This window comes from Achroia grisella, unplaced genomic scaffold (genome assembly GCF_030625045.1).
Source record: "Achroia grisella isolate CSIRO2021 unplaced genomic scaffold, CSIRO_AGI_Agris_v1 utg640, whole genome shotgun sequence".
In the NCBI taxonomy this organism is placed as follows: domain Eukaryota; kingdom Metazoa; phylum Arthropoda; class Insecta; order Lepidoptera; family Pyralidae; genus Achroia; species Achroia grisella.
In genome coordinates this window covers 6793743-6937921 of record NW_026712977.1, presented here as the reverse complement: position 1 = coordinate 6937921, position 144179 = coordinate 6793743, and the positions used below count along the sequence as shown (strand labels likewise).

The 144179-nt window shown below is 31.2% G+C and overlaps 7 protein-coding genes across 11 annotated transcripts; 4 read left to right on the top strand and 3 right to left on the bottom strand.

Moving 5' to 3' along the window:
- Positions 1–23141: 23141 nt before the first annotated feature.
- LOC131849328 (ras-specific guanine nucleotide-releasing factor RalGPS2) lies at positions 23142–36534 on the bottom strand. Its single transcript, XM_059199367.1, has 12 exons — positions 36463–36534; positions 34882–35015; positions 34038–34314; positions 33017–33180; positions 32689–32831; positions 32109–32319; positions 31234–31443; positions 30492–30545; positions 24528–24665; positions 24021–24185; positions 23375–23512; positions 23142–23244 (listed from the first exon to the last, which is right to left on the bottom strand). Exons 1-12 carry the CDS (start codon positions 36511–36513, stop codon positions 23142–23144), a joined length of 1788 nt encoding a protein of 595 aa, XP_059055350.1. The 5' UTR covers positions 36514–36534.
- Positions 36535–37641: 1107 nt separating this feature from the next.
- On the top strand, positions 37642–59268 carry LOC131849204 (uncharacterized). 4 transcript variants are annotated; one of them, XM_059199217.1, is made up of 10 exons: positions 37642–37663; positions 38059–38147; positions 38245–38370; positions 38456–38661; positions 38756–39091; positions 41341–41499; positions 48119–48388; positions 49557–49831; positions 50320–50517; positions 54228–59268. In XM_059199217.1, exons 1-10 carry the CDS (start codon positions 37657–37659, stop codon positions 58586–58588), a joined length of 6027 nt encoding a protein of 2008 aa, XP_059055200.1. In that variant the 5' UTR covers positions 37642–37656; the 3' UTR covers positions 58589–59268. The 4 variants fall into 4 exon arrangements, with proteins under 4 accessions (XP_059055200.1, XP_059055199.1, XP_059055198.1 ...); XM_059199216.1 differs by lacking the exon at positions 37642–37663 and adding an exon at positions 37760–37964 and having other exon boundaries at positions 49569–49831; XM_059199215.1 differs by lacking the exon at positions 37642–37663 and adding an exon at positions 37760–37964.
- Positions 59269–59515: 247 nt separating this feature from the next.
- LOC131849260 (prefoldin subunit 1-like) lies at positions 59516–61648 on the bottom strand. The gene has a single exon (XM_059199292.1). It carries the CDS (start codon positions 61547–61549, stop codon positions 61166–61168), a length of 384 nt encoding a protein of 127 aa, XP_059055275.1. The 5' UTR covers positions 61550–61648; the 3' UTR covers positions 59516–61165.
- Positions 61649–62477: 829 nt separating this feature from the next.
- On the top strand, positions 62478–82245 carry LOC131849273 (WW domain-containing adapter protein with coiled-coil homolog). Of its 2 annotated transcripts, none has more exons than XM_059199308.1 (10): positions 62478–62677; positions 62787–62820; positions 63458–63707; positions 64689–65000; positions 77886–78038; positions 78120–78277; positions 78572–78800; positions 79027–79172; positions 79556–79683; positions 79890–82245. In XM_059199308.1, exons 1-10 carry the CDS (start codon positions 62637–62639, stop codon positions 79963–79965), a joined length of 1527 nt encoding a protein of 508 aa, XP_059055291.1. In that variant the 5' UTR covers positions 62478–62636; the 3' UTR covers positions 79966–82245. The 2 variants fall into 2 exon arrangements, with proteins under 2 accessions (XP_059055291.1, XP_059055290.1); XM_059199307.1 differs by having other exon boundaries at positions 77886–78044.
- A 1261-nt stretch (positions 82246–83506) lies between these two features.
- On the bottom strand, positions 83507–134413 carry LOC131849152 (dynein axonemal heavy chain 6). Its single transcript, XM_059199149.1, has 67 exons — positions 134316–134413; positions 133976–134060; positions 133485–133578; positions 132979–133192; positions 132176–132317; positions 131692–131931; positions 131080–131297; positions 130382–130565; positions 129650–130221; positions 129319–129551; positions 128658–128806; positions 128090–128218; positions 127903–128009; positions 127531–127681; positions 127158–127367; positions 126564–126776; positions 126282–126428; positions 125917–126093; positions 125502–125756; positions 124959–125105; positions 124341–124594; positions 123911–124029; positions 122786–122959; positions 122114–122273; positions 120984–121129; positions 120641–120792; positions 119965–120157; positions 119524–119663; positions 117451–117636; positions 116869–117024; positions 115996–116223; positions 115356–115576; positions 114643–114854; positions 113673–113785; positions 113214–113356; positions 112331–112523; positions 111532–111755; positions 110593–110848; positions 109766–109956; positions 108903–109075; positions 108270–108453; positions 107465–107630; positions 106751–106912; positions 106048–106224; positions 105035–105231; positions 104344–104506; positions 103882–103964; positions 103465–103576; positions 102655–102780; positions 101216–101376; positions 100323–100464; positions 99806–99991; positions 98068–98240; positions 97327–97507; positions 96880–97059; positions 96171–96404; positions 95600–95746; positions 93994–94184; positions 89939–90140; positions 89185–89425; positions 88372–88572; positions 87615–87856; positions 86876–87166; positions 85939–86091; positions 85659–85856; positions 84585–84708; positions 83507–84259 (listed from the first exon to the last, which is right to left on the bottom strand). The coding sequence occupies exons 1-67, from the start codon at positions 134411–134413 to the stop codon at positions 84030–84032; spliced, it is 12246 nt and encodes a 4081-aa protein (XP_059055132.1). The 3' UTR covers positions 83507–84029.
- Positions 91302–93483, top strand: LOC131849182 (uncharacterized oxidoreductase YtbE-like). The gene is made up of 6 exons (XM_059199184.1): positions 91302–91493; positions 91720–91835; positions 92147–92227; positions 92342–92449; positions 92548–92834; positions 92958–93483. The coding sequence occupies exons 2-6, from the start codon at positions 91763–91765 to the stop codon at positions 93309–93311; spliced, it is 903 nt and encodes a 300-aa protein (XP_059055167.1). The 5' UTR covers positions 91302–91493; positions 91720–91762; the 3' UTR covers positions 93312–93483.
- A 739-nt stretch (positions 134414–135152) lies between the features above and the next one.
- On the top strand, positions 135153–141818 carry LOC131849222 (ras-GEF domain-containing family member 1B-like). The gene is made up of 12 exons (XM_059199243.1): positions 135153–135305; positions 135971–136228; positions 136471–136590; positions 136768–137025; positions 137110–137255; positions 137343–137487; positions 137665–137922; positions 138229–138372; positions 138461–138540; positions 139207–139308; positions 139743–139915; positions 141696–141818. The coding sequence occupies exons 2-12, from the start codon at positions 136055–136057 to the stop codon at positions 141779–141781; spliced, it is 1686 nt and encodes a 561-aa protein (XP_059055226.1). The 5' UTR covers positions 135153–135305; positions 135971–136054; the 3' UTR covers positions 141782–141818.
- Positions 141819–144179: the final 2361 nt, after the last annotated feature.

Below are 144179 nucleotides of genomic sequence, written 5' to 3'. Positions count from 1 at the left end.
TGTAAGTACTAGTTTATATCCGCAACCTACGTATCTTAGATAAAAGTTTGCCCTATGTCCGTTATCATGATAAAATCAATCTTCACTTCAAATTTCTATAGTATCTGTTCAGCCGTTAAGTCGGACTCGCCCATGGAGGTTTTCGTACAAACTTGTTTTGATCTTTCCCTATATGATTCTTTTACATTAAACGAACATATTTTAAGTAAGTATACATTGTGTAGTATTTTAAAATCTGTTTAAGCTTGTGTCAATTCTCTTTCGATACAATTTCGCAGAAGACACGGTTAACTCAATTAAAAAAATTACGGGGGTTAAAGTCAGTTTTTTATGATTTAAGTACACTGTAAAATTAACAAGTACATAGGTATTTTTTTTTAATTTTTATCTATACTTCGAATTCTAAAAATACCGAACAGACACATTTCGTATTTATAGTATTAATAATTAATTAAATGAATAATTAATATATAAATAAAAAATATATAAATATATAATATTAAATAAATAAATTAATTAATTAATAGTATGACAATAGCGTAAATAATAATAATATGGATTATACATAATTTAAAGTTACTAAGGATAGATTAATAATTCAACAGACTATGTAAATTCAGCTATCTGTGACCCCCAATTATAACTGAAATACTAAGACAATGATACCTCAAGTCAGTCCTTATCATAGTAAACATTGCCATAGGATGGCTACAAGCACAAAGCTCCATTCAATATTTACTGCTGCGCTCTGTACAATGCCGCAGACAATTCCCTGTTGCTGTTTTGTTTGACCTAAATAAACTCCCCTGAGACATACCTCGTTAAAAGCAGCATGCATTAATGAAAACTACTCATTTCACTCATACTCGTATAGAGCCTTATTATACACATATATATACAGTGTGCAAACACAGTTGTAAGGCCCTTGAGATGCTCTCTTTCGACGGCAGCTATGAATCCATACTTGAATAAAATGCTGTCTTTTTTTCTTTTTATAACTAGTATTTTTTTTTAGTTATACGTTGTGAAACGAGAACATGATTTGTTGAAAAGAGATTACAGAAATATGACAAAATCTATATTTAAAAAAAACTATTCTGTTCATAGTATATTTTTTTGTAACTACTATAGAAAACAAGCTGTAATTAGCAACTGTCAAATACATGAATAACACTACGGATGTCTCGTCTTATACGTTCATAATATTAAGGTAATTTTACTCTTATAACCGATACTTCAAACAAAACACTGCTTACAAAGGAAACTTCATGGCAGCTGAAACAGGTGAGATAGAGGTAATCCACGTACCACGTACAAAGTTTCCCTCGGCAACTTCTAGTATTCCAAAATAATTTTGCTAAATTTGTATTATATCATAAATTTATACGTTCCAGGCAATTGGAATTTCAACCTAGTAAAGCAAATTTCAACTTGGTTATGTGGCTTTAGCGATGAGTTAGCAGTAGAACACAACTTTGAATCTCTCTGGCCAATGTCGGTATAACTTTGTATTACGGAATACCCAATACCCGGTTTGCAATAGTCACAAAGTTTAACCACGAATTGAACTCTAGCTTAGCTTAGGTATACCGCATATACCAAGTTGTAATGAATTATATATTCGTAGAAATATATTATATTTAATTACTTATTTAACTATTTTATGGACATAATACAGAAAATAAATATTTAGTACATTTGGCAGATTTAATCTTACGACATTTTCTACCAGCCGTTCTACCAATCACTTTACCTTCTATTTTTTACTTTTATATAATTATATAGACATGTAATAAATAGAATATACTTCAAATGTTTTAGAAATCATTATTAATTGCACTAATCAATAAAGAACTAATTTTCGTTCAAAATGTTCTTATAAATATTTTTTTTAAGCGCCCCCAATATCCTAAACTGTATTTAAATACATGTCAACCCAATCAATAAGGAAAGCGCGCATAGCAGTCATTGTTCTTGGGCGGGCGTCTAAGATTAGCGGGTTGGGGCGTTGCCGGTTTTGCGGTACACACCCGCACCGCTCCCAACGCCTGCACGAAATAAACATCAAACTAATATATTATACGTTCTTTGTATGTTACTAAACCTTTTTGAATTAATAATAATACTACAGATAACACCAACGTAAGAATAATACTACTTTTATTATCAAGTGACTGTACCAATTTCATGTTAATTTAATAAGGTTTTGTTAGAGAAAAATTCATGTATGAAAGCGTGAGTGAGATTACGTCAGTCAAATACCTCATACTCCGAGTGATTAAATAGGTTCTTCAGCACGTACCAGGGCCTAGAGGTTGTAGTAACATAATTTAGGTTTCATTTAATTTGAACACTTTAGTTTACAATTGGGGAACGAGTGCGCGCGCCTGTCGTGCCCTAAGACTAGATATGTTTTTAGCTGTCAAATTTCGTGGTAGGTGTACGGTGAGTACATAATAAATGAGGAACTCCCTACATTATTAAACCCTCGCTATTTTATTTAATATACAAATTATTGTTGTCTTCTAAATTAAAATACTTTGTTCCCTATGTTTTTAGCTGCGTAAATTATAAAATCCATTTCTATTTACAACTTTCATTTATGTCACATCTCAATAGACATAACTGTTGTGTACGTCTTACTTACTGTAATTGGCATGGCAAATAATTACACCTGATGGCAAGCGATAACCGTCGCCTATATATATGAACAGGGCTACGGATATCACGTTATCATACGGTACCCATGATACCAGTCATGCGTTGGCATTCCAGAGGAGTAAAACATTTAATTGCCTAATCTACATTCTAGCTAGGATTTATGTATAATCTCTTTCGATTGCACCGAAATACAGCTTAAAAACTTAGCTGCTTAGCGTCTGCAATAGGATAGAGACTGAGCTGGTAACGGGTGTTTTTATTTTATTCTATGATGCACAACAATCAAGCATACGGCCCATCTGATGGTAAATGGTTACCGTAGCCTATGAACGCCAGAAACACCAAGGGTATCACGTGCGCGTTGCCGATCCTTGTTTCTCATCTAACTCCTCCTAAACGACTGGACCGTTTTAGATATTGTTCTGAATCCATTTAATTGTTCTGAATATTCCAATGGGTTCCTGGATGGTTTGAAAACATATGGACTCGGTATGTTGTGCTGCTTTATAACTTTGTATCGCCTACTACAGTGTATGTATTTTAATACGACTTTCAATAAACGTAGCATTATCAATCGTAATCAACGTTGACACTTGAATTTATTTGGTCAGTAATAAATGCCTACTGGCTTTAGCGCTCACGAATCCAATTTTGTTAAATTAAATTTTGTTTAATTATAAAATGACATACGTTTTATTGATGATATTAATACATGAAAATCTCAATTTCAGTCCTCCAGCTCTATAACGTGAACATAATTAAATTAACTAACTTAATAAATAAAATTAATAAACATTTAAAAATTGATATAACACAATTTGTCCTGACGCTTCTTTTCCATTCTGTGTGACTATGCCAGGTACGCTAGTGTTAATATTATTAATACTTTATACAGAACTATAACATATTTTTAGTATAATTGGTATCTAAGTAGCGAAGGTTTTAAATATAAACAATAATATACGCCATAATTATTTGTTTCATTACTGAATACCTAATTAGATAGACAAAACATTCATATATATTTTCAACAAATACCATTTACTAAATAGTGAAAACCTATTAGTTCCGCAATGAGAGAGTAATGAAGGCAATTTAAGATATTATATTATTTAGAATATTTGGAAACAGACTAGCTGTAGAATATCTAGCGATCATTATTTTGCTAGGATGCGTAGAGGTACAGTGGATTAATACACAGAATAATAACCAAGAGGTCGTGATTTTAAATCTTGCAGACACACAAAAAAAACCTGGTGTCAATTCATATTTCTGACAACTCTGCACTGAAGGAATTACTATTAAATAAAAAGTAAACTGTGAGATGACGGTAAAGTCGCCCTCTTCCCACGTATTATTCAAATATAGAGCGAAATGTAGGCATGCCTTCACCATGAATCAACATTGCCTCTGACTACCCCATCATACACAACAGTCGTGACGGTTTGTTCTTCATAACACCCTATATATATATATGATAGTTTATCTTTTTCTGACTAAAAAAGAATCTCAATTTTCAGGTTAATGAATAATTGAAAAATACACATATAAATGTATTCATAGTTTAAGTTGCTAATTCGATACAGCGCATAAATTGTGTAACCATAGCTTCATTGTCATATGTTACAAAAACACAATGCAGTATTATATAATCCGGAACTATTAAATCGTCCGAGCCAATGAAAACAATAGGGCCTCGGTCGCTTTTGTGAGGCAAAAATAATCGTACAAACAAAATCCACAAATATTTTTGGTTTATTCGTGAGCTTTTTACGGAAATATTATCATTGTGTTATTTTTTGTTATTTAAGGGTACCATTATTTATTAGGTTATGTGAATTATTAAGAATTAATTTTAATTTCAAGTTGTAGTCGCTGTTGTAGGATTAATAAATTTAAGAATTTTTATAAAATACAGACTTATTTTATTTATCATATATTTTAATAAAATACTTTTTTATTCCCGTTCCTAAGCAGCACCACGGATATCACGTTGAGACCCTTCATACGTTGCCATTCCTGAGTGTCATACCCACGCAGCTTGTACTTCCACTGCCATATCTCAACTTTCTAACCAGAAGACAGCATACGAACACAGCTACTTGCCAGCAGTTATTCCAATATGAGTCCTGAAGTACTCATATACTTCACTATAAAATCATATTCTAAGTACTTAGTCACTGGTAGGTACGACTTAATTCACTATGGGCATTAATCGTAAGTTTCTTTTTCGAAAAACACACATATATATAATATAAATATGTACTTTTGTTTTTTGTCTTCCTGATTGTAAACTTATAAATAAAGAATACGAATGATTAAAAATAATTGTTTTATTAGAATTATACGAATATTACATTAATCCCCTAGAGGGTACGACTTTAGTATCGTTATCCTACTTTCAAATGTAAATCTTGCATAAATATTTCCTATTTTAAAAAAATTATTCCCCAATCATTAGATCATTTGTAATCAATACAGACTGAACTTAAAAACATGTTTACTGCAAACCTTGCAACTATTTTCCTAAACTAGTTTCAACTCAATAACACTATGATTCTGACCTGTTTTAGAAACATACATTTTTAATATCACCTACGCCACTATTTTAGGTTAACTGGAAGATAATCTCTTCTAGGGATAAGTCCACCTTTGCTCACATTGCCTCCAAATTATATATAAATATCTAATAAAGAATATATAAATATTTATAAAATATCTGTCTGTCTATTTATTACCTATTCATGGCTGTTCGGCTGTCACGATTTTAATAAATTTGACAGACATGAATATAGTTTGTAACATGAGGAGGATTATAGGCTAACAATTATCTAAAAATCACACGAGGTCGCGAGTAAACGTCTAGTCATACATAAAAAATAAATAGTATTAAAATGTAAAAAACTTTTTTTATGAAATAATTGTAGTTCATAATATATTTAATCATTATTTATAATAAGCATCATTGAAAGTTCAATATTTGTCGATTGATTCATCATGCCGGAAAATGCTGATAGCACAACTCATAGGCAATCATGTATACACCAATTAAAAACATATATACTCATAGTTATTAGTATATTATTATTTATATACTTCCTTTATTAATTATAGCATTTCACTTCAATTTAAAGCAAGACAATAGGCAATGTTCGACACCGCCATTTTGTATTGTCAATACGACGCGCAATTGGCGCAGTTACCGAAAAATTAATATACCCAAATTATTATATTCGATATATATCGTATAACGATCTCTATTTCTTGATTCGGTCAAGCCACATCAGGATATCATTGTAATAAAAAACAGAGTAAAGTTAAAAAAAAATTTCACGTAAATGTTCATTCAAGAATTTTGTCATAACATTCTCGTGTTATATATATGTATAAGTTTCAAATTATTTTTTATAAAGAATGAAACTAAACGTCTTTAAATTATGAACTTGATAAATGTTAAAATTCTGTTATAAACTGCATTGTGTAACCCGTAACAACAGAGTTATATAATCTAGCCCCAGAGAACATCTCATTGTAGCATGCTCGTAGCACTCTAGGAGTATGATTATCACCTACGAATACGTGTTACTAAAACACCAAAAATATTGGCACAAGTGTTATTTATACAAGTACACTAGTTTAGTAAAATAATATTGAAGTTTAAATTAAGTCCCACTTTAGTTAAATTATTCCACTATATTCTTCTTTCACTGATATACTTACTGAGCCGGGAATACTGCGTACTTTGTAACCGAACTAACTTCTACGCGTAACTACGAACCGGGTACTCACGAAGTATTTACAACTGAATTTATAAATTTAACCATTTAATAATCTTCGTTAATTTAAATTGTATTTAATAGCCATGTAATTAAAAATATTAACAACGCAATTGCACCCACAGGATACTACGCAATAAATACCTTAGGAGCGCAGGAATATGAAATGCAGTTTGGACACGGTTGAACGCATTGCGCAGGTGCAATGTTCCAAGGTCAAGTTGAACCCTGGGAACCGGCAAGGTCACGGTAAGCATCAGTTACTGCATCGGCAAAATCTTGTTTCTAACAAATTTGCTTTCAGGAAATTGCGAGGAAAATCAATAACTACGTAAGCTAGAGTAAATACAGCTGCCTTGATACGGCTAGATATTGCAATATTCGAGATGCAATAAAGTTCAATTTTGTTTACTACATTTCGCCAATGCAAACATGTACGGGTTATATAAGCTTGAACTAACAAGTACTGTAAAAATATTTTATTCGTTTTTAAAATGTTATGAATAAGTTTAATGAATAGTTGCGGGTTTTTAAAAATTTTGTGACTTATAGAGCTGTATCGGTGAGTAACATGGGTTATATTTCACGCGGGCAGCATCGCGGACCACAGCTAGTCTATAATAAAGATACTAATGGTGTTCTACGTTTATTCATGAGATTATATACTACTTATATGCCAAGTTAAAAGCCACGTACCACTTTAAAATGATTAAGAGCCTAGAATTAAAAAATCATTTATTTACATTTGTCTGGACATCTCAACTTGAAATTATTTTTAATATATAACGTCTGTAATGGACTTATCAAGTATCAAAATATGGGATCGAAGAAAATAATACTAATATAATACTAATATGGGATAGAAGAATAAAATGAGTTGATATTGATTGAGATTATATATATATCAAATTAATGTGGGTGGAGCCATAAAAAAGTAGTGATTTAAGCTTGCTCAGTGATGTAGGATATGCAGAGTTAAAAAACTATACCTCAAGGGGTTTTCAACAAGTTCTCTTCAGTCACCATCAAACAGCGAGAGTAGTTGACTTTATTTTCCAGGGGTTAGGGAATTGTTAGTTTTATCATATCAGGTCGACTTCCATGCCGTAGGCTTCTGGAAAAACTACTTTCATTAATATACTGGGGATTTATTGGAGAATGCACAAAATTATTTCTGTAATGTGCATTAGTAACGTAAATTAAATTTAAAATACCAAAGCAATATAAATATATAATAAAAAGTACAACATAAAACAATTCGTGCTAGTATTTAAACCAAAATACGTCGCCCGACGGTCCGCATCGGCTCGTGTGCCCGACTAAATACTCGTATTGCATATGTACGGTGAACTTTGCAGACAGGGAATCAGTGAACGGCGGTGAACTCTGGCCTTATAGTAAATGATTACGAAACAGTCTGTATGCTGCCGTTTATTCCACGTGAGTTAGAATATAAACTAGCCTATACTAAGGTACTCTATATATATATACTATTATATAGAATTGATGGGTTTGTGTGTTTGTTTTAACTCTCTGTATCTACCATAGGATTTTAATAAAATGTTTTTGCTTGTAATTTCTGAGAACATAATTTAGGATTTAGGAGAAAAAAGACAGACTAAACTCTGATTTAAAAATGTAGTAGGTATACCGTGGGCGGATGATTCGAAGCAACGGTGGGTATGGCCACGGAAGTTCGTTTTTAGTTAAAAACTGGATGATATCGCAGTGTACGTTTAGAAAGAGGTATGAGTCATACCTCTTTCTAACCGTACCGTCATACCGTATGACTCATAGTGTAGTGTGGTATTTAAATCCGTTTTAATATTAAAGCATGTATATATATGTTATATACAAAACCAAACTTTCGTATTAATAGAATAATCATAATAATACAGTTTGAAATTAAGAAGGCAAAGTTTCAACCGAATGTAATTTTCTTTATCCTGAATTTTTCTCAGTTAGGCCGAGAACACTATATTAGAGATAACGTGATGGTGACATATGTACCAGTATAATCTTTCGATTAAGAAAAACGAAGGCATCAGTGATAATTGGCCCCTTTGAACTTATTTATTTTTAGTGTAATAGTGCAGAAATATATTAACGTATTCAGCAGAACGAACATTCAAATAATCCATATAAACATTTATTTCACAGATTAATTATCAGAAATGGAAATATGTTTTTGTATTTATTTTTGTTAAAGCCAGTCGTATTTCCTGCAGTAAAATATTATTTTCATTGCATAAATAAAAGGCGTACGTAATAATTGTCCAAAATATATACAGTTGGCAGAAATTGTGTATCAGGAATTAATATTCGCTTTATCTGGATAAATCGGGTATCGATGTTTAATGTTTTATAAGTAGATTATACTGTATGATATGCTTTTTTTTAAGTTTAACCGATATATTTTTAAATCAACATTGGTACTATAGTAACGATTTGTATTACCTTTTCTCTCTAAATGGGTAACAACGTAGATTTTACTTATACTTACTAACATACTTATTATATAATTCACCTGGTGTTCCTGGTGCACATGGGCGGCGGTATGTGTGTAATAAAATATTATATATATAAAAACAGGTAATTACAAAATTAATTCTATTTGAATGTTAAAGTTTACATGCAATGTAAGGTGATCTCCGATTCTTTTCATTTTAATACAACATTATATTATATTTACGATCACTTACTTATTTTGATTACAGGAAGTCATATTTCGGCAGTATAGGGACCCGCTATAGAGATTTCCCTACACGTGCAAATGAATTTCGATTTCATTTTCTAGTTCAGACTTGTGTCTGTGTATACTAACTATAGAACATATAGCTCCCGTCAACACGACGTAGTCCCGTACAGACGTGGCAAATGGCATTGAACACTACTCGTATAAAATTACGGCATATTTTACATTGCAGTCGTAGCTCCCGCCTCTTCTGTGCACGTCATAGTACGGTTAGTCCTTAAGGGCGGCGTGTGTTATTGTTCGGGCGGGGGTCGAGGGGCACGCGGCATTGGGGAGTCAAGGTCAGCCGTGGGAGCTCCGCTGATGGCCGGGCGCTCCAAGGTCGCCTAGCTCCCGCCCCTCGCTTCTCTCGCAATCGATACCAAATTACGAACGCAGATGCACACCTTGCTAAGTGACGAGATTTATTTTAATCTGGACAGCGAAATAACAAGTTACTTGGGTCCATCCCTGATTTTCTATATGATTATTTTTGGTATAATTTTACATATTCTTATGAAAGTAATAAAGACAAGTTCCCGAAATCATCTTACTGTTACAGCAAATAACTATTATGATACGCTAATTATTATAATAATTACATAACGAAGTATACATAATATCGCAATAAATAAAAAGTAAAAGTTCTTATTTTTCTAATAGAGAAAGCATAATAGTGAGAAAACTCGAAACAATAGTGAAAAATTTTACCCTCGAAATAATGTGTACGTTACATACGTACAGATTATTTCGAGGATAAAATACAAAAGCTATAAACTTATTTTTTCTTTTTTCCTTCTAAACAAAAATTAATAAAAAATAATATACAGTTCGTGTTAACATATAAATAAAAATTAAATAACGTGTAAAAATATAATACAATAGTACTAAATAGTAGTCAGGGCTATTGTATCCAACAATAGGACAAAAGCCTTAATACGAGTATTGTCTGTCTGTATTTACGCCATTGTAAAATAAAATTAGATGTAATACAGTTTACGTTAAATAAAATTAAATAAACTTTACTGTTTGTAGATGAGGATTCGCGATGTAGTGAAAGTACTTATGATAATTAATATATATTTTAAATACAACTAATATGTGGTTGTATTTTATTGCTCATATTAAATACCTTATTATATAAAATAAATAAAGGAATGTAAAAAATAATTGAATAAAATAACTTTATGAAGACATTTAAATTAAATATATAATACAGCAATATGTAAATTTTATATTTAATATATTGTATATGCATAAATTAAATATAAAATAATATGACAAAATATAACACGAAAACAGCAAAATACGTATAGTCGCAATTATCACTAATATTAACAAAATATGAATGATTAAAAAAAATACTGAATGAAACTTCTAAAAAGTTAACTTTTGAATAATGTGAAAGTTTTTAACTTACTTTTTTATCATCACTATGCGATGTGTGGTTATAATATGGCCTATGGGGCGACTGCGAGTTCTTGTTGGGGTAGAAAGGCGCGCGCGGGCCAGCCGGCTTCGTCCGCGACGTCGCAGCCGTACCGTGCCGTCTCGACAGCGCCAGCTCGCCCCCGCTCGTACGTGTCGCCTACTGTACCGAAATATTCACTGCGGAGACGACGCGCGCATTCCCCTCGCGCTCCGCTTCTCCGCCCGCTTACTAACTTTCCGCCATCGATTCATCGTTTGGCCACTTTTTATCACTGAAACTTGAGCTTAGTCGACGAATTGGGTCACTTGCGATTCATGCATCAATGAATGGTGCTATAACTTTAGAAAGTGATTCGAGACTGCAACTAACTTTAATAGCGAGCCGCGTGCACTTATGGCACTTTACGTCGATTTGTTACATTTTACAACTTGCATTTACGATACATAAAATTCACATATATGGCTCGCTAACTTGTAATTAATGTAAACTACAATAAAATACTTTTGCTAGGTGATGTGTATTTCAAACATGATTATAACTTTTCATTATAATAATGGTTAAAATATCTAGAATAATTATTAATTGTTTTCTTTAAACTTTCTATAATAATAATTATTTCTTTCTTTTAGTAGTAAAATGGAAAAGAATTTCTAAATATTTACAGGAGAATATTGTTAAATAAAAACACTTTTATTTTACAAGATTTTATTTGAACACGAGAGCACAAAGTGCTATAAATATAAATAATACATGTTGATTATATTGTAGAAGCTTACAGTTACACATTTTTAAATAATTAAGAGAGTTCTAACCATGACTACCGTAATAAAAAAAATATCAGTGCAAATTATACCATAACATAAAATTATAAACGTACTATAGGTATTACAGAAAATAAATCATCGTAAACATGAATACAAAAGTAAGGAGTTTATAAAAGATCAATATTAGATTACAATTATATTGAATTAATAGTAAAGGGAAAAATAACAAATTATTCCAAATAAAATTTGTCATTTTAAGGGGACAATTTAAAAAATATAACATCAGTCAAATATCATAGCCTCGCCATAAATATCAACTACTTTATACTTAAATTTAAAATCACTATAATACGTAGCTTTGGTTACAGTAACATATACGAAAGATTGATTACACGTCCCTACCTATTTGTATTATTATACGAATATATAATATATATACAGGATAATTTCATCGAATGGCAAGGTTACATTTAATGATTATGTTGTCATGAATAGCACATTATATTTTTATATTAAGTTTAAGTGTTAGTTCATAGTAATAGACACCACAAACAATAACAATGATTGAATCAATTTATACGTTATTGTTATTGTTTGAGTTCGCGTGTAAATCCAATAAACACATAATAGGCTATGGTTCAATTAAATTTTAATAACATTGTGATATATTCAGCGTATATTACAGCTCACTGACATCATATAATTGCTCATCTTATATACTTTAATTCAATGATAATGCCAGAAAAGTTCCTACCTCAACTAATTAAAAGAAAAGAAAGTAAAAAAACATGTGAATTAATAAAAGTCTCCACCAACTGTCCAGAGACGAAAAACATTGTTAAGAAACCTAATTAACGAATAACACAATAAGCTCACCCCCTAACATATTGGGATTAACATTCTTAACGAAATTCAAGGCAAGAATTTTATATTTAGCACACATTTATCAGTATAAGTACCCTAACTATACTCATGAGGATATTTTTTATACAACTGGAATGGCAAACATGCTGCCAAACGTTGAAAATAAACTGGAAAACGCAATCATCTATAGAGTGTAGGCCGGACATCACAAAATACACTGTGACGCCTTGAATACCCCTCACTCGTTGCTATTATTTATGCTGCTCAAGCTAAAATAAAATATAAGCTAGCTAACTACTTAGATAAGAGTATTTATTCTAAACAAGCATCTATTTAGATTCTATACTTATCGGATGTTATATATCACATTAGATTGTCATGTTAGGTTGCGATAATTATCGCTGGATGCTAAAACGCGGGTATATTTTACAAAAATTCTGCAACATATATTACTTGAGAAAAGCATATATTATGATATAATGGAACATGAGCCGCAGAAAAAATTTCAATTGTAGCCAGCAGATATTGTATTGTTTGTATTGAAAATGCAATTGACGTTTGAAAAAGAACAACAGATTATATTTGAGAGTAATCGTAATCGATATTGAAAACAAAACGCTACATCGTAAACAACACGAATAACGTGCGAAATCTCTCAAGTCGAATGTCTAAACAAATATTTAATTCACATTTATTTTCAGTTGTTTACAACTTTAAAAAATCTATATGCTGTAATATATATCTTAAAAACTGTGGTATATGATGTATATTGGAAATTGGAAACTTCTATTGGTTATATACGCCTCCATCTCCTGTTAGTGATTATTTTGAAGATTTGCTTCGAAAATTTTCTATTAAATATTATGATCTCCATTACTTACAAGAATTATAAAGGACATTAACGTCCTAACTGACAGGTAATCGTATGTACGAATTGTTCTTCAATTCAAAACTGAACGAAATCTTTTTATAATTATATATCGGTGTTTATGTACTAATTCTGAAGAAAATAAAGGAATAATGACAAAGTTTTTACGCACATTAAAACGGAAATATTATATTATTTACTTTTCTTGTCTTTATAAAATGACGTCTTGAGATATGTTTTTGCTACAAACTTTTCAGTGTATAAGTTCAAAAGGCAATTATTCTAAACAGAATTTAACGAAAGTTAACTTATATCGTGGAACCCAAAAAGATTTTTTCGTGTCTATATATTATTTTTGTCATAAATAGGACCTGTTTTTTGTGGCAAAAGATTGCATTTTTTCATTTATTAAAAAATGTTACTTAAAAATTTACGTCATTTCTATAATATAAAAATGGCGTGAAAAACTAAAACAAATATTGCTGTTAACTATTATGAACACAAAAACTTTATAGCAAAATTGTTGGACATATTTTATTTAACTGCACAAAACCACTGGATCGGAGCGTCAAGGATGCTTTGCATTATTGCAATGCTTTACCTACATTCTCTGAATATTTAGACCATTGCATTATTGTGGTTTCACAGTTCGCAGTCAATTTAACACAGTAAATGTTAAATTAACCGTGTAATGTGAAAATACAAGATTTGATATAAAGTCATGGAGTCGCCAATTTTTTAAACCCGTTATTATTAGAGATTATTGTTACCATAAATTTCCATGAAGTTGTGAATATCTAATAATATTCTATCAATCAAATTTTAAATATTAAATCTATATCAATTACTAATAATATAAACAGATAAAGTTTGTGTGATTGTGTCTGGATATACTAAACAGACTTTTGAAATTCTTCTAGTGATCCATTTATCGAGGAGGCTACGACCATTAGGAGCAGGGTTGCAACAGTAGCAAACACGGGGGAAATATTACGCAGACAAAACTAGTCAATTATATTTATATCAAAGTATAGACAAAGATAACATGTAGGCCGCGTAACATATCGTAACAGCAGCTTATTGTCATCATATCACTATATTATTGGACATATATAATAATATTCCTGTACCTAAAAAATAGATATGAAAGTTTTATATATAAATAAATTAACGATAATGCTTTAAAAAAAATTCAACAGTAATACTCGTCTGCGTCAGCCCTTATCGGAAAGATTTATTAAACAATATCACCTACTAACACTAACACAACATTGCTTTTCAGTTGTAATTTTTTAATGTTTCAATATAACAATTCAACTTAATCTGTTTAAATTTAAATTATAAATAAAGGGTAACTTATAAGTTGTGACAAAGAGTTTTGTAAAATGGCACAATACACTATTAACTACAATAATAAATCAGCAGACGTGATGCGTACTTTTCCAACGTACCTACAATACATATAATGTACATCTATACTATAATTACGAAAAAATAACAAAATCCATATTATTAGGAAAAAACTAAAAAAGATAAAACTTGCATTTCAACGTTTGTCAAACAAAATAAAACATAATAAATTCAGGCACCTATTCAACCGCACTCTTACTCTAAGTCTTATACCTATTTAAAACATCCAAATTACTAAACGATTACTGTGTAACTTATGATAACTAAATATTTATCAAAAACTGTATTCTTTTTTTTTAAATAAAATGTATGTATATTGAACTTTTGAGAGATAGATAGAAATATTCCGTATTTTAAATAATAGACGTACATATATTTATAGAATTGATCTTAAACAGGCTACATTTGCAAATAAAATTTATTTAAATGTATTTATTAATGTTCTTTGTTTCTAATAGAGATTCATTTAAACAAATTACTTTTTGGTTTTAGATTTCACTACAGAACAACAGAAATGCATGCCCTTTAATTTTAGCACGTTATTAGGTTAGTTAAGTGTATGTATATCATACATCAAAACTTGCTAAAATCTAAGTTTAAATTAATCTACATGAAGCTTGATAAATTTCATATAACTATATGTAAATCCAATATGACGTGAACCTAAAGCATATCAGCCGTTGATTATATACGAGTAAGTTAGGCATTTAGTATCTATGTTCGCATAATTAAAAAATTAATTATATCGACATTTATTTCTTTAAATGTCGGTATATTTTATTCATCAGGGTTTAGCATGGTCCATAAATTAATGTTTTACCATGACTCACTCCAGATCTAAGTCAGTGTCGATACTTGCGTCGGAACTTTTCAATTGCCGACAAGTTTTCCTGTACCTAATTGCAATCGCTTGGCTAAGCGGATAACTCCAATGGTAATATTACTACAAATATAAAATAAAATATAGTTGTAAAGAAAATAGAAATATTATTTAAGCTTTTAATTTTTCTATGGCTGACTGCACATTAAGACTTCACGTTTCTAAAAACTTGAAATTTCAAATATATATAACAAATAATATGTTGAGATAGATGGGCAAATGCAGGTGCACTATAATAAATCGATATTGTGCACCATCAGATAATGGACATCAACTGCCTATGCCATGAAAACAATTCATCACTGAGATTACAGAAGATTTATATTATTGTTACAATATAAATCTTCTGCCGTTAATCCTTCTTTAATCAATCATATACTCGAACAAAAAACAACTAAGAACATTTCTTTGCATAAAGGAAAATAGAACCAATGCTTTAAATACCAACATTATCACTCTTTCATCTTTGCTGTTGTAATATTAATAGTAAACCTATGTTACATAGCACCAGGCCAATATGATGTCATTAAAAATCTACATCCAAACTCTCGCCAGATCTGGTCAACGATATAAATCACGTGAGCTTCTAACTATGCTAGTTCCAAAACTGTCGTATACCTTTAATAGACTTTATTTATGTTATCTGTGCCAGCGCCCTGGATAGAACCCGTATATATTTGTCTTGATGATACTGTACATAAAAGTTTGAACATACAAACTTGCTCCCAACTTAGTCGTATGCTTTTACACGTATAATATAATTAAATAAGGACTAGCTTTCTAACTTTGTCCGCGTTAATAAACATAATAATATTTCGTTTTAATCAATGTACTTGCTGCATCAATTAATAAAATTTATTAAACAATGTGCCCGCGTATTACGAGGGAGAGCGTTTTTATATTCGCGGAATGAGGGATAAGGGGTAGAAAATAACAAACTATTCTTCCTTCTCAATATGTTCACCTGCAAGATGGATACATTTTTCAGATCTTTCAATTAATTAATTTATAGCCTCATAAAAATGTTTTCTCTTTATCTTGAAAATACGCCGAAACTTCCTCCTTGACTTTATCATCGGTGGTAATATTTTTAACCCGCAGCTCTTTTTCATTTTTATAAACAGACAATAATCACTCGGCGTTATGTCTTGGCTTTAGGGTGAATTATTCAAAATATCGAATCCCACCTAATGCAGGGCAGCCAACGCAACGCGACTCTTGTGGACGCGCGCGTGTTGTGCAAAAGCAACACACCTTTCATCAATTTTCCACGTTTTTTCTCTTTAGTGGCTAGTTTAAATCGCTCTAATATTAAAGAGTAGTATTCTCCGGTATTAGAAACACCTTTATCTTTATAATCTTTCAACTCAACACAGCATCCATGTTTTATAGAGGTTCAAAAATGCACGTGACCACTGTGCGTGCTTTTGTTTTTGCGGCGACGTGAGCATTCTCAGCATCCATATTGCGCTGACCTTAGTCATGTCAGGATAATCGTCCAGGGTTTTAAAATGGTTGTATCGGATACTCCAACCATTCCTGCGAGTAGATTCTTCTTTAGTCGAGCATCGTCGAGTACCATTTCATCAACTTGTAGATAATTTCTGGCGTGGTCACCTCGATGCATCTGCCCGGCCTCGGGTCGTCTTCAAGGCTTTCCCTTCCTAGTTTAAATAAACTGTGCCACTTGTACACTATGGTTTTCCTGGACAAGAGTCGCCGTAAAACAATAACATTCATTATGGTCGCAACTGATTTTCCTTGCTTGGTAAGGAACTTTATAACGGCACGATATTAGATTTTTTCCATATTTCTTTTTTCACTCCCGATTATGTTGCTTAGTTGACGATAACTCAAAGACATAGTCTTATAACAATGAAACCTCGTATTTATACTAATTATGAGTCACTGAATACGTTACGATTCCAATGAGCTTCATAACCCCCTACAACTCTCTCATTCCGCGAACTTAAAAGCGTACCCTCTTTGAGTGAATCAATTAAAAACACTGCCTATGTAACATAAGACTCCATTCGTGGTCGCACTTAGTTCTGAATGTTTGTAGAATTAGGTGTCAGTCATTCAATAGACAAGTTCCTGTAAATGTCTTTTTAACAATCTACATTTCTTGGTCGCGTTATCAGTATATTAGGTTTAAAACTAATATTAGGTGCCCGTAAGCTACCCTAACCTAACAGTTTCATAACTATCTACAAATTTAAAACCTTTTAAACTTTAATATTGAGGCAGACATTATAACGTCCCAAGTGATGTTGCATAACTTATAAAGTGGTATTTTTACCGTATTTCCTTACTTTTATGTTTAGGAATCGAATTTCATCATACATCAGTAAAAACGAACAGTTTCTGGATTGCCTAAAACGCACAGACTATTAATCAAAAATTTCAAATACTATTTTTTACATACTTAAGTACAAGCTCCCTTGACTTGGAAGATACTGTATGTAAACGACGTAATACTTGACTCAAGCACTGGAACTGATAAACAGACTGCATGGATCACGGACCTGGAGTCGTCAGCTTTAAGAGCAGCCGGTCAAAGGCAGAACATCGATAATATTTACACGCCAGTTACGACCCATTAGCCAGTAGCACTATTGAAATACCTAAGCTGTCGTTAATTGCAGGCAGCGCAAAGGTGGAGGCAGATGTCACAGAATTAATGTGGCTTGTCAAAAGTGAAGAATTCATACTTTCGTATACAAATCAAGGGCAATAAGGCCGGCAGTGTTGTACGGAGCGGAATATTGGCCAATAAAGAATACACATTTACCATATCTTCATACCGCGATGATCTGGTGAGTCCGCGATAGTTTTAAACTGGGCCCAAGAACTTACAAACTAACCGAAAACCGTCGCATGATGTATATGGCCAAAAAAGCCTAAAAACTCAGAACTTAATAAAGGTAGATAGCGTGCTCCAAATACCTGATGGACCAGCATGGGAAATCGCTACGGAAAAATTGCTCAGAAAGCCAGGGCAGATTGTTCTGGCGCCGCAAAATGAAGAGAATCAACCCCACATAAGTAGTATAGTAAAGTAGAACTTTAGTACAACTTGAAAAAGAAAAATTAATACAGGGTCGTCTGGTTGAACATTTTGTCATATACCATATAGTTTCTTTCTTCTTTAAAAATTATTACAAAAATGGTTCTTGCCTAACAATACTCTTATTTTCTCAGAAAACACATCAGAACTCCAATCTAAATTGAAAATAAAACATTATTTTATCTTGTATAAATTATGCAAAAGATCACTCAATGTACAATAAATATAAAAATGGTATACTAGTAATTTTATACTAAAGCTCTTTGTGTGATGCAAAGGCAAATCTATTCTGAAAGACCTTTGAGGCGTTCGTATCGAATTATCTCTAGTACTACCAACAAAGGTGGGCATTTGCCCCTGTTGTCTTCTAATGTTATCCGAGCCAGCTACAGTGAATATCGTTGTAGAAGCTTCCTGTATAGTATAATTAAGATCAATCTACAAGTTATAATAAAGATTATTCGTCATTCATTTATATTATTATTATATGTAAATGATATTCGATAAATTATTAATAAAAACTAATTGATTTGCAAATGCAACCGCAGGCCTGTGTTAATTTTATGGTTGCAAGGTGTTTGACACCTTACTAAAGCATTATAAAAAGCGCAAATCACATCAATTCCACCCCTCGTTCAACAACTATTTTATAAGCTACTCTTAACCTTCACATGCCTCAACAGAGCCTACATATGTTTGAGACAGTACAATAAGTACATACATATAAAATTCCTATTAGACGATCGAATTTCTACGGTCACATCTTATAATATTAAAATTACATGTAGTTTACGTTTCTATTGAGAACACAGATCATTTAAACACAAGTACATACATTCATTTAATAATATTATTGTAGTACAAAAAATCACGTAATATCATAAAGGTAATAGACACCTAATACCTACAATTTGCTTTTATAGTATTTATCTAGTGTAAGGAAAATCATTAATAAATGATTAATATCATAGTATGCCCTTCTAAGTATTTGAATCGCAATGTTGTAAATGTTTTGACAAAAAAAAAATAAGATAAGATTTACATGCTTAACTTAACTATAATGAGTTGTACTTGTATACAACAGCTCAACACCATAAAAGCACAACAGTAACTAACACATTAAAAGCTCAGAAGCATCGAATAAAGCTCCAAGATATACTTCTGTCGGGTAAATCCCAACTCAATCAGACAGACTGAAAACTATGGGTCATTTAGAAAAACATATAGCATAACGCGAGCACAGGCATTAATATTAACAAATAATAATGAAAATTAAATACGTTACAAATATAAATAAACTAGTAGCGAGACCAAATAACTGATCTACCAAAATGACTGATTAATTAACACAAATATTTGTTAAATTCCGCATAACACAAACCCATAGTCAAGATCGTTTAATAGTGGAATAGCAATTCAACATGTGCGAAGTGATATGACTGCTCTGTTTTATAATTTGTTACGTCTTAAAGTTAATCATTTACCCTTATATTGTGAATACAATTTCGCCTTAGCTTGGTGCAGAAACGACATAAATACAAATAACTTGAATGCAGGTAATACTTTAGTTATTACATATAACTTATACATCGACTTATTTAGCATCACTTTCGTTGTTTTCTTTAAATGTCTATCCGAGTTATAATGTCTTACATTATTTTATTACGCCTTCAGTGATCTTCTAGAACATAATGAAATTGTGTCATTTTGCGAATAAATTTAATAATATATAGGATTATTTGTGACTAAGACAATGTGATGTGAGATTTATTTCCTTTTTTCCCAACAATTTAATTTCTATGTCTATGAATACATAGATTTGCTTACGTCTATGACTGTATGACTGAATATAAAACCTTATTCTATAATAAAGAAATTCAATATGTACTTATGTACTTATAAGTCGTTATTATCGAAGAGGTCGGTGAACTTAAAAATACTTTTAATATTGCTAATTCTAAGGCAAACTTTTGTCGTTTTTTTTTCTTAATACGAAATTTTGTTTTGAATTTTAATCAGATTATATTCGAGAGTCATATTCAGTTGTATACAGGAGATACTGCGAGAAACGACAGGCAAAGTTTGATGACGGTAATAACGAGTACGACGCTAGTCCCTCGAGTCAATTAAAAAGTTGCAAGGTGCATTCAAAGACTAAGTCTTAGATACTTCGTACTGTTTTCCTAGCTAGGTGTTTATTTAATAAATATTTTACCTAGTTTATGTACTTCTATTAAACATCATAGATTTCGTTCTGATTTGGACATATACATTCCTAATTATAAATCTTATAAAGTGTTTTGTATAAACTGTAGAATGTTGTATATGATCTAATAAATTTCTTGCATTAAAAAAATAGCATTGTTTTTGAAATTCAATGTTAATCGTGAGTTTAACAAAAAATAAAGAATTACTTTAATTATAATTTCGAAATAAGATTAATAACAATTGAAATAACATTAATATTAACACTTTTGAATACACATTTTTTTAAATCTAAATCCAATACAGCCTAGGCCCATTCTTGTCCATACAGACTTGTATATATGGGAAAGAAACTTGTCTGTTCACTTTAAAATAAATTTTGTACAAATTTACATTTCATTGATTTTACGTGAATACAAACCACCATCGAGCCCAAATTGAGTCAAAATTTAAATTATATACTTTACTTTAGTAACAACATACATTAGTCACAGTGATCAAAGCAGCCCCAACCGCGGCCCAGTATAAACAATTCATGAAGCCATTCAAGCTACATAGTAGGCCAAAGCAATATACATATGTATATTATCGTATTTTATGTGATAAACGTTCAACATACAAACTCTATTTTATTTTATTACTAGCGACCCGTCCAGGTTTCGCACGGATGTATCAAAAATCTTTGAATTTATCGGCTTGTTCTATACTATAACACGCATGTATTATATATAAACCTTTCTCTTGAATCACTGTATCTATTACTGAAAACTGCATTAAAATCTGTTACTTAATTGAAAAGATATAATCGAAGAGACAGTGGCTTAAAATGAAGTATGTATTCAAAATAATGGTAATATACATAGTTTTAGATATTAACTTTAGTAATTCTTTATTGTTTTAAACTTTTCCGTAACTGCTGTGAAACACCGAATAAATAGTTTTCTATATTGTATTTAGTCTTAGGTAGATAGAGGGGGTATTATCTATCGCTCCAGGAAGTGATATGTAGTAATGTTGTACCATACAGTGTACATTTTAGAATTTACGAACGTATCGTATTATTTATTATTAATTTAAAATTACTTGTCATGATTACGCATAAAAAAATTACACTCTAATGGTACAAAAAGTAATATGACATTATTATGTCAATAATGTATATAATTGTACTGCATAACTTACCTAGGTTATACTAATAAATATTTCCATAACTAGTTTTTATGTATCTTTGATGTTTAATTAACTTAGATTGAAATCAGAATTAATATGTTTTCTATAACGAAACTACAAAGAAAACATGTTTATAACAAAAAATATCGGTGGATAAACTATAAATACTAAAATATATTGTATTATAGGTATATATGAGGAGTAAGCGTTTGTTCTTAAAAACTAATAGTGTAATATCCCACTGCTCGTTTCTGCAGCAATCAGACTTTTTAATGACCTGACTGGGTTTAAGATATTATCGCTAACTTTTCTATTAAGAGCGTTATGCTGGATTCTCGAACTTCCGCATTGCACGTCAACTTACAAAGTCAATTAGTAAAGTGCACTTGTAGAGAAACTTAACTCTAGATCAAGGTGCACATAAATTTTATAAGAAAATTTCTGCTACACTTCGAACTTTGCTGATGTAGTTTACAAATACTTTCTTGCTAGAATATTGAATAATTCAGTTAAGCATTAATGAGATCCTTATAGTATTATTAACGTTAGTCGGAGTAAGAGTACGTTTAAAATATTTTTTAAACGACAAATTATTGTTTTTAACAATGCAGATAATGCAAAATTATTGTCACCTACTAGTGATTTCGGTATAATATTTCTTAATAGTAAAATTAGAACGAACGCGTAACTAAAATATAGTACAATGCAGCCATAACATTATTTTGTATTTTATTTTTTCATAATTTAAATATAATATTAATATTATTATGTATATAAAAAAGTCATAATAATGATACAAAATATTGTAGTTTTGATAAATGCATGTCTAGCTTATTTGATGTGTATTTATGAAATAAAAGCTTTCATTTACTCTCGCTTTTACTGCATTTAATCAAGAAATGTATTAAAGAGAAACTGAATTTACCACGTTTTATTTCATTTTTCAATTCCCGGTTCCGGTATTTATTGTGAGCAAGTAACACCGACATATACCGGGAATTCATAAAAATAACACTTAATACGCTGTTGAAATATATCGTCTTACTGTAATGGTCCATGTTAATTTTAAAAGTATCTGAACAATAAATGTAACATTACATATGTTAACAATTAAGTGTAAATTTTGGTTTGGCAAGATTGGTGTATTGTACTATATTTTCGTTAAATATTTATACCCACAAATTTAAAGCAAAATTCAAAATAGTTTACAATACTGTGTAAGTTGTTCAAAATATCACTTTATCAAAATATATATACATATATGTATATATATATACTTAACATAAAAATCCTACGAGGCACACACGTTATTCGAACGACATGAGGTTGGCGGGTAGAGGTTGCACTATTTTGTTTGTAACATTTTCAATTTTTGATACCCACTGCTTGGCTGAAGATTCAGATCCAGTCCTAAAAAACATCATACATGAAGTTCCTCCCAAATTATGTAACAAACATTCTCATTTTGCAAACTTTACTCTTATACATAGTACGTTACGTGACTCATTAAAATTATACACAAATTATTATAACTACTTACTTGAACTTGTACAAAGTGCCGGCGTGATGGTTGATTAGTTGAAAAGCATCAGAGGCATCACCTTCCACCCAACTGGCCATCCAGCCCTCCAAAGAAAGGACCTTGCATCGCTCCGTACGAAAATCACTTCGACTCGTTCTGTATTAAAATTGTTAGTTATCAAAAAAAAAAAATTAATGTACACTCCGTCTTCACAATTAAACATAATTTTTGGACTTAATATGATAGCAGGAATAAGTCTGTAAGTCAAATTATCATAGATTTCAATTTACGATTGAGTCTTTTTTTATGTAACTGGAATGATAGACATACGTGATGATAGAATAGAATAGAATAGAAAATCATTTTATTCAAATAAACTTAATTTAAGCGCTCTTGAATAGTCATAACAATATTTTTTTAATCTACCGCTCATTCGGTACTCGATAAATTTTATACGTAGCCTCTGTACATTAAAAGCACTAACAATAGCTAAATAAACATTTAAATTTAAACTAAGAAGGACGTAATTTCTTGTTTTAGGAATATATAATATAATAATATTTTCTAACAATATATATGTATAAGTCAGTTCCATATATTACTACGAAGGGTAAAAAACTACTACTTATTGGAATTAATAAGCAGTTTTCTTTATCAAGCTTACCCTTTAAATGACTTAGATGCGTAAAATACTAGAATGTTGCCCGATAACTGCAACCAAAATCTCTGCCACGACGAAAGTGATATTTTTCGTCTATCCTTTAAGATAGTCTTTCTTCTCACAAATCCCTGGTAATCACAATCCACATCTTCCGATCTCGATACATTGCTAAAATCACCCACGTAAATAGTTATATATGGTAATTAAATGTTTTAGGTTTCCAGATGATTCTAATAAATGCGAAATGGAACAATTGAATTCTCAGGACGACTCCTACAAAAATATATTATTCCTCCTATAATAATATTGAAGAAACACTATATTATTTTAGACAAATTAATAACATGTATCACAAACAATGACAAATTAATATAATATATCACGTTTCTTAAATTACACATACCTACATATTTTAACATTAAAATAAACAGGATATATTTGTATGTCTTGAGTACAAAATATCAATTCATTATTAAATATTCAAATGTAATATTATTAAATAATATATACCTGTTGGGTAAAATATAAGACAATTTATCACCAGCCACTGATCCTGGAGACTCCAGTAGCGTATCATCTAATAAATTGACAGAGCCAGCTGGTGTTTTTTCATCCATTTTATCATCTGCATGGTTCTTGCCAAAGATACTGAAAAACAAAATTATTTATACACCCTGCTATAACTGCCATAAATATTTGTTTTTTATAATATAATATATACATTCAACAACTTCGACTATTTTTCTATTCATATGAATATAGTAGAATGGAATGTTATTCAGCATTATTACATTTCCTGAACGAAACAATGTACGAAACAACTAGTTTCGATTGGCAGAACTTGTATCAAATTGTATACATTCATTGAGTTCCGAGCTTGTAGCTTCGTAGCCGATGTACATGGAAAATTTCATTTTGTAGCCTATAAAGTTAGTCGGAATACATTTTCCGTTATTCTTTTTGAACAATCAACGCTTTCTTTTTAATGACAATAAATATATTATTCTTTCTCATTTATATACAGGTATTTTTATAAAAGAGAGACCTAGTGTATTTTTATTAGCGACGATTGTGCTCGGAATAAGATATTTTCAGAATTAAAATTTAGTTATATTTTAATAAGTTAAGTTCTGTAGCAATATTTTGATGATATTTTGCTGTATTCTAAATTTCTTCTAAATATATTTATATTATTTACAAATATTACGATGTTATATATATATCTATATTTACTACAATGGTTAAGAGTAACAGGGTCTAGACACGCGGTAGCGTGTCAAGCCGAGTTTTATCTTATTCAAATAAAATTGATGAATAATAATGAAGTATTTAAATATTTCAACTAGCTTATAAAAAAAACTCTGGAATAAAACACTAACTCCATTGAGTTTTTTGTCATTTGTCCTAACGATTACTTGGCCTACAATCATTAACTAGGGTTCGATTCTGAAGTTAGAGGCAAAATTAATACGTGTAAAAGGTTGAATTAAAAACAGTCTTAAAAATAAAATATTTAGTGAAAGTAATTTAGGAGTATGATTTTTTTACAGAAACAATTAAATAGTTACTGTATTATAATTACATTATATATCAAAAAGTTCACTTAATTAACTGGAGTAAAACATTTTTAACGATATTTCATTAATACATGATATATTTTTTATATATTCTATATATAATACGTTTGTATTATAGTCAGCAGTAGCTTTTAAACCCTTACTAATATTTCACAATCCTAGCAAGAGATAGGCAGGCAATATAATATGTTCCCTTATACTTTAGCACACATAAGTAAAAAAGTAGGTCGGGTACGATGTTATATGAACTTAAGTTAGAATAAACATGATTTTATGTGTATTATTACACTTATTATTCTTGTCTTATTAAATAAGATGAGCACTTTCTATAGATATACCAAAATTACATATTAAGTATGCGAAATATAAAAGACAAAATATATTGCTTATAGCGTTACGTAATGACCGTTCAATAGAAATACTTCATACAGAAAATGTGAATCCGCAAGCAAAAGCTAAGTGATAATTGTATGTTACAGTGGTTAGAACATTTTCACTATATTAGTAACTACCTTTATAATTATTTTTTATTAAACATGCCAAAAACAGGCAATTTAAACTAAAAAGCTTTTTGTGCAATTTTTCACATTGCTTTCCATTACTATGTTTAGTGGTATAATAAAATGTTTTTACATAATTATATGAGAATTACCTGTGGTTGCCAGTGTTCTTAAATTATCAATACCACTGAATTATGGTTGTGGTGGCATTACTATCAGGAACATAGAAACATACCATTTATTTCTTACAGTAATGCGAATATTCAACTACTATGGGCTAATGACTACTTTAACTGAACATTATTCATCATTTATACCATTTTTTCTTAAAGAGGGTGGATCAACATTGAAAACCACTGACTTAATCGATAACATACATACTCATAAGAATACTCGGCTGTCCATTTCTAAATATTAATTCCAAATTCCATTAGAACTTTACTTAACATTGTTTCCCCACCTGACGCTCGCATCTCTTACTCCGATTGATGATAACTATTTTTGGAAAATAATATTATCACTCTCATCACACAGGAGGTCCCGGTGTTTACAGTACTTATATAGCCGGAACTATCATATTTTTATCTCCCATACAAAATGTGCTTTCAAATATAATTAAACGTAGTGTAACATTGTGGCAAGAATATAAAAATGCGATAAAATGGCATGCATGCTGGTTAGCGTACGTGAATATTATGTCGTATTAGTCAAGTTTAAATGAATAATATCAGATTAGCACATAGTATGTAAACATTTTAGTACTTTCACGTAACGACGACTGCAAATATTTTTAGATACGGGCCCACTGTGTGGTTAGAAAGGGATGTGTAATCAGCTACACCGTTAGGTACTTGTAACAACTTACAAGTAACGGTGTATTTTATATTATACACTGAACGGGACGGTAAAAAATATTAATACAAAAAACCTGCCCTGCAGTGACTAAAATGTCCTAAATAAATGCCTTTTTAATTTGTTTATTTTTTACATATTTATATAATAATACTAGCTGGTAATACTAGCCCTGGGGGTGAAGGGGATTGTTAGTAATGTGGACTGATGATCCCATTGCTAACAATGTACCATGTCAGGTTGACCTCCACGCGGTTCCCCCTGGAAACCATCGTGATAAATTCCCGGAGAATTTATCACGATGGGCTAACTGACCTGACTTCATGTTCATCTTATCATCCTCCACTGGTGCCCCGCCAGCGTAAACCGTTAGCGCAGATGGGAGCATCATTCCATTATCATTCACTAAAAAAAATACTAGCCCTGGCTTCGCACGGGTGTAAATGTATTATACCTATATATAAACCGTCCTCTAGAAGCACTTTATCTATTTAAAAAAAACCGCTTAAAAATCCGTTGCGTAGTTCTAAAGATTTAAGCATACATAGGTTGTTCAAAAGTTTTATTCAGAACATCCACAAAATTTATACAGTTGAGTTATCAACCCCAAAATGGCATTGAATAAACCTGTTACACACATTACACAACAAATGTTTGGTAGTCGTAAAGGTTGCATCCAGATTAAAGCACAAATTCGCCAAGATTTAAATTTAAAATAATCTTTAAACCCTTCATACAAACTACGCAGTAACGAGATAAAATTTTATTTTAACATTTTCACTTTTCCCGGTTTTATATGTAGTAAATCTGGCTTGGCTTTTACTAACTTTACGACTCTATATAATTTAGAATGCTACTTGCCAGTTACTACCTAGACATGTTGTAGTATAATACGGCTAGGTAGTAACTGGCTTATCTTCTGTTGATGATACCTGCAGTTTTATTGGTACTACTCTTGAAAGACTACTACAGTCTTTGAATAATATAATTATTAGGGAATTATATAAACTAGTGGATGCCTAGTTGTCGAAATTCGACTATAATTAATTTAAATTATAAGTATTAAGGTCCTATTGTCGAAGGCAATGCTTCTATAATCACAGGCACTGACAGTAGCAATAAAAAAAGAGTACATATGCGTGTCAAATACATAGTAGTGAATGTAACGTTGTTTTATATGATCATTATGTATTTTATGCATAATTTATAGAATATTAATATTCTATACTCATCTTTATAAACTGTAAGTGTGCGACATTTTATACTCCGGCCGCGCCATTTGCATAAAACACACAAAAGGGTACTTATTTTTGCTTCACGTATTAATACTACGATTATGTTTTCCAGTATTCTGTGCTACATGGAATCTAGTAATTTAATTTGTCTTGATCTTAACCATTGAAGCATACTAAATTCCCACAAATCGCAAACGATATATTATTATTATTATTTGGATAGCAACTACGTATCAAATTATAATAACAATAAATAAATATAAAAAAAAAATTCCAAATTCAAATTCGCTTCCTAAATAAACAGTTTACTATTTTAATGTTTCTAATTTGCAAAGACAGTAATCAAATGACGCTACTTATAAACAATATCAGTACAATGCCATTTTACTATTTAAATCAGCAAATATTTACCTGAACATTCTAATTAACAAAAAGCATCTATAATAGCAAATAATAAAATCTTGTCAATAATTATCGTAATTAATTTTATAGCCACGTTTTAACACTATTGCGCGATAAAGTGCAATCTATCAAAAAGATAAAACTCCAATACTGTACCTATTATTTGTTTACTATAAATATAAATACGTATAATATATAAATAGCGTATATATTTAATTCATAAAAGAGTTATAATGCTCGATGTTCTACGCATAATTAAGACAAAGCGCAAATTAATTGAAATATAAGAGCATCACTACCGAAACATCGCAGTATACTTTATCTGTCAATAATCAAATACAGTTAAACATTTATATCATGAATATTTCCGATTGGTTATTACAATTAAAGTGAATGATGATAATTATAAACATGTTGTACACAAAATTACCACATTTCATTTTAACAAAATATTTTTAAGTATCGAATTGTACAATTGCTGTAGTAGTTCATAACAAGAGCGTTTTTCTTTTTTTTTTTTACGTAAAGTACTCTTTGTCTAATTGTGTTTGAAAATTAACTAAAATGTAGCTGACGCGAAATTTTAGTAACGAATGCTCTTTTTTTAATAAACCGACGAAATATCTAGTATCATCCTTATCGTTTAAAGAGAGCACTTCAAATTTTAATGGAAAATAATAAATGCAATATCGCATTAGTGTAAAATATTATATATATATATGTGTATACATTTTTAGTCGGAAAAAGGAAATGCTAAGCTGTAAGCTAAGTACAGTAATATATACCTAATAACTAATTCTTTCTGTGTAGTTCTTTTATTTTGTTTTCTTTTTAAGTTATTTTATTTTCAAATTAAAATCGAATTGATATTTTTTACAAAGAATCGGCAACCATATAATACGATACACAAAGACTATGTCTAATAATGTAACAGACGTAACACTACGTAACCTACGCTCACCGACCGACACCGACCTCAATGCCCGTAAAGAATGATAGATGATGACGATGTCACATGAATTGGGCTATACTAACGAATTCATCAGGAATTAATATCCAAATAGTTATAACGATACTTTGTAGAATTTGATATGATAGATGTTATCGCTGACAGTGGGACTAAAAACTCTACTATTTTATGTTATCTTTTAGAGAAAATCGTAAAACAATAATAATTGAAAATTAATCATTTTTAATTATTATTGTTTGTATGCTCACTTTCATGTTGACACTTAAATGGTTATCTAAACGAACACTTTATACGAATAATAAAAGGCCCACGTAATTAGTGATTGAGAATGCAATTTTAAACGTAGTCAATAAAATATGTTGGTATGTATTCGGGAAAGTAAAATAGTTTCCAAAGTGTTAAGAGATTTTGTTAATTGGCAACACTTCTATTCGAAGTACGGTAACCGTAAAAGTTTATTAATGAATCGGCCATTTATTTGGCGAATTCTATAGACTATAATATTCTTGACCTTAAAATAGAACAGCTTATTTTAAGGCCGTGTCTGTTGTTATTACTGTATTTCTATACTAAACCTTTGAACCCTTTTTTCTCGTAACATTTATAGGGTTTCAGGGAATGTTGTCGATTTATAAAAGTCGTTCGTTGCTAAGTGTACTTTTATTTTCTTGCGGCTTAGTATATCCTTTCCGACTAACTCTGTATATATATATGTAAAAATATACCATGCACATACGCAATGTAGGTAGATATTAGATATATAAATTTATAATGCATATGTCTAGAATGCCATTTTGTTTATTATCCGTTGTATTCGCGAACTAGCACAAAACATGCTCATTTAAGACCTATAACACTAATATCTTCAATACTTATCCATATCTACACAATACCACAATACAAGCCATGGTTTCCATGAACCATAATAAATCACTCACCCCACACCAAAATTGACCTTGTGAAAATTTCTCGGCAAGCTCGCACTACGAAACCTATGTACCGATCGCCAAGGAAAAAATTGTACATAAATAAAGTGCTATATAAAAATATAATTACGAATAAAACCTTACAAAACCAAGGAAACATTTTCTAGTACAGTAAATTATTTGACAGGCAGGTATCAGACATTTATAACGTAACAAAAGGCAACATTGCATATTTTATTTCCATTTACGAGGTTGGAATCCTATGTAATATATTTAATTGCACTGTAACCTAACTTATAAAATTTTAAAACTGTTGATTGGATAATATTACACCAAATCAGAACTAAATATTTGACATATATGTATATGTATATATAATATATAATACTGGAATTACGGATAATAATACATATATAAATAATAATATGTAATTCTAGTAATCACTATCATAAGATACTAACATAAATGTCTAGACACAGGAATGCTTATAACCAAAACCACACATATTACTATTTGTATAGTGTTAGTAGTATTTGTGTCTGTATTTAACCATTGTAACATAATACAAAAATGCAGTGAGGCATCAAACAGAAAAATTTAAAATATGATATTGAACTAAACTTCAGGAGAAAAATGAGATAGTAGCACTTGCACTTGGTGTAAGTATTAGAAAAAATACTATATTAATAGCATTATTGCTCAATTGCTCATGTTATAAAAAATAATAATACAAAAACAACAGCGATTAACATACTTGGATCCCAGTGAACGACATTTTCGGTGCGTCGGTATAAACTTGGACTGATTAAATGATCCTTGGAGTCGTAAGGACCCAGATCCAAGTCGATGTGAAGGTGAAAGAGAATAAGGTGTGGACGATCCTGGCGGTAGAATTTCTTTCACAGATTCTTTTGATCCTGAACAACTACCAATAGGCGATGGAGGTTCGAGTTTTAATGACAATCTGAAACAACAAATGTCAGAAACTAAAATCTCATCACAGAACGATTGTAAATAAAATTTACATTAACCTCTATTCTAGTTTAATGAAACAATAATAATAATAATATTTAATATAGTAATATTATTCTTAATAGTTGTATTGAAATTTCAATGAAATAGGAATGGTGAAAGAAATGTTTTTTAATACTTAAAATTTACTTTGAAACAAACTACAATAGGTTGTACTACTAACTCGGCCATTTTACACAAGTGATTCTTGCTCTGTACAATTTTATTATATTAAATGTCTAAATAAGTAAAACATCGAGTTTCACTAAAGAAATTCCAATCTTGTGCTAAAACAAGAAAATTGGAAAATAATTCTGATATCTAGCCATATGTCAGTACATATGGCTAGATATCAGAATTATTTATTATATTTTATAGAAAGCGAAACATAGAACCGTTATTTAATTACTGTATTATACTACATAAATACATTTACGGTAAAGCTATCCATCATGTGAAAACTTTGTCAAAACGGATATCCTAACACCTATAAGTATTCAAACAAAAACAATCAAAGTAGCTACTAAAATAATAATTATTAAACATTATTTTATTGCTTTTAATTTCAATATTTCTTTAACTATGGTGTAATAATTGAATATTACACAATAAACTTACTTGTATTGATCATCTTCAAGAAATTTCTGTAGTTCTTCTATGTAACGAACACTGTTTAAATAATTGGCTACATGTGTTAAAGGTGCAATTTCATACTCTGATTGCTGATATCTTTCTAGAGCTTTCAACACTACAGCCATTTTAGCAATCCGATGAGGAGATCCAACTGGATGTGCAATCGATATATAAACTAGATCTGTCAGAAAAATACCTGAAAATTTCAAACACATTACAAATGCAACTATGATAAACTTTTCATTCAGTCTTTAATACTTAAAGTAAAAAAAAATACATAAAAAGTTTAACATGCCAGATGAATGGAACAATGATGAATCTAGAAATAGGAGGGAAATGACAACTAAACAAGTAAGTCTATGAAAGTCATCTCTTTCAAGTGAAAGTCATCTTTCATTCCAATAAACTTTTGGTTCATATATTTGGTTAGTAGATTAACTACTGCTACTAGTAATTAAATATTTTTGAGTCCTATGCAAACATAGAATATTTTCGATTACAACATGCACTTGGGTAATAATATACTTTCATAAAATTATAATTTAATTGTACAAATATCGCTTACCAAGATAGGGTATGCAAGGCAATGATATTGATTTTAAATATTCTCTCAAGGCAGTCCAATTATCCTTTTCGCCAAATAATTCTGCAAGCTTGTCAAACTGTTGTTTATCTTTTTTAGACAAGCAAGCCCACGTTTTTGTGAGTCTGTGCAAAGAGACATAATTAAGACATATTATACAAAAAATACAAATTGAAGGGAATGAAATAAGAAATGTATGTAAGCATATAAGACAATCAATGTCATTGTATGTGAATCCATATAAAAGTTATTTCTAAGAAACTTGTTACTGTAATGCTAAAAGTTGGTAAACACAGTTAAATATACTTACCGATATATACTAGCACTATGCAAAGCTGAGATAACAGCAAACAGAGAATGTAAATTGTTAAGATCATGTAACTTTTTTGCTACTTTTATAAAATGTGCAAGTGTTTCTGCTCTTGCTTTAGGTGACTGCCCATTTAATATTTCTTGTACGGTCCAAAAACTCACCTAAAACAATTATTATATAAGCACTAAACATGACACCATGTTGTACCATCACTGAATGTATGTATTATCATAGATTTAATTATTATTGTAATAAAAAATCAAGAAAATTATAATTAGGAAACAGTCCAAATTATCATTATTCTCATTTCGGTGAATGTATCACTACAAAAAGTTTACTTTAAAATGTCAATATATAGGAATTAACAGCCTCCTTAATGTAGCGGTTTAGCACACCTCAATTCCGATAATTACAGGTTCAATTCCATAAATGTTGGAAACATTAAGATTGTTTGTATTGGTCTGGGTGTTTTCTAAATATATTATGTAGCATATTTACAAGATAAATGTATTTATGTTTTTATATAAGTTACCCATAAGACAAGCTCTGCTTAGCTAGAGACTAGAGCAGTGTGAATTGTCCAAGGTTATTATTATTATAGAGGATATAATAAAATAAAATCCGATTCCAATACCAGTTATTTGGAACCAGTTTGAATTAACAAGACTTTTCATAACCTATTCTTTTCAGGCCCTTTTCATGTTCCTGTAATTATATTGTCCAATGTCAGTTAATGTTGGCCTGGATGTAAATGACCATGAATCCAGATCCAGACAAATATGCATGACTCCCCTTTCGTTGTTTAACCAGTATTACTCGTCTTGACTTACGGAATTTCTTTCGTGTCATCTGAATACACAGCACGGGCGCCGACATTTTGCTAAACTGCCATATCAGCTATATTAAGACATGATACAATTGTCATTCACAATGTGGCCTATTATTTGTAAACAAGTCCCTACTTTTATTTACAACTCTTTCAAATTATGTAAATCAGTTAACAACAAAAATGACTTACCCTATTGAATCGTTTTGTAAATGCTACAACATTAGGGGACTCTATTAATTTATTTAATTTATTCCAGCCACATGTTGTCAGTTCCTCGGGCTGAATAGATTTAAAACATGGCAAATCAAGTAAAGTAAGTTGATTTGCTATATCTTCAGGAGATAACCGTAAAGCAGAGCAAACTATGTCATCCCATGATTGGGTAATTGAAGTGGCTGCCGGTAGACTGCTAGTCTTGTACTGATATATCGGATCAAGTTGTCTATTACCCACACCTTCACCATGACTGAAAATAAAATTAAGTGTTTATAAGCTATATACATATTTGCCACAAATCAAACAATCTGTTGGTACATATACATAATATTGAGTCTATTGGCAACAATACAATATTTTATACTTTTTAAACAAAATTATGAACATGATTTTTTTTATATATACATTCAGGTATTGTTATTAAAACAATATCTTATCCAATTTCATATTTAAAATATTATGTAAATTACCAGTCCTCTCAAGAGATATTAATGTAGTCAAGTTACATAAATTCATACACAGATATATAAATTCAAATACTGACATCTATATCTAACCTTTTTACACTTTCACTATCACATAATAAGAACAGAGAATTGAAATTCTATAACATAAAATTCGAAGAAAACTGATTGCAATTAGTCAAGCAATTCTTTTTCTGCAGCTGAGTATGCTATTTTAATCAAAGGATAGCCTATGTTTATTCAGCCATTTATAAGTGAAAAGATCACAAAATTTCACATTCATAATAAATAAAAGTATATATATTTACATATGTATAGACAGTATAAACAAATTTCATAAACTTTTCACTTACCCATAATTATAATAACAAGCACAATCATCTTTAGTATAAGACTGTTGGCTATTTAATGGAACATTTACTAGTTTCTTATTATTTTGCTTGCTTGGTGGCTTGTCTTCTAATGGCCATTTATCTTCATCCTCATGCTGCAAAAAAAAGTCATTATAATTCTTACTTTGTTTTTAAGTAAATACATTATTTGTTTCATACCTATGTATACAAATAAACCAATAGATGTAGACATATTCTGTAATACATATATTTATGTATAGTAATATTCAATAGTTTTCAAAAAAATCAATTTTTAGTGTTTATTAATAAAAATGATCAATTACGATCTTTTAGTCTTGTTCCAAGAAAATTTACTAATAGTATGATAGATTCAAGTATATTTAATTAATAACTGAATAATTATTTAATAAAAAACAATAAAAGTAATTTGTAAATATCTGCATATATGGAATTTTTGTTAACTAATTCATCATTCCTTTTAAATATTGATATAACTTTGTCTTTAATCCCAATATTTTTAAAGACTAAGACACAGTTGCTGTGTCTTAGTCTTTAAAAAAATTTAATCAAGATTTTTAATACCAGTAAACTGCATATATATATAGAGATGATATAGGCAAGTAAACAAATTTATTCAGAGCAAAGTTATTTATTTTGTAAGCATGCCACAGTAGATTCCATTTATAATGATAAGGAAGGGAAGTGACAAACATATCAGACTAAACGGATGTGATATAAAGTATAATAACACAAAAGAACTTTTTAACTACATATTTTCTAAGTATAAATAGTTAAAAAAAGAAATTTATAGAGCTTCTAAAGAAACATAATAAACATGATATTCCAATGGTAATGTATATTTTTTTATAGATAACTAGAAGTGTAACCAAGTAAACAGCCCACTTCATGGAAAGTGGCACCCAACACCTAAAGAAAAATAGAGAACTACCATGACCTAGAACAGTACCATGAACATCAAGTTCTTATTACTCGTTGTTAGTCCTGGAATATTCTCAAAGAATGTCATTTTTCCAAGCCATATAATTTCACTACCATATCTAGTCCTTTATATCAAAAGACTTATTTGTGAAAAACTCTTTGTAAAAGAAGACTGTTCGGCTATATCATATTGCTTAGGAAGATATTATAAAATTTCTTTCATGTTTGTTTTACTGGGGAAAAACAATGCCAGTAAACAGGATCACAACATAATAAACATCAGCAATTATGCAACTGAGAATACTGATGTCTGCGGGTATAATAATAGTTTCATTCTCATAAATAGTACAGGTTTCATATTATGAAATCTTGTATCAAAATAATACTTGAAGTGGAGGGTTACCTTTGATACTTACAATATTGGTGGTGATTTTTAGTAATGGGAATTAGAGCTCTAACTAGCAATATATTCTATCAAGTGATACCATGGTGATAAATTCCTAGTGAATTTATCACAATGGTCTCTCTAGACTAACTTCAACCACATAATGCCATGCTGTGCAGTTGCCAGGACAGTGGATACTGTAAGCGCAGGAAGATGCACTATTCTGATAAAAAGTACATATAATATCACATACATACCTCTACAATTCTCAGTACAGCAAGACTATCACTTAAAATATCCCTGGGCATTTCGATGAAATACACAACATACTTTAGCCAGAAGGATTGTTGTCACTTCTAACAATCAATTATTATACTGTACTATATATTTGAAATTCAATCAGATTATGTTTAGACAAATAATTACTTAATGTCTTTCAAATTAAGCCTGTAAACAAAGGGTTCATTAACGCAACAGTACATTATTGAATATTGGGATCACAAAAACGTAACTTTACATACCCAGGTTGCAAATAATGCAAAATAATAGAAACATCCATTGCCGAGTGGCAAAATCTAGCATAATAATTAAAATATTTAAGTATCGGTAAATTTTATACAATCTATTATTGGACGCATGAATTATATATAATTTACATCTACTTGCAACCTAAAAATAATTGTATAAATTACTTACCAATGTGTTCATTTCTAGTTTTTACACTAAAAGTGCATTCTATTAATTCGTTTGGGTATAAGACACCGGATTTTTAAATCAAATAAATGAAAATTCATTTATGACATTTTAGTTCATAATGTATGTCTCTATAGTTTCTGGCTTCTATATAAGCAAATAATTATAGATCATAGATAGAAAATGGCAATTGACGATTCCATAGAATTGGCAATGGCAATCACAATCACAAGTACAAATAATCTGTCTCTGTCAGTCTTTTGTTTCTTGTAGTCTGTTGTCTCTGTTACCCAATCGAATACTATTTATGACTGAGCAAGTAATCATTACGTTTTAATGTAGCAATCTCACAAGCCATCGAACCATAGAGATAATATGTGCGACTGCCGAAGATTTACGATTTTAATTTGTTGTTCGTAGCTTCATAAAAATAATAAAAAGATTTGAGCATAATTTATCTCTAATAATAGTATCATTATTCATATATTAAATTATTTTGTAACATAGTTTTTAGAGTAACGGCTTTTCGCCAATGCCCAATAAAAAGTAGGCTCATAATTTGAACTCTTTGAGTTCTAGCACCTCTATGGTTTGAGTCGACATGAGTATACATATAAAACAAGAATTAACTCTGTTATGTTAAGGTGGTATCCATGTACAAACTTCCGTGACTTCCGTTGAAATTGTATTCGTTTTATTTCCCTTTAACGTAATTTTTCAAAAACAAAGAATTTCTGTAGTTAATATCTATAAAGAATATGCAAGGTAATTAATACAGATTATAGTAAGTTTCAAAACTATTTAATGTAAATGTAAAAGAAAAATCGAACTTTTATGAGTGATACATTTGTTCAACTTCTGTAAACTGTTATGGCGTTTGTGTCTCAATACACAACGCACTATCGTTTCTCTGTCCCGTGATTAAGAAAAAAATATATTTAAAATGGTTGAATCGTTTTTATAATATCATATTAGTATGGGAATAAGTTTTTCGTAAAGCTAACCGACGTAACTGTGAAAGTGTAAAGTTTTTAGGTTATGTTTCCATCTTTTATAGGTATTTTAGGTGGGTTTCAGTGAGACGGGATATCATTTACGTCTTTTTCTCGGAGAAGTTAAAGTTAAAAGTGATGTCTGAATGAATTTCTCACGGTTTCTAGATATTCAGTCATGGTGGGAAGTGCCCAGCATCGCGTACTTTTGTTCCCTATTCAGGACTGCATTCAATCTCCTGGATTTTGACATCGAAGTACGTTTTGTTAATATATTATATATTTGTACAATTTCGAATGAAACTTCATCATTTTTAAATAAAGTGGAGTGTTAACTAGATATGTACGTTATAGGAATTGGAAGAAGCTCTATTGACAGATGGAACAGAGGAGTCAGCCAGTTCCCTCCTGACTGAGTTAATTGTACGTCTTTTGAATGGTTGTCTAGGCAACAATGACATCTCAGCCTTCAATTATCAGGTAACAAAAATAATACTTGCATTCTAATTTTCAACCTTTATACATGAACTTTTAAATTTAAGTTGGTGTCTATAATTCTTTACAGATGTATTTGAGGCGCCTCTTTCGACGAAAATGTCAAGATACAGGAAGATATAACCCTTTTAATACAGATATTGACTTCCAATTTTTACCTCTCCGTACAAAGGTGGAAATTTTATATGCTTTATGTGATTTTCGTTTGGAAGCAGAGGATGTTTTTGATTTATTTAGAAATCTTGAAGCTGAAAGTTTAAGAGTAGAACCATTGGGGCAAGTATATATAAAAAATAAGTCATCATATTATGATATAAACAAGAATTTCTCTGAGGTTATATGTACTATGAATGATTTATTTGTTTTACAGCTGGGATGATAATGACTCTGCATACTGGTATTTTTATGGTACAAGATTATATCGTGAAGACATTATAAAAAAGAATAAAACTAAAACCAAAAAGAAAAAAAGTAAGGAAAGCAGAAAGAGAGGGTGGTTCTATGGTGATGACTGGCTTGATGACGACGAAACAGAGAGGGTTTGGCAAGTGGTGTGTTTTACTGAAGAGGATTGGACCCACCTGACAGAGAAATTTAGTAAGGCTTCCAGTAAGATTGAAAAGGAGTTATACAGATCTCTCTCACAAAATTTTTTGCCAGAAATACCTAGATTGTTTCAGGAGAAAGAGAGGCTGCAAAGAAAAAGGTAACATTAATTTTATTTATGATATATATTATTGTTTATCTGCAAAATTAAAATAACTTATAAAAATTTTGTTAGTGCGAAGTCTTTTTCTTCTATTGTAATATATGTGTTCAATATGCATAATAAGCAATTATATCAATCTGCATTCTTTTTATATCATTTTTGTCTATAAATGTTATTAACTATAAATAATTGCAAAATATAAAGACTATTCATATATATGATATGATATGAGTCTTACACATACTTTTTAAAATATAAAATTACTATGCAAAATTGACATACAGAATATATGATATATAGGAGGTACTAATGAATAGAGTATAAAAATATCATCAAATACTGTTTTATCAAAACAATAGTTATATAAACCTCACTAACAACTTGTGCAATATTTTATTATAAATCTGATATTAATATTGCTGATGCGAAAGTATATTTTTATACTAAATACCATTTTGTATTCTCAAAGGCTAAAGAGGTAATATTTTAAATTTTATTAGGTGTGTTTAGAGTAGTGTACTGAATACTAGCTTTTGATATGACAGTTATGTTTTGTAGTACTAAATAACACTGCATAACCCTATGGGTCATCAATATATTATTAATTAACATCAGTTGTTAATTAATAATATATTGCAAAAGAAGTATAGCTCTGATTGATGTTTTTTTGGTTTTCTTAATTTTATTTTACCCAGCCTTTACTGTAAGGAATCTGATGTGAGATATTTACATTTTTTTTAACTAAATGCACAAATACTTAAATTTGAGTGATTGTTGAAATATATTTTTTACTTTATTTATTCTTCTATAAAATTCATAGAATCGCAAGAATTTATAATATGCAATAGTTTTGGCTTTCTTGCGATTACATTTCATTTTTATTTTTAATCATGTGCAAAACATTTTAAAGACCCTAGCGAAATTATAAATTCTTATATAAATATTTTATTGAACAAAGTTACATAACATTTATATTGAGTCATATGTTTTGTATCTTCATTTGTTTTTCTAAAATATTATTCTCCACACAAATGTAAACTTACTGTTACAAAGTAACATGTAGATAACAGTACTAAAGGGCCTGTTCTTTTCAAATGGAGCAAGGAACTGAATGAAGTATTCTACTGTTCAATTACACATATAATTATAATATACATAAATAATAGTTAATATGGGCTTGGCTAAAGTTTTTATTTAAATAAATGCTGTGGCAAAATGAGCATAAAAATTGTAGCGAAATAAATGCTTTTTTTTAATATTGTTTCTTTAAATTAATAAATCTCTCACTTCAGATCCTTTATAGGTTTTTTATGTATTCTGTTGTTATCTTGCTACCTATTTTCTGTAAGGGGCCATTAATAAATTACGTGACACATAGAATGGTCTACAAAATATGACATTGTATATGTATATAATAGTAAAAAACAGCAATCCCCCATCTCTCCTTCCATTATCTAAAAGGCATAAATGCACAGGCAAATGGTGCACCCGTCTGCGCTAACGGTTTACGCTGGCAGGCACCAGTGGGGTTTGATAAGATGAGCATGCGGTCAGGTTAGTTAGACCATTATGACAATTCACCAAGAAGTTGTCACTATAGTTTCCAGGGGGAACTCGACCTGACATTGTACATTGGTAGCAATAAGATCATCAGTTCCCATTACTTGTGACCAGAGTTGACGGCTGGGAGGGAGAGGGTAAAAATTACTAACATTGTTGTGATGTAATTATTGTATGGCTCCTAATATTGTATACTTAGTATATAAAATAAATCCCTCATTAAAATAACTCTTCATGCTTTAGAGTGCTATTTAATTGATTTGTCGTATATTTTTTTAAATTATTTTCGTATTGGCTGACAAATTCATTTGCAGTAAAATTATGCTACTAATTATTTAAAAAAAATTGACTTCAGCAGCTTGCATGTAATATTCAAAACAAACAAATTTTACTTACGAAGGACATTTCTGTAAATGTTTTGTTACCGTGATAACTGCATCACTTATTATTATTTATTACATTAATTCATATCGGTTTCTAAAGAAATTAATGGAAAGAATATGTAAAGTTAAAATAAAAACCGGATACATTTTTAATAACAACAACATAGATTTGAATTTCCTTCGAGCAAAATTGGTGTTATATTTTAATGTTTAATGTACTTTTACTCCTAAGTATTTCCATTTTTTTACCTTGTATTTGCATTATAGATCCGTAAGTATTTGCATTTGCTTTTATATTTTAAGGTTGCTAGAGCTATTGCCAAGACGTACATCAAGTCGCGTGCTTCAAAAAATAAAACAAAAGGAGGAAGAAACTAAACAGACTACGCATGAGGCAGATGAGAGGAAAGAGACACCAGATCTTGCTCGGGAAAATAGAGCTAAAAGACGAAATTTGTTGAGGTATTTAATATAAAGAGATATGGGTAAAGTTTGCATTTTTTCTATTATTATTATATAGTATTACTTTCTTTTGTGGCCATTTTAAATGTGATGTACTTAAAAGACCAGGTAGAGACACATATGGGTCAAAAGAAATAATGTGGTTGTCTATTTATCTACTATGTCTCAAGCTGTCTACCTCAAATGGATGTTTGTTATTAGTATTTCCGTAGTTAAAATAGTACATACTGTGGAAGCGATCATCATTTGCATAAAAACAATTGTTGTAAAAAATATAATTTCAAATAAAAATACAACACTTTTTCATTGTTAAATCTAAGATATTTGATTTTCTTCCGAAACCACGAGTCATATTGGTGAAGATTTTATTAATGTTATTTTAATAGGCTAAACTTATTTTTCGTCATGACTCGTCTATTTTAGATTAATATGGTGGTTTTTTTTATAGTATTTGTTTTATAATTCGGTTCCACGTTTCATTTGTCGTAATTAGTGAGTTTTAGAAAAGATAGTCATATCGTACAAACATCGGCATATGTTTATAATAATAGTACTGACTTCATGCTTCCAGTAGTGTATTGGTACTTGATTGATCTTTAGCCCGTTCTCCGCTTGTAATATTTTATTGGCACTAGGTTGAACTTTAACCCATTCTGTGCAGCACGTACTAGATCGGCAAATAGTCCGACCTATATATTTATCGGCGCCGACAAATGTGAATCTATCAAGTCCATAACTATAGCAAATTTAGTTCAATTTTTAATAGAATCTATAAATAGGGAATGCGATTCTCACTCTCTGTCTCTACTATTTCTTACTTAGCAGATTATTTCAAAAGGAAAATTTGCTTCATCAATAATCTTCTAATAGTTTTCAGAATATATTATTAACCTCTGAGTGTCCTTTATACTTAAAGTTGGTGAGTATTATAGTACACGGCATCATGGAAATATTCTCTCCCATTGGTTTAAAAACTATAAATAGCACTAGAATATGCACAGTGCTTTGAAATGTTAACAAAAGTCCATTCAGAATACTCCTTGAATTGAATAATTGCTCTATAACATTGTGTTTGACGCTGCACGCCCCGAATGCCTAGAATGCAGCATATTTTATGAGCTCACAACACAATTGCCATTAATAACTGCCATAGATAAGTTGCGACAACTGATATACATGTACTTTGACGACTTATTTATAGAATTGAAACACAATTGTCTGGGCTCGGTATTACATACTGCAAGACTTGTTAATGATAAATGTTTACTTAAGATGATAGTAGAAATTTATATACATAAATTTAAATAGCTGATTGTACGTACAATAAATTATCTTAAATAATAATTATAATATATATATATATATATATATTAGAATAATTAGAAAGAAAATGTTTAAAATATCGTATGGCAGAGTGAAAAAAATATGTTAACAATATGCACTTCGTATATGAAACATTAAAAAATCTTCACAATTTTGACAAATTTGGCTTTCAGATTTTTAGTTTGTATTAGTCATTACATGTTTCGATTGTGGCCCGTTTTTGTTTCTTTAGTACACCTACGTAAAGATGAGACAGATAGCATTTGGTAATAATTATCCGTGGCCACAACTAAGAATAGATAACGACATTCCTTATCAATAATTTCTCAAAATCACCAGGCAGAAAATTTGCTTTGGCTTCAATAAATTTATATATTCAATAAATAACTATGAATATGTAAATGAACATTTAAAGAATATTTACATGGTATTATGTGTACATTATATAAATAATATTTAAAAAAACCTTATTTTTATTAATATTATACATTTTTGAATACTTGCCTGAGTTCATTTGAACCATGAAATATTCTTTAAATGTTCATTTACATATTCATAGTTATTTGACTAAGTTAATTACTAACTAACTGACTAACTAATTTACCACAAATTTAATCTAATATGATATTGTTAGCATTTTTAAAGAATGTCAAGAAATTAAACATATCATAGAAATCGCCCCAGTATTTTTTAAAAATTCCTCTAGACGCGGCGCTGTAAAGAGAGCTTTTGGCCAAAATAAAAATAAGCAGTAGTACATCATTAAGTTCTCAAACCGGAAATGCATTTATTAACTCAGAATCATTAATACATAGTATAAAGCAAAGTCGCTGTCGCTGTCTGTCCGTCCCTATGTATGCTTAAATCTTTAAAACTACGCAACGGATATTGAAGCGGTTTTTTTTTAATAGATAGAGTGATTCTAGAGGAAGGTTTATATATATAATACGTGTACACCCGGGCGAAGCCGGAGCCAGTAACTAGTATTGAATAATACGTTTTATAGCTATTATATTATATTACATATAATAACGTCAAATATATGTCATTTACAGTGCTATAATGACGTCATTTGTGAGCACTCACTTCGACTAAATCTTATATATAAAATTCTCGTGTCACAGTTTTCGTTCCCATACTCCTCCGAAACGGCTTGACCGATTCTCATGAAATTTTTTGAACGTATTGTGTAGGTCTGAGAATCGGCCAACCTATTTTTCATCCCCCTTAGGCGTAGTCCACCCCTAAATTTTTTTTTTATTTTAAGGCAAAACAACGTTTGCCGGGACAGCTAGTAATTAATAAAATCTTAACTGTTATAAAAACTAATCGTCAATAAATTAATATACATTATACTAATATAGTATTATATAAATGTTTTATTTATAAATAATATTATAATAATTATAATTTAAAATAAAATAAAAATAACAGAACTATCGTAAAAACATTAATTAAAATTGTTCAACTTGCTCCTCCAAACTTAAAAAGATATTGCTAGAAAAATTAAATATTTAGATAAGAAAAGGAACAGGGGATTAAACAAATATCCAACTAAGCAAGCCAACAGTGCAATTATTTGTATTTGCATTTCAGTTTCATGTGTGTGAAATCGGTCTTATTAGATCTCCACTTATTCAAAGTGGTTCTTAGCCACTTGGACTTTGGTCTTTGCCCAGGTATTGCATCGTTTTCTGAGAAATTTGGTCCCAGCTTGCCATCACAGACATATCGTATACAGATTGATTTGTGCTCTGGACGCTTTGTTTCGTTAGATACCACTTGCAATTATTATTATCTAGGCGTTCTCTAGTATGCATCAACTCTAACCTTTCGTCAATAGCTACGCAAATGGAATTGCATGTAGCCTAATTATATTCTCGATGTGACGTTTGGTTGTCACCGTGTCTATTGAGCAATACCAGATCGAATGTACCCAGTAACCTAATTCCTAATTTTGGTTGTTGAATTATTGTAATTCATTAAGAGCCACTGTGCTGTCACTTTCGTAGATTTAACAATCTAAAAATCACTTTCTTAGGCCTACATCATGCACCAATCATCAATGAAATAATTGACACATATTCTGGAAATTTCCTGATCTTCTTACAACTAGTTATAGTTTAATCTTTAGAAAGAGTCCCTGTGGCCAAACGCAAGCAGTTTTGTAATGAAAGTGCTGCGATAAAAATCTCTATCCACTCAGGGAAGCGTCAATAGCGGTCTTAATGTTCGCTGATTACATAATTCTACCTAATGTCCAAATTCGCACAATACAGAGGTGTAATCACAAAGTGTTTTCTTTCGTTTTAAATTTTAAATTCGAATTAAACTCGAAGTATACTTTATTATCCTCGCGCGTATACTCATGAACAAAATTTCGGGATCGATCCTGATCGATTCGGAACGTCACTCAAATAATGTATATATTATGTACGAGACAATGGTATTGACATATCTTACTAATATTATATACTCAAAAGTTTGTGAGTATGGATGGGTGGTTGTTTGTTGTCTGTCGCGCAAAAGTTACTAAACGGATTTTAATGAAATTTTACAGTAAAATTAGCTAGCTTATATATCAGAATAACCATAATTTAGGAAAATATATAAATTAGGCTGAATGTAATATGTGAATGTGATGGAGACAAAGTTGCGCGATTCGAAAATTTTAATTTATTGTTACGAGTTATTATACAGGATAATAATGAAATACTTCCGGTATATTTTATTTGTATTAGTAAAAATATAATTAAATATAAGTAATTTGGTATTTTCCAATTTGGTTATTTCAAGCCGTATCCTTTTGTAATTTATCTTTTGCATTCCATTACTAGAAGTATTACTAATTATTTAATTATGTCGGTTTGATACAATAATTTTTTAACGTTATTTATTGTTTTTCAGGCTATGGCGGCCTGTGCCATAAGTTTTATTTGTCTAAGCAGCATGGAATACACATGTTTGATACGCCTGAGATGACGGTGATGGTGTATTAAAACAATAAATAAATAAATACTACTGTGTATTTAATTTGACTATATTTATTTTAATATTGTTATCAACTAATTTTAACAATATAGTCAGATCTGTTTAATTAAATTGAATCGTTAAGTTACAACATATTTAATACAGAATATATTCAGTTTTGTGAAATCTTCATTATAAAAGAGCTTTATTGTATTAAAAAAATTGACGGTCAAATATAATGGTTGCAGTAAACTCTAGTGTAACATAACCTTATGGTTAAATTTCAAAGCGTCTACAATTTACTATACTAAGGATGTAGATTCGGCATAAATGAAAATTCAATTACCGGTTAATCCCCCTAACTTCGTCTACGTGCTTGAAATTGTCACATTTTCTATAATTGCAGCCAAACTTAATATTATCATAACCTTCATTAATTATATGGATTAACAATGTGACGAAATTCTTTCTATGTTTATTATTACCGTATTTTACTATGTATTTTAAAGTATAGAAAATTGCAATTATATGAAGTCTTAACCTAATTCGTTAACTTCCGTTAAAAAATTCGGAATTGACAACCCTACGAGTGTGAAGATCGGATAATTTTTAAAATCCGTTTGTAATCTTTTTTGCATTTTATTATTATATATAATATTTTGCAGATCTTCACTTAATTCTATGTTTAGAACTCTTGAAGCAAATACAAAAATCGAACCTATATGTCAATCATACATATCACGTTTAAGACACTGAGTTAAAACGTGAGTTATAGCGTGGCTCCAAATTTTTCAAATTAGAAATTATTTTAACGTTTCTGTTTGTGCGTTTTGGTTGAGATAAAAAATAGTAACTATATAAAATGCGCATATAAAACAATTACAATAACAGTGGATTCAAAGTTTGGTATATTTTACCCCTCAGTTGAGAAAACGAGTATTTTATTTTTGTTTTCTAGGGCTAGCATATTTTTATGGATATAGTTGCAAAAAATATATTTGTATGTAGGTATATTTTTAGGTGCAAATTATAGAATATATAGTGTCCATAACATTCTAGAAGCTAGAAATACTTTTTTCTTACTGACTACACTACCATAGCGAAGTTGGTATAAGTAAAACTTAGGTATTTGGTTAACGGATTAACAAAAGGACATTCTGTATATAAGTTCGCATTTACCCCCGATCGATCCCTGTCACATTCAGTGTTGGACTACGATTACTTTCTTAATCAATTAATTTCAATCACTTCTTAGTTTATTACGACTTGATTAACATTAATACAAGGTTCGGAACTGATAGCCTGGGTATCTCCGTGATAAGATGTCGAAGATGATGATAATGACACTGTATCACAATCACCACCACCTTACTCGTCATCATCATTACTCTCATGTAGATCGACCAAAGTTACTACTAAGTATATATTAATAGAAATAATAAATAGGCTGCGGCTTATCTGATGTTAATAACAAGGATGGTTAGAGATATGTTTAGAGGATTGCATTTCAATAATATATCAGCACGAAACTATGTCTAAAAGCTATGCTTGTATGTTATTTACAAAGAAAAGGCCATAACATTTTTAAGGAACAAAATGCCCCGCTTAGTTGTACAATTCCAGACGTTAAGAAAAATGCGTAATGGATGATTTCGATTATCTTGTAAACGATGAATGTTTTATACATACTGAATGTGCAGACTTTTTACTATACTCAGGTATATCAAGTTCTTTGGATTTCATTTCAATAAAGAGCTAATGTAGTATACTCGGATCTATATAGGTCTTCGTTGTGCATAATCGTCTGTGTAGTTAACTGATGTAATTATTCTTTCGAATGTGCTCGACAGGTTTCAGAGCCCAGGCCAACAAGGGAGAATTCTCAACGGATTTTTTGTTCTTCAAAACAGAACCTTATAGAATTGCATATTACAATTTAATCATGTCCGCTCAAATACGCAGTTAATAGATAGTGTTTAGTTGCTTTTCACTTCAAACCAGACTACAGCCGAAGAAACCGTTCCGTGACGGACCAGGAGTCTCAAACATAAACTTTATTGACTCAATTTCAAAAGTAATATACCTAAATAATATTTAACCGTCAAGAATATAACTTTCCTTGCTTTAGAGATACAATTAAAGTTTCATTTCAACTTCGATTTTATCATGGTCCAAATTAATATAATATTTTGAATAATATTTCCCTATTTATTATTATTTAAGTTACATTTAAATGTTTATTGAAATAATCCGTGTAGAAAAATTAAACATGGAAACAAAATAATTTCCTATGACGTTTATAAAATAAACATAACATTAATTTCAGATCAAAGTCAGTTTCTTCTGAGTCGTCAGAGAATACAGCAAGTGAAAACCAAGAAACCATGCCTCAAAAAGTTGCAAGGAAATCTAAAAATCAAGATAAACGGTCAAAAAACTCCTCTGCAACTCCAAAAGGTGAACCACCACCGGAGCCTCCAGTAAAAACCGGCAGAAAAACAAATAATTCATTAGCATCCGCTACAGGGCAAATTTTAATACCAGATAACGATGAACCAGTGAATAGTACCAGGAAGAAATTAAAAACATCACAAATGTAAGTTTAGTATCCATAGGGCAATAGTTTTCTATGCCCATAAGATATTTAAGTAATGCTTGCTTGCATTTTGTAAAATTTATTTGTCCACCGCCCTTATACTTCGACGACACTTCGGGCGTGATCAAAAAGATTATATTTATTCATTAGTATGCCGTTTATGGTGTTACATCCAGATTTATTTGGAATTGACAAGCGAAGCTAGTGACAGTATTAAGTAAACAATTTTTTTTTTTCAACAAAAAAAGAATATTGTAATAACTTTCTTTTTTTTCCCTTTTGTCTTTCCATCTGCCATCAGCCTTATGGCTATAATCAGATATATTGTATTTTTTTTTATTTTGGGATATGTCGTCCATTGACTTGAATCCCTTTTATTTTACATTAGTAGGTACTTATATTTTGGCCAGACGTTCCCTCTTCAAGCGGAATACATCATCCCTGGTATCTAGAAGCTTTAGGGCTAATTTGTTCGTATGATATTTAAGTCTGTGCTTGTACGTCTCACACAGTCGACTGATTTCATCCTTAATAGTTGGTATCTCGAGGTACGTGTGTACTTCATCATTCCTTGAAAACCATGGTGCATTTGTGATAAATTTTAAAGCATTGTTCTGGAATCTCTGTAGAATTTCGATATTCGATTAGGAAGCTGAGCCCCATAGTTCAACTCCGTAAGTCCATACTGGTTTGATGATACATTTGTATATAATTGTTTTGTTTTCAAGACTTAAGGAGGATTGTCTACCTATTAGCCAGTTTATTTGATGCAACTTATTATTAAGTTGGTATCTTTTTGCCTTAATGTGATTTCTCCAAGTTAGCTTTCTATAAAAACATATTTCTTTTTTATAATTTTCAACTACTACGGTAGTATATAACACTGGCGTTGATAAGAAATTATAATTCAAATTTTCCTTTAGCATTACCATTCAACTTGTATTTTAAATATTATCGATTAGATCACGCTAAAAATCCGTTTGCTAATTCTATTGAGTTCAGACTGCCATTGTATACATTATTAAACTCACTTTAAATAAATGTTCAAGTAGCATCATTTTACAATGACAAATACTAAAATATTATTCTAAGTACTATAAAATATACATGTTAACATGTACTGTTTGTTATTTAAAAATTATAATTCTATTTATTCTTAATATTACAGTTTTTATTGCAGATTTAGTCAAATGGATGAAGATATTCAAACTGATATGTATAAGGTTCTAGAACAACTTACTGCTCACCAAGATGCATGGCCTTTTATGGATCCAGTTGACGAAAAATTTGCTCCCAATTATTATGCAGTTATCAGACGCCCTATGGATCTAAGAAAAATGGAAGAACGACTTGATAGTGGATATTACACCGAATTCTCTATGTTTAAAGCTGATTTCAAACTGATTGTTAATAACTGCCGTTTATTCAATGGCCAGGACAATGGTAGGGTTATTTATAGTATTAGTTTGAATAGCAAATATGGAAAAATCTTATAGCAAAAATTACTTGTGAATTGACATTATTTCTTCTTGATCGATTCATGGATATTTTAATAATTCTCTAAACTTACCTAATAGAATCTAATTTTTAAGACAATTCTGTCATTTGAAACTATTTTGTGTGATCTAAAGGACCTGCCTGGATAAGCGTATGGAATCTGCAACAGTGTCTATTGTAGATGTAAATTTAGCTTCTCACTCACACTCATTACTCTCTTACTGTAGGATATAATATGAAATAATTGTGTGGTTGTCGTAGAAGAAATACAAATACAACGTAAAATTACTTCAATAAACATTGGTGCAGGTATACATATTAAATTAACATGTACTATAGATAAAAAACAAATCTGCTTTTGTTATTTTGACATAATCTAGTGATTGAATTTATGCCACCTATTTATTTTAATATTCAATCTTAAATTATTTCAGAATATACTATGATGGTTGATAACTTACAAGCTGCTTTTGATCGCCTAACAGAGAAATATATACATAGACTATCTTCATCTGATGAAGAGATTGCGGTGGAATACCAGTTACCGACACCCTCTAGAAAACACAAACTGAAAAGTAGTGAATCTCCTATTCGCCATAAAAGAAAGAAAAGAAAATCTCATAATGATACTGGTACGTCATATATAATTTTTAATCTTGATTAATCCCTACTAATAATTATTTGTTTATATGAAATGATGAATGCGACCTTGCAAAATTAATTATGTTAAAAATAATTTTAATATTACAAAAACTACTACTATTTAATAGTAACCAGTCATATAGTCCATTGATGTGTCCAGGGATGATGTTCTGACTTCATCTAATTTTCAGAATATATCATTCTTAAATATTTAATAGTAACAATCCCACCATCTGTCTAATGTATAACTCGGAGCACTCTCAATTAAATCGACCATTATTATTATATTTCGACTAATATTTACAATTGCTTTTTAAATTATTGTCCATGTTATTCTGGCGTACATGCTATATTACTGTAAAGTTTCATAAAATGCGTTCAGTAGTTTTGATGTGCAAGAGCAAGAAACATCCATACATGCATGTGGATGACACAAACTTTCACATTTATAATAGTAGTAGGAGTAGTTATGCGAAAGTAACTCTGTCTGTCTGGTACCTTTTCTTATTATAAACTGTTGACTGTTGAACCAAATTGTATGAATTGATGTAGAAGTAGATTGAAACATGGTGAAAGGACATAGGCTACTTTTTATCGCAATAATTTAACCTAAAAGAGATGGAAATAACCTATCATTTGTCTAGTAAAAGATGTTTTGATTTATTAATAGATAGAAATAATCTGTGGGTTAATTTATTTTAACCGCATTAACAAAAAGTTAATATAGTAAATGACATTTTTAACAGTATTTATGTCAAATTTTAGTCTTTTAATTCTGCATGGTGTTAGTAACATTGTTGTTCCGGGACAAGACGTTAAGCATTTTTTTTTAGTAAATCCATTTACGTTTTTTGATATTATATGATTGAATGTTTATTTAGGTATAGGTTTGGACTAAAAAATATATAAGAAAATACATGTCAAAACCATTATACTATAAAAATAAATAAAGACTAGCGATTAGGAAGGCTAGGATATTATATATACAACTAGATGAAAACCCGGCTTCACTCGGGTGAAATGTGGGTAGATATTTCTGTAGTCATCGGTTCTCAAGGATCATTAAAGATAAGCATGGCATAGATTCGTATAGCTTCGTTCATTGCGTTTAATAAATATAGTACCGAAATAAAAAGTGCCAAAGTTTTTAGACAAATAATTTTTATTTTAAATCAACATTCAAAATAACATAAATTAACAAAACATATAACTTTTAAGGTTTATTCTCTGTAAACCTCTTTGTTTTAAGCACTAAAACCAATTGCTTCAAATATCATTCCCATTCTTGATCGTCAACTGGAAGTAAATAAGTACTTATTTCATTCACTTTAAGAAGAAAATATAGAACAAAATTCACTAAAAACACAATCTGCCTACATACTTACTAAAATACTTCTCACCATCTTTACGAAGAGCCCTACGCTGTATCCTCTTTCCGCAATTGTGACAATGTTTACAAAATGCAAGGAGATTCGGATATAACGAGATGATATAGGTATCATCATACAAAAGACCAAACAAAGGCAGAGACACGACCAATGAAAGCTTTTATACGATTACGATTTTCGGCATAATGTGAGTAATCCAAACAAAGTAAATCACTACGCAAAACTAAATGACAATGACATTTCAACTAAAACTTCTACTTTTATGGTTATGGTTATAGTCTGACTGTCTGGTCTTCCGCACCCCCCTAGGATGGTGAAGGTTGGAGCCTCGGGGCGAACCCTTTGTCCCGGCATCTACTCCGGGGACAACAACCCTGGGTGTCAAGATCTAGATCAAAGCCTCTAGGGCTAGTATACATAAAAAAAAAATAAAGAAAAACTACTTAAAGCTACTACACGTTGTGCCGTACTTGGGGACAGAATTCTATCTGTTCTGACGTTCTTCCAGTACGACGACGTGGCCCACCATCGTCCTTTCTTCTTCCTCTTTTTCCTTTCAACCTTCCCTCTCGACCCGCGTTAGCCATTTGCTGTGCCCCACTGTGGTGTCGAGCCCCCGCAAAAATGCGGGGCGTTGGGCGACAGGGACACCAAGTAACTTAGGAATGTTTGTAAGTGCCATACTTGGTTATAGTTTGTTTTTTAATCCCTTAGGCAAGTAATTAATTAATAAAATTCCCTCGCTATCCCAGAAAATGGTAGCCAATATGCTTCCATGTCGACTTTGAACACTTTGAACTTCTTTGGTGGCCTTTCTCTCTTTTTTATCCATTGTATCGACTCTTACGGACTCGGGATTGTATTGACGAATCCACATTTCATCGACGGTCACAATACGATTACAAATTTTATCCAAATCGGGCTGATACAAATCTAAAAAATCTCTACAGCTCTCTAACCGTCGCTGCTTGAGCGGTGTGAACAATCGCGGTACCCAGCGCGCACAATTTTTTTTTATATGTAAATGATTGTGCAAAATATTTCCAACCCGTGCTTATCTGTAACTCTTCAGCTATCTGCTACAATTTAATTCTACTTTCGGCTAGAACTAAATTTTCCACATTTTTGACGTTTTCTTCTGTCAAGACCGTTACAAGGCGACCCGGACGGGGATCGTCTTTATACGTCTCTCTGCCTTGTTCAAATAACCGAGCCCATTTCGTCATGAAGGTGCAGAAATCGTGTATGAAGGTGCAGAATACTGAAGAACTGATGACATCTCTTCAAAAATTTCTTTGGGTGTTTTTCCTTTTTTAACGAGGAACTTAACCACGGCGCAATGCTCCAAATTGCGCGAATTTTCAGTTTCTATTGACATGGTTTTGTTGCTTGTTTCATAGGTAAAGTACTTATGAACAAAAATGAAAAATACTCTCTATGTATACTAACAATGATTCCCTCTATCAGTTGGAATCATTAGCGAGATGATTAGTCATCGTTAAGTACCTTAGGCCGCGAACTTATCAGCCGCCCCTCGTATATTGTCGACTCGAAATCATTATTTTTTTATGTTTTGTTATTCACATAAGGTTTCGTTCGAGTCTACCGTACCCCTTGACGAAATTATTAATATATAAGATGAATCATTGAATGTAAATCAATTAGTGTGCCAAAAAAAGACTTATGTTCTATATCACTTAAATATACAATGACAATCATTATCTATACATATAAATAAAATTGGAGTGTCTGTTTATATTATTGAAATAATTGTTTTTTACTACTTGCTATAACTATACTTGTATATAAATACGGTGCGTACAACAAAATAATATTTCTTACAATTTTTGCCTGTCTGCTTGTTCTGGATCTGAAATAGCTGGATTGATTTTGACGAAACTTATAATGCAGAAAGCTGATGTAATAAACAGTATCTTAGGCTACTTTTATTTTAGAAAATTCTCTAAACCTTTTTATGTTAAATTCCACGAAGACGAGATCACGGGTACAGCTGGTTTATGTTTGTTAATATTATAGCTTCTTTTTTTATTTTTCTACAACACATTTTTAACATATATTTATTACATACTTTGTAATAAATATATGTTAAAAATATGTGTTGTAGAAAATTCTCTTCAATAGTAAGTACAATTGTCTTCGATGAGATACCTCTGAGATACTGTGGTGATGTTTGTATATTTGAAATATAATTAGATTAAAACTACTAATGTTACGCTGTACTTCCACCCTCCTGTCATGTGGCCAAGGCTTAGTGTCTTACCTCTATACATTTAAACTTTTAATAATTACAGGTGAACCCAAGTCGAGTTCGTCAGATCTATTGCCAGAAGAAAATCAAGATGACCTACCTAAATCCGATGTAAAGAAATCTAAGGAATCTCATAAAAATAAAGAGGGCAAAGGAAAGAAAAAACGTAAGGGTCATCATCGACACGGCAAACATTCCAAAAATCATAAAAAAGATTCACACAAACACAGTCGTAATGAATCTACAAAAACAAAACGCGGTAGAAAGCATAATAAAAATAAAGACAAAGAAAGCAAGAAATCAAAACAAAAGAAGAAAAAGAATAAACACCATGACTCGCCAGATTCTAAAGATGTTATTAAAAGAGCAGCCTCTCAAGAGTCTTTAGAAAGTTCAAACAGAAGCAGAAGCGCGAGTCCTTTGCCATCTATACACACACCAACTCCATCACCCACTGAGCTTGACCAAACTGAACAATGTGATCAGTTATCCGACCCTGATTTCTTTAAGGATAAATATGATAAAATTAAAGAACGTAGACGACATGCAGCTAAAGAAGCTTGGGAATCATTGTTTGATTATAAACAAAAGGCAGTTGATAAACAAAATTTACATATACCTGAAAAAGATAAAAATAAAAAATTAAGGGAAACAATCGAAAAACTGAAAGCGAAAAGTGAAAGATATAAAGACACTTCGCTGTTTAACAGTTTATTTAGTGCTAGCCACAGTAATGATAAAACAGATGATATTGAAAAGGGTTCACAAAATAACGAGGCGGCCGAAGCTGACTTTTCCGATGACGATGCTGGTGATTATCAGAAAGGAAAATCTAGTAATAAAAAAGGTTCTAAAAAGAATACAGCAAAAAATGAATCGGCATCTGAAGCATTAGAGCAAGCTGTAAAAGATATTAGTAAATGGTTAGATGATGCTCCTAAAAGTTCTGCATTGAGCTCTCCCTGTGACAGCCCTGCCCAAACTATTTCTACTGAAGAACATGACAACAGTCGTTTAGATGATGAATGTTCTCAAGGAGAAAAAACTTTAATTAGGAAAGAAACATCACGTAAACGGCCTTCCTCTCGTGAACCAAAAATTGTAAAAAGAAGAGAGATCCAAAGGACCATAGATAGATTGCAACCTGGAAAAGGCAAAGGAAATCTATTGACTAATCTTAGCAACAAAAATGTTGAAAAATCTGAAGAAGTTACACCAGTTGGTCCACTTAATAAAATCCGCGATGTGAACAAAGCGGATGAATGTAGTCCCAAATTAAGTCTTGGCTCAGTGTTACCAACAGTGGAATTTGCTATTGGAAATGACCATAATTTCAGTAATACTGATGATAATAAGAGTGAAGACCAAAAAGATGTTTCTAAAGTGCCAGAAATAGATACAAATAATAAAGATGAGGAAAAACCAATTGAAAAGAAAGTAGAAGAAGAAATTCAAACCAATAAAAAGGATGCTGAAGTAGAAACTGAACCTACTTCAATGACTAAGCCAAGTCAAGAAAAAGCTACACCAAATCTAAGTGCTTGGTTTAAGGCATTTGGAGCACCAAAAAACACAAATTCATCAGTTGCAGTTAAAAAGAAAACGGATGATACCGATTTTGATGAAAAAGCAGTCGAAAATACTAACGATAACAAATCATCCAGTCCTAAAAATACAACTAAATATGATTCACCAACTGATCCAGATACTCCTAACCCTGATGGTGGAGACAGTCCACTTCCCAATGTCACAACAACCCCTAGGCAAAGAAGAACTAGTACCGGGAGTTCTGTGTCTGAGAGATCGTCTTTTAGCCAAGATCTGGATTCACCAAGACATCAAATGTCTCACACGTCGCCTTTGCTACGATCACCAGCCTCTCCAAGAACGGACGAATTTCAAAAGATAACGTATCCGATTATAAATGGTACTGTACGCGCTGGATTCTATCAAGATACCACATCTATTAAAAGTAGCCCTGAAAAGAGTTGTAGTCCACGTGAGGCTCCTCAATCACCTTATTCTCCATATTCACAACATGTTTATGCATCTAACAGTGTTTTAGGGTCTTCAACACCCAATTACTTTGTAGATCATAATAAAAGCCCATTGCCTACATATAGTAATAATCCACCGCCTTATTATGACTCTTCGAAGGCCCCAATTGTCAATAAACCTAATCGTACGCAAAATGATTACACTGCTTTGGAACCTGAGTCTTATCAACAAACTCCATATAGTGGGCCATTTTCCCCATCCCAGACATCATATCAACAGCCTCAATCATCAAATTACTCTCAGTCACAAACTTCACCACAGTTGAGTGCAAATCAAAGTAGTATAAACACGTCACAGTTGGTTCCAGATACGAAAACGTCTTTATTCCCTGTTAAGAAGCGAACATATAATGAGCCAGAGATACTCACTGGGTCTAACAAAAAAGCCCCTGAAACTAAAGACAAACTCAGTGGAACTTCACAAAATAAGAATGACTATCAGAAAATTTCTCAATCTTTTCATTCAATATCATCAGCTACATCTGTTGATGATATAGCTTTAGCATTAAGCGAAAAATCTGAAATGGCCAAGTTGAATACTTTACGTGAAAAGAATGCAGGTGATTATGTGGAGAGAAGAGATCATCGTGATAATATAACATTTGACAGTAGTGAAATTATGCAAGACAGTAAAAAAGAACAAAGCATGGACCCTAATAAACCTATCAACATTACTAAAAAAGATAATGTTGATATGGTAAATATGGGCTACATGAACCCAGAAGCCGACAGACGTAACAGTGGAGAAATGGACTATGCTTTACCTAGAGATGTTGCAAAATCAGTCACAAATCCACAACAGAAAGGATTCGAAGTTGAAGCTATTGCCATAAATCTTGGTTTAAATAACCAACAATTACAAAAACCTATGTCAAACATGAATATAAATATTAATAATATACCGCCTGCACACTTACAAGATCGATCACATAATGATATTATAATTAATCAAAACATTGCCCATTCTCATCATAATCAGTATGAAGTTATTTCTAGTGGATCATCCATAAGCAATTTTTCTTTGAGTGACATAGAATTAGCGAATAAGAAACTTTATGTATGTAACCCCAACTCTTCCACAGCTGCTCTCAATTATGGTAATTGGAAAATGAATAGTCAAATTCGGAAACAAGAACTTTTACCTTCCGACTACTCCACTAATTACAATACGAATAATGCCGACAAACTAAAAACTGACAGTACAGTAAATTCCAATGTAATTCAATATAATAAAAACTTACAACATCAACAATACAATAATTATAATGCTCCTAGAACAAGTATTCAGAGAGCACAAGAATTGCAACATAATATTCCAGCAGAATTAAGAATACCAAACCCCAGAGGTCTTCTTAAAAATGATCATATGAATATAACTTCCTCTATAAGTGATAATGAATTAATTGCCAAAAATATTGATAGTCTTGCCAAATCCCACAAGCCCGAAAAACTTGTACAAAATCACGCATTAGTAACTTCTATTCCCTATAAACCGCCATACAGTGCTCATTCTTCCCTTCCTCTGGATAGTCTTCGTAATTTACCCAAAATTCCCCAAATGATAGACCGCTATAATGAACAAAGGTATTTGTCAAGTTTTACTGGCAGCACTTCATCTTTATATCATGAGAAAACTTTTCAAATGGCACAAATGTTCAATAAAAGTATACCTTCAGATGTTCATGCTGCTAGTACTGGAACTGGAAGTATTTACTCACAACCATCTGCATCTATAAGCAAAGACAGTGTTTACAAAACTCCGAGTTCCGCATTATCTGATTCTAAAGCAAAAAACAAGAGGAAGAGAACATCGGAAAGTAAACAAGGACAGATATCGGGCAGTCAAGCTTATCATAGCTCAGCTTGCAACAGTGAAGTTTTGTCTTCCGTTAAAACAAGCATGATGCCAGGAAGCGCATTTAATTTTTCAACTTCCACAAATATGGCTTTGGGTAGTGGACTTTATGCAGACAATAGTGGTTTTTCCATAGAAGATTTTCGAAACTCTAACCTTATGGCTGCTACAAATTACATGGCTGCAGTTGCGCATCAACAACGTAATAATACTGATGCTAATAATGAAAAATTGGTCAAACCAGCACATCAAAATACTAGTCATACAACTAGTTCTTTCCCCTTCATAAGCCATTCACAAGTGAGAGCTGGTTATCCATATGTAGGAGCTGATCCGTCATCTCCTCTATATCAGCAATACCTGCAAAGGCACCAAGAAGAACTTTTAAGGCAAAGTGGTGCACAAATCATGAGTTTGTATCCGCCAGGTTACCCGGCTAGTATCAGTGTAAGACAACCATACGATACCATTAATCGTCCGTCGTGGCTCTAAATACGTGTTTATTAGAAATACATCACTATATGAAACTTTATTATAATTATTAATGTGACAATTGTTATAGAAAATTGTAATTTATATTGTTTGTAGATTTCAAATAGCATTTTTGAGAAAAGATATATATTATTTATATTTATATGTGCAAGAATTATTTTTAAACATGACAATCTTTTACAATTTTTTGTAAACTGCCTTATGCTTTTTATTATTGTTAATTATTAATGACAATGTAAAACTTTTGAATGTTTTGTAATACTATTTAAATTAACTTAATTTGTTTCTAAGTTGTTCTCTAGTATTGTGTTAAGTATCACGAACAAAATCAAGTGTTTTTATCATCACAAAATCCAGTTTGTTTCATATATATAATTATGTTACAAGTAGCTAAGTATTAAAACAGTCTCAAGTTACAATTTCCAGTTTTAGATGCAATATCGCTTATATAAATAAGTAGGTAATTATAAATTATTTAATTTATCCCTTTTCCGATAAAACGTAATTAAGCTTTTCTGATTAATTTACTCAATTTATATCATTTTAAGGTCACATGAAAGCATAATTGTTATAAAATAATTTTAAAGTTTTATATTATACTACTTAATTTAGTTTGTTGTGTAAATATTTCCCTATTTTGTTTACGGTCTATATTTTGTTAGCATTTTAAATATAATTTAATAAAATAATATTAATATTTTAATTTTATGATAAATATTGATCAATGTAGTAGTAAGAAGTTCATATAAAAGATAAATAATTCTTCATGTGTAAAAATGAAAATAAAGATTTTCAAAATAATAATCTTATTTATTTTTACAGTATATTTGATGAATGTCACTTATTACACTACTATGGTTTTCTTACATACTATATATAAATTAACGTGAATTAGAGCTAACGAAATAAAAAATAATATTATGTCTCTCCACACGTTGCCGCAAGAGCAACTATTTTTCATATCCCAAAGTAATCTGTGCATCCCTGAAATTTTATTTTTTTTCTAATTTGGCAGTAAAATACATACAACCCTAAATTTTCATCCTTTTGTCATCAACCCATATTTTTAAATAGCGATTTTATTTATATGGCAAAACGTTAGTAGGGCGAGCTAGTAATTAAAAAAAAATACAATAATCATATATATGGGCATGGACGTACCAGGCTACATATTGTAAGGAATATCGGAAAATTGTATGTATGAATGTCTTGCAACATATTTGCCTAAATAAGCTATCTTGCCCCTACCATCTCAAGGCCGCTCGGTGGCTGGATACGCATATGACGGTGGTTCTGTACATCGATAAACAGCAGCGTATAATATTTTTTTGCAAACTATTTAAACCCACCAGTTCCTAGCACAATTTATGCAAATAGACTGTACAAAACCATCCACATCTGTCTCGCCTACTAGTATTTCTGCTGTCAGTATTGTTCTATTCTATTGTAAGCTGTGTATGGTTTGAAGAGTGAGATCTTAGGCCTCCGGAATAGTTACCAGGCACCAATGCATGAGGTATTGGAGGTGTCACCTGATGGTGTGATGTCCGTAGTGCAGTTTATGTATATAAGCTTCCCTTTATATGGGGCACTTTGCCCCTTATGAACATTTACACAAGGATAGGATTAATATTAAAAGGTAAACTATTAAGTTCTAAAAAGGATACCATCTTTGTAGATTAATATTCCTTACCTAGTTATTATTAATTATATTATATTTTGACTGACAGAGTGAAGGTTGCTTAGGAATTAAATGCTGTGATTTCCAGGATTTCTCTAAATGCAACAGCGATGTGGGAGGGGTCAAATGAAATTTGTTTGATATTTTTTATGGATCATCCCTTATAGATTCCAAGAAAATAAATAGTGTGCCCTAGATTATTTTGGTAGATCGTTACTAGTGTTTCCACAAAATTGGTCAGAAATAAAAGCTGATTGCAACTTTTTTGTGATATTGGTTTTGTCAAGATATTTTAAAATAGGAAAAATAGACATACATAAATTACAAAATAATGATAGTAAAATAATATAGAGCAATAGTAATTAAATATTAATGAAATTTATTTTGTATAATATACACAATTTAGTAGATTCAGTGGAATATTTCAGAGATTAGTTAACAAACTACATTTTGTAATGGGTATTAACCATAACAAACCATTCTATATGTATTCTTATAACAATTACTATAAACTACACAGCATCACTCAATATTGCCCATAATAATAGTGTTAACAATATATAATTGTATGTAAGTTCTTAATTGTATGATTCTTTTCAGTTCAATCCTATTTTTTTCTGTATGTTCACTGTCTCTGTGCCTCAATATAATCAGTGGTGTGGTATAGCTTATAGTTTAAATAATATGGGCATAATTAACAGCATTACCAGTATGTTTTAACAATTAAAGTATATAGTAAACATCATAATAAATACTAATACTGATGTAATGCCGAATTAACGTCTATATTATTGCTATAAGTTAGAAACATTAATAAAGTAATATTATTTAACAGAATTTATTATCTCATCATTATCCATCTTGGTGTAAGAAGCATTACAAGTATTATGAATTATTTAATTCGTTTTTTCACTTTGCTCTTTCCTTTGTTGAACCATTTCTCTAATGTTATCTTCGCTTTCTTTTAGGTTCTTTTCTAAATACTGCTTGTTTTTTTCAAAATCACTGGCACGTGTTGTTAACTGTGTATCTCGGGTTTTAAGATTACTTTTAACCTCTTCTAAATCCGTAAGAAGGAACATCCTACCTACTGATTCATAAGTTTTTGTTCCAGGTGGATAGCCACTGATGGCACGTTGAGTAATGTCTGCATGATGCATACACCGTTTAAGCACTTCTATTTGTGAATCAATAAATTGAATTTTCTTCCTTGTTTCGACCATTTTGATTTGCAAATCATTGAAAGCTTTTTTTAATTCCAGATCCACAGGTTTAGCCATAATAGTAATAAAATATTTCTGTCGTATAATTGTGGACTGGATGGTGCGAAAGATTTTTTTTATTTAATGTACAGTCAGTAGTATAAGATATATAATACTCTGTGCCTACTTGAGGCACAGAGCACAGATCAGTGTGCTTTCTGCAACTTCTACGACTAGGTCATTTACTGTCAAATTGATGTCAAATATTTAAGTTAGTGCACATAGTATTTTTTAGATATTCTCATTTCCAATTACAAAACATATCTTTATTTGTATTTGTTCTATTATAAAATAACAAACATTGCTTATATTGTATACCTATATATTGTCTAATCTTGAATTAAATAGTAATTCATAAGTTAGAAAAGAGTTTTGGGGTTATTTCGAACTTTTCTTCAATTAAAGAATGCCTAAAAATAATAAATATTTATATTATAGTAGGTATTTCTGTTATTTGTTAGTATTACGTGTTATTGCCTGTCCAATATACATTCATTTTATATATCATTAGGTTATTCTTTTTTCTTTAATGGCAACTTCATTCAAATATTGTTTAGTATGCCTAGTGTTTCAATATATTTTATTACATTCCTGGAACGATCAGTGACATAAATAATTACTAAAGTAGCATGAGAGCAATAGTTGAAATATTTATTCAATTTATATATTTAGGGACTTCTCAAAATATTTTATCCACAAAGTTTGATCTTTAATACAATTAATTCATGATGAATTACAATAAAAAAGTACATGACAATTATACTTAACAACTGTTTAAATTTTCATTAAAAGTGAATACTCGACTTTATGTTAATTTTACTATACCTCTCATATAGTACTAGCTTTATGCTGCGTCTACACAATTTCGTTATTCATTTTTTTTTAAAGTTTCTGTCCTTCGCGTCATTTGTCGATATATTTTTTCTCTCTTTCACATCTCCAACGACTGACTCTTTCTCTAGTGTCTTGAGTCTTAAATTGAATGTGTGAATGTGACATGGCGTCTATCAAGATATAATACGGCCTCATATAAAACTGTTTTAATAACAGTGGTTTCATTAGGAATTTTATTACTGAGGCCGTAATAAATCGTATATTTGCATTGATGGTAATGCATGCAAGGAAACCTCAGAGAATAAGCGATGGGTATGATATGGTTTCAGATGCTTCGGCTTTACAATCTGTAGATGGCGGTCGCCGATTGAAGTTTGTTGTAATTTAAGTGGAGATATTAAATTATTCTATTTGTTTTCAGGTACTTTGAGAAGCACCAAGCCCATCCGTATCAGGTAAACATGATTTTAAGCGTTTGTGTAATGGTAACAATTTGTTTTTCTATTTTGTGTTATTTGGCTTGTAATTTAACTCTGATTTAGGTACTTCTCGACGTAATAAACTGTGTTCGTCAACCCTTTTCCTGTTTTTATCGTTTAGGTTCCAACTGCATTCTGTGTTTCCTTATGTTTGTTAAACTTATTTACTCCACTTGAAGTGCAAATGGTAATCTAATTAAACAGAAGAAAATATTTTTTTAAAGTATAATATAGTTTGCATTATGTTTATATTATATAGTAATCTGTGATAAAAAATAATAAATATTCATGTAATAACGGAGTATCATATGTTACAATAATAATTTGATGTAGATTATAACCTGAATTGTACACAGTGTTGTGTAGTGAAACTAAAAGTAGATACATAAAAATTATAGCATATTTCATAATAAATTTGTACTATATATTTGGAATGATGTTCTATGAACTACAATCTTAGTATATTATTATGTTGAATGAAAATATACTATGTTAGGAATCTAATCTAAAGATATGTTAGCTAGTGAAAATATTCATGGTGTATATTAATTGCTATGTATAATTATAGTTGTGTGTTGTAATCTGTTATGACAAATAAATAATTTAATTTCAGAAATATAATTCGAAAAGAGCTGCCAGTGAGTATGTCAGTTCTGAGAACCGGTATATACCACTGCGGTCTCCAAACGGCAATGTGTCGCATGGTCACAGCACACACACAAGCCACTCTGGACATGGGCATCACCATTATGGGCATATGGTTGATGAAAGAGGATATGCAACATCTAGAAGTTCTTACTTGCCGAAAACTTCTGAAAAGGAGAGAGATAGAGACTACAAATCCTCTAGGAATAAGTACACAGGTAAAAATGATACTTTATTAAGACATTTTGATACCTTGATATAGAATTAATTGATCACATATTTCCACTGTATGACTTGTGTATATAAAAAAAAAGGCAATATAACTTGTGTAGGGATTTTAATTGTCTAATTAAAATACTACACAATTTGTGACAACTAATTATGTCTATAATTTGTTAGATTGTTACCTTAAAAATCTTATATTATAATATGTGTTTCTGTCTATTTACTATCAGTTTGTAATAAATGGCTGATATACAGATGTTTCCGAAATTGTAAATAAAGATAGATTATATTACAAGGATAGGTTAAATTTTATCTAAATAAATAACTTGAAAGAGGATGAAATAGGAGTTTGTGCAGATAAAGTTGTGGGGAAGAGTGATATACCATAAAATTGAGTTTTAATACAATTTAATGTGTTTTAAGTTAATGCACAGTACTGTATACATTCATTTGTTTCTTGTATATATGTAACAGTATTGTGCAGTGTATATATATATATATAAATGCATTTGCTTGTGGACAACTTTGTTAGTTTATGGTACTATTGTAATTTAAATATTACTATATACTACTACTACTTATACAGTATAAGTATATAATAAATACTCTTTCTCTATGTGTACATTATAAAAAAAAATTTACATCTGTATATTATAATATAATTAAATTTTAATATTTGTATTATATTAATTTATTTATGCTATAATAATATAATATTCAATTAGTATGTAAAGCTTTTGCAGCTGAAGCGAACAATGCAGAGTTGCCTTCAAGCGAATGAGTAGAATTTAAAATTGCATAGAAAAAGGTTAAAAAATTTCTTACTCATAAAAATTTTTATACACAGTGGTTGAATAACATTATTTTATTCACACACTGTATATATATATTTTTAAGTTATTCTCTCTGTCTGTAGTATATCATAACTACATTGCTCCAATTAGAACATTAACATTTTCTTAAAATTATTCCAGATAGTGTCAGGTCACCGAAGGAAAAACGTAACAATAGTGAAAGAGAGCGAAGTAATCATGAACGAAGTGAATCAGAGAAAAAGAGTAGGACTAGTGGCATGAACATTAGTGTTAATAGGAGTAGTAAATATGACAAGAGAACTGCACCTTCACCAAGCGTGCCCTCGAGCAGTGAATGGTCAGAACACATTAGTTCATCTGGTAAAAGGTATTATTATAACTGTATCAGTGAAGTGTCACAGTGGGAAAAACCTAGGGAATGGGACTCACGAAGAACTTCATCCAAAGATTCAACATATTCATCAAGAAGCAGTGAGTAATTTATGTTTTTCTATTTGATTTAGATATTTTATTATTAATAATATTATTCATATCATGAAAGTGTATATTTTGTGAAAAGTATGTGCATTAATAACAAATGCAATTATTATTTAACCGAACTTATCATGACATGATGATGGCATATACAGATCAGTAAGGAATATAATCTTAACAGACAAATTAACTATTATTTTATTCTACAATTCCTGCTCCAATAAGGTGGTAATACAGGGGCCAGAATTAAAATATATTGATACACAAATAAAAAAAAAGGTTCCTTAATTACATTGGCAAATAATTGTGGTGTATTAACCAGTACACACATACCCATACAGTATATGTACAGTAGACTTGGCTATGCCCTATCATATTAAAATCCAAAGGACATATTGCATTTAAAAAATATACATAACAAAAAACTCCAAATATGACTAAAAAAATTACATATAAAATGATAAATATACTGATATATGTCAAATTCGTTTTTATTTATGCTTGCAAAATTTTGCCTTTTATTTATAATATTTATCTACACACCATCCTATGTATATCTTTGTGGGACCTTAGTGGAGGATGATAAGATGAACTTAGACCAGATATCCCATTGATATAAATTCACAATTTTATTTGTTCCCTTTTTATCCATAATCAGAAACAGTGTTATAATTGGATTTGTTGCTACATGGCAATGCAAGTCTATGGTTCAATATGTTACAACATAGTAGTGCAGTACTTCTTTCTTAACAAGGCAATTTTTAGAATTTAAGCCTTTGAGAGCCAGTATCATAGTATCCCTTTTGGGTGTTTTAGAGGATTCTTATTCTTAGTCTGTAACCACTAGTCTAGTAGGTCTAATTCATTTTGTTGGAAACTGAGCAGAACCTTGTATTTTGAGCTTGTACTGGTAAGCTCTTAAGCTGGTAGGTAAATTTGTGAAATGATGGATTTCCCAATTGATTATAAACCATTAACAATTCAAGAAATTAACTAAGTAGTTTTAAGCACTTTAAGCTTACCCCCACATATTCTTCTGTATCATATATAAGAGACAAAGAGAGGAACTTCTTATTATTCAATGTCTTCACAGTGTGGTGCTTGCTGGTCCATTGTATGGCAGAGGGGGAAATAGTTCCTAGAATTTGAACCAGATGTAGATTTGGGGCCTTTGTTGATGTACATCAACACTCACCTTCACTGCTTGTGTTACTCTCCATGCCCAGCCAACCATAGGTTCTAGTATATAATTTGCTGTAGTTAGAGAGAGAGACATAATCACACAGCTATTTTTAGTTAATTGGTGTTACATGGTGCTTCATTATGTTTAGTTATATTCGAAAACAGGAAAATATCCAGTCTGGATAAAATAAATACATAATCTAAAATTCTAAATATTTTTTCCATATGTTACCATTCAAATTGTCAATTGGGGCACAATACATAGGATTGGTTCTTTTATAAAGTTTATTTGTTTTTTGTTTGTAGTCAATCCTTTTTGGACTCTAGCTGCTCAAAGACTAAGTACTCTGTCATGGTGATGTGAGTAATTATCCTAATTTTCAGCCTCAGCAGTAATATAGCAAAATTTTTCAGAGACTTTATTCCCATCTTACTAAATTAGTTTGGTCTTAGTTTTGGAAGGTTAAGATAATATTCTATCTTAACCTTCCAAAACTAAGACCAAAGTAAGTAAACTAAGTAAAGTAGTAAGTAAGGCAGAAAAACAATCATTTATCAAGGTACACCACTTCAAGGCTAATGGTATGCAGAACTCACCTATAGTGAACCATTGGTTTTGCATTTTTAAGTGCACTTTATCTGTAATTTTCTTGTTGTAGAAAAGAACTATATAACTATGTCTCGGTCATCCATTTTCTTACTCTCACTCAACTCTTAGTTTTTGTTACTGCTAGAAACTGTTTATTTATTAATAAAATATAAATAAAAATTGTCTCCTTGGTCACGGCACTGATGACAGCAATCTGCCACGGTAGCGCCGATACACCACCCCTTCGACTAGTATTCCTACTTTATGAGTATATATATATATATATATATAGCAGGTCGGTGTAGATCCGGGGCACAAACACCTTGAAACTCGCGTTGTGACTCAACACCAGCTGAAAGATTAAGTTTACCCTCAATATCAGGTTCTGGTTCATAGGTAGTTGATTGGTCCTTTTTGTGTGCCTCTTCATCTGTACCATGATGAAGCCATCATCGTCAAGATCACCAGTTTTACCATACGTAGAAGCCATGTTCGATGCCATCTTTGGCACACGCTGCCCTGACATTGGTTTACTATTACTAGCACCGATTACGACCGATTCGTTTACTAGCGTTAATGGGAATTGATGTTGTGATCATTTTGGCGGCGTTTTTGTACTTTGGGAGTGATGTGACTAAAGGATTCTGGGATTTTTCTATGACATGTATCTTGTTAACTCTAAGGTGTTTATAAAGTTCTGATGGTTTTTTAATTTCATCCCAATGCTATTGTGATACCTAAATAGAGTTGTTATAATAAGCTGCAAGGCTATGAAAGTACCCATAGTAACAACTATTATTCAACAACTTTATATAGTATTATACTTTACATTCAATAATTAAAACCATATAATTTTTTCAATGAAAATGTGTTTAAAGTTATCATTTAAAAATACAATAGTGACAACAGACATAGCCCTAAAACCAGAGGTTTCGACGTCAAGATCTAATGGATACTAATGAAAATGGCTGCCTCCTTAATAGATTTTACACTCTAACTATTCCTATAGGAAACTTAGCCACATGATTTTATTAAAATAAGGACTTGTGTCACTAATCATATCAAGAACAGGTACTTGTATTATTAGTAAAAAGTGCCTCATTGAGATAATCTCTCAGGTGTAATTATCAAAGTGCTGAGAGTACCCTTACCCAATAATGAATAACTTTTGTTTCATAACTTCCACTAAAATGTAACATTTTAAATAGGAAAGAGATTTTAGTCTCACTATTACTAATAATGCAATTGTGTATCTGATTTCATTAATTTAAATGTTAATTCCTGGAAAATTCGTATGTATAGCATCAAATCAGGTAACTTGTTTCTCCTCTATCATCTTTCGGCGGTATTCCTCCTGCGGACCATGTTATCATTCGATATTCATCAAACAAGCCGTTAAAACGTCCCACTAAAAATAAACTAGCACCACTGCTTTTACGTTTAAGAATTGTAGTCATAGAATCCATACCTACTAGCTACTAAAATATAATAGAAGGTACACAATATAGAATTGGCCTTTGAAATTATATTTTATTTATATACCTACTTTTTTACATTTATTATTATTAGAGTCTAATGTTGTTAGAATTCATCGTTTGTTGATCCCATTTGTATGGAAAAATATTTAAAAAAATATATAAAGTACATATTTTGTATAACAGAATCTTAAATATCTGATGTTAGAATAATTTTATCAAACTTGTCTTCTCTGATATATATAATCAATTAGATTTATTTTCGTAATTTGTTACTTGATAGTGATGTAACACTTAAATGTCTTAAACTGACAAAATAAATCTTAGTTCTAAATAAATAAATAGTAATAAAAAATCTTTCCATGTATCTGATTTCGTGAATATAATATACATAGTTATTGTGTTCTGTATTATAGAGTTGCTTCGTTGTAATAATTAACATATGTTTATTTATTTTAAAAATCAATTGGCTTTCAGAAATAATATTATGTGGTATCATTACATTAGTTATTTTGGGTATATATGCTAGTGGCTTACCGATCCCTTTCTTACTGCCTAGTACTTAAAAACAAACATGATTATATCAAACTTCTAGAACATATATCTTACATCATAATTATAATTATATGTATCTATTGATATATTAACTTTTATAAACACAAATCACATCAATTAATTATAAATATATTGTGGTAGTTATCAAACTTCGAAACTAGATGGCGTTGCTGTCTCTGAAACCTGGTTTAGAGTGGAACGCTGGGGAACGGTTGTTGTTGACGCCAACATACATTAAACAATATGCACTTATATATTCATATAATTTATAAATATATGGTGATAATGATCAAGATAAATGAAGGGGAAGTTAATATTTTTGGGCACATATTTTTTAACTCCGTATTTGATTTTTCTATTTTTAGTCTTACTAAAAAAAAATCCAAATATAAATTTCATAGATTAAATTCAACAAAAGGATCGTTAATAGATGATGTTCTCAATTCAAATGTTGTGTCTGTATCTGTGATTGTTACTTAACCCCTTGACCAACAATTAAAGGACAACTGGACAATTGCTCTCATACTAATTTCGTCACAATTGATATCGTATTCCTTTTTGGAGAATAAAATATTATGTAAGTTTGTAATATATTTTCTGATAGGATATTTGTTGCTATAATGATTTAAGTACTACAAAAATATCCTGAATAAATTAAAAATACATTATTTAAGGTTACTTTTCTAATAAGATCACATAATGAAAATGAAAACATATTTAAGTTACATTAAAAAATAAAGTTTGTTAGTAAAGATATATAGGTAGGTATAGGTAGGTACCCTACAAATAGAATAGAAATAATAATTTTATGATAATATTATACATACACCTATATATCTTTCCTTCTATTTCCATAATATTCATCTTGACAACTCATTGAATCAAATTAATTTGATTCAATGAATTGTCAGGAAGGTTATTCTCTGTAATAAAATTTGACATAACCTTTTACCTGTTGTAGTATCTTCTATTTTACAACTTCTCTGCCAGTAATTATTATTAGAACATAAGGCATTTTATTTCTTTGAAATTTAAGGACTTTTGTACTAATATAAGTCATGGCCATGGTATCCGTTGTACCCTTAACATGATGCATGTTCAGGTAACTAAAAGTCAAAGTCCTAAGAAATCAGTTAGCTAGGTAGCACAAGTACCTAACATATGTAAAAATGTAGTTATACGATATAAAACATCAAAATTTGGAATAAATAACGAATAACTTTGAGGGTGCTCTTAGACTGTAGTCAAGTCCGTCAAATAATAATTTTAATAGAAGTTCGGCTCCATGTACTCTATAAGTCGTTCCGTGAGGTTTAGATTTCCTCTGAAGCTGAAAGTTAGCTGCGACCAACAGCTCTAAATATTAGTTGTGCCCGGCCTTATTGGTACGAAACCATGTCTATAAGTTTCCGTGGTATTTATTGTGACATCTATTGTTAGTGTTTACTTATTTTTTAGCCTTGAGTAAAATGACCTCAAAGAAGTTTCAGTTAGTTTTCCATCCATTAACAAACTCTATTACGACAGGTTTGCTACATAGATACAGTTTTGTTTCCGCCTATGTAATGTTATAATATAGATTATTTTCTTGTTTTATCCACTGTCTTTTGTGTGCACATAAATTAGATCTAACGAGACTAGGTAAATGTCAATACCCATTGTGAATATACATTACTTCTTAATCTTTGCTACAATTTTTATACTACTAAACATAGTTCATTTTCTTCCCATTATATTATTATCCGATAAAAATCGGACTAGGGAATTCTAGTCTGTTTTTTTTATCTCCGAAACAAATGTAACACTACTTATGGTGCCATCTTTTCCGATTCTTAAATAGTTTTGTGGTTCAACTGTGTCGTAAATTAGTATTAATTATCGATTTATATCGGTTGTTGTATTCAAAATATTTTGATTTTTATTCATGACCTTTCATATGAAATATGATTCATAAATCATAAAACTATTTAAATTACTTGTTCGAAAGAAAAAAAAAAGTCAGTTTGTAATTAAATATCGTAAAAATATTTATATGCGGAATCAACAAAAACTATTTTTTGTATTGATTAATACAAATGTAATGATGACATAGAAATACTAAAGTACGTACTTAAATTTTGAAAATACGTGAAAACTACGTAGGATGCTTTGAAAGTAATTGTTTAAAATAAGTAATTACTATACAATAAATCAGTAACCCCAGCTCTACTCGCTACAGCTGGTAACATTATTTGCAAAAATATATTTACATCTCTCAATTTATATTCCGACAATAAAAAACAGACTGTAGTTGCGACTGCACTCGTCTGATATGAAATTAAAAAGTTCCCTAAATTTCGACTTACCTGGAAATGAATCATGTCCATTGTGTTTATTAGTTTTATGACATTGTGCGTTCTTTTGAAAGGCTTATATTAAGCTTTACGCGTGCACTATACGACAATAGACACAGTATTGTTCAATAGGTAAGAAATTTCTAAGGATTTTTAGGGTGGCCAATACTTGTGTATGTATAGTAAGTTCTAGTAACTCTGTTATCAGTATTATTATTTATAAAAAAAATTGTGAATATAATCCACTTAATGTATTAATAAATTTTAAACTGTAGGTAGGCACTGAGTGTATTAATCTAAAATTATTTTATGTACAGTGTCTTTTTCTTTTACCTACGACAATTCACACAGAAGGGCAGAAGTAAAATCCATACTAAGCAGAGAATGTGTTTTAGGTGCTATCGATATATATATTGTAAATAGGTACTAATACTATACATAGAAAACACCGAGTTCAACATGAATAATCATGTTTAACAATACAAATGTTTGCGTCGTGCGAGGAATCGAACCTGCCACCATCGGAAGTAAGGCGTTGTGCTAAATCGCTAGACCCCGCTAGATCGTTAGTTTCAGTGCTCTTAATATACTTAATAGGATACAAAATATAATAGTTACTTGTTCCTACTTAGGAAATAACCGATATAGAAAACAATGCATGGGTTCACCTTCACAAAGGCAACAGTTGAATTATATGTAGAATTTATATTAGCTTTAGTTTTCCAGATACTGGCATTACAAGGTAATACTGATTGATTGCAAGTGACACAGGCTAAGTGGTTCTTTCATACATTGTAGATGTTACAGTTTAGTTATATTAATATACTATAGTAGCTTGTTATATAGGTTAGATACGACTTCACTTTAATCGAATTGTATGAAAAACAGCAGTCTTAGAGGAAAAGTGTTGTATACTAGCTGATCCGACAAACATTGTCCTGTCTTAACAGTGAATATTGAATTCGCATCGCATCAATCAATTGAATCGACATCGCAAAAATGTCTTAAGAAACTTCTATTAATAACACACACACTAAAAAAGGATAAGCCAAATCGGTCCAGCCGTTCACGCGTGATGACTTTACCAAGGGCAGGGATAAGGATATAGGAATTAATTTATTTATGTAAAATATATATATAGATTACATGTTGAAATAAGAACAGTTTCCTCGAAAGAAAAAAAATACATGGGGTATTTCAAGTGAGAATGAACTAAATCATGTGTTTTTCAAAGTTTGTCAGAGAATTAAACTAAAAGAACTCTACGGTGCAATATTTTTTTTTTAAATAAAATTTAGATTATTTAACTTTAAAAGTACATAACAATTTATTTTTTACAAGTAATATAAAATTTATCTTACTTGCTGAAAGTGTACCGTTCTAAAGGCGATAGGAGAACAGAAACCATATATTTTTAAATTTGCAGAAAATCCACCTTATTAAACGTGTAAAAAAAATATCACCAATATTGTGTAAAATTAAATTTAGCGTCTATTACCGCTGAAAAAGTACCGTTCTAATTAAAAGAATTATTAAAATCATATCACTTATTTTGTTCATCCCTCTATCCATCACCATAACCATTTATAATGTCTGTATACAAACATTAAATAAAATATTTACTATTTATTTTAAATACAAATAACAAAATTGACAATAATAAAATATACAATTTTTATTTAGTCTATCAAATTTATATTCTAATAATAATTCGAAATCTACCTATAGGAATATATGCTATTTATGAATAACAGTGACTTCTATATTCTTCTAAACGTATTAGTATTCTTCTAAATGTATTTATCCATAGATTAATTCCTATACCTACTACCTGTTATGCCTGTTTCTAACCGAGTCATTCGAAATAAACTGAATGTAGACGCTAGGCACGGGCACAGTGAGTTCATTTAATTTGAAATATCCTTTAAACAACTCTCAAGGAGGAATGCAATCTGCCATAGTATATTTGTAGCTATTTCTCCAAACTTGTGTACGATCTCGTAATCGACTAATGCAATGTACTGTCAGCAACTGGTCTCTGTGAACACGTCTCCTTAACAATGTAGGGCTTAATACAGCTTATGGCGTCACCTATTACGGCTAGTTCAGTTTAATACTTAAAGGTAATTATTTAACTGATCACAACATGTTAATCATTATAACGTAAAATAAGTTATGAGTTATCTATTTTTTTAACTAGCTACTCGCCCTGGCTACGCACGGAGTGTACATGTATTATTATATATATAAAAGTACTTCTTGAATCACACTATCTATTAAGAAAAAACTAGAATGAGCCTGTTTCGATTGGGACCTTGAATATCGGCTTATGCCATTTTTCGTAATTAGATATGTTTTAGTATTTGGCTCAAAAATGGAAACATTGACTAATTATTTGATCACAGAATATTACTTTAAATATTTAATTTTAAAATGTACAAAAATCGTAGCAATACCTAAGTATCTATACCTTTTCTTTTATTCCTATGTGAATGTGATTAGAATATTCTTACATTGCTTCAAATGTGATATAAAAAACAAGTTAGTAGGTTCGATTCTACATATCACATTTGGTTTATATGGTTTTTTGAAATCGGACACTACTGTGTCAGTATTGTGACTGTATATTTGTTTATTTTTCACGATTAAACGGATAATTAAAATTCAATGTAAAGGCAGATTATACCAGGAGAAAGGTCATGGACTATCTTTATCTTGTAAAACAGTCAAGTTATTACTGGCACAAATTTAAAGAAACGAGATTGTTTGATATTTCTCTACTTCATAAATATATTGATTGGCAAGTTAATCCTGATTCATCCTCTAAACTTATGTAAAGTGCACTAAATTAACACTTCCCAATGTAAGGCAGATATGTAGTTACACTAATATTACTTCATGAGAGAATAGTAAAATATATGAACGCCATATGGAATTTGGGGACAAAGTTTCAGAATTAATTAGTAGACTCAGCTCTGCTGTCTGTGCAATCAGATAGAAATAGGATTAAACAAAAGTGCCACTGTTCGTCAACTTATTTTATTAGTCATTTCGTGCTTTTGTCATACAAATTAAATGTTTGGCGTGTGGTGAAAGAAAAAAACCGAAATGCTTATAATAAATTTAATAACCGAAATTATAGCTAATATATTAATATAATTAGGTTTGTCTCCAGTCGATGCTGGTACTGAAGTATACCTTGCTCGCTTGCTTGCTTAAGCTCTTGTTGACTTTATTCCTGATCTCATGATTGAATATGAAATGTCGAATTAGCGACCGGATGACAAATAGTGTTTCATTGTCGCGAACAGTGATCTATTATTACTTACACTACTATCGTTTTGTATACATATTCAGTAAATAAATTAAATTACGGTAGGTTAATGCTATGGGAGAAAAAGGGTTATACCCTTCACATATTAGTAAAAAAGTTGTAATACTCCAAATTTAGTTAGTGTAACTCCTAATTACATAATACAAATTTAGTAAAAAAGTTGTTTTTATTAAGTTTTCTAACCTACTTTATTCTTACTTGTTAGTCACTATGATTATATTAGTTTTTTATACACACCAAAACAGCATGTATCTGTATTGGCCAGCGCCTAATACCAATGATGTAATTGCACTGGATATTGAATTGAACTGTTTAATTCAACTAACACAATTATTTTAACGATAATTCAATTCCTATAATGAACATAATGCTTACTAGCGGCCTTGTGCCGGTTGACGGTTCTATTTATCTAGTTGAGAAACTAGTTATGTTGTTAGTTGAGAAACTAGTGCTGCTTATAGAAATGTAAGCTGATGGCGTTAATTGCATTTCTTTATTTAGAAGCGCTTAATTTAATGATGATTTTATGTCATCGGCTTTAGAAGGAAGAGGTTCTAAATTAAACTGTGTCCAAGTATTAATTGCGCATTTTATTTGAACAGAAATCTAAAATTAGTTTATAATATTATAGCTACAGTAAATGATTTATATTAATATATAATATCTAAAGTTATGTTTTTATATTTTAAACATTTCTAACTGATGTGATGATAAAATTGATAACCAACTATATTAATCCGAGAAAGCCTACCACGGTGGATTCAAATATACCCAGCGAAATGTGCGCATGTCAATGAGAGATAAATTGTTATAATGTATTAGGTTACATTAAATATTAATCATATTTTTAGAATGAGCTATAGTTTATGTTATCTCCTACGGATAGTGCATAAAGGAATCACTTTCTTTTTCTTTCTTCATTATACTATATGTATATTTATTCACTGTAAATTTTAAAACAATACAGAACGAATTCTTATAAAATTCAATCTGTTTATTATTGTATTTAATAATGTGACTCAAACTTGGCCTTTACATTAGAATAAACATTTTAGAAAATTTCACAGATTTAAAATTGTTAACCCTTCTCTCACACACGGGGCCGGCACAGATGCAGTCTATACATACTCGTATACGTAAATATGTAGCCCGTCCCCGTGTATGTGTTAGTGTGGTCTAATGACAAAATAGCTCTAACCGTTGCATATAAAGACATCCTATTGTTAGGCATCTGTACTACATCTGTACTACTGTTGTGGTATAAAGAAAATAAGAATCTATTGTAGGTATTTTGTCAACACCGCGCATACTCTGGGTTCCCAGAACCAGGAATATGCGAATCTGATTATCACATTACCGGTTTATTTACTCTTTATGTACTTATAGATGAGTGTATTATTATTGCAATTTAATTAGATTCCGGTTGTGAAATTCTTTTTCTTTTTGTAACAGACTTCAAAAAGGGAGGATTAGCTTAATACGATTGTTTTTTTACGTGTTACTACAGAACTGTTTCTTACATAGATAGACTTTGATGATTATTACATATTTGAGAGCTGGTTTGCTTCTCATGAGTTTCTTATATACATATATTTTATAGAGTTTTAATATTGAGTAATCCTGATTAAGTCTTTTTGTTTATGGCCCAAAGACGCCATTGTTATATATCTGTTCGTATTCTAAACATTTGTTATTGTAACAGTTTGTTGTAAGCTCGTGGCCTTACGGTGCCGATATAGTTAATAAGACTGCAGAAATAACGCAGATAACACGAAACTCAATGTATGCAAATTGATAAGTGCAGAACAACCGCACGGCTGTTTGCGTCCCCTTTAAACTAGCACATCTACCAAGATAAACTAGAATCGATAATTTAAACGACTTTGGTCAATATTGAGTAGTAAAGTACGCATAATTAGAAGCATTGTTGATCGATTCATCAAAAACTTGTGTTATAATGTCATTGAACTTTAAAAGACGTTATACAGGACTATAGCTTTATAAAACGATAGTCTTCAATAAATGTCGTAGCCCACATGAGATACTGTATGAGATGGTTCTACACGTCGTGATTTGATATGTACTGTACTTACTGGCAGCCTATCTTTCAAATGATGAACGCAGGCGTCTTTAAACTATGCAGGTGGTGTATTGATGCCATTCGCCGTCTCTTTAATTACATCTGTTTAAGGTTCATAAATAATTCTATGTTGCATGTTTTTTACTACTGTTAAAAAAGAAATATGTTTTCTATGGTAATTGCCATATCGTTATTTAATGAATATATAGTATTTTGTTCAATTCCGCTACCCTAAACAAAACAAATATGAATACATTAATGAATGAAATGGACAAGCAAGTGTTTATTAATATACATAGCCTGCTGATACTGTTAGCATTAAAAATAAACAAAAATTTACATTTGAATTTGGAATTTGAAAAAGAATGAGTCTTTTATGAATGTTCATTGTGTTTTCTCAGTTTCATGCCAATTTTTTTTATCTACCGGGTGGTAGATATAAAAAGTATTTAATTGCGAAATCGATGTTTTATTTATTATTTTTAGGCAATAGTGAATATCCTGTTTGTTATATATATTATAACAATAACAATATACCCTTCTTTCGTTGTATTATATTCCTTTAATTTAAGGCCTCGGATATCGATACACGTATGAAAAATATTAAAACGAAACACACCAAACATACATATAGGATTTATTTTCTAGTAATAGGTATGAAGGTGCCCAAACGTTAAATCATACTTATCACTGGGCACTTGCTTTTTTGTTATTGTCTATTTTTTATCTTTTTTGGCTCCGTGAGCCGTCACCAGCTTTTTGCAATTTTTGAATAGGGTTGTGGCACTATCGAAAATTAATATTAATTACCTACATTTATATGTTGCTTCGAAATAAGGTGTTTATTTAAAACGCATTAATACAAAATTTACAAATCATTGGTAATAATGAGTAGAAAGTTGTTGTATCCAAATAGATTTTTTAATTGAATTATATTTCACTAAAACAAAGATAAAACTGCCTTACTTATAAAACATACATCTGTATAAATTATTTAACTGTTTGAAAGAAAAAATGATAACCACCAAAATGTATTTTTGTGTTGTATACAACTATATAATATACAACGACAGTAACAGAAACATGTTGAGGAAACTTTGTTAAGATATTCTAAAATAGAAAATCGATATCGCAGATACAAATATGCGATACCGATTTGTTTAATAGTAAGTTTGCACTACCCCGCTACAGCTGGTAATATTTGATAGTTTGTCATTTTATCTGTTAATTTAATATCCGAGATTAAAAAACAGACTATAGACTGAATAAAAAGTAGTCCATACAATGCATTGCTTGCTTTTTGGCTTAATAACACCCAAGCGAATTGTTTTTAGATCGCGAAAAGAGATCAAGATCGCGTTCTGGGAGAAGGGAGTCTGATAAATCTAGTAAAAGAACAAATAGTACATCAGATAGATATTGGAATAATAGAGATGAAGAAGCTCATGACCGAACAAGACCAAAACATTCGGCGTCTACTCACGAAGGTAAAGGTGCGTTAGCGCAAAAAATAGGATTTATTTATTGCCACATTTAATAGGTTTAATAGGTTAATTTCTCTTTTCCAGACGGACAGTCGTTACAAGATATGGACATATCTCCAGATAGGAGTACACCCCTTTCAGAGAATTCATATGGAGCCAGAGAAGCGAATTCGACGGTTCGGAATATATCTGAAAGTAATTCTGTTCCTCCCGTCGTCGTGCTCGACAACTCTAACCAACCGGTGAGGTTTTTATTCTAATACAGACAGATGGCATATTCGTAGCAATGACGCAACCGTCCTCACTTGTATTACACAAGTCCATGTATGCCATTTTTGAAGTAATATCAGTCCATTAAAACTAAACTACAAAAAAAGGGAAAATAACAAATTGTATCAAAATGGATAGCAGTTGTAAATAGACTTGCATCTTCATAATAATTTAAGTAATATTTATAAATGGATATTGAACATGTCGTTTACAACATGTGCATTGCCTATATATTTGAACTATTATTAAAATAATTTGTTGTATAGAGTGGGTCCTTGCTGGCGGCAGCGCTTCCTCGAATTTTGGCTGCGCCGCTACCGGTGACGACAGTGGCAATTGCCAACAACGGCGGTGCTACCCCGACCTGCGAGGGGGGCGCAGGCAGTGGCGCTGGTACACCACACCGGGACGCGGGTCCGCCCACGCCCACGCACTCGGAGAATACCGACCCACATGCTCCACCTCTCCATTTAGACCAGGCTTTGCCTAGGAAAAGTGAGTATATTCCCAGAGGATATATATACAGAGTTTAAACTTAGTAGTATCAGAAGTTGCTATTTGTCAAATAAAACATAAACAATACTGAATAATTTCTGAACATATCATTACTACTCCCAAGTTCTCTTTCAAGTCTCACTTTGCACATGTAAAAAACTAAAATCCTCTGATATAAATTTATCATGACTCAATAGCCCACTTATAATATAAAATGTTGTGACAGTGGAATGCCTGGGCAGTTATTCGTCAGTGGTTGGCAGTTCACTGCCGCATGCACCTCCAATGTTGACGCCTTCATTAGTGAACTACGTACGTAGTGAACTCACAACTCACGTCACGGGTTGGCCAGCTGATATTCTAGAGAAGCAGGTAATAAATTCGATTTTTAATAACTGGAAACATGTGTAGCTAACACGCCACTAACATAAAAAAGCTATACTACATATTAACTTCACTTTGCGTATGTGTTTTTTAAACCTAAAGTACGGAATTTGTTTTAAGCACTGGTAATGACGATAAACTGTGCAAGGTAATTAAGACTAGGTGTTAACGACGTATACAGGACAGTGAGTTTTGCTGTACATAGGTGAAAAAAAGTATTTTTTTTTTTGTTTTGTAGAGTTTTTATTAATCATAAGGTTGAAAAGTAGACTCTACCTCATTTGAGTACACTTCTATAATTCACATTATGAAAAATCAATTACTAATCTTCTATGAAATCGACAGTGATATTTGTGACCTTTCTTTTACAGGCCAATAAGTTCACAGAGGAGGCATATCAACTAGGTTGTTTGCAGTGCACGCGAGTGTCTGCTGAATTGAAGTGTTCGCGTTCGCTTGTACGCCACACAGAGATACAGGCCACACTACAGGAGCAAAAGTTAGTGCACTTTCTACTTGTTACATTTTACACTGTACATTACTGAACTATTTAATAAATATATGATTAATAATTAATACAAAATATATGATTTTATTTTTGAAAACTAAAAATTATATGGTTATATACATAAACTTCATACTTGATGTACATTCTTATTTTACCAGTGTTTTGGTAGACTAAAATTATAATTTTGTTAAATGCAGGATAATGTATCTGCGGCAGCAGATCTCGCGGTTGGAGGAGCTCAAGTCGCAAAACTCCTTTATGTCGGAAGACTAGGGTTCGTGGTGGGGGGTGACGAGTGCGAAAAATCGCCCTCCCCCAGCGTCACCCCCCACGTATCAACAGTTCCCAGCACCGCCTACGCGCGCTGATTTCCTCCCCTCCTCGAGAGCATTTTCATCCATCAATGCTAGACATGGTTCATTCCGTTATGATGATTTTTAGTGATGATTTTCAATGATGATTTTCAATGTAATTTAAGATCGAATGGTTACTGTTGTGTTGTGTGATTTGGTGTTAACATTTAAGTATTCATTCTTGTGTCATTTACCGAAAGTCATCAGTTTTAATAGTATTTTAAATTGCATCGCTGCACAAGGGCAACGGACTTGACTTGATTCTCAAGAATTACATGCATGCTATCAGGTAGTGGCAGCGGTACAGTCAGTCGAGAGACACATACACTCTTTGTCAATATCAATCAGTGCAATCAAGTATTTGCTATGTTCTTTAATACGTATGTACATATAATTTTGTATTATTGTGGTATTTAACGCTACTCTAAAATGAAATTTTAAAATATATTTTTTCTAACAATTGGATTGATTATTAAATTGATTAATACATTGATGATACTGTTGGCAGCTTCCATTCAAGTAATAAATAACTTGGTATATAAATAAATAAGTAATAAATAAATTGCCAAGAGTATCATTAGCTTTAACGTAGAGAACTTGTTATCTTGGGAGAGGCGTTCTCTAATGTCGAGTGTTTCTAGATCGCTTCGACATAGAGATGTCTGTTCAAACTGTATTACGTAGCTTTGATAAATGAAGTAAGTAACAAGAATTTTAAAATGATACCATGACATTACATGTTCGAACTGAGATTCGGTAATGTCCAATTATAAGTAAAGTTTTCGCTCGAGTACTGCTTGGTGGTTCTATTATTAACCCAGACATTACAACAGATTATTTACAACTTCATAATCATACATTACCTGTGATTGCGTTATATGGATATATAAAAAAGAGATAAAAGAGTACCTGTGATTGCGTTATATGGATATATAAAAAAGAGATACAAGAGTATATGTGTTTCTGATTTTCTACCATATCCATTTCTCAGGCGATGAAAACCAAAAATGTTATTAACATGTAATTGTTTTAGGACTTTCTGCTAAAATACAGCCAATATTTTAGCTGATTAGTTTTTTAAACAATAACACAAATTATAGATCATTTCGGACTGCTTATGCAGCCTGCGTTATTCAAGATTAAGTTTTAATGTATTATTTATATATTAACTAATTATATTAGATTTGCGCAATGAAGCTGTCAATTTGAATGCAGCCTTATTATGCGTATATTAAATGAATATTAATGCACCTCAGCGACTACATTGTTATAAATAATATTAACATGGAAATTACATCTACTATTCTAAACGGAGAAATACTGAGAATATTATCAAATCCACGCATCAGTGTTTCAAGACTGTATTGCCACATAAGTTTACCGGAACCATTTGCCCTTTATATTGAAATTGTAGTAATTTTTCATTTATTACTGTTAATCAAAAATATGGTAAAGAAATTATTTTTTAATTGTTAGGTTAAGTTAATATGGAACTTGACGCGGCGCGCGTTACAAGTTGAGGAGCGCATGAAGTTGCAACTTTTCTACACTACTGTAATATTTGGTGATATTTTAATCCTTTTCTACACTTTACTAAAATACAAGTGGCTGATAAATTTCCCACTTCATTAATTATACAGTCAGTTTATTACAACTTTTAAAGCATTGGTCACTTTTAAGGGTACAGTGTTTTGTAATGTGTTTATTGTAAAGTTTATTTAAATTATTAAAATGATACTTTCTTAGGGAATTATTCTTTTCCTATAGTTCTTATATAGCCGTTATGCATGTCGTAAGGCAATAGAAACCACTTCGTTTAATTTTGCTCACTCAACACAGGGAATTTATTTTATCAACCAATTTTAATTTGTAATCAAATAATGTATAAACTTTGTAAAAATCTGGTATTTTATAATAATAAATATAGCAGTCAAAAAGAGTAGTTTTATATTAGTTCATTTTATAAATAATGTAAGCTTAATTAATATTTTGAATAAGGGCGACACAAACGAAAGTGAAGCTAAGAGAAACTGTATTTCTTTACACAAGTAACGTTAGTGAATCGTTAGATAGGTAAAACAAGCTCCAGTCTAGATTTTTATTTCATTACTTTATAATTTAACCATTTTACATTTCAAATGCAATCTATTGTAAATTAACAGAAGTACTGTGATATTCATTCGTTTCACATGTAATAGTAGTTATATGTAGCTCTGTGTGGAGGGCATTTAGTATTGATTTTTCATTTTACGAGCCTCTGATGCTGGTCTCTTATAAAAAATAATAGAATGTGATGGAACCTTATAGATTTTTTAATACGTTAGGATGATTAATTTATTTTTGCTTGCATTTAGAACTTTCCGTTGTTTCTACTTTTAGAAAATACCGAGACTGTCCAATGCTATAAAATCCAAATAATTACCGCTTACAAATAATCTATCTAACAAAATGAAAGCTAAACAAATCGTAACACATGTAAACAGAATTGAATTAGATATAAATCCACTCGACAAGTGTGATGTCAGTTCTTACATTCCAAATTCTTGTTACCAATCTCATAATATTATTTGTGTTATTGTAATATATTTTCAACATACCAAATAAAAATGACCAATTTCAGGTCACAGAGTTTCAGTCTCACAGTAAATTAACCGAACATACAATGCATACATTGTTGTCATTATTATTTTTAAATTCGTCGATTTATAATTAAAATAATCAAAATCAAGCCGTATGAACTCTTTATATAGGTTTAATCCTTTGCTTATATATAGTCGGCCAGTTGTCAGGTTGCTTTAATGGCACATTCTGATTGACTCTTATTGGGGCATCTTTTTTCGAAGCAGGTGTTGTGTAGCCACCGAATATATATTAGTGTTGTAGCGTACTATATATTAATAGTTACTAACGTTCTGTAACGTGCCCTTGGTGCCCCTAATGACTTCGGGAGGACAGGCAAACAAATGTACCAACCGGAGTATCAGAACGTGAATTTGTAATCTTCCCACTATGAATTCTTTTGATACGACGAAAGCGACTTCGTCTCCTCCACACAGATCATCTGTTTTCATTTTATTTTTCCATAATTATATTATTTTCTGATATGTTCAAGATACGAAGATTTAATCAGTTTAAATAAATCAGTTTCAAATAAAATCCTTGTATCAATTTCCGCCTTTAATCTACTATTGGTTTATGATTGTCCTACTAATTGTTGCTTTATGCCATAGAAGTGACTACGGCAGATAACCTCATATTTGCATTTATATAGAGAGACAGAACATACTACGATCATGGCGATCCATAAATTGGAAAAGTAATTCAGGAATATTGTTGCCACATGTGTATATTACTGAAAAACCCATATAAATCGTTTTCTTAGATTATTGTGCTTAAATGCACAGAGAGACACGAAATTTAAAGCAAAAACGTGTACACAAGGACTCAAAATATTTGCATAAACATTAGTAAATAATTTTAGCCTTAGTGTATTATGATGCAGCAATATGAGAAGAGCAATGGCTTCTAATAGTCCAGCTTGCCCAGCCATGTATTATGTAGTAATACTATGGGCTTTTCGACAGGTCATGATAATCAACTCAGGTTATTTGTAGATTATAGTATGCCTACAGGAACCGTCCATCATTCCATCTACAAGTTTTAGCTTTAGGACATTTTAACTTTGCTAATTAGGTATCTAGGCCACGTACAAAGTACACAAATAGTAAAGTGCCTATCTTCATAAACATGCATCTCAGACGATATTGTCAATCGAGGTCATCGAATGATAAACTGTTTGGTTATGTATAATTAACGTAGGTATTTGAGAAATCATAAATTGCAACTGTGTATATAGACAGTCTCATAAACGTTTTACAAGTAGTATAACTATATAAATATACATATGTGTAACATAATAATAATACTAGGACAACTGTTTAATCTTTAGAATTTATCTCGAAATCTAGAAAATCAAGATGAAATTCAGTCAGTGATCTGTGTGAGTAAGGCGGTACCCCTTATAATCCAGAAAGGTGGGGGTTCGTTGGCAGGTAGTAAAACTGGCAGCACAAAGTTGGTACTGTGGCCTGTTGTAGAAAGCGTGCCGGCTCTCTCTGAAGTCTTGTATAGCGGAGCGTCATACCGTGGATCTGGCTTCGGCAACTCCAATACTGGTTTGAACCACACCACGGGCAAAGGTGGATTCATTTGTCCTGTACATTTAATACTTTATATTTACAATGTCCAATACAAGTCAGCTAATAATTATGAATAAAATGGAGAGAGGCGTTCAAGGATATGAACCATGAAAAATGTGACGACGTTAAAATATTCGTAATAGTTTTCAGTGGTACAAAGAAAATAATATAGGTACTACTACTACTAGTAAGCAGCAGTTTGTTGTAAATTTTTTCAACACCGGAAAATTATTTTTTTTCGGTAGTAACTGGATGTAGTGACGTCCAAACTATGACAATCTCATCATGGATCATTTTAACTGCCGTTATTTAATGTATAATATATAACAAGTAATCAAACCTGGCAGAGCATCCACTAGGCAATTGTTCTGCATATCCCAACGGCCGGCATCAATAAATAGACCATGAATATTTACACCGTCTTGTGGCAGTACCAATTTCCCGTACACAGCTGGTCCTTCATCCTGTATAAAGAAACCACATTTTTTTAAGGAGGAACTCAGAGTCATATTTTAATATTATATACTACACTAGCAGACCACGCGTTGATTTTCCATAGGTTCAGTAGTTGAGTAGCCCATCGTAATAATAATAATAATAATATTTCAGGACAATTCACACAGCGCCATCTAGTCCCAAGCTAAGCAGAGCTTGTGTTATGGATACTAGACAACTGATTTAAATACATGGATACATTTTTTTTGTAAATAAATACATATTATACATAGAAAACACCCACCCACAATCATACTCATGAATACAAATGTTTGTACCGTGCGAGGAATCGAACCCACGATCATCGGATAGTAAAGCGGTGTGCTAAACCACTAGACCACCGAGGCTGTCAAAGTCAAATCGTGGACAATAATGTGACACGTACGTTTTTATATATAAAGATTATACGTGTGATTAATATGTACGATCAGAAAAAATTGATGGGAAGACTATGAAAGGTGGCCAGCAAACCAACTAGGACTGTACTCTAATTTGAATCCAATCCACTTTTAGTATTGTTCTTTTGAAATCTCAATAAATTGGACCGAATAAATTAATTATCATGACTCAACCAATGTAAATAAAATAAAATAAATCATTTATCCATGTAGGACATTTTAGCCTTTAAAATTTTTGTACTATATTTTTTTTTCTTACTGTATGGTTTAACTTAATGTCAGGTTGACATCTACACGATTTCTTCTGGAAACCATTATGATAAATTCCAGGTGAATTTGTCACGATGGGCTAACTGACCAGACCTCATGATTATCTTATCATCGCCTACTGATGCCCGGCGTGAACCGTTAGATCAGACGGGTGACCATTCCATTACCATCCATTAAAAATACTATATATGTAAAAAAACATCCATATCAATTAACTACTTAGAAAACAATAGGAATATCCAAAAAGTTACTTTTGTTTTTTTCTTATTCTGCTTGTATATATCCTCTTGAGAAAGTAAAAAACTAATTGGCTCAAAATCAAACATAAGTGCATCAATGGGCACACGATATCGACGCGCATATGACTGCAGTGACCCAGTCAGGAGACCTTGTGGAAAGAATAACCCCGATACCCAGCTACTAGGTTGCTTGCCATCTATCAGCCATTTCTGTAATATATAAACTATAATTAAATAGGAATCAAATATTACATATACAATTACAATAAGTTATTAATACGTAGGTAATGACCTCAATGAAATCTACTCTAAGAATTAAGTCGTGAATCCAACTGCCAAGTGACTTCAATGAGTTGTAACCTTTCTTATGCCACAACGCGGGAACTCTATTATTTAAAAAGGCATTGAATACTTCTTCAAAAGCTTCCGACATAACAACCACGCCCTGCAATTTAAAGAAGAATAAGTAGATATTAGATAAGTATTCATAAGTACAAGTTCATTTATTTGTTTTAGGTAGTTTTCTTAACTCTTTCTAAATAAATATTTTTTTAATTTTATACGTTGACTCCAAATAATGGGATAATGGTAAGGCAATGATGATGATGATGAAACAGTTCCTTTTATAACAATATTTTTATCTACTTGTGCTTAGATACAAGAGTTAAAAACTTACTTCTTGTATCAAGAAGTATTACAGTAGTGCTATTCTAATATACCGATGACCTAGGACCACGTTGGCCCCATTACGGTAACAAGCCACGTCCTACCGGACACTACAGATACTGTACGCTTAGAAGATAATAGCCCGTATTCGCTATATACTTGTACCATAGGTGGCACAGAGTACCCGAGTGATTTTACACCTCCACAGTTCTATGATAGAGGCCGAAGTGAGTATGTACCTACGACGACTTAGAAGATAATAGGACTTTAAAAATATTTTTAGAACTTCGTTCATGGGTGGAAGTAGATTGTTATTAAAGTGCATTAATAATCCCAATGCTAGCAATGTACCATGTCAGGTCATCCTGCACGCGGTTCCCTTTGGAAACCATCGTGAACTACTTATGGTGAATTTACCACGATGGGCGAACTGACCTGACCTAATACTCATCTTACCCAATGGTGCCCCGCCGCGCCGGCGAAAACCGTTAGCGAAGACGAGTGAACCATTCCAACATTACTCATAAGGAAGAAAAACTTTGGTGCGAACATTACATAGTTACCTTTATGGCTTTCTGTAGTTCATTTAGCGAAGAATGTATTAAACCAAGAAGCGTGTTATATCTGTCAGTTTCGTGTATGAGCACAGTTGTCAGTGAATCCAACTGTCCCATATCGTCAGGTTTAATAAGGTCGGGGTTGATGAGCGACTTGTCAATCTTAGGGGCGATACTCGTGCGAGTCTGGTCACAGATACGCCATACGATTTGATCTGGTGTTTCACCGGTGCCGCCACCACTCGATCGCGGTTGTACATCCACTATAGTTTGAACCAATGTATTTGTCTCTTTATTCTATATAAAAAAATGTAATCAATGAATAATTACATAAATTATTCAAAAATAATAATGTACAGTCAGAGGAAGGGGATTATTAGAAAAGTGGACTAGTGATCACGTATTAGCAATGTACCATGTCAGGTTGACTTCCATTTGCCCTAGAAATAATTGTTTTATTTCCTAGTGAATTTATCTCGATGGGCTAAATAACTTGACCTAATTACTCATCTTATCATACTGCACTGCTGCCCCGCCAGCGTAAACCATTAACTTAGGTGGAGGAGCATTCCATTATAATTGAATTAAAATAAAAAATATATACAGTTGTCAAGGTACCTAACAAAGGTCATTTTTGTGCCCTCCAGTGTCTAAACTTAGGATCTTTTGGGTGTAAGTTGAGGTAGTGAACTACTATTCCTCGATGCTGTAATTAATTAAATTAGCATATCGGTAGAAATCTCACCTCAAATGCGATGTTGGCATTCTCGTGCATACCAAACACCTCTGGGCTTTCTATAACTGGTAATGTTTCAATATATTCACGGTACTTTTCTAACTTTTCAGCTCTGGGACAATAGTAAATGCCAGAACGTGAATAAGCATACCCTTCTTCTAAGATGGGCGGTGAGAAAAATAATTTCAAGATTGTGGTCAAACACCGTTGGTCCCACATGTCGGTTACTCGTCCTCCATACGTGATCGAACCTATACATAAATAGTATTAAATAATTATATCCCTTCATGACTAATATTCCAGTTGGAGTAGTCAAAGTCTCTCAAGTATATCGAATATACTATTTTAAAGTATCTGGCTCCGATTTTTTATACTACAGAATTGACAAATAATTATTCTAGAGAATGGATGGACTACCTAACGAAAAGTAGTAACCGTCCCCTTTAGATATAGAAGTAATAGGTACAAAATAAAGCGACGTCCATTGTTCCTTCATATCTATAAATTAATGTACATATGTAGGTCACAGTGCTACAGGTTCAAGTACCTGACAATAGTCCAATTTATTTCTTCATCATATGTTGCTAGTCCTGACATAAAATCAGGGACCGAACCAAATACTAATTGTAATCATACCTAAGACATAACGAAATGCTTCAAAAATATAACTAAAAAGTATTTGCTAATAAACATAATTTTTAATGCTGACTTCATTCATAAATTTAGAGATAAATTAGTAACTTAGAAAATAAGTGAGAATACCAACTTGTAATATATTCCAATGCATCCCAAGGAATATGACCATCTTCACAAAACATTTGTAAATTCAACATAGCGCATTCACGATCGCTGTTGTTGAATTCATACGTAATATTCCAACCCAACGGTCCAAATTTTTTTCGTTCCTGTATTATTGCATGGAACATACAAATTCCAAATAGCATCGTACGCCAATCTTGTTCTAACACTGGAATTTAAATATTTTTCGTTACCATTATTTATTCCGTTAGTTATTTCTGGTATTCAGATGAATTTATATACTTGAGAGAAAATCAAGTTTTCGGAATGCATACATAGATAATGAGTAAAAAATTGTTTTTTGTGGTATTTATAACAATACATTTTGATGTGTTATTTGGATTCACTGGATATCTTGAGAGAGCATTTGGATTGGTATTAAATTTTTAGTTTTTCTTAATGCTTTATTTGATTAACATAACTCACATTTTCGGACATAATTTGTTGGAATGTTTTGATGATAGGGTTGGAATATTAAAATCATCTGGTAATTCTAAATCTTCACATACACTTACATGTATATATATATGTAAGTACCTATATGTTGACGATGAGATGAGACGTAAATTTGGCATCGTTGGTCTGCTTGAATATTATTTCAAATACTAATTATAATAATTGTAATGATAATTAATATATGTAGGTATATAGTAGGTACCTAGCCTACTATATACCTACATATATTAATTACTTTATTTCGATATTAACAAAAAGTTTCTATTTTTATATGTATTATATTATATAATACCTCCATAGGGAATTTAAAGATGGTTAAATTTACCGTGGTTTTCAAAAAAGTCTTCGTCCATCTCTATAAGAGCTCGTTTGACGTTTGCTTTCAGACCTTTCGGCGGCTCATTGGTAACTTTCACTGAGTTTTGTAATACTGACACCGGGAATTTTGCAGTAGGCATGGAACTCAGGTAGAGACGAAACTCTGGATGAGTCACACTTAGTTCACTGCTAAGATTTGCAACTATGAGCTCTAGGTTCAACATCCAAGATGCAGCTAAGTGGCAATTCTATAAAATAATCAAAACAACGCTTTATGTATAAATAACTAGCATATAGACGTAACATATACATACCGAGTAGGTATAACATAAGATGACCTCGGTGGTTTAGTGGTTTAGCACACCGCTTAACTTCCGATGGTCGCAGGTTCGATACCTTCCACTGTACAAACATTTGAGTATGACTGTGTGTGTTGGTCTGGGTGTTTTATATGTATTTATGTATGTTTTTAATTAAATGTATCTAAGTATTTCCTAGTACCTGTAACACAAGCTCTGCTTAGCTTGGGACTAGATGCCGCTGTGTGAATTGTCCAGAGATATTATTATTGTATATACAGTTAAATTGAAAAAAAATGTATATGTTATTAAATTATACACAATGCAATAGCACCATTTACTTAATGCAGTGTTTGTTAATAATTTCCGATAATATACATATATATATATATATATATAACCAGACATATTTATAAATATGTCTGGTGTCATTTATATATTTTTATGTAACATTAAACACACCTGCAGGAAAATCCAATCACCCCTCGGTTTACCAGAATTGATCATTTTTTCAGCTACTGGACCCTGCCCTTGTCCTAACGAGATAGATCTAACGCGATCACGCATACCCATCTCAGTCGCAAATTTTTGAAATGCACCAAATGGGTCAGAGCCAGTGCTCAGCACAAAAACTAGGGGAATAGTCGATGAAGTGTCGGCATATCTGAAAATGTATATACTAATAAAAATAACTAAAATGATAGATTTTATTGTTGGTAAACCGATTGGAATAAAACAAGCACTACATTAGAAGGTTACAGCAATATATTAATGAAAATCGCAAACAGAAAAAGGCTTAGGATTAGTATATATAAACACACAGACAGAACTTCTAAAAAAATATTATTTTAACAAATTCCCCTAATATTATGTTTCCGTAGAGATAGCGAGCTAGATATCTATTTAGCGATAAGGCCGCCCATTGTTATCTATATATTGTAAATTTGTTGTTTTTTTATATTCATCATTCCATTATCATACACAAAAAATATATGTATATTTTTATACACAAAAAAATACATGTATATTTTTTTGAGTATGATGTTATTGATGAATGTTGCACCCGCCTGCGCTAACGACTTACGCTGGCGGGACACCAGTGGAGGATGATCGGGTGAACATAATTTATGTAAGTACCTAATTGTTATTTTCTTTCTGTGAGAGGAACAGTACAATTTTTTCATTCCTTCATTCATAGTCAGCGTTAATCAGATACCTACGATCCACAACTGTGGATGGATCGTAGGTAGGATCTGTTGAATTCGCTACAATGAGCTATTCGCTGTCTGACCTCTCTTCATCTTAATTTGCCCGTTAACTACTGTTGCTCTACCAAATTATACCTAAAAGTGATGCCCTGTAGGTACATATTCCATTACTCAATTTTATATTTATATGTTTATGTATATTATCTATAAATCATAGTGTTAGTGTTACCTCTATGGCAAAAATCAATAATGTATGTACAATTGTACCTAAGAATGTGCCAGTTTTAACACCTTGGTAACACCTTTTTCCATTAATATACGGCCTGTATTTTTAATTTCTATTTGGCGAATGAGATTTAGGGCTACTTGATATTTAGGCCACTTAAGAGTATTATTATCAGTAAATATATTTAATATTTTACAAATTAGTTGTAATTTCATATTTTACTAAAACTTTGTGGAGTCTTGTAATTTTATAGTTATGTTTAGTGTTTTATTTCTAATCAATATTAAATTATTTTATTTACACAACAATTTTATTTTAATGAAGCTTTACGTTTTTAGCTCGAATATCTGACACTATATTGGCAACACTGCAACAATGACTTCATTGATTATGAGAATAAATTCTATCTGATCTGTGGTCAAGTCATAGTCAAACTCAAATAAAGGAATCGTCGATTCATCGAAGAGGGTATCAATAATTTAGTTTGTGTTAATTGTTCATAGAATGATAGAATTAATGAGACCTTTCACTTCAATCTTAGTTTTATTACATCTGTAGACATATTTGGGATTTGGTCCTAATAGTAAGTATCTAAATTTTATTCAAAAATGTAGAAGTCCTACATAATTAAAATTTTGTATTTTATCGTATCTATCCATGTTACTGAAAAGCGACTATATATAATACCTACAATAATATTATATTTGTGATTGTACATATTTAAAAGATCTTCTTAATGAGAATTATTGAATAATTAGTTATCTTAGCAATACTAAGGATAGCTGCTTACTTGACTGTTTTAATAACAGATTTATGAAGATTTGTCTGTAGTAACAAGAATTTGAAGCGATCATGGCGTCAAATACAAATGTATCTAAGACGAAATTTACATTAAACAACGGGACAGAAATGCCAGCTATTGGATGTAAGTATACACTGATACTCTTTACAGTATAACTTAATTCATAACACACCTGTTTTAATGTAATATGATTTAAGTAATATACAATGGTTCCTTTAATAGTTACTACAAATTAATTAACCACACCCATTCCAATTCTTAATTAGGGCTAATATTTTTTATGAAAAAATGAACAATAAAGTTCTGTGGGTGACAATTTTAATTAGCTGTAGTATATAATGGGACTGCTATTGTATGAACAACATATCTGGCACTTGATTATAGAAAGAAAAGTTGTAATTACACCATTTTCATTACCAAATATTTAATTACAGTAGGCACTTTCCGTATCAAAACTGAAAATGCCATAATGAGTACTGTTGATTCCGCCCTGGCTGCTGGATATCGTTTGTTTGGTAAGTTATCTTTATAGATATCTTATGGTAATAAATGTATCTGGTGATTTTATATTTATTTATAAAATATGTCTACATATTTTTATATGTTTTAAAAAAATCTGTTATTTAAAGATACTGCTGCGGTCTACGGAAATGAATTCTATTTGAAAAATGCATTTCGAACTTTACTACCAAAGTATGGTCTTAGAAGAGAGGATATTTTTGTGACAACCAAGCTGTGTATGTATTATACACTTTTTTCTACACATTGTAACAATAAATAAATTATAATAATTTATTTATATATATGTTTGTTATTAAAATATATTTTTTTATAGCACCATCTAATCATGGGAACCGAGATGTTACTGAAAGAGCTTATAGGAAATCACTGCAGAACCTTGGGTTAGACTATGTGGATTTGTACTTAATTCACTTTCCTGGTACTGCTAATACTGCCGCTGATGATATTTTAAATGTAAAAATCCGTGATCAGACTTGGGCTGGATTGGCTTCACTTTATGATGAAGGTCTAATTAAAGCTATTGGTGTGTCGAACTTTACAGTTAGACATCTACAACAAGTAATCTCTGCTACTCATGGTGTTGTACCAGCTGTTAATCAGGTATTTCAAATTGTCTTCCTTTTGCTATTATATAGTAAATGCTATGATATGATATTTATATATTATTGCTATGATATTTGAAATACATATTGCCTGTGTATATTAATCAGTAATACTTTTCAGGTTGAATGGCATCCTTACTACTTCCAACATGATCTCATGGAATATTGTAAGAGGAATGGTATTGTTCTTCAAGCTTACTGCTCGTTTGGTGGTACTTCATCTTCAAACATGAATTTAATGCAAGATCCAGTGGTGAACAGCATAGCTAAAAAATTTGATGTTACTTGTGCCCAAGTACTTTTGAAATGGGCTCTTCAACAAGGTGTTGCTGTGATCCCGAAATCCACTGATCCCCAACGTATCAAAGAAAATATTTCGCTAAATTTTACTATACCAAATGGGGATATCATAGCCCTTAATGCACTTGGAGAACGCAATATTAAATATGCTTGGGATCCTAGTGTTGTAGCTTAATAACATTTACATTCTTATATCCTTTATTAATTAAATGTGTGTGATATGGTCGTACATAACGTACGACAATAAGCAGGGTCATTAAATTAATTATGTAATTTAATGCTTAGCAAATGTTTACGATGACGGAAGATGAAGTTGATAAATGGTCGGATATACTCAATAAAGTATGATTATTATCATTACAATGGTCTTTTGCTCTAAATTTTTTATTTTTATTAATTTGAATGAAACAGTTTATTGTCCTAGGCAATTATCTCTGTGAAATATTGTCACCAGCTGTGCTCGTGGTTTCATCCGCAAGAAATTTATAACCTATGTGTTATACTGATGTGTAAGCTACATAACTCTTAAAGTTTCATCAAAATCCGTTCAGTAATGTATGTGTGTAAGAGTAACAACCATCCCTATCCATCCATAAACATAAACATTCGCATTTATAGTATTACTAAGATATAGCCGTATAGCTTCTTTGTTACACGATGTTGATTTAAATATTTCTTTTTTAGTCCACATATTCTCATAATATATGTATATTATAAATTATATACTACATTATAATTCATAACACAATGAAATACTACGAATAGACCCTTGTATACTACAAACATTTAAAATAAACTTTATATTTTGAATAGTTCATCATTTGTCTCAAGATACAAATGGTAAAAAGTATACTTGCAGCGTATTGAGTTGTACTGTAGGACTCTCTATGAACACTGAACCTAGACTGGTGCTCACATATTGTGCTATTGCGAACACCAATTTTTCTTCTCTCAAACACTTTATGATCATGAGCTTCTCGAAACTTGTCAGTCGTTCATTCCAGTCTACTTTTGGCTGTGCGTTCTCTTGTTTATTCACATGAATATCCTGTAATATACGTACAAATAAGTAAGTGCGTCACTTCTGATACTTTTAAGCAGCGAAATTATACATCCTAGTTATCTAGCGACTGAAAGTTACTGCGCGATGGAATTTATTCAAGGAACATTGAATATACTTTTCTTGACTCTATTTTTACGGGAATGGTAAAAAGCTGACAGCCGTCCTGATGGTAAGTGGTAACTGTTGCTTATAAATCAAGGACATCACAACATGTGATGCCCGTGATACCACTCCTGCATTGCTATTCCGGAAGACTGAGATGCCTCTATATCCTGTAATTGCTAACCCTTCAATCGAAACATAGCATACAAAGCAAGCTGTATAAGGGCTGAAACATGTCAGACATAGGTTGTGCCTAAGCAGACGTCGTTTTACGAATTATTATTATCAAGTTATCGACAATTACCTAGTCTGTACATACCCGGTACGTATAAAAAATAAATGAAAAATTGTGCATACTGCGCCGTCTCGAATTCTTTTATAAAGTAATCAATAGCCAAGCTTCATATGTAAGTGTAGTGCGGAGCGTGTAATTGTATAGGTGTATCTGTAATACTTATATAATTTGTTGTTTTTAAACCTTGTGTGGTTAGATATTTATCGATGAGGTTGTATAGCATCTATTCGGTACAATTTTAGTAGCATAACAAAGACACTAGTCTTTGGCGTGGCTCAGCGGCGTACATGCGCAGTCAACAGACGATCCCACCACAAAATGTAGGTTGCCTAAACTGCTCTAATGATCGACTTTAGAGTTACATTCCAGTTTTAAATTTTCATTAATATACTTTTTCTATTAGCTTATAGCGAGAGTATTCGCTTCGCCCGGGTGCTCATTGGTTTATAACTTTTATATTTTATATTAATTATATATAATATATAGCCTATGGCACTCTACAAAAATGTACCTTTCAAACAACGAAACAATGGGGAGTAGGGATCGTTAGTAATGGGAACCGTTGGCTCCATTGCTAGTAATGTACCATGTCAGGTGAACCATTACGCGGTCCCTCTTCAAAGCCATCGTCGTTAAATCTTAGTGAATCTATGGGCTAACCAATCTGAGTATCATTCTTATTCTATCACCTTTTATTGGGCACCGTCAGCGTATACCGTTAGCGCAGATGGGTACATGTACCATACCATACTACATAATCCATTACAAACAAATAAAATTTTTGTTTGTCTGTCTGTTTGTTCCTGCTAATCTGTGAAAAGGCTGGAAGTATTTTGACGGGACTTTTAGTGGCAGGTAGCTGATGTAAGAAGGAAAAACGTAAGCATCTTTTATTTTAGAAAAATATAGTTAAATTCCACACAGACGAAGTTGCGGCTGCAGCTATTACTTAATATAGATATAAGTATGAATTGGTAATTTTAGGAAATTATATAAGACTTACCACACTGAATGAGCCCAGTGTAATTGGTATTTTCTTGATACAGTCGTCAACTAGTCCCGCGAAGTGTAGATCCATTTCATTTAAATGATTGGCAGCCAACCACATTTGATCTGTTAGGGTTTCTATCGGCGGCTTTTTAGGTGGCACCTTTTTAAAATTTAGAAGAGGAATTTATGGTAATTTTATAGTATTTCGCTAAATTAATATGTAACCAACATGATACATACATATTTATGTATTTTTATTTATTTATGTATATTTTAAATATATATTATAGTTTTTATATTATCACAGTTTTAACTACTACCCTACAACGCTTGCTATTTGTACCTAAAGGTAGCTGTAGAGAATGCCTTATGGCATTAAGCCGTTATATACGCCTTTTGTACACGAGTTTTTGTACAAAAAAGTAACAATTCTGCAAGTAACATAAGTTTAGGTACTGATAAATGTTGATAAAAAATGTTACGGTTTTGATTCGGAGATGAGGCGGAGAAAAAGCCGTAGATCTGTAAATAGGTTTTATAATAGCCTCAGAATATGTAAAGTATTGAATAAAAAAGATACAAACTACTTTAGTTCCAGCTGGCCCACGCAGTATAAAATTCCATTGGTCATATTCGACCAATCCGATATTAAGGTACACGGCCATATTCAGCAGGAAGCTGAATACAAGTTTGTGTCGTTCGAACAGACCTCGCGAGACATTTCTGTACACTGAAAGCGTTATCTCGCGGAGAAGGATCTCTAGTCTTGTCTCAAGAACGTTGCACTTTTCACTTTTCTCAATCACCAAATTAAATACCTGTTAACATTTTTGTAATATAAAAAAGTATATTACAATGTACCGGAATATTGGAAGGCTGTCTTTGTTTTCACATCAGACCTCTACGCTCGTTCATTATTTTACATGTTTAGTAGGTGTCTATAGGTGACTAAAGAAGTTATTATTATTGATTAAGCATTTTATTAAAAACTAAAACTAAACTAAAATAAGATAAATAATAAGATAAGGGATTTATATAATTAAGAGATAAATAATATAATTTCTTGACTAAGAGTCAATTATATTTATATTAGAATTCATATTTGTCTTGGAGTAGGAAAATATATTATTTAGTTGGAATGTTTTGAATTCAATTGATTCATACACTATAGTAGTATTAATATTAGTAGTAATATTTCGTTATCAAAATTGTCCTCTGTATTCGATTCTGCGAATAATAATCATTATTTGCTTTTTTTTTAATTTTACGGGAATTTGAATGTTCGATTCCTACCTGGTTGAAATATTTTAATGAAAACTGGTACATAGGATCTATGTCCGCCAACTGTGCCACTGCAAAATAAAGTACAGCGCCCCGGGTGGCTACTGTACGATATTTTTCCCGGGCTGCCGATATATTGATCTCTGTCGCTTCAGTCTCTTCTAGTCGGGCGTTAATTATTTCTGAAGTTTCCTATAATTTTATCACGTGTCATGCGTTATTAAAGTTAGTTAAATTCTGATATTAATATAATTAATTAAATTCTGTATCTATATCTATAGTAGGTATATAATGTACACAATACTGTTTTTTATTAATGATGTTTCAGTTTGTTCTCGGTCGGTAGGCCCTATACTTTACATTTTACTCGCCTAAATAGACATCTAATCTAAACTATGATAAATACTAGGTATAGGGGTACATTAAAATCAACAAAGTAATAAATAAATTCAAACTCACTTTACTCTCATTAAGTGTTTCAATAAGCTCTTCATCGTCAAGTATATTTCCGGAGGAGGCATATAGTAGGCGTAAGATTTTATCCTCTATTTCTAGCAGCGTCGCCTTGTCAGTATTGATGCGTACAATCAACTCTGTACGCAACAATTCCAAATCGGGTCTTTCCAGTCTCACCACATCGCTGCATCAGAATCGTTCATTAGTCTAAATTATGAAACGATATTAAAAAATAATAAAAAACGATAAATGTAGGTAGATACATATCCTTATCATCTATATCGCCATCCACGGCTACGTCCACACGAAGTCTTTGGTCTTTGTCTGTGTTCTAGGGAACTTTCAGAATATTATAATAAAACTTAGTGATCGATAATCCACAAATTACGTCACACGAATAAGATGTTCGGACTTTCTCTCTTATCGTAACTGATCACATTCGTGAAACTTCCGCAACAATTACTAATATAATATTAATAAATATTTTTACAATTTTGTACTAGAGAACCTATCATATATTCTTTAACAAAATGATTTTATAAATAATAATTTATGATAACATTTAGTTAGTATAAGATTTTTGTTATTAATTAATTGGCTGTGTGTTAATCGAGACTTAGTTTTTACAATCATATTAATTCTAGATTTGATAGAAATCGATTTCTAATAGTAATCAAATATCCAACATGTTTTAAATAATTAATATATAAGGAATGTAAATAATTAATTGATTAATGTACTAACGCTAATAGTTGATCTTCGAGACCGGACTGCGTGACAGTGAAATTAACAAGTGTGACTTGGATGCAGATCTCGGGCAGGTAGTGAGGATTTGCGAGCTTAGTTGTTAAGTATAGGCGGAAATTCGTATCATATTCGATGTCACTGTCGCCCAAGTGGATTAGCAACCGACCCGCCTGTCAATAACAATTTAAATAAAATAGAATAGAATAAATTTATTACAACACACAACGACTAGAGGATTCGATCCGATCGATTTTTCTATACCTGGGATTTCAGGATAATATACAGTTAATCCGGGGTTAGTATTGGTGATAAAAATACTATAAAACAAATCAAAATCTATCTTTAGTTAAATCTTAAAAATAATAAAACATTATTATACTTTCTTCTGATAAAATAAACAACCTTTTGTAAATAATTTATGAAATAGTTTCATAAATTATTTACAGAATTGCCTAGTTTGTTTATTTTATTTTACAATAAATCGACATCAGATTTTAAAATACTATTGATACCAAAGTAAGTGCCATTCGTTTCACGCAAATTTTTCGTAGCATATATAAAAAAAAATATCAACCTGAAAAACGAAAATTAATGCCGCATTAAATTTAATTCCGATAATTTCGGGACATAATGGCCGAGATCCCGGTATTGAAACCTCTTAACACGACACAATAATAACGCTCATAGAAAATAAATAATTTATCAGTGTAGGTACATAAACAATGAACAACAGTTGCAACATAAATTATGATATATAGGTCATCTACTAGAGTGCTGTGTCGGCATCCATCTCACCATTGTGCCGTGACTATTGATTTTGTATAACTCCACCTATATTTGTTGTCGCCTTCAACCGTACTATTAATAATACGATTCTACGTATAAGCTTTGTATATTGTACTTTTTAGTCATTCAGAATATTCTACAGCATCGTACAACCCAACGGCAACCTTTGTTCGACTTTTTAATTTCGTTAAAAGCAATTGCATTAAATATTTTTCAGACTTTCATAATAAACTGGGCACAAATTTAATGTAAGCTCGAATATTTTGAAAAATTATCTCTTGAAATGAACAGACATTTTCTAAACATAGGTGAAAGCTTTTAAATTTTTTTAATCATTATACCTTAACAAATATTAAATATATTCCACTAAGGATTTAGACGGTAAATCCTTTTACTTAGTGGAATATATTTAATATTTGTTAAGGTATTTGCTTTTCTAGAACTTAATATTAGCATATTTCCTATTCGTTTATGAATACCAGAGTTCGTTTATAAATAAAGTAGTCGTTTACTATTCCGAATTCCGGCTGAGTTTAAAACTGACCGACGGAAAACAAAAATTGATTTATATTTCCAACTGACTTTCTGGTGAAAGAAATACCGATGTCAACTTAAATGCTGCTCCCTCTGAATTATAGACCGTTTTGTTTAAATTAATATCTTTTAATTTGGTTATAAACACCTATTGTAACAGTTCTTTATTTGAGACAAATATTATTATTACTATGAAACCAAAAACTAATCCGAGAGACGGTGGTAGGCTTGTCCACTGCCACGTTCGGTTCAACTCTAATATAATGGGCATGTCAGTGTTGCATTTACCACAACATCGATAATTGGCAATATCTATGACTATCCCATCTCGAATAGTAATGACGGTATGATTGTGTGTGTATATACTGTAGTTTATACACTTGTAGGTGTCTTTAAAATTACTATGTGTAATTACCTGTAGGAAAGTTTGTTTGAGTAGCACAGGCGACAGCGTAGCCTCGAGAGTTTCGCCCAAGTCCTCTATGAGCATGGGCCATCCGAGTCGGATGCAATTTTCTAGTACACGCAAGTACGACGAATCACTTAATTTTGTTATCTGTAGGCCATTGTCGCGCTCCATATTTTTTATCCATCTATTTGCCTTGAAAATTATTTCAATAGAAATTAATATTTCAGTTTGTATTAAAGGAATCGTATATAGGGTTACCTACTGCAGGCAGGATATTGACGTAATGGAATCAATATTAAATTGAAAGCGTATCGAATAAATAACATCTTTGAAGGAAATATAGTTCTTGTGGCATTCGTTAGGCATCCTGACAAGCTGAACATTTTATAGTAGTCAATCATAAATTACTGGATTTTTTTTTTCTATTCAATATTGTAACTATGTGATTTCAATCTTTTTCTATGAAATAAATATACCTATAGATATATTTAAGATTACTAAATCAATTTGTAAATAAACGCACTTGCTCCTGTGGATCTATGGTAAGTGGCCATCTTCCCGCACGTGTCACTAATATCCCATTCTCTGTAGAGACGGCATCGCGCGGCAAACCTTGTGAATTCCATGTCCGCACAGTATAGGAATCCGCCATTATTGATATTAAACTGTCGGAAATATAACTTACAATAAATATATACTTAGTAGTTCCCTGTGCCTAACTTTACTAAAGTCTAGTCTATTGTGTAGTATTGAGTCGCTACGTATTCTTTTCTAGACCATTATTTAATTAAAAAAAAAAACAAAACGTGAAATACTTTGCGAAATAGAATTATAAATAACATTAGTATTACCATCCACATCATTTGAATATGAATTTGTTCTATCCGTAGTGTTACTCATTTCTAAAAACTATCAGACAAAAGTTATAAATCATATCAGAGGTCTATATAGCTTCTTAAGCTACTGAAACATCTTAAAGCTGACAACTGATAAGACCATTAAGGGCTGTAGCTGGTAAACACACCGCTAGACTTCCAAATGGTCGTGGATTCGAGCACAAGATATTTACTTTTATTAATTAACGTGACGGTCGGTCTGGTTGTTGTATATAATCTGTACATTGTCTACATGTATAATATACGATACTAGGATCAATATCTACATAGCTTGTGTTAGTATCTCTCCCATAGAGCTGCCAATAAGTTCCGGTAGAAGAATCTTGTGTTAATCTACATTTTCTGTTTAAATTTCATTCGAATCAGTTCAGCACTTTTTAGCGTAAAAAAGTAAAATAAAACATCAACCCTAAAAAAAATTCCCGTTATTAATATTAGTAGTATTACGCATTATTCTCTTCACCTTGGGACTGTGTAATCTGTCCAAGGTATAAAATACTAATGTATACAGTATACAAACTCGAATGTATCAGACGACGGTATTTCCAGTTCTCTGCACTGTTTTATCCATTTCTCTTCCAGCTCACGTCTGTAATGGGAAGGGAAAGCGCCGAAGTATGCAATGCACCCTGATGCGATGATTACATCGCCCGTCGTGCAATACAGTTGATGCGTCGCAGTCTGTACAGTGCACAAAATAGCTTATTCCAATGGAATAAGTTCTCAATTCGAATGTAGTTTGTTACGTGTTATGTCTCGTTATCTTGTGATTACTTTTATTAAAATCGATAAAGTTGATTTACCTTTGTGCTGGTCCTATATTAATTTGGTCACAAGTGGAATTAAGTTATTCTATGTGAATAGATATACTAATAGATACGTACTTGCAAAAAAATATCAGTTATTCTTTAAAGATATATTTAAATATTTAAGAATGATGTTATACAAAGAATTGTATGCTCTATAAACATAGTTTTAGTTGAAATTATTCGTTATCGAGTATTATACTATTATTATAGCAAGATTGTTACATGTCAACCCTTATCACTTAGGGGTATAAAAAATAGTTAGTAGCCGATTCTCAGACCTACTGAATATACATATAAAATTTCATAAAAATCTGTTAAGCCGTTTGGGAGGAGTATGGTAACTAACATTATGACACGAGAATTTTTATATAAGTTCCCGGAACCTCTCCACTAACATTTGAACTTTATGGTATGGTATTAAAGTTCAAATTTACTTTTAAGTATCATTAAGAATTGTTTGTATGGGTTTACAGAAAACTGTTGTTTTTAGGCATTTTTAGGCAATTTTTTAAATTTTTCTCTCCGTCAGAACCAACTTCGTACCTCAAGGAATATTATAAAAAAAGAATTATCGAAATCGGTTCGGTAGTTCTCGAGATTAGCGCTTACCAACACATTTAGCGATTCATTTTTATATATAAGATATCAGATGGCGTTAATTTAAATATTTAATAATTGTTTGATCATGCCTATATTTAGAGCATTATATTATAATTGCGAAATTTTTGATCCATTACACAGATTTAGCACTTAGTAAGTCGAATATATAAAATCAGTCACTAGAAAATAACTAAACTTAGAACCATTATCCTGTACCGTCAATACCTACCTGATACCTAGACAATGGCCGTAATACATCATACTACCACTGCATAACCATTTCATTTATCAGAAAATCAGAGACCTTTAATAGATATCTTCATTAGTAGATAATATTTGTACATGTTTTATATAATGATCTGTTTCGTCCTTTTATTTTGAAACATTTTTTTCTTTTGCTATGTCTTGTAACACTGCATAAAATACTTTTGTGGGTTTTGCTTCTTATAAATGAGTGGGTTAATTTTTAATAAGGTTTCGATCGATAGGCGTGTCAAGGGTATAGTAAAGGCTTAACTTAATTTGGAACTAGATATGATTATTATTTTACCTTAACACTAAGCTCCCATCGCGTTTTCTCGTCGGCCAACGCCTGTGTAAGTTTGCCGGCACGAGACAATCTCGCGGCGGCCAGGTCTACATCCGCTTGGAGTTTTATGCGTTCATCTTCCACGACCTGCATATGACAACGACTTTCCTTAAGAGCAACTTTATGACAAGAAAACCAGTACCAGTTGAGTTTTATGTCAGTCCCTCCCAACTGAATTAGGTAGCTAACCGAACTGAACTCTTCTCTATGTTAAATATTTTTCCGTAACCGCGTCTCAAATAATATGCTTATAAATAATGATTAAATTATATTTATTCACTTTGACTCAGTCTACGTGAGTATGAATATAGTATTCAGGCTCTGTGGTACACGCTTCCATAATACGTATTTACGAAACTTAGGTACTATGTTTCGTAAGATTTTTGAACTCTTTTAATTAATATAAAATTTATATTTATCACTTACCCACAATGATTTGGTTTGTGTTGAATGTCTTTGTTCAATACAAATAAATTTTATCATTTACATTTTAGTGATTTGTACCTATATATTTTATTCTATAATATTGTTCGGGTGAATATAAAATTAAAATTGATTTTAATCAGTACGTTTTAACTAATAGTTTCTAAATATATAAATAACAAATTAGTACGAGTTTTTTATATTTTATAATAATAGTCTAAATACTAAGAGAAGAACTCCGCAAATACAAACAAATTTACTAATTTACTTACTACTCTGCAAAACAAATTTACCAAAATGGACAAAGCATTTTCTCCTTGGATGTGATAACAGGTATATAATAATTACCCTTAATTCATCCAACATTTTGGCAAGTTGCGCTTCGATAGCTTCTACTTCCTTTTGTTTGGCCCTTAATACTGCCATCACACTCTTCAATACAGCGGCTGCTTCTTTATGCCTGGTCATATTTTCATTACCGTTAAACTAGATATTGCTAACGAGCAGATGTTACATTTACATCAAGTCATGTAATAATACAAGCTAGTATATAAATCCTACCACAACAAAATCTTAAAGAAATCGTGTCTGCTTTAAACATTAAAAAATATTGTACACTATGTTTAAATATATTATTCAGGATTTTCCATTCGTATAGTACTAATTTGAAGAAAACCTTACCGTAACTTTTTGAGTTAGTAATAAAGATTGTTATTCCGAATACCACGAAGTCCCTGTAACGGCTAGAAATAAATAGATACTTACGCTAATATCTTGGGTTCGACTACTCGGAACACCTTCGCATACATATCAATTGCTTGAACCCAGAGTACCATAGAGCGACACACCTACAAATATCAAATAAACAACTTTATATAAGTAAACACACATACTGTCACGACTGTTATTTTTGTTTGTTATCCTAGATGGGGCAGTTGCGAGATATTAATGTAGCGTGCAGCAAAGCTACCGGCGTCTCTAATTTATATATTTTTAATCCGTGTTGCTTTCTTAGAGGCAGTCTACATTAACACACAAATTTTCTTCAAGGTGTCTGAGATATTTCAACTCTATGCCTCTATTAAGGATAGTAAACTACTAGATCATAATGTTCTTACAACATACTTTGAGATTAATATATTTAATTAAGTATATTCATTTTATTTTGTATCGATTCGATCTAAGGAAATAATAGTTATAATTGGTTGTTATGTAATCTCATTTTACCTTTGATACTTTAACTACAGTTTCTGGGTTAAAATCTTTGTGTGTGAGATAAACTTTGATCTTCTTAAGTGTAGCATCAGGTATATGATCTTTGTCGTACTCTTCTAGATTACGGATGAAATTCACGTCTGCTAGAAGTTTTTTAGTGGAATCCCAGTCTGGTCTACAAAAGGCATTAAAGTTATATCAAATTCACCAGCGTTAAATAGGCAATATTATATATTGGTCTTTACTAATTAACTGAGAGAAAACTGAATTTACAATGTACATACATAGCTTTCAAACCAATACAAAGAGACAATCATGAAAATATTTGTACTGTGCAGGAGTCCGCAATATCCGTAAGAAAAGAAATTCACCCTTTTGTTTCGTATGTTGCGGTAAATGAAAACAGATTGTTTCGGTAATTGAAGTCTTACTTTTTGGAAAGTTGCAGTTAGTACCGACATAATTCAAATGACGGCATTACTCGATCTAGTATCTTTTTATATTTATTACATATACAAATTGGATTAGTTAAATTATGTACTACAAAGTAGTAATTTAACACCTCGTAAGTAACTTCCCATACATGCAGGAGACCAAGAAAAATATTCTAATATTCGAAAATTCCAATAAAAGGTTTTATATTCAATCGTTTCTAACGGTATTTTATGTTAATCACGATAGTGTCTCCTACTTCGTCACTTACTTCGCGCCAAGGAGAATGCAAACGGGCTCCATTACAAAACGAACAAGTGCAGGGGGTTTCTGAAAAGCCTTTAATTCGTTTATATCCGCTTTGTTGAGTGCCTTAAGTGCATTCTGAGCCGCATCCATCGCTGGCATGGCTAGTGCAAGATCAGCTTTGGCCTCGTCTGCGATTGCTTTTACTTCTTCAGCTTTCACCTTGTGAATTATAATGATTTTCTATTGATTATACACAATCGTATCTATTATATCGCAGATACAAAATGAAAGGCAATACGCATTAGTAGTTTAGTACGATAGTAATCTGATAACACACTATGCATAGAAAATTTACTTAAAAAGGTATTTTGTATTTTTATTTAGTTTTCTTCATTACTATAAAACAAAACAGTAAAGCAAACTAAAGAAGGGTATATCTTTCTTTGTTTCTCGATGCAATATTTGAACTATATAACAATGATAGACAAATTACATCGATGATACACATAATGTTTACTGCAATTTAGGCCAATTGAAACATAAATCGTGCCTGTCTATATATACAATCTGAATTAGACTAGTTCATATATATATATAATATAAATTAAGAATCTGGAAAGCCAGACTTTTTATTTAAAATTAAATTAGTGAATTTTATTATAAAAACATATAGCAAGGTGGGCAATTATTCACATGATATTTGCATTGCACTACCACAGTTAGAAACCTCATATATAACCAATTCTTTAATGGTACATGGCCATACCATAGTATATTTAATTGTATTTTCTTTAGATACCTCATTATTTATGGGTATGTTAATCTGTTTACTTGTATAACTATAACACTGTAACGTAATTACTTTGATTTATTATATCTAGGGCATGTAAAATTTAATTTAGTAATTCTATTGGGGAAGTTTATTAAATGGCATCGAACAATTCAATATGATCAGTAACATGTAAAATTACACCGATAATCTTCTTAAAATAAAATTAATGTATATAATATAAAGCAGGAAATTTGCAAGCTCACCTTTGCTTCAGCTTCATCTTTCATTACAGCCTGTTTAACTTCATCTGCCGCCTTTTGTTCAATCTTAAGTTTGTTAACTAGAGCGATGCCCTCGTCTGCCTTCTTAGCCAGTATGGGCTCCATATCGCGCACTTGCTGTTCCATCACGCCAACCACGTCGTATGTTTCGTAAAGTTTCTGTATTAACGGAAAGCTGGTTTTACTTTAATTAACACTGAATAATATAATGTGTACTATGCTATAAAAGGTGTTAAGTCGCTCTGTAAATTAGTGTATGTATATATTCTCAGTTTTTAAAAATTCATTACCACCAATTCTGAATTTTTACTTCGTGTATTTTTCTAATTTATTTATATACTTTAATGCATACAGTACCTACATATGGCAGATTAAACACAATGAGATATTTTCTATTTATATTTATTTCATTTATATACAACATTCAACTATATATACATATGATATATGTTAGAACTAATTCGATCTGTTGGCCCATATACACTACATAAAAGCCTATGGATTTATATGTTTCAGTATTTGATCAGGAGACCAATCTGTACTAATTAATCTCTTATTTTCTACCTAAAATATGTGGAAAGAAACAAAATTTATTCATAATATTTTGTATAAATTAATAACATATCTTTATTAATATTTACTATTCAGTACCTACAATCAGTATGTTATAATTTAAACAAGTAACCTGCAATCCGCATGATATTCTGTCTCGCCCTCGTATGATTTGTTGTTGTTTTTTGTCAAGTAGAGATAGATATAGTTTTAAGAGATCCAAGTAACTACTGGGTGTTGTGTAGAAGTAGCGTTTCATTTCTTGGTACAGTCGATCCGTCATACCATCAACATCCTGTTCATCGTAAGATATCATCAAATAGCTATTTATTTTTTAAGTCCAATACATAAAATAAAAGTGGTAGAAAATATTATTAAAATAAAAATAAAAAAAAGGTTGTGTAGGTTTTTATTTGGTTATTAGGCGAGAGTTTCTCGTACATTGGAACTTTGTTCTTTAAGATTATCAAAGGTAGACTTTGACTGTACATAACTTGTCATCTAAGTATTTCATTCTATGTAAACTGTGTTTCTGCCGGAGAGTGAAATATGGTAGGTATGTAATTATAGGATACGGATTTATGACACATTAATCCTCTGGTATGGCAACACATGAGGGTTGATTTGTAAGTTTGAATTTTCATGTTATTTGTTCAAAAATGTGTTTAACTGAAGGACTTGTATCATTAGTCATTAATAAAGAATTATAAAAAAAATATTGTCCTAATGTCCGTGGTGCTGTTAATACTTATTAGTGACAGTTTCCAATTACCATGAAATGAGTCATCATATTGATTGCTATTTAATTTACACAAAATAAAAAATAGGAATTTAAAATAATAATTACTTCATGCATAGTCACACACAGCGGTGATATCTTCTCAATAATATCTCGGTTTCCCAGCGGTTGCAGGGACTGTTGCGCTACTGATAACAAAGCCTCCGCTGGCCATTTTGTAAACCAATCGATTGTACAGCAGTTGACCAAAGACGGGAACATTCGACAGCGGCGCCTAGGCATACAAGTTTTGTTGCATGTAGTAAAATATATTATAACTAATAACAGACTTATAACTAATGATAGAGCAATAGGCAATTTGATTGTTATTGATTTTTAAAAACTTGACTGAACAACGTACAGGGATTGTAGTCGCTAAATTATATATTTTTACCACGACTCCCGTTTACTATATGTATTCTGTTCTAACTAAGAAAATACTCAGAAAATACTATAAAAGTTTGTTTGTTATTAGAACGAATTTTTACCCGTAGTGAAAAATCACTAAACGTAAAAGTTAGTTCTAGTAGTATACAATACTATGTAAATGAAAAATATGACCACTGGTTATAAAAATAACGCTGCCGTATACACTATGTGCTCATAGAAAAATGTTAAATACAATTGAGTAACGTTAGAAAAATATACGACCGTATCTGGTTTTAAATTATATTAAAAATAGATAGGTACATTTTATGTAAACAAAAAATACTACATTCTCTTCGATTACAAGTATTACTTTCTAATTAATATAATGAACTATTTTCAATTTTCTTAAATAAATCGAGTAATTAAGCGGAATTCCGATTTACTTCTTAAATTATTAAAAGACAAAGTTATTAGCACATTACACGTGGAAGTTAAAGAGACGTACCTGAAAGCTTCGCCGACAGGACTCATACATATACAAAGGTGCAATTTGGAGCGGACTCGATTGATAAAAAAATAGTAAACTGCATCGCGATCTGCTGGATTTACGCCACAATTGCCAGCGTCAGAGCGGCAACCGGTCTGTACTTGCTCATATGTATCGCCCTCGAAGAGATTCGGGACTTCACCTGAGATATATATTACTGTATATATAAGACACTGGTAAAGGACATTATGTAAACGTTAATGATAAAATAAATCGTTATACCACCTTAAATTGTGGCATAGTCGCTGTTTGTTGCATAGTTTTATAGGTTCTATATTTACTAGAAAATAATTTCACAGAGTACAATGAATTCATAAATTGACAACAATTATATTCATGGCAATCACAAAATATAAACAAAAAATTACTCAATGTTCTCCGTCTACGCTGACGATTTGGAGAGTATACTTACTCGTAGTGACGATGACGTGAAGAAGTACTTAGTAATTCCATTAAAATGTAACTATTCTGATATTAAATCGTAAAATTGAGGGCCATTTCAGGAACAAATTTAAACAAATAAGAATGTTTTTATAGTAGTTTGCGAGGGGACTTGAATATTTAGAAAGCATAATCTTATAACTAAAATACCCGAATTAAGCATGTTGTTGATATCTTCAAGAAACTCCTCTTTGGTAATCTGTGTGTCGGTAAACAGAAATACAGTGTCCTCGTAGTTGAATCCGGCGCGCATGTACATCTTTCTTAAATCGTCGTGAAATTCTGGTGTATCGTAATTGCGCTTCAATTCCATTCCCATACATCTACACACAAAAAGTTAATTTAAAAGTTTTTACATTTATGGAAGTTATATTCGTAAAAAGGGGTACAAAGTTTTTACTTCCCTATTAATATAATAATAACGAAATATTTAATAAGAAATGCTTTACAAGTTCATTTAATTGTTGATATCGTGTCATAGAATGGTTTCATCAAATAGTTATTAATAATAACAATAACCCATGACAATTAACACAGCTCCATGAAATCCCAAGCTAAGCAGAGCTTTGTTATGGGTCCTAGAGAACTGATATAAAATCATTTTTTTTTGCATACAAAAAACACAAATCTATGAAATCAAATTTTAACATCAGCGAGGATTCTAACTTGGTATGATTAGCATTAAAGCGGTGTGCGAAACCTCTGGACAACCAAGGGCGGTAATTTGCAATAAGTATGAATTTGTATTCATAGGTATGAGTGTCGGTTTGGATGTTGTTTATCTATATTATTTATGTATTTACAAAAACAATATCCACAACACAAGCTCGGTTTACCTTACATGGGACTAACGTGTTGTCCAGGGATATTATTATTATAATGTGTATTTATAAAACACAAATATCGATGTATTTATATCAGTTGTCTAGTATCTATATAACAAGTTCTGTTTAGTTGGGACCAGATGGCGCTGTGTGAACTATCCTGAGATATTATTATTATGTGATATTTACTTGCACTCATTGACATGTCCGGCGAGAGTGGCAACACTCCTGCGGCCGGAACCTCCAGGGCCCACCATCAAGCAGTGTCCCCTCTCAGCTCTTAACACCCTTGCCACTCTCACAACATGCTCTACTGCATCCTGGAACAGCACTAGGTGCATTTCCGCACGCGCAGTCGAGTTATACTCCTCCAGATATTCCTAGTACATTAAACTATTAGTATACAACTACTATTATACAGCTGAATAATATAATTAGTTTAATGCGCTAATCTACTATATAATTACAAATATCGTTTTAGCATTGCGTAACCCATTTATTAAAGGCTATCAGGCTATTAAGATCACGCTTTAACCAATAGGAGCTGAGCATAAATAAACAATTTTAGATGACATAGACAATTAACCATAACACAACAACAACAACTTTACTAAAGTATTTGCTATATATATTACACTAAGCAGCTGATAACATTACAAAAACACATCTTAATAATATTATAAACGCAGGAATTTATGAGTATGGATAGATCGATGTTTGTTACTCTTTCACGCAAAAACCACCGAATGGATTTCAATGAAATTTGTTAAATTATTGTATAATATTATAATTATCATTTGTTAAAATGAACATCAGGCAAATTTTTAGTATCTTTTTCTTGTCTCTATTTGCATAGAAAACGAGTAGTAGAAAGAAGAAGAAAATTACTATCCTAAAGTGCTTAAACTGAATTTTATTTAAACAACGGTGTGATACATGATGGAAATAGTTTTCTATTAAGTAAATTCTAATCAAAATAATAAGTTATATGACATCGGTGTCACTGTCTTACCTACCTTCAAAACTATCATAAGTTTCTGCATATCTGGTATCTCTTGATATATTCTATTTTCTTTTGGTACTGCTGAATTCAGGAAGTCTCCAAAAAGAAGAAGCGGCGGATGCTCTATAATGGGATCATCTGGTACATCGAGAATGGGTTGCTGGAAGTTCTTCTGACAAATGGTACTCATAAGGTGGTAGAAATAGCTCTTGTCTTGTATATTAATCAGACGGTCGTGGAAAACCCGCAGACACTCGTGGTAGAACAACCTTAATATGATTATTCGTCATATAATAAAACCACAAATCAGACGTGTCAGTATATTAAACTTCATCGAGGTAAGCTTAGCAACAAGTCCTCTGCCTAAGTACCTCTATCTGCTTGTCTCTGCAGCCAAGCATATTGCTAAGCCGTATTTTTGTACTTGTACGAGTGTGACATAAGGCAGTGCAAATTACAGGATAAGAGTTATTACAGTTTAGTCCTCCGGAATGCCAACACATAGCCGGTTATTGACGTTCACTACATTACAACTGGTTCAAAAAATAATACGTTAAAGTATTGTTATTTCGAAAATCATGCATACGAGTATACGAGTGGATACTTAATAGAGCAATACTGATAAGAATGAGAATAAATCAACATTTCGTTCTAAATGAATATTACATTTAGTTATAATAAACTAACGACGGGTCCCGGCTCCGCACGAATACAAAACAAATCATTGAATTTCTTAATTTTTCTATATAAATCTTCATTCTCATACATAATATATAATAATATTATAAATGCGATAGTTTGTAAGTATGGATGTTTGTTACTCTTTCATGCAAAAACTACTGAACGGATTTTGATGCAACTTTACATTATTTTTTATATTTTTTATTGAAATATATATTTTATTTTAATACGGGTGAAACCGCGGGCTCATCTAGTATAATATAAAACTTACCTCAACATGCCCTGTGGTGCACGCATGTAGGCCGCGTTGGCCTGTAACACTCCCTGCATAGACTTGGACAGATCTCGCAAATTGAATACGTAGTGGGACTTGGCCGGCGTGGGCAGGAGTTCAGCACATATCTTCAAGTATACTTCAACTGCCGCATTCACTATTGGTTCACCGAGGACCGACACTTCGGGTACAAAGTCCTCCATGTGCCCTTTCAGAATTGCCTTGACAATAAAAAAAACATTTTAAATAAATTATTCATTTTCAGGACATTTTACGCACGTAAAGATTATTGTAGATATATTATTTTATTTACAGTAAAATAATAATTTCAAATGGAAATAGTGAAATTAGTTCAGTTAAAGCAGAGTATTATTGAAGTATTTTATTTAAAGCTCGTTGTGCTTACTGGTCGTTTCTAAATTTCTGCAGTTCATCATATAAATGATGAACTGCAGAAATTCAGAAACTTTTGAACTTAGTCTTGTATGTAGATCGAACCTATATATAAACTAATAAAACGATGTAACATTAAAAAGTTCGGGTACATAATTAAGGGATACAAACAAATTTAGTATATCGTAAAAGCAATAATCAGTTTCTTAAAACGTTTTTCTGTAGAAAAAGTTGAGTAAGAAAGAAAGATTCAGAACTTCTAATTCTATGCATCCATAATTTTTTATCATGATTTAATCACGATAGTTTCCAGATATAACTGCCAATAGGACGTTCTGAATATTGCTAGCATTTGAGTCGATTACTAACAATCGCCTACGTTTTGAATTAATTAAATACCAACCTTGAATATAGTCTTCATAGCATCAGCATTAGGCGCCGAAATATAAAACATTGCGAAGTGTCTTACGAATCGTGCAGTCAGCGGATTACGACCACCGCCGGGTGGTGCACAGGCACACGACAGTACCACATCTAAGATTTCCTTCCAGTACAGCTTATCACGATCGTAGAAACCACCGAAATCCAAAAATTGTCTGCATTTAATTATCATTAATAACAAGTTAACATATGTTGAGAAACTTAATACTAAATCAACACGCAAGTTTCTTGCTCATTCTTCTCGAGTTTATTGCTTAGTGAAGAGACAGCTTTCCGAATGTATGTAATGACTATTCAAAAGCTTTAATGTAAGTTTATTTGAATAAATGCTTTACTATTCTATTAATATATTTAAAGTTTATTTTTTTGTATTCGCTAATAAAAAATCTAAAACATGTTATCAATCATTGTTTTGCACACATACATTTACAACAATATAGTTGTACAAAATTAGACCACAAAATGAAGGTTTGGATTCCAGTAAAATTACAGAGTATCGACCCTTGATTATGGGCTGACTAAGGTAGTCAGCCTATAATGGCAACCTATGAAGGGTACCATGGAAGTTACATGAAATATGTGGTGCTGAATTTAGGCAGGAGGTGCATTTTTATCATCTGTTGAAGCATGTAAAAAAATGTAAATACACTATTTAGTTGATATGAGTGGAATGGTATGGTTATATGGTCATGATATCTTATAAACTTGGCAAAAGTATACCTTAGTAGTCTGATTAAAAGTAAAGAAAAGTATAACTGTATTTAAAAAAATAAAGTAATAATTGTATTATGCAATTGAATTTTCTGTTGTAACCTGTTTATCTTAACTTTATCCTTTAACCTTACCTTAGCAGCTCTATAGTTGGCTGCGCTCCGTATACATCAAGTCGTGGCATATTCACGTCGTCTATAAATATGATCACTTTCTTTCCAAGTGGAGCGCCAATAGCTTTCCGTGGCCTTTTATCTAATCGGAGTTCTATAACTTCCTAATGACAATATAAATAATTCATGTAGGTACATTTTTTACATTCTGTGGGTGCCATACGATTTGTATCATGACAAGTAGCTATCATAGTATGGAGTAATTTTTGCCTGTTAATGTTATTCTTAACCTACTCAGCATTTTTCAATTACGATAAATAGATAATAACTAAGTTATTCTTTCCAAAGCTCAAGATATATATATGTGAACTCAGACTATTATAGACAAACCAAAACTTTACAGTCTTCTAATTCATTAACATAATAAGACTATGACTAATTATGAATAAAATAGTTAAACTTTAAATTTAAATTATAAACCTGTGTTCGGGTGCTACTGGTTTGTGCTGAAAAATTCAATATGATCGGTATGTAGTACCCAGTTGCTGACATTCGGTTCAGTATTTCAGCTGCGATGCAAGTTTTGCCCACGCCTAAAATCAATACAGTATTCTAAATTTAGTGGTTTAGTATAAGTATGTTTATAGTGATTCTATTGTTTTAATACTATTTATTATAACTAGGCCTTTGTCGACGTGTAAATTGTTATTTCCCATCTTTGCTGAATTTTTTAAATTCACGGCATTAAATAGACCTAAATTTAATTTCGTATTTAATAATGAAATAATCAAGTTCAGATGAGCATAATATCACACTTTAGCAAAATCTTCCTAAAAAAATCTCTGGTGAAGGATGAAATCTGTTTCGTTCAGTAGGTTTTGTGATTAATATTCACCGACGCCGAGGGTTATTTCGTTTTATAAAAATTGAAGATAAAAACGAAAACATGAGTAACAATTTCATTAATCGCTTTATCAAAAAAATATTAACTGTAACAAACGCCTTAGCATGGTAATTAGGCAAAAGTTCAAATAAGCATCGTAACTCAGAGGTTTGATAAGTTACGCTCAAGGTATAGTAATTTCATATCTGGATAACATAAAAAAACTATGGGTGTCTGCATATATTTTTGATTGGTAAGACTAAACAAATAATTCAAGGCAAAGCGGAAGCCTAGCCCTCTGCCACGTTGAATTTAAAGTATACTGAGCGAAATAAGTGCTAAGTGAGTGTTAAGTGACAATTTCACCACAACGTAGTTGACATGTCTGTGTGAACAGTCTGTGTTGACAGTCGCCATGCTCAATAATATAGACTTACCTAGACTAACTATTTTCATATTTTAATTTATATTCATTCGTTTATATCAAAACATAATAATAAATCATATGAGTTAGAAACATAATACATAGCAATAAAAAAAGAAAAAATATAAGAAACTATGTATTACCCGTGCTCCCCGTAAACATTACAGGTTTTCCGGAACCCAACAGCTTTTCAAACAAATATCCATAGCGTACTGTATCGATGGTAGGTACAAGTGTTTCAAAAAAGGGCCTATTGCAATCATATACAAACTCCGGTATAATTTCCGCCCATACTTTTAGTTTTCTTTGTTTTGTATCCATGTACATATCAAAGAAATTGAAACCTTGTGGAAAACTGAAAATAAATGTAGTATTTTTCTTATACAATGGAGAAAAACATGAAACCCCATCTGACGGTAAATTGTTATAGTAAAATATGGATGCCTAAAATATCTTATTTCGATTAAGAACAGTAATGTTGGTTACAGTTTCTACCACATTTATAAGTCGTATAGAAACATGCAAATAACTTAAACTTTTGAACTGAGGTATTCTGTTTATGTAAATTTTATGCGGATTGCCTCAGTTTTCTGACAATATCGTATTTCGATACACTTACAATAATGTTTACAATTCTAATACTATCTTAAAAAATATTAAAATTTAAATAGCAGTAACTTTGGAGTATAAATAATACTGCAAAACAACCTTTAGATTGATTTTTTGGTGTCTTTATACAATTAATAGGTTAATCATAGTATTTATGGCATTTATATATAATACATAATTTATTATGCAAAGTACAAACAATTCTAGGCTCTATTTCTCATATATAAATAAATTAATTAATACAAACTATTCAGCCTCCTCATATGCCTCGAACTGCCTTTTAATAATTTCTTCGAAAGCTTTCCTGTTCATCTCTAATATGTTGCCGCCAATGCACCATACGTAGCAAAATATGAAGCAGTGAGCAATGTAGAGTTTAATAGCGGCTTTATCAGGAAACCGTTCGCCAGGCTCGCCGAGTAAAGCTCCCATCAAGTAACATAACGCTGACACTTTACTTATCTCCACCTGTATTTCATTAGTTCTAGAAGTTTTGCATCTATAATATATATCTTTCTAAAATGAATTTGTTTGTTATATTAGTTACACTTTGAACTGAATCCATTATGATAAATTTTAGTTAAAAGGCAGATGGAACCTTTAATTAAAGGTACATATTCTTTATAATACTAATAATTAATATAGTAATAATTAGTATTTGAATTTTTGAAACTTTTTATAAAAGGGGATGAAAGAGAATAGTAAAGAAAATTTAGAGCAGGACAATATCGTGAGCGAAGCCGCAAGTAATAGCAGATTATTATTATTTTAGCATTGAATAATGGTGTAGATACAAATTAATTTTGTTTAAAAATATAGTGGGCATACCTAATAATATATTATAAAGAACTGTGTACCTGCATAGAAACTGTAAGTAGCAAAGTTACCTGTTGTATACCAACGCTGCACTTAGTTTTAACGAAAGACACTCCAACGTCAACCATTTGAAATAATTCATAGAGGAAATCAGCATTCTCTTGGTTAAATAGGTTCTTTTCTATAGATTCCTCTAACCAGGACCGTACATATGGTAGATAACCCAGTTCATTAGGATCTATATAGACCATACCACAGCGGGAAACTGTCGCTGGGGAAGCTTGCGCTAAATCTGCCACCTGAATAAAACGTGACTCACTATATATCCCATAATTAAAAGATATTAAAGGGCACCGAATCTTTTCATATGTCTATAAATTTTGCAAGATCGGTATTTGATAACAAAAGTTCCATTATCATATACAGCTTTTTACAGAAACGGAAAATATCACTAATAACTGCTACCAAAAAAATTTATATAAAGACATGAAAGGCTGCATCAAACCTTAGGCCTAAGAAATAGCGACATTCAGTCTCAATGCTGTATCACGGGCATCACATGACGACGTGTTATCAGTATTCTATACCATGTATTGTTTATAGTCGTTGTTACTTTCAGTCAAATCTACTGTCTGTTTATTTTTTCTTGTTTCTTTTCTTTACTTTATTTTTCACTTATTACCTTATTAGCATAGCGTAGCTTGCATTGTAAGCTGTGTTTCGGTGCTAGAGTCAGATTAGACAGAAATTACAGGATAAGACGCATCATATCATACTCCTCTGCAATGTCAACGCATGGGTGTAACATAAGGTTTACATGATAACGTGATGTACGTAGTAATACCAACGTATATAACAATGTACATAGGCGATGATTATCGCTTACAATGACGGTCTGTCAGCTTTTGCCATTCATATTACATAAAAAAGTAAAAAAAACCTACCTCAAAAACCATATGAATGTATGGTGTGAGTTTGATTCGTTCGGAGTTGGAGAGACAGAGCATCTTGTTGTCATCGAGCACTGTGTTCATGTTTTCTATCCAAACAGCATCAACTGGACCATCGCAGATTAACCACTGATGATCTGGTTTTTCACACTGAGTAGATATTATAATTTTAATATAAATTGCAAATAATTATTAATTAATTAATTTATATAGTAATTTATTTATTTATTTATCGATATGTACACTTGGTTACTTGAATGCAATATGACAACCTCTACCAGTTAATCATTGATTACAAAACAAAATGCAGTTGAAGGAAAGTGATGGTAAAAGGAAAACCTTTTGTATTTAACAATATAATTTTAATTTATCAAACACTACGGCGGGTAGTAAGTGTAGAGGTGAGGTGAGCTCTAGAGGTGCAAAGAATAAATTATTTTTACGTCCTTTTTATTGAATAAATAAAAGAGACTATAAATTTCGAAGCACTGAATATACTTACCCAGAGTTATTAAGATATCTAAAGATAAGCTTTAGTTGACGTATATTAGCAAAAGAGAGAACTACCATACATACCTGTACTGCTGTCCTTAGAGACAGTGGCAATATGCCATCGTGCCATTCAAGAGTTTGTAAGTTCACCTCACCGTACAGTTCACCAATGGTCAAACTCTTCGGGTTCATGATATATTTGTGGACTAGCTGGTACTGCGGTCCCTGCACCCCGTTCTCACAGAGTTGAGTGTACGTATCCGCTAATATCTAATTTGGGAAAATATATCAAGCGAATAAATCTAGTTTTTAACTTATGAGTAGTATCACTCCCAAATCACGTTATGATTTCTTTACATGACATAAATATTTGCACACTTGCTCTTTTAACCCCCAATCGACCCCTTTCTCAATAGGTCCCACCCAAACGTATAGTGGAAATATTATAGCTTGGGCAACTCCTACAAGTACGCTCAGACTGATGTTATCTATGAGCTGGCAAGAGTTGGCATTCAGTCACGCCGTAAATCTTTGGGGATTTGAAATGTCTTATACAATCACCTTCATGAAACTGTACAGCTAACTACGGATGACATCCAACTTAAAAAAATATTATTGATGGTATTGATAGGTTGTCTCCCTTTACTAAATTTAATACGTCGTGTTGTTACAATTAATTGACCAGTAAGTACACTCGTGCGAAGCCAAGAATTAGTACAAGATACAATTTCTGCCCCCAGACGTTTAGATAAAACTGATAGACATTTTATGGGAATGGGCTATAATAATAAAATATAATAAAAATTCTACAATTCCTACCAAAATACATTTGGATTTATTTTTTAATATATTAATAAATACTTAATTAATAAAGCCTATCACTAGAAACGATTATTTGGAAAACGACCTTGCTAGGCCTCAGCAGTTGTTAGTTTATTTCCGATATTAATATATGACTTTTGAAATATTTGGAAACTGTAATTTGTAATGATAAGCATTACAAATTACAGTTTTACAACCCGTGCTATTTTTTATTTTTATTCTAGAATAATAAAAAATAAAAGAAATCTTGGGCAAATTAGGTTGTTGAAAGACTATATCTAATTTCATTCCACAATGTATAATGTAATATACGAGTCTCGATATAATTAATATCGAGACTTACAAAAATATTAGTGAAAAATGGAGATGGATTACTTCTGTCTACAAAGGCAGTATAGACAAATTTTTCATCACCACCTTCTATAGTTTCCTGAAAACTAAACCATAGCGCGTTTATGAAATTTTCACGTCATCATTTCAGCGTCATCTAGCGTCCTCTCGCATAAATAAGATATACGTATTCCGTAAATACAGTAGAAGCCAGACATATAGAGCAATACGCCACTCCGTTTTACGCGAATTCGACTAAATGTTTATGTCTGGGTTTTACCTGTCGAGTCAATCAGGTTTATTACTGCATAAATATGAGAAAACATATTTAATTAGTTTCATATTAAACTTCAATTGTTAATAGGAGGGTCTGATATCTGATTCCTAACTGTCTATATATTGTTATAAAGGCTGCATATAATAAGCGATCAACCAAAATTCTGTACTTACTAATATATTTATATAAATATCTACAATATTTAGAGCAGCGTACATGTTTTTTTAGTAGATCATAGAAGTGCTCTATTACAATTTATAAATTAAGGAAAAGTTGTCGCTGTTTAGCAAAATTTGAGAAGGTATTATTACTATTTATGTGTCCGCGATTTATCTCACATTTATATTTATAAAATACCATTATTTAATTTCTTCAATTATTACTTTTATACCTTTATTTTATTATCTATCTAACTATATTATTTTATTATATATACATATATTAATAAATACACGACATTGGCAACCCACAAATAAAATGACATTTAATGTCATAAAATTTTAGATCCGATGAATTTTAAAATTATTCGTGTATTTTAGTATGATATTGTGCAATATTTTTTCCTATATCCAATTTAAAAAAATTTATCACCATTGGATTGCTATATTTTTCCTAATATAGACTATAAAATAAATATGTCGACTCAAGCGAAGTCAGTACAGGGGGTTAGTTTTAACGAACCCCCTGTACTGACTGTATTTTTTAAAATATATTTTTATTATATTTACGTGTAAAACTACAGTCTTCCCTCCACCAGTGGGCCCCACCAACATGACACCCCACCGTACTATCATTGTCTCATGCAGTTGTATCACCTTTCGGATTTGACAAACCTCGATTTGTTTCTTACTCTCCACGAACTTTTGTTCTGTTTGTGAACAAAAAAAAAAAGAGGAGAATGAGGTAAGAAAACTAAATATTTACTATAAGCATAAATGATAAATTTATCTCATGCCTGATAATGACAACAATACGGTTTTAAAACAGTAAAAAAAAAATACCCTAATTGTTGCAGTTGAAGACTACTCGTAAATATGATCGAGACCATGTTTATTATTTTTATGTTTCTTTTCTTTACTTTTAAGCCGTATGTATGAACTTTTTTTTTATTGAACATAACAGTGCTCATAAAGTTCAGTAATAATATTATTATTGGCCCATATACTTACTAATCGTCTCTTCCATAACACCATAATCGCGCACCGGGAGGTTCACTCCAGGGAAAAGATCCGAAAGTATGCCAGCGAATAGGATAGCGTCAGCCGCTAGAAACTTTGGTAGGTTACTATCATTTAATGCGCAAAGAAGCGTCATCTCTTCGGGCTGGTCTGGGCTAGCACGTTTCAGGGCACCGGCCATTACCTATTACATATACATACATTAATAACTAAGAATAATAACAATAATCATTTATTTATTAATCCTACTAATATTATAAATGCGAAAATAACTCTATCTGTCTGTCGCACTTTCCCGCCAAAACTACTGAACTGATTTAAACGAAATTTGGTTTGGTATTAAGTCAAGATTCTGAGAAAGAGTATAGGTTACTTTTTAATGGGAAAAAAGGGTTGTAAGGGGTGGAAAGGGGAGATAATAAGTTGTAGGAAAGTATCGTTATTAAATATATATAAATATGTAAAATAAAATGGGGGATGAAAGTTTGTACGGAAATTCGTCATTTTTAATCTAGAACAATAAAACTTTTTTCTTGTTTGGGTTATTTATTAAACATTTAATGTTATCCAAGGTCACTTACTACGCGATCGAAGTCGCGGGCGTAGCTAGTAATTAATATTAATAATCTAATTTCAAGTAACATTCATAAATAGTTGGATATTTTACCAGCACACTTTTGACGGCCCTCATGCCAAAATCGTAGTGATCCTGTTTGGAGAGCTGTTCACTGGAGAGTTTGTACATTTGGACCATCTTTTTAGCGAGACCTTTTGATGACTCGAATCCTTCCGAGTACAGGATCACTTCCGCTATTAATGCTTTATAACATACAATAAAGTGATATTTTAATATAAAATAATTCAAATGTTGTGCATATGTTAATATTTTTTTTAAACGTACAATTTGTTCAATTACCACAATAATAATTTGTGGTTTTATTGTTTCAACTGCAAGGAGCGATAGCTGTGATCTATATTGATATGATCTGTATATATATATATATGCTCACCGTAATCAGGTACCATCATAGATATAGGTCGGAACAGTGCCTTCAAGTTATCAGGCAACTCTGTCCGCCCAGCATATCCTGGATTCATAGTAATAAAGGCTGCACACGTACGCACTAGTTTGATTTCACGCCCCTCAAACATGAACCTGACAAGAAATAATGTATTAACGACTTATTATGTTTTGTAGAAACACAAATTTTGGAATTGAAGTTTATTACTACTATTAATTTTGACAAAATATTATGTAAAAAAATATTAGGAATATATGTAGGTATATACTCTTTAAATGTTGATACGACACGACTCCAATTTTGTCTCTAATTTGCTTGTGTCTAAATAGCTGTGCCTTATTATTATTAATTAAGAGAAAATGTATGAGGTTATTAGTTCGCTTAACATTTCTTATTAATAGTTTTCGTTATACCATGTTGTTACAAAGGTATATACCTAAACAATATGTTTACATCAAGCAAATTAGAGACAAAATTGGAGTCGTGTCGTATCAACATTTAAAGAGCATGATGGAAGATCGTACAAAGTGGCAAGAGCTCCACTGACAAGAGCGTGGCTTTTAAATTATGAATGAATAATAATAAAGCCTTTTTTGCAAGGGGTACATTCTGTAGTATGTATGTATGTAGACAAAATATCCTGAAACTGGGTGTTTTTTGCCATAGGCCTCCTCCTCTCTCTAATCAGCTCTGTCATCTGCAACCTATTCCAGAGAGATCCTAGGTTGATGTCATATTAATGGATGATAATAAATTGTATTACTAGCATATTTTATTAAGCTGCGTATACACTGATGAGGCACGAGTAAAGGAAAAAAAATAAACATAAACAGCAGTTAATTAAAAAAAAAAAACGTAACACGTTAAAGACCGCATGCCCCGGAATGAAAGTAAATTTACACGTTGAGACCGGCTGTTTTAAATAATGTCTACCTCAAATTATTGTACACTAAAACTATATTTAAAAAATAACATACATAATTAACAATAAAAAATGCCGGTTCTTATTTGAGTAAGTAATAAGATTTTACAATGCGGTCTTCAACTTATTAATCATTACAATAACAATAACATCCATATCATAAACAAATAGACAATACAACTAATCATTACAATACCTCGTCTGCTTAGCGACTTTCGCGTTCCTAATGGTGATGAGTTGCTGAGCAATAACTGAAAGCACCTCGATGTCGATGCGATTGAACTCGTCGAAGCAGCACCACGCACCGGATGTCGCAAGGCCAGAGAAAAAGCGGCCCATCATTTTATAGTCCAAACCTGAACCAAATTGTAAAAAGTTTAATCTTTACAGAGTATAAAACAAACACGCCAGCGCTGTTTGATCATTTATACCTTTTAAATTACGCAACGGATTATAAAGTGTTCGCTGAAAGCGGTAAGCATATAAAAAATACTGTTATTACTGTTTTTTACATATCGTTCTGTAATATGTCCATAGTACATAGGTACTTTAAGTATAACAATATATTATTTGCTAATAGCTAATAATAATTAATGCATATAACAAGTCATATATATATTTTGATTGTATAAAAATGATGACAATATAGAAATTTGGAAAATATACTAACAATATGTTAAATGTATAAAAGAAAGTCTTTTTGTAATTATTGAAATTCTCAGATACTTCGTTCTGCTCGGAAAAACAGCACCACTTTTAAATCGAATTTTGTCTTTAATCATCCAAAAACCCATTAATATACAAATATACATGTATTAGAAATACATAATAAAGAGTAAAAGAGTTTTTTCTAAAAAATATAAATAACCTTCAGAGCAGTTGAAAACGACGCATTGTATAGCTAGAGACTTGGCTAAGTCCTTAGTGGTTTCAGTCTTGCCGGTGCCTGCGGGCCCTGCAGGGGCTCCGCCAAGGTCCAGTTGTAATGCACCCATCAGGCACAAGTAACAGCGATCAGTTAACGGTGTTATCACTAGTACACCTATGAGCACCCATTTAAAGAGTATTATAATACTATCGTTTAACGATTATATACCCTAACAAATATTATAAATTCGAAACTAACTCTGTCTGTCTGTCTCCCTTTCAATCCAAAATTACTGAACGATTTAAACGAAATTTTGTACACAAGGGATTATTTGTATACAAATAATGATAGTGGACAAATATTGATTCAAATTTTGAGATAGGACATACGCTAATTTTTATTGCGAAAAAAGGCTTGTAAGGAATTAAAAGAGGAGATGAAAGTTTATATGCAAGTATTGCTACTTTTAAAGCTAGATGTTTGAAACTATTTTTTAGACTGTTGATCAAATAAACATGGCATTTAAAGTTAATAATAATGATACCATAAAATAAAATAGGCTAATACAATTCACGTATTACATTTTCGGGGGATAGTAGGATAGTATATAAAAATACAAACTGGGACTGGAATTTGCAAGTCATATTCCTTATGTAATTTCACTGACTTATCTGACGTTACAACCCAAACACAGCTTACAAAGCAAACATACTACTTTTCACTGCAACGCCAAGCGAATGTTTTTCTCAATTAATACGTCAATTAATGGGCACCCAGTGTACTTAGCGACATAATAAAGCCTTGAAAAAATTAACTGGATCCCATAATGTTAGTGAAATAATTATTAATATGGAAATAAATATAAAGGTAGTCCGAATCGGTTCGGTTAATTTTTATTGTTATGAAACATACAAACAGATTTATATATAGTAGGCTTATGTCTGTATTCATGTAGAGACACACCCGTGGTCACTCTTTTCATTATGATTTTCAGGTAGTAATTTTTACCCATAAACAAAATTTTTATATAATCATTAATCTACAGAAATGTTATATACATTTCTTTAGGTATATAGACACAAGAGAAAAAGAAAAATTAAACTATACAATTAAATATATTTTTACCTCCGGCTCCCAAATATTCATGTCCGTAAATATACATGGCGCTGGACATGCGTGCCACGCAATTATCTATGTCTTCCTCCCAATAATAACGTATCATTTTAAGCCATTCGAAATCGTTCCTAATAAATTATCAAAATTAATAATTTTTATTTTAAATTAAAAAATAATACCTTAATTAGCATATTATGGCGTGACTATAATCAAGCAAGTAATGAGAGAACATAACCTGTAGAGTCTCTCCCAATATAACGGCATTATAGATACTTGTATATCAAGCCGGTTATAAAACAATTTTTATTTTTTTTTATTATCATTTAACACGGGGTTCTCCTAGTCTACATATTATACACTACGACAATAAAACTATGTGATACTTTAACCATTTTCCATTAGTATGAAACGATACCATAAACAAAAAAAGTATACTAACGATCGTTGTACGTGTTTTTCCACCATATGCGATATTGTATCCCTCGCGTGGACGTCTACGGTGATCAGAGCGCATAGAACTTTCCTGAACAGGGAGCTAAGGTCCTTGCGAGTCAGCGCCGCTAAATCATTCAAATCTGCTATGCATTTCTTTTCGTACTGCAACAAGGCTGTGTCTATGCGTAGAGGTATATCCAAATCGAATAATTCATGAACGCCTTTAGCCCACATTATTTGTGATACTGTTAAAACCACCTGTCAATATAAATAAGCATTATAAATTAACATATAATAAATAATAATGGAAGGAGACATATGATATAAGAAATACGAAACTTAAAATTTGGTATCTCTCTATATGTTTAAAATAATAAGAGATAGAGAATAATAATTAATGATTAAAAGTTATAAGTGATTTACATAATAGTACTGTATGTGGTAGGTTGCAGTAAAAGAAGGTTAATTTATATTAATAAAATTACTTTTAAATCCTATAGAGGTTTCAAAAAATAATTTTATTATAATAAGAAAGTAAATAAGAAATTATTTTGATGTAAATACACTTATTGTTTCAGTCATGAAATTACATATTTATTACAAAACCATGTCGAATGTTTACCTGATTAGGATGCAGCTCTACCCACTCTACACGAGGTCTGCCCATGTAGTCCTTCAATGCAAATTTAATGCATCTCTTAACGGAAGCGAACATCGCTTCCTCTACTTTCCCCAACCAATCTTCCACATTTCCACGCGCTTTTAGACCCTTAATAAAGAAATCATCCAAATATAGAATATACCAAAGACTCACAACTGTAGAATATATAAGTAACGTCAATACATATTTAGGTGCTTTAAACAGAATAAAAGGAACAAGACATCATGAGAAATCGCGGATAAATTATGATTAGGTTTATTCTAAACAGAGTGTAAAATTAATAATTAATCGGCATTATTTGCAGTTTATTTATTGGCAAATTCTAATGTAGTATTCTATTAAATTTTAGTATAAGACAATTACCCCTACTAACCCTTCGACTAGCAAACACGTTACAGGTTTACATGCAAGTTGCTTAGTTAGAATAAGTGGAGGAGATCTATCTATACGTAGTAGTCTGTACAGAGTTCGGCAAAATAAATCAAACACGTAAATGGAAAGTACCTTGCCTAAGTTAACCCGTTCCCCTTCAGGTGACAACATTGCAATAATATCAGTGGTAAGGTCCTCAGGTTTTGCAGTCTTAGCTAGTTTTGCCTGTAGCATATCCCTTGTCTGGAACGAAATCTCTTTTTCTACTAGTGTGCCGTCTTCAGTTATTTCCATTTCGCTTTCAGGTAACTTTACTCCAAACTCCAATTTTGCAATGGCGTCAAAACACTTACGTAAGTGAGGTTGTACTGCATGAGGATTACGGGTCTAAAAATAATGTAGTGTTTAATATTATGTAATGATGTACTTACTCATATACGAGGTTACAAAAAGGCTCATAACATAAAAAACTTGTTAATCTTCAATAAAAGTAATAAAATTTGTGAACTCTTTGAAAATGATAAATATACGAAATTTGAAGGATTACCTGAGCTAAAATTTCAAGTAACTCATCGTTCGATAAGAAGAAGAATCTTGGAAAAGCCACGCGTTTGGTTTCTAAATATGCCTCTAAGCATTTCATGATCTGATCCAACATTTCATTATTGCGAACAAACTCTTCGTATAATTTCGGCTGAGTCGCGGCTGGCATTGCCAATGGAACCTATAAACGGTCACTTTTTATTTAGAATGCAGTTTTTTTATCGTTATTTATCATGCTACTTAGGAATACTACACAAACTTCAACTGAATGTAGACATCGTATATATGTTGTTATATTTACGAGTATCTATTGTATTTCGTGGAGTAAAATATATACAGATGAGTAATTTAAGTTTGTATCTTATTTACCTTAGCTAATTTACGCATAATATCTTTCCAGGACTTGTCCACAATGGTAAACAGTCTCGTTTCATTTGGCAACTGTCTTTGAATATCGGGAGCCGAGAATATAACTTCTAAATAGATCCAAGTTTGCTGGCATGCATACCACTCTTCCTGCAATTAACAATGCATTAAATTAAAACATATCTTTTACTTTAAAATTTTAAACGCCTCTGATAGTTTCACTTAAAATTGTTATATTTATATTATAATGCGATGCATAGGTTTATACAATTATATTACAATTACCAGCGTCTTAGCAAATAGGTCTAAATTTTTCGCCCATTCCTCTACTCTACTTTTAATAGGACCACTATTCCTGGAACTTAGGATAGTACTAATGTGGATGTTGCTTTCGTCCAAACCAGCCTGAATCTCATCGAGACCCCCGAGTACATACACGTCACGTGCATCTTTGTGCAGTAATACCGGGAATTCTAAAGATGTCCAGATTTCTTCAACCTATTGACAAATACAATTATTATTTATAATATAAAAATAACATTAATTGAAATTAAGAAATTAAATAAACTCATTATTACTTATGTTGATTGATGAATATGGAATGGTGCTCCTACCTTTGCTATAACTATACTCCAGCGTTGCATCAGTGAAGGGTAACTTAATAAGTATGAAATAGAATCAGTTAGCCTATTATGATGAATTCTACGATAATTAACCACTACTGTACTCAATGCGACTGAGTCTTAAACTTGGTTTTGTTAGTCACATAAGACGCATGAAATAAGACACGAATGAGTCGCTGTTGTCGGATTTACGACAAGAAGGACATCATGATAGTGGGGGTGGTGTTGTGTGTGCACTACATTTTTATGTAACTACCTTCTTAAGTAAGGCTTCGAGGCCAGCTTCAGAACTGGCTTGCCCAGCCACTTCCATTAACTCATCAGCATGCTGAAAAGCGTGTAATTCGTCGAAGCTTTGTAATGTGAGAACCATATCGGGAGTAATCCGTGTATGCAAGATCTCTTCGATCTTCACCCAGTGTCGTGGTTTTAAAGATGGAGTACGCAAGTATGACATTACTGGTAACTAACAAAAATTATTTATGAATTAAAGAGGGGTTAAATTTTTTAAGTACATTACTCATTAATAATATTAGTATTATACATGACCTAAATGAAAATATAGTTAAAATTATTTAATTCGAAATTGCATTTTAACTGATTGAGTATTTTTAATATAAAATCCGTACCTTTCCTTTAATTATATCAATAGTTTCTTTACATTTAGGGACAATCTTATTTGGTGGCAGACCTTTATCGAGCTGATTAAATATTTTGCCATAGTTAATAGTAGTAGTTTGAATTTCATCCACGTCCAAAGAATTAAAAGGTACTTCAAACCTGAGAAATGTACAGTAATATTAGTTAAGATTAGTAATAGACCTATTTCATTTATGAAATAATTTACTAGAATATTGTATTGTTACAAGGTGATAAAGCGAAGCGACTAATGAGAGCTTTGTCACCTTGAATCTGGCCGATACTGAAAACTTTGTTTATCAAGGTAACGGTCGTGAATATATATTAAATACAGATATACATACATATTGCATAACACATACCATGACTGAAACATGTCGTTCCACTCTTTCGAAGATTTCCATAGTAGTTGTCTTAGTTTAACATCATTTATAGCTTCATCCAATTGTTCCAATCGTGCTGGCGGCATCTGTATCAACATACATCGATGTTTAGTTGTCACATTATTCATTATTCATAGGTTGTATTTACCTATTTCAACAAAAGTACCTTAAATATCTTCTGCCATTCACGTATTTGCTTATCACGGGCGAAGCAAACCATGAGTCTTTCTAACAGATCGTCCAGCGTTTCCGTAACTTTTTCCATATCTGATTTCTCATCATATAACCATGTCGCCTGTAATATGTGTTAAATATTTAATACGTATTTTAAAACAAATAAAGTCTTTTGTTATAAATTGTTACCTTGCCTCTCAAGTATGAGTAATATATTCTTCTAATAGCTGATTAGCTTAGTAATATGTATATTGATTAGTAATATATTATAATACACAAAATTACTTTCAGATATAACCTTTGTAGTACGGAGTACATCTGTCTCATCTATTTCGGTCACTTTTAATGGATCTGACAGTAAAATTTCAGGACGGGGCATAAATCTTAGTCTTTAGGAATGGTAATACATGAGCAGTGTAAGAAGCATTTCATGATAACGTGATATTCGTAGTGCTTTTCATGTTATATACTTTCGACAGCTATTGCTAACTATTAGGTGGTCAGTAAGTATGTTTGTCATTCAGATTGCTTAAACAAGGAAATATGCAAATAAAAATTACCACAACTTCATCTCGAAGCTTATTAACGTCAAGCATCAGCTGCATGATGTCTTTGCCGACCTGGCTGGAGAACATACCGGCTAGCTTACTGCGCGTCTCTAGGCGACCGTCTACATTAGTTCTAAGAGATCCCAAAGCTACACTTAAGCCTGAAAAAAATTGCAATAAGAATAGCTATGTTTATAGGTACCACAGTATTGAAATAATTACAAATAACATTAGACTGAATGTTGAAGAATCGCTACTATACCCAGATTGTTTCACGTTTCAGATTGCTAATTTGAAACTAAATGTTACACAATATAGGGACGACATATTTTGTTGAAGATCATGAAATATAAATGCTGGTTGGACACTAGTAAAAAATGAAAAATGCATATGAAGTCAGGTTGGTTATCCCATTATAGTGAATTAACTAAGAATACTTTATAAACAGTTGGAACAATGGTTAAACCTTATGAAGGTACACTTGATAGGATGTTTCGATGCTTCACACTAATTTGTACCCCTGCGCTTATAAAAGTTAAAAGGTTTTACTAATCTTAATCATCATAGAAATACAATGATACAATATAGCTTTAAAAAAATAGTACGGACACAAAGGGATTCATAATTATTTGTAAACAAAATCTGTTTCGTTGAAGTTAGTAACAACAGTTACCTAAATATTCAGTCATATCATCTGGTGGTATCACGATGTTGAACTCGCCCATCAAATCATAAAGTTCTCGAAGGTATTCTAGACGTTCCTCGAGGAAACACGCGCGCGATTCCAATCCGTCCAGCATGAAATTGAAAGCAACCAATTCACCAGCACTCTCCGGTTCTTTAGTTATATCTTCTGTTATATTATCTATACCATTCAGGATTTCCTCAATGCAATCGTGGCCGATGCTTTACAGGATAAACAATTACATAATTTAGTTAGCATATTGTGAATAGTTATAAAATGTATAATTTAGAAATCTATTAAAGATGTAACAACAACTTACTCTGGTGTTACAACAGCGACCACTTCAAATAATCTTTTAGGCTGAGGTCTAAACAACTCCTGGAATGGACATAAACACAAAAACAATAGTCCCAACGGTTGGTAGCTAACTACATCTTCAATGGACTCCATTTGTTTATTCAACCTGTCACATAACTTTCGAAACTCATTGACATCTCTCTCTTCTTTTATTACATTGATATCCATCTCGTGTGCCTCTTTAAAGTCATCCATAAAGCCCTGCATGCGCTGTAGGAAAATCCATACTGTCTCATACGCGCTTTTTATAGAGAGCGGTATAAAGGTAATATCTGTCAACATGTCCTTGTCTTGATTCATCAAGAAGTACAAATTGGGCGACACTCCAGCTGACCATTCTACTTGTTTACTCATTATTGTGGGCTGAACGAAAATCTGCAACGAGTCTTCGTTGAGGAAATTACGAAATGTTCTCACATATTCATCCCAATAGTTTGTTATTGTTTCCATATAACTTGATATTACTTTTTCACTGGGATTTAATTCCACCGTACCATTTGGTTGAACGTAAGCATCTACTTGAAATAAGGCCCACTGTGAAGAAATTCCATTAAGTAGATATATAATTTACAAAAAGTAGTTACCGTACAGTATATAGTAGTATCGTAAAGTACAAAGATCGTGATCGTGCAAAAATCATAGTAATTTGATTATATGTATGTAGAAAATCGCAATAACATTATGGTAATATTACCTTGCATATCTCAGTAGGTCTTGGTAAAACTTCAAGAACTTCATCAACTTCAGTTCCTTCCAAAAGATTTGTATCAGGCGTGAATTGGACATGAGTACGTAACATACCCGCCATCATACCGTTTGATCTCTTTGTTAGACGATATAACATATAGTTAGTCATATAGTCTGTCAGTTTTATAAAGCTGCATGAAAGAGAGTTATTACCTTATAAGAAATACTTTAACCACAGATATAATATGTATACTTTAACGTTTCATTCATATAGCTTAGGTCATTAGCAGGATTAAACTTTGCTTTAAAACTAATCTTATTTTTGTTTGTATTTATTTTATATATGTATATTGTATGTATTTGAACCAATTTAAAGTATTATTTTATAATATCTTAAGAATCTAAATGCGAAAGTTTGGGCGTATGGATGTTTGTTACTCTTTCACGCATAAACTACTGAACGGCTTTCGTTAAAATTTTACAGTAATATAGCTTATGCATCAGAATAACATATAAGCTATATTTTTTTTTATTAAAATTTATATATCGAAATTTAAAGCGGGAGAAATCGAGTGCACTTTAATTATTAATTTGTTCTAATCAAAAATTGATGTGCCGGCAAGTTAAATAACAGTTTTTGTTTTATCTATATATTTTTAATGGTTCTTACATTAGATGATTATAGTAATGTTGAAATATCATTACCAGGCTAGTCTCTCGCAATATTTTCTCTTGTTCGCTTTTTCTGTATATGACATGCCTCCCGTAGGTTTCCCTCTGATTATTTGGAATGGGGGTATATTTCGGTCATCGTATACAAAGCCTTGTTGGTACAAAGCAGTGTGGCAGGCCTGTATTATAATCTCTAGTACTACAGCACGGAATTCGACGAGTTTTTCTCTAATGTATTCGATCCGTTTCATCTAAATATAATAATATGACAAATGACTAGGTAGGTAATCGTATATAGTATATTATTATAGGTAATTTATAATATAAATAAACAAAATCTATATATAATCGCTTCCTCATACCAGTGTAGTCTGGCAGTGTAGCTGATCATAGAATTTTATTTTTTCTTCACTGTCATTGGTAATCATTATAGTTATCGTTCACTGCATAGAGAGGAATTAACATTTCCAAGTTATCATTTGACAAATATGAAATTATAAGATGATAATAGAATCAAAGTTCTTTAACCGACTAGATTCATTTAATCAAAGTAGTTTTATAAATACTTTATTATTATTGAAGTAGGTAAAATATTTGTGCATATTTATATAAGTAACATTTAGTTACTATATCGCTGTAGTTCACCTGTATTTCAATGAAATAGAAGAATGCGATATCCATATCCTTTGATAAATCTGCAAAACTCTTCATATACATTTCGCAGCACATTGCTTGAATACTAAGAAGGCCTTTACCCAGTACTGGAGTCAGAATGAATAGTTTCTTTGCTAATTTAGAACGCGTTTTGCTGTATTTTCTAAAAAGTATTGACTTCCTCCAAACGTAAAATGCCTTCCAATAACGGTAAACTCTAAAAAATTTTATCTGAAAAATATATAACTAGTCACTTAGTGAAATAATGATCATTTCATTATTGCTTTATTAGTTACTTTTTGATTATGTACTTTTAGTATATGTCTACCACTGCAGGAGCTGTAACATTTAAAAAAGATATTTTGTTGTGTATAAATATCTAATGAGAAAATGTTTATGTACATGGTTTAAACAAATTAAAGATAAAATATTTGATAAACAAATTTGAACTAGTACTTAGTATGAATACTCTTACGTCAGTTAGCTGTACAAATATAGTATACTCTTGTTCCCAATCTGGAAGTTTGGTGAATACCATTTCATTCGTATAATGTGTAACTCCACATGGACTAATTGTCAAATAATTCTTCTTATCTATATTTTCGTAAGGTACGACTCTGAAAAGTTCGATGCATATTTATATGGTATAATATAAAACGAGTTGTGTCTGCTGTCGGTTCGAGTAGATATTTTAAATCACTCAACGGATTTTAATGCAATTTTTATCTATAGATATAGTTCACAGATACAAGAGGAAGGTTTAAATTTATAGAAGCCGGGGCGGGTAGCCGATAAATGCGTAAATGAATTGAGCAGTTAATGTTAATATTAGTTGATTTAAGTCTAAAATGTTTTTTTAATTTTTAAATCTAAACAAATATTTATTCATATATTATGCACGTCATAATTAGTTATCACTATCCGTCAAGTTCAGTTGAGAAGATCTGGCAAAAACGTAATTGGTACATTACTATTGTTCTTTACTCCATTCAGTCCAGACAATATTGATGCTTAGCTAGGTACCTATTTCTAAATCACGCATAAAAGATCAAATGAATTTTAAACAAATATTATAATAATATAAAATAATAATTAATATAAAGATAACATAACATCTAATGAGAAAAGGTGAATCTGACAGTCTGACTAGACCTGATTAGACCAACTAGTCTCCTTTACTCATATTCCCTTCCCGCAATACAGAACAAAAGAAGTCGTTCAATTTACGTAAATCAATCGAGTACAATTAAAATATTGTAATAAAAATGTATAATTTACTTTAAATAGTACGGTGTAAAGTAAACGTTTTGTGGATGTACTGCATAGACCATATAGAGAAAACCACATGAGGGATTATTTCTCACGTGGTCGATTACTTCTTTCTGTGAGGCAACGGTTGGTTTTACTTTCAACGGATCCTTGTTCAATACTTGGATATTACTGCTCCTAGATTCACGAATCTTAATTTTTTTCTTTTTATCTTTAACATTGCCTGTTGATAAATAAATTCTCATTAAATTACATTCTTTTAAAATAATAAAAAAAAACTAAATAGACGATGTGTACATACAAAATCATTTTAAATTGACATACAAAACCAATGATGATTGCAAAAAGTAAATTACATGTTCATTTTGAGTCGACAAAATATCCCTAGCTATAAAATTACGTGGGTACAAGTACATGGCCGATTAATTAAATTACTGTATTATATAAAATTGATTTAGTAAAGTGATTTATTATCTATATACGCCAGAGATGCTAAAATTATAAATATTGCTTACCGAGGCTATCTTCCAACTTGATCGGTTCAAGTTGCAACCTTGCAGTTTTTTTTTCGTTTTTGTATCTTTCTTCCTGAGCTGCTGTAAATCCTGTCTATTTAATTAAAAAAAATACATCGTCGACATCGTATAGAAAGTGTCATATCTAAACTAAGTACGTATTCAGTTTATATTACTATTTATATTTTATTTAATTTTAGTAAATTGTAATTTTACTCATCGAATTGGATCAAAAGGTAAATATAAGTACCTATATGGATTTCAGTCTTTGGCCTAGAGTTAGGTCACACCTAATAATAAACAATCCATAATACACACTTATTTTGAGAACATAGCTGAGAGAGCTTTCCATGCCAAATCTCTATTCTATCTTTAGCTCTCGTCTCGCAAATTTAAGTAGGTTTTAGTGCAATGCAATATAGAGGAAATCTACAATAGGATTTTTTTACGTATTAATAATAAAGAGTGCTATAAATATGTATTAAACATACCAGTGGCTCTGGTTCTCTTTTAACATATTCAATTTTATCCAGTAGTTTTTTATGAGGTAAATGGAAACCTATATCGCGGGGCTTTCTGCAACAATTTTTTAATATATTTTATACTAATGTTAATATTAATTAGTTAGTACAATAAAAATACTTAATATGAAGGTGGATATAAAGGGAGAAGACGACAAAAAAAAATGGATTGACTGCGAGATAATATGCATAAGAAATGTACGCATAATGGGTTAGGCAAGTATTAATTTAATATTGATTAGTTATTACAAAATTGTAAAAATATGGGTTTTATAGGACTATTTTTCAATACACTTTTTTAATAATTTACCTGAAATAGTGTGTAGGAACTTTGCGAACGTTTCTTTGGAGTGTTTCAATTGCTGGCAAAGTTGTTGATTGCTTACGTTTTACGTTTCCATTCAACATATTAAATATTACGTTAGTAAATATTTAAAACATATTATCTCAAGAACATATTGTTTTATCCATTTAACTGCTAAACGAATAGCAAGCAATAGTAAGTATATTGATTTTTTATTTATTATTTCATATCCTTGGATACAGACTCATACGAAATTCAAATATTGAATTTCCCGCGAAAAACGCGCTTGTAGTTTTGGCTGCACTATTTTTTTTACAGTGTTGTCACGAATAAAATTCAGTATAAACATACTGCAACAGCAACAGATTAAAGATTTCATTGTTTTTAATAAAATAATACTATAAACATTTCCAAAATACAGTTTTTCTTTCATTTATGGAATAAATATGTATAAATATTAAATTTTTATAGAAAGTGGTTTTGAATAGAAAATCATGGTGTCACCATGTTTTACTTATTATTATTGGGTTTTCGATATTGTGTCACTGTTCCAATCGTCGTGATACCGTTAATTGGTTATTTAATTTTAAGTATAAGTAAAATTTTCGCAAGTACCTTAACATTTAAGTATTGATGATTGTTCCGAGGTAGGCATATAAATGCATAATAACTTGTAAAGTTTCAGGCAAATCATAAAAAAGCAATGTGAAGCATTTCTTTTTTCTGTAAATGGTAACACTACCTAGAAAAAGTATAGACAAGAGACTTATAACAAAAAGGGATTAAAAAGCAAACGTTACTTTATGGTATCGTTTAGAATAATAAGTACTTATATACCTACGTTACCTATATCGTATTGGCGCTATTTAATATTTATACTAATTAAAAATAATTTATGAAATCGTTACTAATTTTGTGAAATTGTTTTTAGTATTAAGCTTGAATTTAATACTTTGATTATATGCTATCAAGCAACATAGTCAAATTGCATAAAAGGTAAGGCGGAGTAATCCGATATAACTTTCACCCAGCTTTGGGTGAGAAATTTTTTGTTGGATGTTTTTAAAACAGAAAATTATAATTATAAATAAGAACTACTGTTTTGCTTATATATTGTTATTTGTGGATTTATTATGTTCTTCAATTTGAATTCAATGCTTTCGCGTCTACACTGTATCAATACATCTGCTCTAGAATTATAACAGTAATATAAAAATAAAACGCTTTCGCTTATAAATCTTTATTTATCTGTTTGGTATTTCAAAGCAATATTTTTTAATAAAAAAATCACAGATTGTTTTACGAGGACTATGGTGCAAGGATCAATTTAATAATTATTTTTTTATATTTCGAAATATATTTAATTTAACGGGAATATAATTTAAATTATTATTATTTTCAAATTTAGTTTGGTATGTTCAATATTTTTTAATATATAAATACAGATATTGACTTTGTGCATCTTGTTATTAATTTAACATTTCAATTGTCAATGATTAATTATATATACATAATATAATAATTTGTGTATATTATATGTACTCATCTGTGTATTCTCAATAGCCACTATTCTAATTTTATAGTAGGGTCTCTTATTCAATTAGAATGTTGATTATATAAATTGTTGAGTTATACAAATTTATTAAATATGCTTTTCACAGATAAACCAATGGGTTCCTTAAAGTAAAATGTTCCCTTAAGGCTTCATTTGAAGCCCTTAGTATAAGGTGCCATTGAGGAATTGAATGGCTATGTATTATTACGCAAGTAAACTGAATGAGGCCTCATGTAGTGGGTGTAATGTGAAAGTACCCCCTGCACCCACGGAACCCGCACCAGTCCCACCGCCACCCACTGATCATGCGCCACTACCTCCTGATCCAACTCTGCTGCATGGCACTGGACTGTCTTATTATGATGTAAGTTTAACAGTTCTCTAAATGTATTTAGTACATAACTATATTTGAGGACGAAATAATATATATGACATGTGTGACATACCTATTCTTAAATTATTATATATTAATTAAATTTAATCCTTTAATTAAATATTTCTTAAAATAGCAGTGTTTATTCATCAATTTATTCATTTGTCATAACAAACCAAAATTCTATGGACAGCTTTTAGTGTTTAGAAATTAAATAGATATTTTTTCTTCAGAATGATGATTATTATTCAATGGTGCGAGGAAACAAGTTTATGTCAGAAGCTACTTGTAAACATATTGTGATGAATGGTGGCATTAACTTTGTGTCCACGCAAAAAGTAGAAGCGCCTCAGGTAAGACAGGATAATAAACTAATAGAATACTCCTAAGTATGATGTAAAATTATTAGATTATTATACATTTTATATTTGTTTTATAAAATGTGATTACTAGCAACTTCATGAAAATTAAACACAATATATGTACACTTTACTAATACTTTTCAATTGAACTTAAAGTTCCTATTTCAGATACCTAATGTTTTGCCACCTGTTGTGAAGACATTAGCAGGTCTACCATATGTAAATTGCCCTGCTGAGAAAACAGATGTTGAATACAAGGATGGACAGATAGTGAGTGCTGCGTTGGACTCATTAGTAGATATGATACGACCAGGAGCAAGCAAATCATTTACATTTACTTTTTTACTTTGCTCTCGTCTTTTTGTTAGACCGCATGAATTATTGAGTAAAATGTGTAAGCGGTATTTTAAAAACTATGATAAAATTGTAAGTATCAATTAACAATTAAAATATTACATATTTTGGGTATTTATTTTAGGTTGGACTTATTTTATATCATTTATATTTTAGGGCAAAGCTGAAATAAAGGATTCTCTTCAAAAAGAACTGAATGATATGGCATCACTTGTAAGAGTATTAAACCAATGGACTAGTATGTTCCCTTATGATTTTCGTGACGACAGAGTTATGGCCCTTGTTCGAAGCATAACACAAAGGTAATACTTATATATATAATAGTTTGAATATGTTTTTATTTTGAATAGTTAAACTCCATCTATTATTATAAGTATAACTCTTAATAGGTGTGCAGCCGAACATATGGCTTCAGTGAGATCAGAAGTGTCAACCATGTTGGAAAAACTCCTTGATAAATTAACAGCCCTTGAACAGTATGAAGAAACTTTGATAGAAATCCCACAAGTATCATCAGTTGATCAATTGGCACAGGTACAAATAAATTTTAGTTAAGAATATATGCTTTAAACATAATATTGAGCTTTTTTGACTATTTTCTTTTAAATGTTAGTTGTTTTATTTTGATATATACATTACTTGCTTTATTTTAGGAGGAAAACTTATCGGTATCTCTAAGTTAATTTTTTTTTCATTTATTTATCTTTTCAGGGTGACATCTTAACACTAAGTCTATCACCGGTAGAATTAGCGAACCAGTTAACAATAGTCGAGTTGCACAGACTATCATTTGTTGGGCCTGAAGAATTTGTTCAAACATTTGCTCCAGTGCAACCTCCTCAGTCAACTTCTTGTGGCAAGAGCACTATAAATTTACATCATATTGAAACTAAATGCACAAGGAACTTAGAAGCATATGCTGATTGGTTCAATAGACTAAGTTACTTAGTTGCCACTGATATACTAAAGGTAATATTTTTTATACATTTAATATTGATAGATAGATTTAAACATTCCGGAACTAATATCTCAATCATCAACTTCATAAACACAGAAGATTATGAGTCTACTACCAACAGGTACTAAGAGGGTACTTTTACGTACTAGTTTTTAAGTCATTATCTGTTATTTTATAGTTATTGATAAAATTAAATTAAAAACTAGTTCAAGAGCTTATTTAATACTTTAGACCATAGATTTGGAATACATACGTATATGTGCTGTGTTATAAATATTTTTACGTTAAAAAAGCATATATGTATATTTCTATTACAGGCGGTCAAAAGCAAATCTAGAGCCAGGGTGATTGAACAATGGGTAATGACTGCTAGAGAATGTTTCAATCTTGGAAATTTCAACTCCCTCATGGCTATTATCAGTGGACTCAATATGTCTCCCATTACAAGACTTAAGAAGACGGTAATAATTACTTAAACATTTATTTACATTAAAATAATTTGTAGTAGTTATATTATAGCCTAATTTGAGAACTTATATACTTATACAGTGGAGCCGAACCTCTGCCGTGTGTGGTCAGCAACTGCGTCAATTGGAGTTATGTGTAGAACCCAGCGGCAATCATGCAAGGTACCTTATATATATGGAAGGTAGTAATAAATTTAAATTATGGCATACCTTAATAGAAAGAAAGAAAGATAAATATTTTATTCAGTGCAATGTAAAAAACACAATATAAACAATAAATGAAAAAAAAGAACAAATAAATTGTACATATAATTAAACTTAATTTACCGTGTAGATAATTAGAAATAAATTAATAAGTAGTGAGTTTGTAGTAATGTTACAAATTCACACATTTTTCTATAATTAGTATGGTCTAAAAACTATTTTCGTTTTTTATAAAACAAAATATTTCTCCAATACTGAAACTGAACTGAAGTAGCAAGTTTGTTTTAAAGTATTCAGTACGGGCTCGTATTTAATATACTTTCCCCTTTATTTATCAGTTGCAATCTATTTTCCATGCATTTGTAACACTAAAGTATCTAGATCACTAGTGTGTAATATTATTATGCATAACTCTGCATAAATTCCGATCCTGATTGTATCTTTATATTAGTCATTTTCCCTATAATAAAACAATGTTCTGTACCCTGTCTGTACACCAAATTTAGGGTTATTTGTTTTCCTGATTGATTTACTGATGATTCCAGTCAATAATAGATGTTAATTAGAGTGTTATTACATAAAATCGATGTGACGGCCTTAATGTATATTTTTGTTGGGGTACAGGTACAGGGCAGCATTAGCGGCGGCTCCTACCGAAACGGCCGTACCATTGCTTTCAGTCACTTGCAGGGATTTACATTTTGCAAACCAGGGCTCTCCATCAAAGTAAGTATCATAAGCAATAGGTTAACAAAGTAGGTTTTTATTTCTATTAAAAGTAAATATAAAAAAATATTAAATGGGGTTAGATTTAGAAACTTTTCCTCGGTGAGGTACCCATCTCTGCTTGACTAATAAACTGTGCTGTGTGATCAATGTAATGCGGCATGACATATTTGATCTTTGAAATGGCAACGCGTGAGTGGTTGGTATCACCAGTGTCATATCACATATGATAACGTGTTGGTCTCCTTCATGAGAGTGGGCAGCACTATTGTGTGGACTTCAGCTGCGTTACCATCAATGTAAGAATACTCTTGGTCCGTACGTAGTCGACAATGTCCTGCTCTTATATAGACGATGGGTATCACTTACCATCAGGTGGGCAATCAGCTTAATTGTCGTTACAATTATATAAAGTGAAACCGTAATGTTTACAGGTTAGCTGGTAATCGCGTCAATTTCGAGAAGTGCTCTCTCCTCTCACGTCATGTGTGCACACAACTTGCGCGACGAAGACTGGCAACTGAAGAACCACCGGCTCCGCCACCACCCCCTCCCATACCTACAGTTTGGCGGTTCCTTAACGACAGGGCTACGCTCACTGAAAACGGTATTTATCCTCTCTTTATTCTAAGTATAGTTCATCGAAATTTACTACTAAATTGTCTATTTGTAATTTCAGATGAACAGCTTTTCAATAAAGGCATATGAAAGTATAGAACGTTATATATTGCAAAAAAATAATTATAAATTTTATTTGTTATTGGACCGATTACGACGAAACTTTCAATCGCAGTAGCTAATGTTATAAGAATTAACTTAGTGTACTAATTTGGAACTATTATATAGGTAAAAAAAAGTTTGTATCCACGCGGACGAAGTCGCGGTCAATGGCTGGAATTTTATATAACTAACTATGCGTTTATTGCAGACTGGAGTGCAATAAATTTATATTTATGTATGTTGAAGCTACTTCTTCAGTTTAGTGTCCTGAGCCAAAGCCAAACTTAACGATTGATAAACATTACATTATGAGAAACAATTTAGAAGGTATTTCTTTTGGTTACAATCTTTAAAATATCAGCATTAGCAGCATTATTTATCTTGTTTTGGTAATTTTCAGTATTACATATATTTTTATTATATTAAATATTACGTAGAAAGTCGTGAAAAGGTTTTAAATTTATTAAAATGCGAAAATTGTCACGACTCACAATGCGACATCAGTGTTGCCAAATCGATATTTTATTTTTGTCCCAAATCACATTGAATAAAAAATGGTGGTCCAAATTAATAAAAAAATGTTGTATCAACTAGAGTAAACGTTTAGTATAAAATTAGGGTTGTTTATGATATTAATATAATTAAAAAACTATTTCAATGAATACGGTGCTCTGTGAACGACATACGGAACGTTTATGGTGCTCTGTGATTTGTTTAAAGTAATTAATATATTTGTTTAAAGTTTTTACAATTATGTATAAATTTAAAAAGATGTGCCCATATCATTTTAAATTTATATGGATACCTACGTACTTACCTAGGTATCTATAGCAGAAAAGAAAATTTAATTTGTAGGTTAGATTAATATTATTAATGATTATAAATAGTTTGTATAAAATATTCAAAATTATTAACCTTATTTTTTCATTAGAATAGAATAGACTTTCTTTATTTTATTTTATTAAATATCTATTAATAAAATTAAAATAAAAGAACAAGTGAACACTGCAGTTTATTTTTAATTTTTGAACGCAATAAAAATTGTTTCAAATCAACCAAATAGTGTATTAACCCAATAATTTTAAATGTATCCCGCTAAAGGTATAAGCTATCTAATGTACTCACTTTTTAAATTGGTCGGATTAACAATATTCCGCTGCAACTTCACAGTAGTGTTTTATCGATAGAAATTATTTATGCTGCCGTCATTCGATCTTACGTGATCGCATTTTTTAAATTTAAATTATTTTATATTGCATCACAACTTCAACAGAAACAATTTCATATCGTGTTACATAATTAGCCCACTGATATTAATATATAGTTTTAATACATACATAATATGCATAGAAAACATTCAAAAGGATACAAACAATGTCATGAATACAAATGTTTGTACTGTGCGAGGAATCAACCCGCAATTGGATACAAGACCATGTGCTGAACCGCTAGACCACCGAGGCCATCATTTATGAGTACATTACATAGGAAACACTCGGGAGATATAAGTGTTTCTACATCTCCCGAGTGTTTCCTATATAATGTATATTACTTAATGTATTTACCAAAAATGGTATCTATGTATTTATATCAATTGTCTAGAACCCATAACACAAGCCATATATCTAAACATCATGTCTGTATGATGCCAATAATTGTTTTTTCAGCGCTGGAATTGACATCGTTCGAGCGAGAGCCACCTATCGACAGTTTAGAGAAAGAACGTCTAAAGCGTCTACGCGGAGCTACTTAAAAGGTGAAAACCTGTGATTTTATTTCCATCGCTTAAAGCTAATATGAATTAGCTAATATAATGAATTTAACGCAATACCCCAGTTTTTTGTATTACTGCAATAGATCAAAAAACTAAACTATGATATCCATTGAGCCGGAATATAACATGTATTTTAATTACATGCTCTCTATAAAAACTATTAATATTTTTTTACATTTATTACTTTTTACACACTTTATTATTTTAGTTATCAAAAATTGTCCCTTTATAAAATAAAATTGTTATGTGCTAATTTTGTAATAGGTTTATAAACCTATTAGCGCCAGAATTTAAATTTCATGAACATTAAAATAAAATACAAATATAAAACCATCACCACGTAAAAATTCCAGCAAAACATTAAGTCTACTTGTTACTAAACTGTCTCAGTAACCAAATTATTTAATAAAACTACTTAAATAAGTAGGAAATTTTAATCATTGTAATGTATTAATAGGAGAAGTTTATTTCTATACACATGATCTACAGGTGAATCGATTGGACCAATTTTAGCACGATCGATATGTAATGGAGTTCAATGACATTTTATAAGTAATATTGCTCACTCTAAATTATTATATGTTAACAAATATACCCAGTTTAGTTACTAAATTATTTTAGAACACTTGTGCACACGACACGCTAATATAGGTACACTGCACTGATGCTCCTTAAACATCACCACTATATGAATATTTAAAACGGCCACTCAATGAAATTCAATATACACATATTGAGTTTGATATATTATTACAGTAACTAATTTAGTAATTAGATTAATCATTTAATTATTAAGTGAAGTGTAAATTTGTGGTCGAATCTTATAACTTAAGAAAAATGTGTGTAACAAACATTAATTGCTGCATGAGTGCTAAAGTTAATTATTAAATTAATTTTACTATTTTTATTAACTTTGCAAATAAATAATATTGCGACATGGTCAAGAGTTGATAATGACCTGTGCAGCAATAAATGTAATATTAGCTTCACCTAAAAATCTTTACTGTGAAAGTATATTTGTAATGTTTGTGTTTGCATTACACTAGTGGACTTTATAAAATAAAGTCATTTAAATACAAGTTCCTTACCCATCAGTATTTGCCTATAATCTCGCCATTTTGAATCTCGTAATGTACTTATTATGTTTTATTATATTAATAATACTACTCTGAAAATTGATCTCATATGAATGATTATATTATTAATTATATTATTCCCGTGTTTTCGTATATTGTGTTGTGTGTTTTCTGTATATTTGAATGTATGTGTAAAATAATTTATGTTTTGGGTAATGTTATGGGTTGTGTGTATTTCTGATCATTCCACTGATGTATATCGTGTCATATATAGTTTAATTATATCGGTATGTTTTTTAAATAATTTTACATTTTAACTCATGGAGGATAGAGTCTAAAGCATGTAATGTTTATTTTTTTAATGTAGCTAATGTCAGTATACTTTATCGAGTTTAACATATATTAATTTATTAAAAGTATACTAAATTTTATAATACGTTTGCGAATTGCTTGTTAAATCATATTATAAGAAAATGCGTCTATGTAAGACACCTCAAATCTAGAAACTATTTGTTAACTATACTCTGATTGTAAATTTTCAGTAACGAGTTTCTAAATAATTAGTATATTGATATTGATAAATGAATTTTAGCTCAATAAATTATTACTACTTAAATAACTAAATAATTCACTATTCAAACATTACAATCCGTGACTGTAATTTGTTTCATATATATATATATATATATATATATATATATATTTATAATGAGTCACACTATAACGTTGTATCTGTAGAAATTATTTATACAATAAAATATACCTGCCATGTAATATGTACAAAGAATGGTTGCCATTATAGATCTAATTCTATTGGTTTCTAGCTTCTTGGTGTTAGTATTTCCTGAAACAGTTCCGTACTGTATTGATTATTATATAATGTATATACAAGTTTCAAGTTAGAAAAAGGCAATCTACTTATTTTAATTCATCTAGTCTAAATATTGCCATGAAAAAATATTACATTGTGTACTGTAAATGTCCAAAAAGCATTATACATAAATATATTCCCTTCGTCTATAAAGAGCCATTTTAATATAGAATAGGAGTTATACAAATATACAAAATATTACTCATTTAATTAAATTTGAAGCGATATGTCTTACAGTACGGATCTATCTAATAAAACATAAAGTAGAAATATCAATTAAAGTAGTTTGATAATTATATGAAAAAATGATTTTAACTGAAATAAAATAAAAAAGTCTTGTTCCGTACAGCACATATAATATTGTCGATATATATGCACGTTTATTTACCTAAATACATTCCATTGATATTAGACTGAAGTGTACAATATT

Bases quoted from the DNA above. Each gene is read 5' to 3' on its own strand.
- LOC131849260 (XM_059199292.1), bottom strand. From the start codon at position 61,549: ATGGCTAAACCTGTGGATCTGGAATTAAAAAAAGCTTTCAATGATTTG.
- LOC131849222 (XM_059199243.1), top strand. From the start codon at position 136,055: ATGGCTATGTATTATTACGCAAGTAAACTGAATGAGGCCTCATGTAGT. The intron at 137,488-137,664 runs GTACAAATAAAT...TTATCTTTTCAG, and splicing joins CAGTTGATCAATTGGCACAG to GGTGACATCTTAACACTAAG. The intron at 138,541-139,206 runs GTACCTTATATA...GTTGGGGTACAG, and splicing joins CCCAGCGGCAATCATGCAAG to GTACAGGGCAGCATTAGCGG.
- LOC131849273 (XM_059199307.1), top strand. From the start codon at position 62,637: ATGGTAATGCATGCAAGGAAACCTCAGAGAATAAGCGATGG. The intron at 62,821-63,457 runs GTAAACATGATT...ATTTAATTTCAG, and splicing joins ACCAAGCCCATCCGTATCAG to AAATATAATTCGAAAAGAGC. The intron at 79,684-79,889 runs GTTAGTGCACTT...TGTTAAATGCAG, and splicing joins GCCACACTACAGGAGCAAAA to GATAATGTATCTGCGGCAGC.
- LOC131849204 (XM_059199215.1), top strand. From the start codon at position 37,937: ATGTTTCCATCTTTTATAGGTATTTTAG. The intron at 38,148-38,244 runs GTACGTTTTGTT...TGTACGTTATAG, and splicing joins TCCTGGATTTTGACATCGAA to GAATTGGAAGAAGCTCTATT. The intron at 50,518-54,227 runs GTACGTCATATA...TAATAATTACAG, and splicing joins AAAATCTCATAATGATACTG to GTGAACCCAAGTCGAGTTCG.
- LOC131849182 (XM_059199184.1), top strand. From the start codon at position 91,763: ATGGCGTCAAATACAAATGTATCTAAGACGAAATTTACATTAAACAAC. The intron at 92,228-92,341 runs GTAAGTTATCTT...TGTTATTTAAAG, and splicing joins TGCTGGATATCGTTTGTTTG to ATACTGCTGCGGTCTACGGA. The intron at 92,450-92,547 runs GTATGTATTATA...ATTTTTTTATAG, and splicing joins TTTTGTGACAACCAAGCTGT to CACCATCTAATCATGGGAAC.
- LOC131849328 (XM_059199367.1), bottom strand. From the start codon at position 36,513: ATGCCCAGGGATATTTTAAGTGATAGTCTTGCTGTACTGAGAATTGTA. The intron at 32,832-33,016 runs GTAAGTATATTT...CTCTTTGCACAG, and splicing joins CATAGTGCTAGTATATATCG to ACTCACAAAAACGTGGGCTT. The intron at 30,546-31,233 runs GTATGTTAATCG...ATCGGTACATAG, and splicing joins TGTCGTTCACTGGGATCCAA to GTTTCGTAGTGCGAGCTTGC.
- LOC131849152 (XM_059199149.1), bottom strand. From the start codon at position 134,413: ATGTTGAATGGAAACGTAAAACGTAAGCAATCAACAACTTTGCCAGCA. The intron at 112,524-113,213 runs GTAAGGTTAAAG...AATTAAATGCAG, and splicing joins CCAACTATAGAGCTGCTAAG to ACAATTTTTGGATTTCGGTG. The intron at 98,241-99,805 runs GTAATTACACAT...TGTTATTGACAG, and splicing joins TCAAACAAACTTTCCTACAG to GCGGGTCGGTTGCTAATCCA.